The 144,179-nt window shown below is 41.5% G+C and overlaps 2 protein-coding genes across 2 annotated transcripts; both read left to right on the top strand.

Moving 5' to 3' along the window:
- The first annotated feature begins 57,015 nt into the window (after positions 1-57,015).
- Positions 57,016-114,199, top strand: LOC134612066 (sodium-dependent serotonin transporter-like). Its single transcript, XM_063456446.1, has 13 exons — positions 57,016-57,232; positions 72,927-73,061; positions 83,164-83,383; positions 84,300-84,438; positions 85,312-85,446; positions 91,190-91,293; positions 92,565-92,692; positions 97,867-97,979; positions 105,282-105,413; positions 109,996-110,095; positions 111,779-111,879; positions 112,420-112,587; positions 113,729-114,199. The coding sequence occupies exons 1-13, from the start codon at positions 57,016-57,018 to the stop codon at positions 113,807-113,809; spliced, it is 1,773 nt and encodes a 590-aa protein (XP_063312516.1). The 3' UTR covers positions 113,810-114,199.
- Positions 114,200-135,627: 21,428 nt separating this feature from the next.
- Positions 135,628-137,229, top strand: C5H12orf76 (chromosome 5 C12orf76 homolog). Its single transcript, XM_063457074.1, has 2 exons — positions 135,628-135,849; positions 136,723-137,229. The coding sequence occupies exons 1-2, from the start codon at positions 135,732-135,734 to the stop codon at positions 136,806-136,808; spliced, it is 204 nt and encodes a 67-aa protein (XP_063313144.1). The 5' UTR covers positions 135,628-135,731; the 3' UTR covers positions 136,809-137,229.
- Positions 137,230-144,179: the final 6,950 nt, after the last annotated feature.

Genomic DNA, 144,179 nt, shown 5'->3' on the forward strand with positions numbered 1-144,179 from the left:
GGTTTCCCATAGGAATGCATTGAAAACCAATTAATCCGTTCTGGAGGTCAGAAAAAAGTCAAAATGAGCTGGCATGGAACCAGCCCACAATGCAAAACACACAATAAAAGGCATGCAAACGACGACGCTCAGCTCCCTACCTTCCCACAGCTACCCACAGGCTCCAGCATGCAGGGAGCGGTGCTATAAACCTTCCAGGTGCAACGCATCCTGGAGAAACTTGCTTTGTGTTGCGAAATTTTTTTGTAAACCGAGGCATTATTTTCAATGTATTTTCCTTTGTAAACCGAAAATTATGTTAACCGAGGTGTTTGTAAACCGAGGTCCCACTGTATCTAAATTAACTTTGCAATCTCCATTGCTTTCTCGCCTTTTGTCACCTTTAGAGAAAACATGTTTTTATTAATGTATCCACATATATATTTTTATTCCCAACTTTATTTATTAGCTCTTTAGTCAGGGCATATCCAGTAAAGAGAAATGAGTGGTCAATCAACCAGCAAATTTTAACATTTGGGCTTAAATAGCTTAGAATGAAGAATATTGAATTTATGTAATTCTACTTTGCTTTCTTGTTTAAAAGTTCACTGAATAAACCATTTTCTAGCTCCAAAGTGTTCCTTCGACCCCAAGTTTTAATAATATAGTATTACTGAAAGAAAGGTGGAACACAAATTCATATTAATGCCTACTATACTAATAATTCCCTCCTCTGGATTAGTTAAGTGGAACAAATAATCCCCTACAGGCAATTTGTATGAGACATTGAAGGAATTGGCAAAATTAGTTATTTTCAGTCATTCAATTTACAGTACTGACCTATGATCCCTAGTTGGTCTCTGTAGCTGGAACATGTACACAAACCAGCTTTATTGTAGTCCAACCAAAGAGAGGGAGCTTATGAATAGTGGGCAGTCGTGTGGCATAGAGGAGTGACAACATGCTGCTTGATGGTGCTACTCTGCGTGGAGCGCACTGAAAGGAAGACAAACCCCAGATTTGGGGGCTACCTGGGTCCTGGTTACCCACTAGGACACCAATAGTGCTGGCTCAGCCAAGATAGAACATAGATTGGGATGGCAGTCTGGATGTATGTGCCAGCCCAGTAATATGTGGATAATTTCCCTTTGTGTTTTAAAAGAAGTTGGAAATATGCCCAATACTGATGCTTTTGTTGTTAAAGAACACTGAATATTTATAAAAATGTTTAAGTATTTTGTAACATTCTTCCAGAAGTGGCTCATCTGGGGGCAAGACCAGATGAAATGAATAAATCTAACAACTTCCCTCTGCATTTAGGGCAGTTTGGGGACTCCATTTATCTTATTATATATTGCTGTTTCAGAGAGTTTTAGGCATAATGAAATATTTTAATGTGTATTTCTTAGTGGCTTGTTATATGTCACATGGATTCAAATAAGTGTTTTTTTCCATTTTGAGGGTCCACGGTCCACAGAGTCATGATCGAATAATATGTAAGTCCAAGCTTAGAGGAGACTGGCTGAGTATAGAAGCGTTCTGACAGGCGATGATAAGCCTACAATGGCATTAGACCTTCTTCCTCAGTAAAATGAGAAGTGATCTATCTAACAAAACTTGTAAGCTGTGAATGGAATGTTGTGTTCTGGGACCAAGGCTGTGAGTGATCTAACTACCTGAGAAAGTCAGTTGAAGTGTGCTAGAACCGACTGGCAGGTTAGGCCTGTAAATAAAGAGGGCATACGTAGAGAATGGAAAAATAAATGATGAGGAGGATGGGTTTTGGCCGTAAATGCCTGCAATCACTGGACTGTGGTTGTTTTAAAGGTCGAATAATTCTCACACAACTTTAAACCTTACAACATGAATATTTGTGTTTGGCCACCAATGTTGTGCATGACCTAACTACCTATGACAAAATCGGTAGTAATGTGGCAGAACCAATCGTCCAGCCATCTCATGGGCATTATAATGTGTGTAAATATATTGTCTTCGATGCTGCTGAAGCGACTCTGATTCTGGACTTGTCTAGTGTGTCTGATAATGCACCAATCAATGGTTTGTATATACCGTAGGTAGTCAATTTGTAGGTTGTTTGCTTCTGCATGCCTCTGAGAACTGATTTCACTGGATATGAGGGCATGCAAGCCAAGTAATAGGGGAAAAGTGAGAACATAATGTGCTGTACATCCATAAGGCATAACTAAAAAAAAGTGCAATAAGAAAGAAGTAGGCAAAGAGGCAAAAATATGCGTAAAAACAGTATAGTGTCTGTAACGGATCACCTGGCACCCCGACTGGGTACCTCCGTTGAAGGATGCTCCTAGCGCTTCCTGAGGGCTCCAAGCACCCCAGCCGACACCTTAACCACCGTAGACTCATTCAGAGAGCAAGACAGGAACAAGTTCTTACACTGTTTAGCTGAGCTTAGCTGTGAATATAGCAAGAGAGTATGCAGAGCATAGCAATCCCTTGTAGCAGATTCCCCCAATAAGAGGCAGCACTCCAAATTGAGGATGAAGTAGAACTGACTGTACTGGCAGATACAGCCTCTTTTGTTCACATTCTACAAACCTAGTACTGCCCACAGGGTTTTGAAGAACAACCAATCAACACATTACAACACAGCTAACACTCCCATTCATTACATCAGAAATCCTCCCCTCTGCCTGTGATACAATTATCTCAACACAATAGACTAACTTAATTATCACAGGCAGGAAAATACAGTATTATAAAACATACCACGGGGACCCCAAAACATGCAATAACCCCATAAAATATATCCTGGAACCAGGGGATCTGGGTGAACCACATATCCAAAATTCACCCAGATCCATTCAGTAGTTTGGAAGATACGGTTTAATGCAGATTCCGCAGAACATATACAGGCTATGTGAAAAATAATTACTGTTAAATGTGTCCCCTGTTCTGTAGTATAAAACTACTGAACGATGTCTTTGTGCACCAAATACCGGCAAGATGGCACCATGTAGAAAAGTCCAAACAGTGTCTGTGAGTTAAAATGGCCGCCATCCATTGTTCTCACCATGTGCTTCATCCATTGTTCTCACCATGTGCCTCTGATACATGATATGGTGGCCACCCAGTAACTCCACAGTTTGTCTGGTAGTCTATCCAGCCGAACCAACAGATGTAAAATAACATGGGGAACAGTGCAACAAACGAAGGGGATCATAAAAAATATGGACAATAGTCATATTTGTGCACAATCTCCAGTTTTGTCACAGGGCACAAATAGTGTTTTCAAATGCCATATATCCCAGGGCCATAGTCAGAAGGTGGCGAGGTCTGTTCCGCCAGAGTGTCTACAGAGAAAACATGTGTAACACTAATCTCCATCAAATATTTATTGAAAAGACTAAAAACCTTGTCATACACTTTTTTGGTGTTGGGTGACACTTAAAAAGTACCTGCGATACTGTCTAATTTGGCCTAGTTCAAGATCAGATCCTGCCAGCCTGGTGTGACTCTTCCACTGTGACTGCAGACTGTGAAACCCCTGAAATTCAATGTGGGCATTGGGTGGGGACTTCAAATTAAAGAACGGGAGGTGGACAGATCACTGCTAATGGGGAAAGACATTGTCGTTGTCCACCATACTGTATATAGCATTATTAACCATGTGTGCAAGCAGCTAAAAGGTTCTTCTCATTCAAACTGTGCACTGTCTTTGGCTGCTGGGTAAATCTAGGGCTAATAATTACAATGGGGTGACAGCGACACTTGAAAAACAAACCTTTATTCCTGCTAATTTGGTCTAGTTCATGATCAGATCCTGTCATTCCGGGGTGACTCTTTAACTTTGGAATGCAGACTGCGAAACACCTGAAATTTAAAGTGGGAGAGATCAGCTGCAGCATTTTTAATCCCTGGGACATGTATACGTAATAGTAAACTGATGGGAGGCATGCAAAAAATAGGATACTTTTAGCTTGCTCATTTGTGCTACTGCGGCTGTGGGGATGAATTCAACAGTCCAGCAGTCTTCCAAAACTTGGGAATATAAAATATACAAACTTGCTGCAAAGCTTGTGCTAGCGGCTTTATCAGTCCACATTGTAGGACAGAACATCCATTGTCTATTACAGTTAGCTGAAACCTTGGCCCACATATATCAATCTACTTTAGCTGGGGTGTCCAGAATAATTCTAGTATCGTTATCGGGGAATTTTGTGAACATCTATGGATTGTAGCTGTTTGCGTATGCAGTGGTTTAGATTGTGTGTTTTTGATGTGTTTAACTTTGTCTTCATGGAGACTAGCTGTTAACTAAGTAATGAGTAAGTATACTAATAGAAAACCTACTTACCTGTTTTGCTGGCCCTTCTGTCTTGTTAGGAGAAATGGTGCAGTGTCTAAACTTACTGATGAGTGCTGTCTGTGTTTGATGAAGAGAAAACCATTTAGGTTGCACAGCTATTGGACATCTACATGAGTTGAGTAACAACCAACACAATTTTTCTGAATAGGTTTTTAATATATCAAATAATATGGGACTACTTTTAGATGTCACAATCATGGGTGTACTAGGAGGAGTGTGAATGTGTTTGTAATGTCTGTCTTACATAACCAAGCCCCTTAAACAAGCCCCCCTGCTTTCAGACCAGATAGACCGAATAGTGTGGTCTACTGACACATAATATAGTAAAAACTTTAGATGGAATGAGATAATAGAGACTGGGATTTAAAAAATAATAATGTGCAGACATGTCAAAATTCAATCTTTTTTATTATTGTGCTTGTGGCAACCCCATCGTTTTATTTCTCCAAAAGGAGAGAGAGGTTCTTAATGGCATTAACATGAAACCATTTCTAGTTCCGCTGCTATAAGTGAATCTACTGTACTTAGATCATTCATAGCTGACTGCAGTTTTTTACACTTCTAAGAACGTTTACCAAGAGATACAATACATATGTGGAACGCATTAATGAATCCAGATACTGGACACCAGAAATTCTGTAAAGTGTGGAGAAAGGTGTGAGATCATCAGATGGGTGTGAGATTAACAGTCTTGGGTAGTAAAGTTCCAGATATCTTAGCTGAGCCATTATACTCATTAGCCCTGAATCTCCCCTGCAGCCAAAGACTATATTCACATTTTGAGTGGGATGCACTTTTTACTAGGCTGCACACAGGGATAATAATGATCTGGGTGGGAACTAGGGGAGGCAGTACATCATCCACCATTATTAGTGACCTGTCCATCCAAAGCGTGCATAATTCATTGTTGCACTATAGAATATGGCCATTTAATGTAATTTATGTAGTGCAGATATGAATTAACCACTTGTTGCAAGATCAGATGACAGAAGGGGTAGTGTGAATTGCATAGGAATGTGAAGGGAGGCAAATGGTTTGCATATGGTTGATCCCTTGATTAATCAAAGGCTCTGTAAGGTGTGAGATGTCACACATAAGTGGCCTGGAAGTCTAGCTCCAATGTAAACTAGCTGACTTCAGCCATATGGCCTCTACCTTTTAATTGTGATTTTTTTGATATGTTAATGATCATTAGCTTTCAAGAAAAGAGAAAAAGCTAGCCTTGTGTTCCAGTATCCTATCCAAAAGAAAGAAACATTAATATTTACCCACAGAATAATAATTAAGCCTCATTTTTGTTATATTTGGAATGTGACAAGCGCCATCTTCTAAACAAGCCAAAACATGACTGGCATAACTTAACCATAGGGGAAGGGGTTGTGATGTCCGCTATATTGGGTCACAAGTAAGAAGTGACTTATCTATGGAATGTAGAAATGGTAACAAATTCATAGAGGCAATTATTTCTGTGGCAAGTATAAAAGAGGAGATAGAAGGAAACATTTCTATTTGGGTTGATGTGGGTCTGGGACACAAAGAGGTGGTCACTTATTGTCTCTATAGATATGCCTTAACTCTGGACGAGGCGTGGTAATCCACAGGGTATATCTCTAATGATACTGAAGTGTGCATTGTACTTGCTTGAGGGGCCAGAATCTAATTCTAACCAGAGACCCCCATGGGGCAGAAGTTTTTTACCATCTTTCTTACCAGAGACCCCCATGGGGCAGAAGTTTTACTTTGAAAAGCAAGTAAGTGATTAGAACTGTTATTTTATCCCTTTTGTTTTTATCTGTTGTTGGTGTAAATAATGTGTTTATCATCTATCTTTTGTATGCACTGTGACTATTTTAATGCTCATAATAAATAGTCCTTTATTAAGTTCTGCCTTTGTCTGGTAAAGAATCACGTTACCTGAAGAGACTAAGTAGTGTTTTGCAATTACATAGATATTGTGCTAAGTTACATTTGGTGGGTTTTTATTATTAAGTTACGTGGGGGACCAAGGCACCCCATTTATAAATTGTCTTGGTGGCGGCAGCGTTAAAATAGTAATATTTATATTAATATGCTTCAGTGTAGGTGGTGTTGAGGTGGATTTTATAATTATTTCCGGTCTAGTGCAGACAAATAGTTAACTTTAACCCTTTCACCACCACAACTACGTCACACACTCTTGAAGTAGGGTGCGTTTGTGACCGTTTTAAACGTCTTCATTTTATGTTATCCACGTATACACTGTGTGTATGTATCAGTGTGTGTGCCTGTGCATCTGTGTGTCAATGTGTAAATATGTCAGTGTGTATATATGTGTGTCAGGTTGTGTGCATGTGTCAGTATGTGTGTCTGTGTGTGCATCTGTGTATGTGCAACTGTGTGTCAGGGCGTCCACCTGTCTGTGTATATGTCAGTGCGTGTATTTGCGCGTCAGGATGTGTCAGTGTATCTATGTGTTTGTATGTTTCAGTGTGTTTACATGTGTGCATCTGTGTGTTAATGTGTATGTATATCTATGTAAGTATGTACGTATGTATATAGCAGGGTGTGTGTGTGTATGTCACAGTGTGTCAGTGTGTGCATGTGTCAAAGTGTATATGTGTGTGTGTATGTGTCGTTGTGTGTATTTATGTGTGTGTATGTGTTAGTGTGTTAATTTGTATGTATATCTGTGCGTGTAGGTGCAAACAGCCAAGCAATCAAACACCAACACAACATACAAACACACTTCTGCAATCTAACACAAATATTAAATACAAACACACCCCTGCATTCAAACTCCAAAATGATATACAAACACCCCCTTCACTCAAACACCAACACTACACACAAATGTACATCCGCATTTACAAGCCAACATTATATCCAAACCCACCCCTGAAATCAATCGCAAACATTACATAAAAACACACCCCTGTATTTAAACACTAAAATTATATATTCCCCTTTAAACAACACTAGACACAAAGGCACACTTGCATTTAAAAGTCAAAACTACTTATAAACACACCCCTGCATTCAAATCACACATATACTCTATACAAATATATGCTTACATCCACAAACACCCAAACACTACTCTCAAATACAACCCTGCAATGATGGGCAAATGGTAGATCCCCAGCTGGCATAGCATCATCAGAGTTGTACTAACTTCTGGCCACTCTTGCCCTGTGGGAGTGGCTGGGGGGAAAAAAACATTCTTGCACCAGGGCTCTCTCTACATTAGTTCGGCCACTGAGATGAAGGCTTACATCAAAGATGGCTGATGGTCTATGTTATTTTATCGCCTAACAACCTGGGGTCATGCTGGGCTCTGGGCTCCTTTTAGTGGAGCTACAGAAGCAGGAAGCCAATCCTGTTGCCATTAATGTCTGAGATCGTCAGCTGATCACCCGCAGCCAATGAATGACATACTGTACATGAAAATTATGCATAATAGACATTAGCTAGTTTTATATTCAAAATCTTCCAGGTTTGTTAATGACACCCCAATGATGCTGCCGGAGGTGGAGTTACATCTCTTGCAGCAAGGAGGTTAAACTCCCTATGTGCAGTGTTTCATTCAGAGTCAAGACACCATGACCATTTAAAATCACTGATGTGTGGAGTAACACTGTAATAAAAGAAAGGTATGTTATATCTGGATTTTTTTTTTTTTTTTCAAACAGAGAAATTTGTATGGTTTCCCCTAGGTGGCAGCATTGAATCACTAAATCCAGTTAATTGAGCATTGCAAGAGACTACATTTTTACTCGAAAAGAGTTTTGTTTTATTTATGTATATCTGTATTGTCTGGTTTGTTATTTTTAGATTCTGCTTTATGTTCTTTTATAACTATTTCTTTTCTAAGATTACGATTTTTCACTGAAAAATTGCAAATGCAGTTAAAACCAGCTGATTTTAAACAATTTTCCAACTCAACTATAATAAGAGCTTATTATTATTTTAGCCTACATTTAAGAATTTGGCTTTTAATTCAGTGGATGGTAAATAATAAAACTTGAACTTCACTTAAAAATTTCAGTAAAGCATGACCTTTTGTGCAGCAAACTAGAAATAACAAATGCAACTATTAAAAATGTAAAGTTTCAGTATCATGGCTTTTATTTTTTATTTTTTTATAAGCCCACGGGGGCTGCAATCAGGTCTCATATTTTCATTTGGTAGTAGTTGTCTCAGGTTTTCCAGATTTTTTTTTAAACATCTTAATAATATCTGTGAGGGGGCGTGGCCTGGCTGGCTGCCAACCGAGTGAGTCACATGTTGGGGGAGCTCCAAAGAAGTCACCTGATTTTAAGCTCATGACACAGGCTGATTTTAATCGTACAACTCGTTTAACTTACCTGAAGAATATCCCATTTTTTCTTGCCAGCAGTTCTGCTGATACTGCCGGGCAGTTTCAGTGATCGTGTTGCACAGTGCCTATGGGATCACTTAGAGTTGGAGAGGCGACCAATCTTCCACCCAAGCTCAGTTCTCAGCTCTCTCTTGGGCCCTGTTCCTCTCATCTGGACTGGTTGGGGTTATCTTGGTACCTGCTGGAATACTTACCTTGCCTCTCATAAGAGACATTTGCAGCACGGCTATATGGGCTCAATAAGGCCTAATCTCCAAAATGGCCACTGTCCTGTAGCTCTCCTCTCAGTTTCCTGCAAGGAGACACAATCTTCACAGGCTGATACTCTACTGAAAGCTTTTGACCAACTATGTCTACAATTTTGGGCTGCAATTCACCAAAGCAAGGTGACTTTGCCCATTGTAGTGTGTACATTAGTTTGCCTGAGATGGTATGCGTAAGGATCGTGTGATATCACATTGATAATGGCTTACGATCTATGGTAATGCCGCTAGCCCACTTGATTCCTATCCTTGAATTGGGAGGTCTGTGACGAGTAGCTGCAATGTGGTTATCAGAACGTGTACTAGTCTTCGGATGTTTGACAGTAGTATGTGTTACCAGATCTTTAAAGTATGATGGGTTAGTACAAGAGCTTACGACAAGGGAGGACATTTATTGTGTGATAGCTATAAAATTTGGTCGAGCACATACAGGGCCACATAAGCATTTTTGAGTTGTGTCCATAGCGGTTGTACCCTTGAATTTAAAAAGGCTACTGTTTCAGATAGAATAGATCCGTAATAGTAGTAACAGATACAGACATGCCCGTCCTCCCCATTTTGGAAGGGTACACATGAGAAGGTGACATATCCGCTTTTCTCAAATATACAATTTCAGTACTGTACTTCATAGCTGTGTTTGACAATGGAATTGGCAGGGTACTGAACAAGTATAGTATATGAGGTTATACCTGGTTTGCCCCATCCATGACAGTTCAGTTTTTTTCCATGCAGCAAAACTGGTTTTAAAATTTCTAAGTAATTTAGAGTAATTTGCCTAAACAATTCATGCTTTACTACTAACCAGGTTGACTCCTGAGTAGTTAAGGCGTTTCCTTGTCCAGTCAAAAGTAAGCTTCCATTGAAGAGTAAAAGTAGACCTAGAGGGGAGACACAGGGGTAGAGTCGTGTCTTACTAATATTATTTTTATATTATATGGCCATATTGCAGTAGCATAACCTTCAGTGCGGGGATTGAATCATCTGGGTTTATAAAGGCTGAAAGTATATCAACTGCAAATAATTATAATAATGGTTATTTCTGAGGGCCCACAGATATAAATATGTGTAGGGATAAAGGGCACCCCTGTCTAGTTCCTTAATAATCAGAGGTGTGGATAAAAAACATTAAAAAAAACAGTTTAGAAAATGGACAGAGGGGGAAGAGTATTGCTTGGAGAAATGAAGCTAGGATGTCGAATTTAAAGAGTGTGCATGACATATACAGCCAAACCTCTTCTGCATCAAGGGCGACTAACATATTGGGAGTGCTATTTCTTTGGTTAATTTCTATGAGGTACATTACTCGACTGGTATAATTTGACATTTGCCTGTGAGGCACGAACCTTGCTTGTTCTCTAGAGATTAGGGTGGGGAGGAGCAGGTACAACTTGGGGGCCAGTATTTTAGCATATAGCTTGATATCTGCACCGAGTAGAGAAAACAGACAATAGTTAGCACAGAGTGTAGGTTGCTTGCCCAGTTTGGGTAGTTTTATGAGCGGTTAACATCTCTGAGGAAATATTACCCATGTATCTGAATATATTAAAAATGGCCATCAGATGTGGTGCTAGAAGATTGGCATATGCTTTATAGTACGAATTACAGACCATCAAGTCCTCGTGCCTTATGTGAAGGTATGGTTTTTTTATGCCTAAAAGAGTCTCCTGTTCTGAAATAGGAAGTACAAATCTTTTGGCATTGTAAGGACAACTAATTATTATTATTAGCAGTTGTATAGCGCCACCATATTCCACAGAACTTACTACAGTTATAGAAAGGGGATATTTGAAGGTAAAGAAGGCACTTCCTCAGCAAAACCTGGGTTTGCACTGCTGAGCCTGTAGGGTCAGACTCTTTACCCCAGAACCATGATATGAAGCAGTAGTGGTCATGGGTGTCGGCAGGAGGGGGGGGGGCAAGGTGTGGGGAGCTTGCCCAGCCTAGGAAGAGGGCCTGACGTGCAGATACTCCCAGCCTAGGAAGGCGGCCTCTAGCATGCAATGCATGGGTATGGGGTACAAGGCAGTGGCGTACTGCGGGGGAGGGTGTGTGCGGCCCACCCCGGGTGCCACTTATTAGGAGGGAGCCCGGGTAGCCAAGCAGACCTGGTGAACGGCAGAAGAGGAGCGCACTGCACAGCACAGCACTCCCCTCCTGTCACAGTATGCAGAGTGGCAGAGCAAGCAGACCGCGGTAGAGGACACTCTTTTCGCCTACCCGATCTGACAGGAAGTGCTCACTGAGAGCACAGAACTGCTTCCGGTCAGACCATGTACAGAAAACACAGGCTCCTCTACTGCAGTCCGCCCACTGAGCAGGTAAGGCTGAGAAGCACAGCACAGGGGAGGGGAACAGATGGGGAATCTGGCAAAAAAAGGAACAGAAGGAGTGTGGGAGCTAAAGAGGGCAGAGAAGGGGAGAGGGCTAAAGAGGGCCTATGTGGGGAAAGGGCAAAAAGGGCACTGAAGGAGAGGCGGCCAACGAAGGGCACAAAATGGGAGGTGCAAAATAATGGCACACATAGTGAGGTGGTTAAAGGGGGCACAGGAGGGGAGGGGACAAAAGAAGGGCATAGAGGAGGGGACTACAGAAATGCACAGTTGGTGTGGGGGCTAAAGAAGGCACAGGAGGGGAGGGTGGCTAAAAAGGGCACAGAAGGGGAGCTAAAGAAGGGCACAGGAGGGGGCAAAGAAGGGCACACAAAGATACCCAGTGGGGCTGGGGTACACAAAGAGACACATAGAGAGGCTGGTGTGTACAAAGACACAGAGGGGCTGAGGGGGGACGAAGACAACATGGAGGGGGGGCAATGAGACACACAGGAATGGGTTGGGGGCACGAAGAGGGGCATGGGGGGACAAAGAGACACACAAAGGAGCTGGGGACACAAAGAGACACACAGAGGGGCTGGAGGAGGATAAAGAAAAGAGGCACACAGAAGGGTTGGGGGACAAAGAGGCATACACTGGGGGGTGGGCAAAGAGACACACAAAGGGGTTGTGTCACAATGAGTCACAAAGCCTATGTAACTATGTAAAGGGGACAAAGACACACAGAAGGGTTGAGGGAAGAGACACACAAAGTGGTTGGGGGAGAAACAGATGCCTGCCGGGGGAAGAAAAAGGTCTGCCAGCCAGCCACAGCTGCCAGCCTCAGCCAACAACAGCAGAATGCCAGCCAGCCTGCCAAGCAGCCAGTCGCAGCAGCCAAAGAGCCAACCAGCCACAGTAATTAAGATGAGAAGAGCCAATTTGGGCAGTGTATCAGAGAACTGTGTTATCTTACTATATTGTGAATGCGGGCCAGATTATTTCTAACTTACAGTTTACAAATGTGCGCAATACATATTCTTAAAAACATTTTAAAAATACAGGATCCACCCCAGGTGCTAAAAGCTCTATGTACACCTTCATGCTTTCCCCCCCTCCCCCCAACAGGTACCCATGCACGCAGGATTACCATTAGTGAGTACTTTAAGTGCAGGCTTTTTAAAAAATATTTTTTTTTTATTAAATAGTGTGCACAGCGACACTCTACAGTAAGCAGCTGAGCCACATGGGAGTGAGAGTCTTGGCAGCTATCAGGACTCTTCACTTTCATGTCTGTGTCCTCTACAGTGCTCAAGCAGTTTCCTGTCAAATTGGCCGGGTAGAGAAAATAGAAGATACACTACTACAGTCTGCTCAGCCACGCTACTTGGAGGTGGGAGGGGAACACACACATAGAGGTGCTGGTGGGGGGGAAAGAGATGCTTGATGGGGCTGGGGTGGAATTAGATACATAGAGAAGCTGGGGGTGAATGAGACAGGTGGAGAGGCTGGTAGGAATGAGACAGGTGGAGAGGCTGGGAGGAATGAGACAGGTGGAGAGGCTGGGAGGAATGAGACAGGTGGAGAGGCTGGGAGGAATGACACACATTGAGGGAAAGGAGAGAATGACACACACAGAGAAGCTGGAGAAGGGGACAATGACAGAGAGGGCTGGGGAATGGGTCATTGAGAAACACGATGGGGAAGGGGACAATGACGCACAGAGGAGCCTGGGAAGGGAAAAATGGCACAAAGGGGCTGGGGAAGTAAGAGACATGTAAGGGGCTGGAATATAATAGGCTGTAGGGAAGTAAGAAACCACAAGGGGGTGTAAGACACAAAAGGAAAAATGGAGGATAGAATACACTAAAGGGGGGGTAAAGATACACAAAAAGGGGTAGGACATTCAAAGGATGGGATAAGAAACAAAAAAAATATGTATTTTTTTCTAACAGATACTCTCTAATGGATAATGAGATGGTCTCTGTTTAAGATATCCCCTCCAGGGCTCAGAGGGGGCAATCTGGTACTGTGGGTGCAGTCTGGTGCTGTAGATGCAATCTGGTGCTTTGGGCACATTCTGGTGATGAAGCTAGTGCTGTGAATATCACCCAGTGGCGTACCTACCACGGTCGCAGGGATTGCAGCTATAACTAGGCCCATCACTACAGGGGGCCCGGCCGCAGCTGCGACCCCTGGGGCCGTGGCCCACCACAAATTCAGGGCCGGTGCACAGCTGCACCAGCTCGGGCCAGAGATTGGTGGTTGACTGGCAGGAGGGGGGAGCTGTGCTGTGCTGCTCCCCTCCTGCCAGACTGTGAGTAGCGTGGCCGAGCGGATTGCAGTCTGATAGGAAATGCTTAGTGAGACAGCACTTCCTGTCAGACAGAGAATCGCTCAGCCACACTACTCACAGAGTCAAAAGGTACAAGAGGGGGGATGGAGAGAAAATGAGACAAATGGAGGGGCTGGAGGGAAGGGAATGAGACATATAGAGAGGCTGAGGGGAGAGGGAATGAGACATATAGAGGGGCAGGGGGGAGAGGGAATGAGACTGTAAGGATCCTATCCTGACAACCAAGTTTATGTTCGTTTATTCCGGTTTCTTTAATGACTAGTTCCAGCTCTGCACCACTATTGGCCTCCCTAACCACTAACTTTGGATTTAACCTTCGTCATCCTCACCTGCCTGGACTAATCAAGAAGCTACAAAAGGCTACACCCAACTTACCACATGGCCTTTACAATGAAGTTGATGCTCATCCTGAAAGACTTCAGTTCCTTGGCTCCTGTAAACTTTCCTGATACCAATTTGTTCCAAACCAGTCTAACCTATACTGCTATCCTGCTTTATCCTGCCAACCAGATTTATACCGACTTGCTCCAAACCAGCCTAACCTACACTTCTACTCTGCTTAATCCTGCCAATCAGATTTACACCAACATGCAGAACACCAATCTGGACTTTGCCTCCATACTTTATCAGTACTCCTTCCAAGAGGGGGCTGATTCAATAAAGTCTTCTTTTCTTCTTTTCTGTTATGAATGCTGGTATATCAGATACCTATTCGTATTTGGTTCCTCCCAAACTGCCAAGAGCTGAGTGATTATAGTTTGCAGTTCAGGTATCAAGACAAATATTCTCCAGCTAGAATGCAGAATACAAGAAGTCTTCCCCAGCAGTCAGTCATATACCCAAACAACAGCCTGAACTAGATGAAAGGTACAACAGGAATGGTTTTATTCAGGCCAACTGGACGGCTTTTTATGCAAGTCCCCAGGCACAGGGTTTACAATAACATATTCCAGGGACATTACCCACTGGACCTGAGAGGACACAGGGACAAATTACATACTGTAGTTACATTGGCTCTCAGGTCCAGGACACTCCCACATAGAATACAATAATCCTTCCCCTTCACTTAGGAGATAATTGAGTCAAGTATTGTACTCAACTCAATTATCTCCAAATACAAAAAACACAGATTTTCACAAAACTGACGACAAAGTCCCACTTCCTCTGTTCGTGCGACAAGATGGCTGCCATTTTCTCAAGCGCGTAGCATTCAGTTATGCAAATAGTGGCCACACAGAGAGAGCACTTAATTCACTGTTTCCTTTGAAGTTAATGAGCCGGGGGTGGGGGGGAGGCAGGGGAGGGGTTGGTCGATGTTCGGTAGTTTCAACTAATGAACGGGGAAAATTCAAAATACCGAACAAACAGGGTAGTTTATTCACATTTTCTTTCTCCCTATTATTTATTTTTATAAGATATCCTGCTGTGTTCTATTATGTCCAAACTCACCAATAAAGGCTCTGATGTTAACACTGGCCAAAGTATCTTACCTGACCTGCTCAAGATCATGACAGAGACATATGGAGGGGCAGGGGGGAAAATAAGACCCAAGGAGGGGATGGCTGAAGGGAGAAGGAATGAGACAAATGGAGGTGTGGGACGGGAATAAGACACATGGAGGGGATGGGTGGAGGTAGAGGGAATAAGACAGACAAATGGAGGGGCTGGGAGGAGAAGGACTGAGAGAACTGGAGGAGCTTGGGGGGGGATGAGGCACATAGAGGGGCTTGGGGGGAAGGAATGAGACACATGGAAGGGCTTGGGGGGGTAGGAGTGGGGGAGTGATGAGATACATGGAGGGGCTTGGGAGGGAAATGAGACATATGGAGAGGGCGTGGAGGGAAATGAGTCACATGTGTGCTCCTGTTTCCTCCCAAAATGCTAATGCAACAGTCTAAAATGCATCCACTGAAGCACCCAAATTGGTAGAGGAGATTTAAAATTCAAATGTGTATAATGTTTAATACATGTTTAATATCATTTTGGCCTCTAAGGCTGCATAATTCCTGCAAAATTTTTGTGCGCTATTTGCCCCCAATTCCCTTTTTGTCTTTACTATGACATCAGATAATGGCCACCTGAGCTAATGCTGAGGATTTGTTTACCAACAAGACACATAACATCAACAAACATTATTCAGAATACATGACAAGCACCCAAAAGTAGATTAGGTTTAATTAGAGCAAACGTTACTTGTCATTCTGAGGATTAGAGTAAGCTAAATATATTAATCAATAAAGAGCTGTTTAGACAAGAAGATATGTTTTGTGATACAAGTTTGCTACAGTTGTTCTCACTTCCCTACCTCAGTACAATAGAGCATATAACCAAATAATTAATCTACATGGTACTTGTGTTTGTTTGCTTTTTCCATTACAGCCAGGGAAATAGCTCCTACTCTACCTTCCCACAAGGCTTTCCAATTATAATGAGATTATGATGAGTAGGTTTTGCTAGTAAGAGAAGATATGTATTGGACAGGACAAATATATGCAATAAAACTGCAATCATTGCAATATATTCTAGCCATGGGATAATCTGTATCTTCTAATGCTTCAGATATCCTGCTCTACAGTCTCTAAGATCTGCACATTAGAAGAATTGGAATTGGGTTTCCTATAGAGCAGCCCAAACATTGGAAACTGAAGTTCTGCTGACTGTCTGAGCCCAAACAACCTTGTATACAGACCAATATATCAGTGCTGTTTGTTGAACTGCAAGTTGAAGCACCATTAGACATACTTTTACCCCTTTTTTGGGGGAGACAAGCCTGAATTTACCAATGTCTTGTGAGTTTTCTACCCCCCGCCCCCCACCCTCTCTGTTTTTACTGTAGAGCACTATATACAGTTTTTGTTTTTTTATTGATATGCTATTAATATAACCAGGGGGTATTTATTTTCATAAAGTGTGGAGCATGTTCTTTTCTTATACTCTGTGTAAGTGTATGTTTATATTTTCTAAGTGGTACTGTGAGGTTCACCATATAAGCTCTTAACTTATCTTTACCCCTCTATTAGTGACTCTTTATCTGTTTTTTGGCACTCCAATATATATTTCATCTTTTGATATAAACAGGCATGATCCGATTAGAAAAGTGCCACAGTGATATAGCAATGCATGTATACTTCCAAATTAAACAATTTTTTCCTGAAAAGTACACATTTATTGAACTTCTGTATATAGAACAATTGTGGAGCTAAATGATGTTCTACGTGTTAAACAATCAACATGGACACCTATGTAGTGTTCCTACTGATCCCTCCATGTTTAAAACTTTGCCCTTTGTCATATAATATAACCCCACAGAACAAAATGAAGCAGTTTTAGTAAACGGTAATGATAAAGGGGCATACCAAGAATAATATATATATTTTTTTTATTTCTTTTTATTCAAAGTTTTCATCGTCATACAATATTGTACTTCATAGGTTTACAGCAATATAGATAACAGTATAGAAAACAATACAAATAATACAAATAATGCAAATAATGCTACGCATGCTAATCCAAGTAATAATACAAGTAAGGAGAGCCACTTATACAGATTTGCCTGTTCCAGAATATGCATTAGGATAACTCATTACATGAGGGGCACTGTGTTCAGCTTCGTTCCTGGCTCTATTTGTGTAAAGATACTTGAAGATGCGCATAGGATGTGAGAGATAGGATGTGGGAGATAATCCCATGTGTGATTACGTATCTCAAAGACATACCAAGGTCATCCATGTCTGCTCCTATAGCCTTCCTTGGGGCCATTGGCCGGGGGGTCCAAGTGTCATGCCTCACTTTCTCTGGGCTATTATACTAGAACAACGCCAGAACATGCACATAACCGCCCAGGATCCTCATTCCCAATATACCTTTCTGGTAGGGGCATTAGTCACATCTAAAGTTTTCTGAGGACCATTTGAGATATTAACATTCATAGTGGACACATACCTGAAATCTCTTGCATTGTCCCTTGACTATTCACCCTTTACGTTAGCGGCCCTGTTGATTTGTGGCTCGGGCTAGTGTTTTACATGCTAGCTGTTACAAGTGTACATCAGTGTATTCCGAATTTGGTGTTTATATTGTAGACAATTAACTTATCAACTTTCAACTGGGGAGTAATGGATAGGGGAGAGAGAAAAAAGGGGTGGTGGGGGGGGGGTGATAACCCGGTGTCCCAGAAGAATAATATTTTACCATGCTTAACATGAACAGTAATGCTCCTATTCAGAGTATTAGTTTGCAAAAAATCTCTGCATCTGAATGCCCAATCCTTTTATAATTTCATATAATATCTTTTTACCCAACCAGCAGTACTGCATATCTGATTTTTAGCTTTCTAATGTCTGAGGATCATGTTATTTACTACAAATGAGTGATTCACATCCACTGTTTGTTTTAATTCTTTATTTAAGGTTGGGCAGCAAAAAAATATGCATCACAATTCAAAAGTCAATCTTGCTATATATGTAACAATGGAAGAATAAATCAAGTACATTACCAAGCCCACTCGGCCATTAGTGTCTGTAGCTTTTTTCCCTTTTAGTCCTAAAAAAATCTAGCGATATCTTTTGGAACTGAGAGCAGATAACTTTAATTACAATTGTTTGCTCAGTACAGTATGAAATTTAATGCTATTCACAATAATGTTTATGATGATCACAGAAAAATATACCCTTTTCTGCCATTTTGGTAAATTGATACTATCCATCGAATGTTCGAAGAAAACATCGAATGGTTTTTAGTTAAAGGGTCCCCCCTCATTATTTTTAGGGTGAGGGGGGTAGGTAGGGAGATCATTTTTTTTGGGGGCGGAGGGTTAACTAGGGTCCCCCCCCTTTGTATTTAGGGCCCCCACCCACCGCTCAGGGGTGGGGGCCGGGGGGGACAATAGGTCCCCCCCTATTGTGAATTTTAGGGCCCCCACCCACCGCTCAGGGGTGGGGGCCGGGGGGGGCAGTAGGTCCCCCCCCCTTATTGTGAATTTTAGGGCCCCCACCCGCCACACAGGGGTGGGGGCCGGGGGGGGGACAGTAGGTCCCCCCCTATTGTGAATTTTAGGGCCCCCACCCACCGCTCAGGGGTGGGGGCCGGGAGGGACAATAGGTCCCCCCTTATTGATAATTTTAGGGCTCCCACCCGCCGCACAGGGGTGGGGGCCGGGGGGGACAGTAGGTTCCCCCCCTATTGTTAATTTTAGGGCCCCCACCCACCGCTCAGGGGTGGGGGCTGGGGGGGGACAGTAGGTCCCCCCCTTATTGATAGTTTTAGAAAGCGAGCTGAGCTGTCAGTCAGACAGCTCAGCTCGCGAACGCGCATTCCGCGCACATGCGCGGTAAAGCGCTCAGGTTCTTCATAGGGCGGCTGTCAATGCCGCTCTATGAAGAACGCGATTGGTGCAGCGCGAAGCCGCGCATGCGCACCACATCGCCATGACGCTTCTCTCAGAGAAGCGTCCTATTGGGCCCCGTGATTTCGTCATTTTGACGAAAAAGGGGGCGTGGCATGGCTGGGAGCTCGGCGCTGGAACGGAGGTAAGTTTTTATTATAAAAACACCTCAAATTTTTTTTTTATTAAATGTAAGTTCATATAAAAGCAAGAAGGAAGGCTGGGTGACCTGTCTTTCTTGCTTTTATATGTTGACTATAGAGTCCCTTTAAAGGCGCACCCTTTCCTTTTGTTTTTTGTCTGTTCTAACTACCTATAGGGGTTTAGAGGGTACTCCCCTGTGTATAGGTGTGCTGCCTATTTACTATATATTCCCAAAGTTGTGGCATTTTTTAGCACTGATCCTACTTTGATTTTTTTACTTCCATTGTTAACCCCTCTGGTGAAAGCAGCTATTTAAGACCACAGGTTCAAATATGTCTATATTTTACTTCAGAAAATGTCATTGATATTAATCATGTTTTCAATACAGAAGAAAATCTTCCAATATACACAAAAACAGAGAGCTATAATCAAAAAGAACTCTTTCTAAAGTTAGAAAAAGCACTTACTATGGAAATTAAGCTTAAATGGGAACTAGTAACACTTAAAAAATACTTAGAAGAAAGAATAACCCCTAGGGGACTCAGACTTTTCAAAGAACCCATGTCAGATAGAGATGATGAGGACTTCATGAGGGACTGGTACAGCAAATTAGAAATATGTACATTTGGCCTCATGGAGACACTCATCATCAAGAAAACAAAAACACTGTCAATTCCTGATGTAGAAATAAATAATCTCAAAGAAAAAATGACATAATTTACAGAGACACAAATTTTTAAACAAAACTCTATCATCATTCAAAATAAAATAGAGAAAGTTGAGATGGATACAAAGCATATTAAAGTAAAAAAGTATATTCGTGATAAACATGATTATTCCAACAATCAAATCCGCTCCTTTCATCTAAACAAAAGAAATCACTCCAATACCACTACTCATCAATTCTCCAACACATATCAAAACAGTTATATAACCAAATCACATCCCAATCACTTTCCAAAGAAAGAAACATATTTTCACCCTGCTAGAAAAAATTCTTTCACAGCATCACGTAACCATAATCAGATCAGACCACACTTTACTCAATCTAACAACAACTATCAAATGCAGTCAAGACACTCTTACTCAACACAAAAATATCACGATTCTTTCCCTACATCCTCCAATCACCAAAAGCACAATGATAATACACTATATTCCCCAGGGACATATCAAAACAACAGGGGAACTAGACCAAAAGGCCAAAGACCTAGGTATGCACATAGACACTTTGAAAGCACTAAGTCACCTGTTAGTTGCGTTCACACGAACAGATACCAAACACTATCTATAGACTCAGAATCAGACAATGAAGATTATTTTTTAGAGTTATGCACTCAGAACAACATCCACGCACAAACACCACATCCTATAAAAACGAGGAAAAGTAGTCTAAGTTTAGAGGAAGGAGAAGTGGGAGAAGAGCACAAAAGAGAAAGGTTAGACCGACAATAACCCCTATAAATGAAAAGGAATTGGGCATCTTCAACCAATGCCAAAAAGCTGTAACTTCCACACAAATATCAGTCCTAAGTAAAGGACTAAAATTTGCTCCAACGAACCCCTACAAGTTATTCAAAGCATTTATAGATATAAATTAATTTGTAAGGAAGGCTACTTTACAAAGATTTTTTGCTAGTAAGAATTCAGATATATCTATTCCACAATCTCCAGTTATCTCATCAGAAGATTGTCCTAATATAATATCTACCGCTTTAAAAAAGAATTCCACTTTCTTTCCATCAATTTTTAAAACAGGTCCCTTAGAGGTTTTCGAAAAACTGGTAACAAGAGATCTTGAAAAAATTAAAAAGGATAAATATAATCAAGACAATCTTTCACAACTAGAACACAAGGCACTTTTACAACTACAAAAAGATGAAAACATTGTTATAAAGCCAGCAGACAAAGGTGGAGGGATTGTAATTTTGTCTAAAGATATGTATGAGGGAGAGGGGGCGGAGTCTAGCTTCCTAGCAGAGTGGACGTGCTGCAAGATAGCTCCTGCAAGCCAGCCACTAAAACGGGGATATACCCCAAATCATCGCACGCACACCGCTGGGAGGGTGACTACAGAGTGGGGGAGACCCAGGAAAACGTTTTAATACCAATCTTGTACCCGCAAATCACCGGGTCCCCACGATTCCAGCCTAAGGCCTAGCTGCGACCGAGCCAGGGAGAGGCGGTCGCTCTCCTGGTTGGTAACCTCGCAGATGGAAACCTCACCGTACTCACCTCTAACCCCCCCCCCCCTGGACCGGCGAGGGTTATCCCGGTCCTCGCTGGGTGCCACAGGCAGCCGGCCAACACTACCTCCGATCACCATGAGGCAGCAAGGTACACCCAAGATGGTGGAGGATGGCGGCTGGCACAAGTGAACGCAGACCCTATGCACCAAGCATCCCCAACACAGCCTGCGGCGCCTGGACGCTCACTTCAGCCAACACGGGGCTAAACAATAAACCGAACAGCTATCAGCCCAGATGCCGCGCTATGCAGAAGCCTGCACGGGTGAAAGATGCAGAAAGCGCAGGGGGACCGCAACAACGGCTTACCGTGACCTGCTGGAAGGCACACGCGACTACCCCACAGAGGGAATTGGCTGATGACATCGCGGCATGGAAGGGCTTGGGACCACCGCTGGAACTGTGATTCTAAGCGAGCAGCAACCACGCACTGAGCCCTCCAAACCAGAGTGAACTCTTTATACCTTATACTGAAGCACATGCATAATAGTTATACTCTGCATCTGAATCTGGTACTTTCCTTTTTGAGCCATACCATGCATAGCTGCATTATATCTGCACCCAGTGATACCGTAACCTAGCTTTGAATCACTAACTTGTCAAACCTACTTTATCAATATGCTGACACTGCCAGTTTCATAGCCTGTTGTAAAACATATACCTAAAGCTTGGCTAGTCTAATGTTAATTTGTTGCTCCACTCTATGCTTAACCCTCTTGTAGAATGTCTCTTCCTAAATGTGGCATAGAGGGATGTAACTGCTGTTATCCTTCTGTTCTCTATATTAAAAAATTGTGCATGTCAAATATACAGTAGAGCTCAGCCGGAGGACTGCCTTTGGGGCACCTCAGGCCTATATGCCATTCTATATTGCACTGCAAAAAAAAATAATAAATAAATAAATGTATGAGGGAGAAGCTATGAGACAACTTAATGACTGTAAGGTTTATAAGAAATTGTCACAAGATCCGACCCCAAGAATCCAAAAAGTTTTAACCTCTTTTTTAAACATTGTCCGAGACCAAAATATCCTAAAGAAACAAGAATTTTAATTTTTAAATGTCTCTCATTCTAAAATCCCTGTTATCTATTTCCTACCAAAAATTCATAAAGATGCTATAAACCCCCCTGGTAGGCCTATTGTATCAGGGATTAATTCAATTTTATCAAACTTATCTGAATATCTAGACATTCTTTTACAACCTTCAGTAAAATGCATGAAATTGTATCTAAAAGACTCAATGATCTTACTCCGATTTTTAAACAATTTTATTTGGAAAGACACATTTTTTTTAGTTACGTGTGATGTACAATCCTTATACACAATCATTCCTCATGGCAAAGGTTGTTCCGCAGTTGAAAACATTTTAAGGGCATAGAATAGAATCTCAGATCAACAAATAAGTTTTATTATTCAAGGTATTAATATTATTTTAAAAAACAATTATTTTTGGTTTTTAGATTATTTTTATCTACAACAACAAGGGACTACTATGGGGACCAGGTTTGCACCCAGTTATGCTAACGTCTTTATGGCAGAGTGGGAGTCCACGGCCATTTTTGGAGAGCATGACTGGAAGGCAAACCTGGTCACATATTTTAGATACATAGACGATTTATTTTTTATTTGGGAAGGTACAGAAAACTCCCTCAATCAGTTTTTACTTTTTTTAAATCAAAATAATAATGGTATAGTTCTAACACATGAATACAGTCAATCTTTTATCAATTTTTTAGATCTGGAATTTTTTATTCAAGACAATAAGGTTCATACGAAAACTTTTTTTTAAAAAGTATGTACAAACAATGTAATTGATATGTCAAGCTGTCACTATAAACCGTGGCTCCATGGAATACCCTTCGAAGGAATTGCTCTTTGACCCAAGATTTTGAAGTTCAATCCCAAATGCTAATAAACAAATTCTCCCCTAAAAATGATCCCTTAGACAACTTAAATCATACTATAAAAAAAATTAGGGAAAAAGAGAGATTAGACCTTTTGGAATATAGAGAGAATAAAGCTTCTAAAAATGCCCCAACGTTGCCAATTATTTTCGACTTCAATAACAAAAATAATGTTATGAAGAAGATTATTTACAAACATTGGCATATATTAAAACAGGATGAGACCCAGTCCAATCTCAGCAGTAGTATAGTAGCCAAAAATAACAAAACTTTATTAGAATCTATTAAAAATACTGGGAAAAACAGTGATAGGCAGAATCACATAAGGAGGAACATGTATGGTGGAAAAACGGCTCATAATAAGCCCAATAGTAGAAAAACCCTCACAGGGAAAAGGAGGGGAGGGAATACAGTATGTACCACCATACATTGCTCAGGGTACAGAGGCAGTAGGAGAAATCAAGGAGAGGGAGAAAAACATACTCCCAACAAATACCTTCTCACTATACTAACCCCCTATCTCCTATGTAACACCTTCGTGGGTGTTCTAATCTGTAAACTGTCTAAACATCTGAAGTCCCAGTTACAAAAAAACGCTAAACAAACATAAGTGTAGAGGTGCTCAAAGCAAAGTGCTTTAAAACAAGGCTAAACCCGACGCGCGTTTCGGCGTGACCGCACGCCGTCCTCAGGGGTATCAACAGAGAGGAGAGGGTGTCCCGGCTGTAAATTTATATCCAGAACTTATTGCAATCACCTGTGTGCCAGCCAATCCTTGTGCTCGAGCAATCCCGGTCATCCCGCGAATGGGGCTGTGGGGGCGTGGTGTAGCTCATCACAGTACCCACCCACATTACCGCGTCATAGGTGGCCGGAAAAGACCGAACTCAATCAAGCACAAGGGGATTAACCCTAGGAGTGCCCTAACGTTGTATCGCACGGATAAAATGTGGGGGGAATAACTCTTACGATGCACAAGTAGCTGTATCAATTGCCTAACAATAAACCCTTAGAATGCCCAAACGATGTATCTCATAGATCAAAGTGTAGGTGGATTAACTCTTACAATGCCCAAATGACTATATCCATAGCCTAACAATGCACTGTAATACGTTAAAGAAACCACTCATATAAGTTGTAACTAATAAAGAATGGGTGAAATGGCTATATGGGTAAATATTTATGAGAGCAAACAAATAGAACATTCTGTTACTACTCAAAATGTATCCGTATATAAGATGGACTATTTGCCTGTTAACAATGTATACATACAGACATAAAATCAACCACCTCTTGGATCTAAGGGATAAATATTAAGCACACAAGTAAAGTGGATATACCACCAACACTGCATGATGGACCTATTATCACTGGGAAACTAATAGAAATTAATAAAGAAATATATACATATATATAGGCTTAACTCGAGATACCATTTCATATCAGAATTATGGCAGTACATTAAATAAACGGGGAGTATGAAAACCCTTCATTCAGCCCCAATGGAGACAGCGTTTTGAGATGATAAATCCAAAACGCCTCTCTTTGTCTTAGTCTTAGGTCCCAGTTCCCTTTCCTAGGTGGTTGTGGTACATGTTCCAGACCCATGAAACGAATACCTGCCGAGGAATGATTGTGATGTAGATGTAAATGCCTTGAAACAGGTGTTTCCAAATGTCTTTTGACAGAGTTAACATGTTCTCGTATCCTTAGCCTAAAATGGCGAAAAGTCTTGCCTTCATATTTTAGGCCACAGGAGCAAGACAGTAGATAAACTACTCCTGTTGTATTGCAGTTGAAAAAGGAACGAGGTTTGAAATTCTTCAAATCATTACTGTCAGAGCCCTTGCGCGCCCTCATATGCTAATCTCCATCTAGGCTGGTGGGAGAGATGTATTAGGGCAGACCCCAAGCTGAAATCATACATCAATCAGATTTTTTATTGGAAAAGATACATCGATGATGTGTTTTTGATTTGGCTTGATACATCAGAGAGATTCAATGAATTCGTATGTCTGCTGAACAGCAACGACTTTAACTTACGATTCACCAGTGAAGTAGGGGGTCAAAACCTTTGCTTTCTGGATCTAACATTACAGGTATCTAAAGGAGGCAAAATTGAAACAACATTGTACAGAAAGAAGACAGCCTCAAATAACCTGTTGTGTTGGTCTAGTCATCACCCCATATCACTCAAATCCGGTATCCCGATAGGCCAATATTTGCGACTTCACCGCAACTGCTCCACTATGGAGGAGTTTAAATCAAAAGCGAATGTTTTGCGTCATATGTTCAAGGCCAAGGGTTACCCTAATAGGGTTTTGAAAAGAGCCTATCTTAGGGCAATCCATACTGAACGGGAAACCCTAATCACAGATGGGGGTCGTAAGACCGAGGAAAATAAAATACGCTGTATCGGTACATATGATGCAGGATGGGATACTATGTTGAACGTTTTTCAAAAGTTCTGGCCTATCCTTCAATCAGATAAGCATCTAAAGGAAGTTTTGCCATCATTTCCTTCGATTACAGCACGGAGGGGTAAAAACCTGAGAGATATTTTAGCACCCAGTCATCTCTCGACTACCTCTCCTTCAGGTTATTTCCAAAAATACCTACCAATGGGTACGTTCCAATGTGGTCATTGTAGTGCGTGCCCGTTTATCAGTAGACAATCTAAGAGGGCCTCTGACAGTAATGATTTGAAGAATTTCAAACCCCGTTCCTTTTTCAACTGCAATACAACAGGAGTAGTTTATCTACTGTCTTGCTCCTGTGGCCTAAAATATGTAGGCAAGATTTTTCGCCATTTTAGGCTAAGGATATGAAATGGTATCTCGAGTTAAGCCTGTATATATCTATATCTATATATTTCTTTATTAATTTCTATTAGTTTCCCGGTGATAATAGGTCCATCATGCAGTGTTGGTGGTATATCCACTTTACTTGTGTGCTTAATATTTATCCCTTAGATCCAAGAGGTGGTTGATTTTATGTCTGTATGTATACATTGTTAACAGGCAAATAGTCCATCTTATATACGGATACATTTTGAGTAGTAACAGAATGTTCTATTTGTTTGCTCTCATAAATATTTACCCATATAGCCATTTCACCCATTCTTTATTAGTTACAACTTATATGAGTGGTTTCTTTAACGTATTTCAGTGCATTGTTAGGCTATGGATATAGTCATTTGGGCATTGTAAGAGTTAATCCACCTACACTTTGATCTATGAGATACATCGTTTGGGCATTCTAAAGGTTTATTGTTAGGCAATTGATACAGCTATTATTATGAGCCGTTTTTCCACCATACATGTTCCTCCTTATGTGATTCTGCCTATCACTGTTTTTCCCAGTATTTTTAATAGATTCTAATAAAGTTTTGTTATTTTTGGCTACTATACTACTGCTGAGATTGGACTGGGTCTCTACCCTTTTTGGCTGTCTTTTTGTAAGATATCCTTCTTGGGTTTCTTCCTTCTTTATCTACAATTTCCAGAGTTATCCCCTTCAACCCAGTCTAGGTGACCCTTGTACTCTGGAGGCACGGGAGTGGGGTACGGGGGTGTTTTTTCTTCCCTCCCCACTTTCCGGACCCTTGAGTTTCTCTTTTTCGTTATTTAAAACAGGATGAGACCCTAGCTGGTATTATTCCCGACAAACCACAGGTTATATTTAGAGGGGCACCCAGCTTTAAATCCATCCTTACAAGGAACTATACTAAACAAAACCATACTACCTCCTCTTCCTGTCCTCCTTCTTCTTTTTTAGATAAACCCAAAGGATTTTTTAAATGCAACAAATGTATAGTACGTAAACGTACGGACGAGACTATCAAATCAAAAAACACTTCTTTTAAATCATTCATTACACAAAGAACATACGCTATAAAAAATTTTATTCACTGTAACACAAAGAACGTTATTTATCTATTAGAATGTCCATGTGGCCTTCAATATGTCGGAACGACTACTAGGGAATTAAAAAACAGATTGGCAGAACACTGCCGAAACATCCTAAAAGGTTTTGAAAACCACTCAGTATCTAAGCATTTTTTAAAACACGGAAAAAACCCTAAACTTCTTAAATGCACAGGTATAGATACTTGCAGTGTCCCTTGGAGAGGTGGTGAAAAATCCTAGGGAGCAAAGAGATGGAATGGGTTTTTAATTTAAAGACTCTTGCCCCACAGGGTCTCAATATAGATTTTGATCTTTTTAATTTCCTATAAGTCCCTTTTTCCAGACATTTTGCTTGCTTTTATATTTCATATTTTTATATTTTATTTTATCTCTGATTTTAATTTAAATAATTTTTATGTTTATACTTATATTTACTTTTTACTTTTTTATTTTTATATTTATTTTTATTTTCATTTTTATGTTTATTTAAATTCTCCTAATTTTATTTCTTATGTACTCATTTTAAACTGTATCCCAAAAAATTGTATACACTGCATTTTAAGTATATACATATATATATATATATATATATATATATATATATATATATATATATATATATATATATATTAAGCTTTTAAATTGTGCAGTCCAGTCTCCTTTAAAAATATGAAGTCTGGCCATTTAATGTTTGTCCAACTGTATAATGGGCTTTCTTTCAATTTTATTATATGGTGGGTTTCTTTTCCCCTTTGGGGATTCGATCCCATGGCCCATCTGTGTATATTGAAAGCATGCTGCCTGCTCGTCTAATCGAGCAGACAGCATGCAAATACCCCCTCCGTTCGCGTTCACCATGGGGCTCCTCCCCTTTGGCGATGCAGCGTTGGATTTGTTCCGCCCAGCCGGCCCTTCTCGCATGCGTTCCACGAACATGTGACGCATGCGTTTAATTTAAACCACGTGACGCGAAAGTGTTTTTAGCCGCGCGTCACGTGATTTTTTCTTATATTGATTTTAAGTACACCAGCACTTCGTTTTTTAAAGTAATATACATATTTATTCTTATATATATGTCTATATGTGATTTATACTAATGTTATACTATTTTGATATGTTTTTTAAAAATCAAAGTTATAATGACGTCATTTTGGCGGGAATTTTGAATTCCAATGCATTTAAGTCATCCTATATAAAGCATTGTAAGTCAGGTTAATGTTTTTACTATACTCTACTTGAAGAAGCCTATTGTAGGTGAAACGCGTTTAGAGATTGTTTCAAATATTTTATATTGTTATAATAAAGGAATTTTGGCCCTAAATATTTTAGTTGCCACTTTCCTTTTTTACTTTTACTTTATTTTATTTTCAAGCCTGACTTTTTCTGGATTTCATCATTCCAAAAGAATCCTTAGGTGGGGATTATACCACAAATATTATTCTTGGTATGCCCCTTTATCATTACCGTTTACTAAAACTACTTCATTTTGTTCCCCAATCTGTGGGGTTATATTATATGACAAAGGGCAAAGTTGTATACATGGAGAGATCAGTAGGAACACTACATAGGTGTCCATGTTGATTGTTTAACATGTAGAACATGATTTAGATCCACAATTTTTCTATATACAGAAGTTCAATAAACGTGCACTTTTCATTGAGGAAACATTTGTTTAATTTGGAAGCATGCATGCATTGCTATATCACTGTGGCACATTTCTATTTCTAATTAGATCATGACTACATGCTTATATCAAAAGATTAAATATATATTGGAGTGCAAAAAAAACAGAAAAAGAGTCACTAATAGAGGGGTAAAGATAAGTTAGGAGCTTATATAGTGAACCTCACAGCACCACTAAGAAAAGATAAACATACACTTACACAGAGTATAAGAAAAGAACAATCTCCACATTTTATGAAAATAAATCCCACCTGGTTATAGTAATAGCATATCAAGAAAAAACAAAAACTGTATATAATGTTAAACAGTAAAACCAGAGGGGGAAGGGAGGGGAGAAATTAGAAAACTCCCGTCGTCTGTAAATTCAGGCGTGTCTCCCCAAAAAGGGGGTGCTTCAACTTGCAGTTCAACAAGCAGCACTGTTATATTGGTCTGTATACAAGGTTGTTTGGGCTCAGACAGTCAGCAGAACTTCAGTTTACAATGTTTGGGCTGCTCTATAGAAAACCCTACAATTCAAATTCTTCTAAAGTGCAGATCTTAGAGACTGTAGAGCAGGATATCTGAAGCATTAGAAGATACAGATTATCCCATGGCTAGAATATATTGCAATGATTGCAGTTTTATTGCATATGTTTGTCCTGTCCAATATATATCTTCTCTTACTAGCAAAACCTACTCTTCATAATCTCATTATTATTGGAAAGCCTTGTGGGAAGGTAGAGTAGGAGCTATCTATTTCACTGGCTGTAATGGAAAAAGCAAACAAACACAAGTACCATGTAGATTAATCATTTGGTTATATGCTCTATTGAGGTAGGGAAGTGTGAACAACTGTAGCAAAATTGTATCACAAAACATATCTTCTTGTCTAAACAGCTCACGTGATTTGTTTTGCATCACGTGATTTTTTCTTATATTGATTTTAAGTGCATCAGCACTTAGTTTTTTAAAGTAATATACATATTTATTCTTATATATGTCTATATGTGATTTATACTAATGTTATACTATTTTGATATGTTTTTTAAAAATCAAAGTTATAATGACGTCATTTTGGCGGGAATTTTGAATTCCAATGCATTTAAGTCATCCTATATAAAGCATTGTAAGTCAGGTTAATGTTTTCACTATACTCTTCTTGAAGAAGCCTATTGTAGGCGAAACGCGTTTAGAGATTGTTTTAAATATTTTATATTGTTATAATAAAGGAATTTTGGCCCTAAATATTTTAGTTGCCACTTTCCTTTTTTACTTTTACTTTATTTTATTTTCAAGCCTGACTTTTTCTGGATTTCATCATCCTAACAAAACGCCAAAAGAATCCTTAGGTGGGGATTATACCACCCAAACGTTATACACCGAGTAGTATAAGCCTGCTCAATATATTGTGAGTATATTTTATTTTATTTTATTTATACTCCAGTTATAGCAGTGAGCACTATATATTTTATATTTTTTTATTCTCGGCTGGAACCACCGTTGGACTACTGAGCTGTTACTCCATATATCCTTGAGTGGGGATCATTCCACTTCACGCACTTCATACCAGAGCTGGATTTTAGCTCTGGAAATTGTGAGTAATTCTTACACACTTTTTTTTTTTTATGTATATACCCATGTATACCTGCTGTACCATTGGATCTCCTTTCTTTTTCTGTTCTTCTTCCCATATGACGTACTGAAAATACAAACCTACATCTGAGACGAACTACTGCTGCTCTACAGGATTTTCCCTTACTTACTGTGGACTATTATCCTGGACTTTATTTGTAACTATTTTATGCATTTATTTTATATATAATCTTCTGTATTAAAGGCGCACCCTTTCCTTTTGTTTTTTGTCTGTTCTAACTACCTATAGGGGTTTAGAGGGTACTCCCCTGTGTATAGGTGTGCTGCCTATTTACTATATATTCCCAAAGTTGTGGCATTTTTTAGCGCTGATCCTACTTTGATTTTGTTACCCTCCTGTTTCTTACCTTTTCTTTGCAGGAGGGTGGCTGGGGCTGATGGGACTGGGATTCGGCACGGCTCTCCCTCATTGCCGGGTGCACGCTCCTCCCGCGCGGAGTGAGCTGGGAGGAAGTGACCACTTCCTCCCAGCTGCACTTGCTGCAGCTACGTTTTTTTAAAGGGGCCCGGTCGCGCTATACCACGGCCACTGCGCTGACCGGGCCCCTGAAGATATAGGTAAACACAAAAAGAATTCAGCGCTAGTAATCACAAAATTAGTCAAGTTAGGCAGCAACCCAAATGAAGGAAAACCCCTCGGATCCTTCGGTGGATAGATACAAAAAGATATGGAAGGGCTGCGCCAAATAAGGGTAGATAGTCCAGTAAAGTATTGCTAGGGTGCCAATAGATGGTCTAGGATACTTGATAGAGTTCCTCTGTGGATGCGTCTAGTGTAGACCGTTCCGTATTTGTAAATACAAGAGAGGTAGAGGCGACTAATGGTATAGTATGAAAGTTCAGGGTGTGATAGGTAACAAAATGTAGAGAACTCACATTCAAGAGAGCTATGGCCAGCTCTGGTGTGGATTGCGTACAGCGGTATAATCCCCGCTTATGGGATATGTAGGGAGGGGGTCTCCGTCAACACCGTCTGGTAGTCCAGAACTCGGAAAAGAAAGACAGAAAGCGACAATAGTGCTCTCAATTTTGATGTGGTTCAGTGTGCAGATAAGAAGAGGTAAAAAAACTCACATTTGAGGGAGCTATGGCCAGCTCTGGTGTGGATAGCGTACAGCGGTATAATCCCCGCTTATAGGATTTGTAGCGGCGATACGTCCGTCAGCACCGTCTGGTGATCCAAGGCTCCAATATAGAAAAATAAAAAGCAGCAATAGTGCTCTCAATTGTGATAGCTTAAGAGAGTAGTAGAGGAAATAAAATAATACTCACAAAGATAGAGCAGAGGTACTGCTCTATGGATAGGCGCTGGTGGTATGATCCCCACCTAGGATTTCTTGGAGTACTGGAACTTTAAAATTGCCAGTGGAAGTAAAAGTAACCAGGAAAGGTTAAAATGCCAGGAATAGGTAAAAAAAAGTTTAAAGTGCATAGAGAGTGCAATAAAAAGAGGATTGGTACAATAAAGTAGCCAAAAAACTTTTATTGATCTAAAATACACAATAAAATACAGAATTAATAACCATAAACGCGTTTCACCATAAGTGGCTTCTTCAGAATGGGATAAAAGTAGTAACCTGGCAGGGGTTGTTTAAATAGGGCTATGTTAATTTGAAAATTGCGCCAAAAGTGTAATTGGCCAATCAGAGACAATTTTTAAAAACACTTTTAAAAATTAGGATTCAAAAGTATGGGAGTGATGTTATAAGGGTGATGAGTCCATTTAAATTATTTAAATGTAAAAACTAGGGTGAGAAAGTTGTTTTTAAAAACAAAACAACAACAACAAAAAAAGGTTGTTTTATAAAGTTCATAAAAAAAAAACAGCAAAGGTTGTATATAAAGTTCAGAAAAAAAAAAGTTGTTTTATAAAGTTCAGAAAAAAAAACAGCAAAGGTTGTTTAATAAAGTTCAGAAAAAAAATTAAACATAAGGAGATGGTTTAAAGGTACAGAGATACAGAGATATATGTAAATGAAGTATGCATGAAAAGGGGGTAATATAATCCCAAACATAATGATTTAAATAGGGGTTACAATATACCCCAGAGTAATAATATATTACAGATGTTAAATGAAAATAATAGATAAAATAAAATAAAAATAAATAAAAGGTAACACAGAATGCAAGTTACATAAATGGAAAGGCATAGATGAAAAAATTATTAAAAATTATTATTATGAGGGTTGGTTAGGTCCAAACATAAAGAATAAAGGCATGTAGATAAGGGTTGTATATAGGAATTTAAATAAAATTGAACAGGTCAAAATCAACATTTAAACCAGATGGGGTAAGAGTTTTTAGATTAAAAACCCATTCCATCTCAGCTTTAGCTAATATATTCTTAATGTTACCACCTCTCCATGGTATTATACATTTTTTTATGCCGATGCATTTTAGGTGTCTTATGTCGTTATTATGTGTACAAAAGTGTTTGGAGACTGAGTGATTCAGGTAGCCTTTTTTGATATTTCTACAGTGTTCACTCAGTCTCACTTTAAGACTTCTTGTGGTCATGCCTACATACTGGAGACCACAAGGGCACTCCAGCAAGTAGATTACATTTTTGGTATCACAACTGATAAAATCTTTAATTTTATAGGTTTTGTTAGTGATATTTGATTTAAAACTGGTGGTTTTGGAAGGGACGGAGGGGTCTGTGTTTTTGCATACAATGCATCTTTTACATTTATAAAAGCCACTGGCATTGGGCATAAAAGAATTAAAAGTAGGGTTGGTTTCTTTTGTAAAATTGGTGGTTAAAATGGATTTGAAGTTTGGGGCACCTATTGGCACCCTGAAGATATAGGGCCCATCTGGTGGCCCTAAGTGCGTGGGCCACCCGATGGGCCCCATCAGCGCACCGACCCCGTTGGAACTGCACCGGCGGCAGTTCTGCCGCTACACGTGGGGCCCGGGCGGCCCTGGGCTGCACAAGTCAAGTAAAAACAATTATTTACATGAATTATTAAAGGAATAACTGTAGCTGTATATATTGTAAAGTAGGCTAGGGGTCAAGTAGAAAAAATATGTAAGAAATACACTCATATAACTCCTATATTAACAGAAATGTCAAACTATCAAAACTACACATTTGATTTTGAATAAGAGAATGATGTGACTTGTTAACAGCAGGATCACAGTCAGAGATTGCAGAGATGCATGTTTAAGGTTCTGCTGAGCCGGAACATCTCACTTTGCACTTTTTATGAGGTGTGGAACCCATAAATAAACATCCGTTCCTGATCCTGGAGTGTTGCCTGTGTTCTTCTGCTTTGATTGTTAACTGGTGGATTCAGTGGTGTCCGCCTTTACCCGGAGCACCTCCTTAGTGGAAGGCCGGAGCTTCAACGCGGAACTAGTTTGCTGGTTTTACTGTTTCTGTTAGACAGTCAGAGATTGTGACTGTCATCCTGCTGTTAAAGGGATTCTATAGTGTTGGGAATACAAATCCTAACACTATAGTACCCTCTGGTCCCCCCCTCCATTGCAGCCCCCCCGCAGTACATAAAGGGTTAAAAAACTGATTATTTACATACCCGATTACAGCACCGATCTTTCTCTGTGCTGATTCATTGCTCTGCCTCCTCCAACGTCATCCGACTGGGGACATAATGTGCATGTCCTGTGAGTGCTGCGAGCACGTTAGGTCCTCCCCATAGGAAAGCATTGCTTCAATACTTTTCTATCGAGATTTTACTGGTGCTGAATGTCCTCATGCAGAACGTGAGGACGTCCAGTGTCAGATGTCCCAGTGTCCGGTAAACTCCCAGAAGTGCCTCTAGTGGCTGTCAGGTAGACAACCACTAGGTGCTGTCTTTGGTGATGCAATGTAAAAATTTAGCAGTGGAGAGTATATATTTTTTGATAGTTGAGTAATTTGTTAATACATACATTTAGAAAGGCTATTTGCAAAAATATTGGTGGTTGTTTTACACACACTGGTTATATTCTCTCTGTTCTTGTTTTTATTAGTAGTTTGCATAATTTTATCTTGAGTTTGTAATCCTCACTAGACTATTCTGATTGTTTTGGTCTCTATGCTGATCGTTTTTTCTACTTTCCCATGACAACATGGCATGTGTTTTGCATTTTATCAATTACCATATTTTTCCATGTATCAGACTATGTTTTTTTCTAAATTTTTTTAGTCTGAAATATGGGGTTGTTTTATACACAGAATGTCACTGCAGGAGTTAAAAAAAAACACTTGTGCACGGGGCCTAAGTTAAGATGGGACCTGCAGCATTTCAGTGTGCCACAGCCCACACACATACCTGGCTTCCCTACCACCGATCCACTTCTGAATGCTGTGGCAAGGAGGTAAAGGTCCCTATAAGCGTGGCCAAAAAAAATAATAATCCATCTTCACCCATGGAGGGCTCCGCACAGACTGAGCTCTGCAGGGCGGGGGAAGGCTTATAAAGCCTTGCCACGCCCTGCAATTAGGCTAAGAACACTCTGATTGGCTGGTTTAAGCCAATCAGAGTGCTTCGTGTCATTTTACAAAGCGTGGGAAAATTCCAAAGAACTTTCCCACGCTTGTAAAATGACACAGAGCACTGTGATTGGATGGATTTCAAGGAACTTTCCCACGCTTGTAAAATGACACAGAGCACTGTGATTGGATGGATTTCAAGCCATCCAATCACAGTGCTATGTGTCATTTTACAAGCGTGGGAAAGTTCTTTGGAATTTTCCCACGCTTGTAAAATGACACAGAGCACTGTGATTGGATGGATTTCAAGCCATCCAATCACAGTGCTCTGTGTCATTTTACACAGCGTGGGAAAATTGAACTTTAGTTGAACTGTTAGTTTTAGGGCCCCCACCCACCGCTCAGGGGTGGGGGCCGGGGGGGGGGGGACAGTAGGTCCCCCCTATTGTTATTTTTAGGGCCCCCACCCACCGCTCAGGGGTGGGGGCGGGGGGGGGTACAGTAGGTCCCCCCCCTATTCTTATTTTTAGGGCCCCCACCCGCCGCTCAGGGGTGGGGGCCGGGGGGGGACAGTAGGTCCCCACCTATTGTTATTTTTAGGGCCCCCACCCGCCGCACAGGGGTGGGGGCCGGGGGGGGACAGTAGGTCCCCCCCTTATTTTTAATTTTAGGGCCCCCACCCACTGCTCAGGGGTGGGGGCCGGCGGGGGGACAGTAGGTGTCCCCCCCTTATTGTTAATTTGTGTGTGTGTGTGTGTATGCAAACACTATATAGAGAGAAATCTCTATATATAGTGTTTGCATGCAAAGTTTGGAGTAGGAGGGGGGCGGGTATAGAAAGCTCGCGAACGCGCATTCCGCGCACATGTGCGCGGTAAAGCGCTGAATTTCTTCATAGGGCGGCTGTCAATGCCACTCTATGAAGAACACGATTGGTGCAGCGCAAAGCCGCGCATGCGCACCACATCGCGATGGCGCTTCTCTCAGAGAAGCGTCCTATTGGGCCCCGCGATTTAGTCATTTTGACGAAAAAGGGGGCGCGGCATGGCTGGGAGCTCGGCGCTGGACTGGAGGTAAGTTTTAAATATAAATAAACCTCGAAAATATTTTTTTGGGGCAGAAAGTACATATAAAAGCAAGAAGGAAGGCTGGGGGACCTGTCTTTCTTGCTTTTATATGTTGGCTATAGAGTCCCTTTAAGGGTCGTCTTATACATGGAGGTGTCTTATACATAGAAAAATACGGTAATTAATTAATTTATTTATATATTGATATATATATTGTACCAGGAAGGATACATTAATATTTCTAACATTTTCAAGTATTTTTCTTGGTCCACAAACATTGCATCGTTACAATAGGGTACAATATAATATTAAATGTACAAAATTAATATTAATACACAACACATGTAAAAACGTAACATAGAACAGGTAAGAAATATATACCATCAACCATGACAGGTGCATTCTGTTTTGAGATATGTAGAGATGGATCTCTTAAAGGACTTTAGGCTTGGGGAAGATTTGAAAGTGTGCGAGAGGTCATTCCATTATTGCGGTGCTCTGTAGGAAAAGGAGGATCGGGCTGCTTTCTTTTTGTATTGAGGTAGACTAAATAAAGTGCTGGTACTGGATCGGAGGTTATAGGAGGTGAGAACAACTGAGGAGAGCATTCTGCTCAGGTAGGGTGGGAGCTTCCCAGAAAAACTCTTAAACACAAGGCTGGAAAGTTGACGGGTGCGTCTGGATTCTAGCAACAGCCAGTTAAGCTTTTTTTAGCATGTCTCAATGGTGGGTCATGTAATTGCATTGTAGCACAAAGCAGCAGAACAGTTATACAATGTAGTACCGTATTTATTCGAGTATAACGCGCACACGTGTATAACGCGCACCCCTAATTTTCAATTAAAAATCGGTATAAAATTTTATACCGATTTTTAATCTAAAATTAGGGTGCTTGTTATACTCGAATAAATATTCGAGTGGGTGCTCGACAATACCGACCGCCGGGCTCATTACAAGCCCGGCGGTCCTGGGGGGGTGGGCAGCAAGCATTTACTCACCTCCGTGCAGCTCCTCCAGCTTCCCAGTGTACATCTCGCGAGACCCGCGGCCAGCTCTGACGCTCTGACGTCGTCAGAGCTGGCCGCGGGTCTCGCGAGATGTACACTGGGAAGCTGGAGGAGCTGCACGGAGGTGAGTAAATGCTTGCTGCCCACCCCCCCAGGACCGCCGGGCTTGTAATGAGCCCGGCGGTCCTGGAAGGTATATTTATTCGAGTATAACGCGCACCCTTAATTTTAAATTAAAAATCGGTTTAAAAAAATGCGCGTTATACTCGAATAAATACGGTAAGTTTATTAAGGTGTGTTTGCAGTGCAGTGCAAATACTACATCCCCATATTCAATGACCGGCATTAGCATTTTCTGTACAATCTTTTCCTTTAGTGTGGGGCTTAGACAGTATTTGTTTCTGTACTTATCACCTAGTTTTGGATGAAGTTTTGATGAGAGTTTTTCAATGTGGAGGCTGAAAGATAGATTGGGATCTAGCAACATACCTAGATATTTGAAAGAGTGGACTGTGGTCAGTGTGTTATTTGATTTTGTTCTGATGCATAGATGGGAATTTTCCGATTTATGTAATTTAGGTACTGTTCCAAAGATCATTGTGACAGTTTTGTCAGTGTTTAGGAAGAGTTTATTTTTTGCGATCCCCTTTTGTACGTATGTGTTAATGTGTTAATAGTACTAATTTTTCGAATAGTGATGTTAATACTTACTATTTGCTTTTGACACCAAGTGTGATTTTAACACAATTTTGAATAAATATTATGGTTGTTTTTTTTATTTATGTGCTCTTATGTGTGATACATTTTGAATACATAACTTAAACCTAAGCAAAAATAGAAATGAAAATGTAGCAATGGCAAGTAGAAAATGAAATGCACCCTTGCTGAGTATGCCATGAACTTGTAGTGGTGAGTAACTTTTAAGACATTTTAAGCCGTGTATATGTATTCCAAATTGCAACACAGAGATATATTCATGGGACTTCTTATAACTTTTAATATATACGTTTTTGGATATTGTGACATCGGCAATTTTGAGAAAGAACCTTGTGTGGTCCAAAATATTGAACTTGCTGTTGTCATTGTAAATGATGAATTAAATATGCATTTAAATAATTAAAAGCTTTTAGGTTAAGTGAGCTTTGAAGATAGTGTTTGGTGAGCGAGTGCAGTGAATTTTGTATATTTATCAATTGGTCCCAGCATCTCCTTTATAGTGCTTGCATGTTTAGGTGATCGCCGCCCTTTTGGTATCATATATAAATATTGGAAGTCTAGACAAACTCCTTGGCTTTGCACCCATCCCTGTCAAAGGTGCCTCATTCCAGGGTCCTGTTTAACCTAGTACTGCAGAGTCCCAGGAGGACAGAGGAAGGAGCTGTAATTGAATTATGTGGAAAAGCACATCTCATTGAGCATCCCTGAGTAAATTAAGCTTACCTTCCCCAGCAGTAGCTGCAGGTCTTGTACAGGCTGTGTTTAAATTCATAGCAAAGCAGGAAGAGGTGTACACTGATAGCACTGACATTCATATATGTGTGCATCATCATTGCATTATAAAGATATATCCTTGCACTCAGAAGCACAAGATAATTCTACAGTTTTTAACCCCTTAAGGACCAAACTTCTGGAATAAAAGGGAATCATGACATGTCACACATGTCATGTGTCCTTAAAGGGTTAATGGAAAATTCCTAGATTTTACTATTAAAATGACGTAAAGTCATGATTTTATTAATGACACGGAGGCGAGTATTATGCTTCTCTTTCTTTAATTTTCCCTCAGCAGCGAAGAGAGAAATCATTAAAGGAGAAATTAGCATATCATTAACATATATGCATATTCAACAGTGCTACATAAGGGAACCTCCCCTTTCCAGTATATAAGGTGTAGCACTCTCTTCCTCTTCCTCTTTCCGTAGCGACCTGAAGACCAGTCAAAAAAAACGAACAAGAACTCTGAACTGGAGAACTGTAATCTTGGGAAGTTGAACATCTCTTCCTAGGGAAATGCGGAGTCAACCTTGAAGCTCCTGTTAGTCCCATTGGCTTGTGGAATCAGGCTAAAAAAAAAGGAGAAATATGGTAAAATCTCAACTGACAACTGGTTGTAACATATTTCAGTATATCTTGTATCCTTCACGTCTGAAAGAAAAATATAAACGTCATAGCATTCTGACATAAAACTCGATAGGTAACAGGCAGAACCAAAGTCAAACTAATGTCAACTATATCTGAAAGAAATACGGTGTCACAGCGCCCTACAGAGAAACGTCAACTTAGGCTAGGTGCAAGGTAAGAAAATGGGGCCAGGAAGATCCGTCCAGAAAATATGAGGGTAAGTCCTGACTCGGTCTAGACCTAAAGGGCTGTGAAAAAATCCCACCACTTACAACCCAGGGAGGGATGGAGAGAATAATACTCGCCTCCGTGTCATTAATAAAATCATGACTTTACGTCATTTTAATAGTAAAATCTAGGAATTTTATTAAAGACACGGAGGCTCCTGTTATGCTATTTTAAAGCTGAGCTATAATCTTGTCAGAAAAATGTTGTATGGGTCTAAAGTAGAAATTCCGGAAAGTGGATTCCGTAGACCAATCCGCAGCCTTCAAAATGTCTTCCAAGCGACATCCAGCCACCGATGCTTTTGAGGCCATGGCGCCTCTAACACAGTGGGATGAGAAGACTGATACATCGATTCCGGCCGTAGCCAGCAGCCATTTGATCCATCGCGCTAGTGTCGGGGTAGATACGGGTAGATGAGGTTTCTTAAGTGAGATGAACAGGGGACCGTCGTTGGACGGACGTAGCGTAGAGGTGCGAGACTCATACTCCTTTAGGCATGCTATTGGGCATAAGTTTGGCAAACTCGTGACTCTCGGATAGAAAACCTGTGGGGGGGTGGGGGTAATGCTAGGAGGACCCAGAGGACCCAGGGACCCGGTCAAATAAGGGTCCTGAGCCCACCCCAGTAAGGATAATAGAGAATAGAACAGTGAATATAGAGTAGGAACAAACCATAAACAAGCCCTGCAAAACCAGGGACAGTCAATGTAGACACAAATGACAAGTAATAGTAAATAGTTAATGAAGGTACTTAGCTGGTCTGAGGGAGCAGCGAAGAAAGAGGAAGAGGAAGAGAGTGCTACACCTTATATACTGGAAAGGGGAGGTTCCCTTATGTAGCACTGTTGAATATGTATATATGTTAATGATATGCTAATTTCTCTTTTAATCATTTCTCTCTTCGCTGCTGAGGGAAAATTAAAGAAAGAGAAGCATAATAGGAACCTCCGTGTCTTTAATAAAATTAAGCATGTGAAAATTTTTGTTTTAATGAATATGTTTTATATATATATAGTACTATAGTGTATACATAGTAACAAACACAGTTTTTATTGCATAGGTTACGAAAATGTATAAAACGTCATAAGAAGAGCATTATGCTAACAGGTCAAATAAAATATCAATAGCAACTCCATACAGACAGTTTTGGTTTTCACAGTGGTAGATGTGTACCCTTTTTAATGCTTTGTACAATTTTTAGTCTTTTCAGTCTGACTCCATGTCTCGAGGCAATGTAAAATTGGATGGACAAGTCGTATTCCACTGTCATTGAGAGTTTATAGGGACTGTCAGCTTCTATCTTTCAGCTTTTAGGGAAAATCTGAGGCCCATTCTGCACTCTAAAGAAACTGATTCAGTGAGATTTTAGAAGCCCTTCTGAATGCTGAGCACATAACTTAATTCATTATGATAATCAGAGTAGTTATTGCATTACTTAATTTTAGGTTGATTACCTAATGGGTAGATTATTAAAGTGCAAATTTCTCTCTGTTTTTCATATTGTTAGTTGTCAGTAAGGTTTTATTTGTCTGTGTTTTTTGGAGTAGTTGTGTTTAAAGACGTTTTAACTCAAGTGGAAAAAGCATGATGCTTGCTGTCTATTTCCTGGATACTGACTCACACAACATTCTTAGAAACATCGAAAAAAAATGGTATACCAGAAGCCAAGGTCTTCATTTTTCTTTTGGTGTTGTATATGCTGGTATTTCTATCTTAACTGGCAATATAAACTATACTCTGGAATATTAAATCCATCCAACAATTAAAAATTTACACTTTGGGGAATAAAACCTGGTTATATCAGGTTATCATCTGCCTATAAAATATGTTAGTGATCTACCAGTACTAAGTAATTGTTTGGCAACTCTTTATATATGAAAACAATACACCCATCAAATTTCACAAATACTCTAACCCACAGCTAAATCCATTATTTTCTTTTTTTTTTTTTTACATTCTTTACTTTTGGTAGTGCATTGCTAAACAGACAAGCACAGAATGACAGATCCACAAAATGCTATAAGACAAACAAGATTGTTGTTATAATGCATGACATGTTAAGAGTTTTGCACTTATTATAAAAATCAATCATAACAAAATTAACATTAAATCTACATCTGTTACTCTGTAAAACATTTAAATCTAGATTAAGCTATGTACTGGTGTCAATCTGAACTAATAGTAAACAAGAGCAAGCAGTACACACTGACCATAGAATGTAAATTAAAAGTCATTTAACAAAACAAACTGCAGAAGTATGGTAAAATAATATCAAACAAGGTGCTCACAAATAGAGAGAGATTTTGTATTGTTGTAAGAGAGGCAAAGATATGAACGCTTTACAGCCAGCCCTTGTGTAGCAGTTCAGCAAACGCCAACCAGATAGGGTTAGCCACAGAGGAGAGGGATAAGTTCCAAAGTCCCCAGCAAGTTTCCCCACTAGGCCCAGACCCCTCGTCAATTCATACTCACTCATCCAGCTGTATCCAGCTACCAAAGCAGAGTCCCAGGAATCGTCTCCATGTAACAGCTGCTTATGCAAGCCATGAGTGTCCCCAGGTTGTGAGCTGTGTGAGGGGTAATGTAGCCCCAGGTAGCCAAAGCGCAGCTAAGCGGACAAGGGCCTTGACAGGAGTTAGGAGGCGGGCATAGGAGGATGAAAGGAAGTATGGGGTTATGGGTAAGTGGGATGGGATATTTAAATAGGCAGCCATTTTGAGTGAATTCACTTTTAATTTCCTACCTGACCGAGTTTGTCCCACCCACCCTCCCTGTATTTTGTTTCTAGTGGGGGGTTATCCCGTTTTTTCACAGCGGCGGGATAGGGAGCTGAAGGAGAAGGAATAGGCTCCCTAGGATGAATGTAACAGAAGCGGAAAACTGTGGTCCTTGGTGGTTGGTAGGTTTCGAGTCCTGTCGGTGGCTCAGAACCTGGTGGGGTAGGCGTAGCCGGGTATACCCCTGCCATGGTTAAGTTATGTTTGGCACTGTAAGTTGGTATGTTGGAATAATAACAGGTTCGCCACTCAGACTCATTAAGCGAATACCTATCTAAGGTCCTATGGAGGGGTCGATATATCGACGACATCTTGATTGTCTGGCAAGGCACCCCCAAGGAATTCTCAGATATGGTTACACTTCTTAACCAAAATAATGAAAACCTTCGCTTCACGTCCGAATTTGGAGGACGCTCTATAAACTTCCTCAATGTCACTATTAGTATCAGTGAAGATGGTACTTTTCATTCTACGCTGTTTAGGAAACCCACAGCAACGAATTCTCTCTTACACTGGACTAGCTACCACCCCCGACCACTCAAAGAGGGTATACCGGTAGGTCAGTACCTCCGTCTTCGGAGAAACTGTAGTGACATCTGGGATTTTATACTACAAGCAAAACAACTTTGGCAATACTTTAAAGAGAAGGGTTACCCGAATCGTTGTTTAAAAAGAGCCTATAAACGAGCACTCCAAACAGACAGGAGTGACTTGTTGTGTGACAATCTAAAGAGGAATACCAATCAGGATGCTGGCATTATCCGTATGGTTGCAACATTTGATTTGGGGTGGCCAGAAGTACGGAAGTCCCTTGAGAGATTCTGGCCCATCCTTTTGAATGATGCACATCTTAAGGATTCCCTAAGTCCACATGTCAATATTACGGCTAGACGTGGACGCAATATTCGTGACCTTCTGGTCCCTAGTCACTTTTCATTCAAGTCACAACCACGTGCCACTTGGCTGGGTACCCCTCCAGTAGGGTCCTATGGTTGCGGTAGATGTGTAGCCTGTAAGTTTATTCAGAAAGGCTCCAAAACCGTCAGTGACAGCAAGGGACGTGGCTCCTTTAAAATTAAACACTTTTTTAACTGCAATACAAAGGGCCTTGTATACCTACTGTCCTGTACGTGTGGACAGAAATATGTAGGGAAAACCTTTAGGGCATTTAAAGACAGGATCATGGAGCATGTCAGGTCCCCAAGAAATCGCCTCGAGACTCCCATCTCGAGACACCTGAAGGAACATCACCAGGGGGATTCTAATAACTTGAGGTTCTGTGGTCTAGAGTTGGTCAAAAGGACCCCTAGACGGGGAGATTTTGACAAAATTCTAAGGCAGAGAGAGTCCAGATGGATTTACGAACTAAAGACACTGCAGGTTTGAATGAGGGGTTTTCTTTTGCCCCGTTTATTTAATAAACTTCAGGTCAATCCTCTGCTTCATGTACATCTACACACTAGGTGTGTGTGTATATATGTGTATACATACACCTTGCCTATATATATATATATACATCCACCCTGCTTTTCTCCTTCATGTATGTACATATATATATGTTCCCTTGTCACATATATGGGTCTGTATATATATTGTGTCACTATTATGTATATACACTTACCATTTATACATGTACTCTAATATGTATATATATATACACATATTTCTTGTGGTTGCATTAATATGTCCCTTTTGATTTGACTTAATTTAATTTAATTCACTTTATTTTCTTATGGTTTACCAGCATCACCTATTTTCTACTTTTTTCCTTTTGACCCAGCCTCTTTTTTGAGATAACTTATTATGAAATCATTCTTTTTAGTCTCTATATACCACACATTGATACTTGGATTGAACTATTGATTTATTATTTTCAATCCCCCCCCCCTCCCCCTCCCTCTCCCTTGCTCTGCAGAGTGACCCTCTTCTTTTATGGCTTTAGAGTTATAGCCATTGGTTTGCTGTATACCGGCCAAAACCTTCTCGTTTGCTATAGAAGTGATAAACAACTATATTGAACTCACTTCTAATAGCTAAGCCCCTTTTTTTCGCATGGGCATCAAGTGGCCGGTAGATGTGTTTATTAACAAGGCGCCTTTAGATATGCGCCCTTAATACGAACCTGGTCCAAAATAACTAAGTTCTTGCGCATGCGCGACCGCCGATATACAGACATGCGCATTTGAATCTTCTTCTCTGACATGCGCATATACGACCCTGGCTTGCCGGATATGCGCGCAACACGGATGACATGCGCAGTCCTCCTTACCCCCCCTCCCCACTGAGAGGAACTAATTAATTGGCCGTCAGTGACCAATCGTGTCGGATGGGAGGTACGAAGGGACATTTAAATTGATTGCTGGGGGGGGATTTGAAGTGCGGTTTATTTTCATTTTACTCCTAATTACTTTGTGCCCTTGAGAAAGGCGGTTTGGACCGCCGAAACGCGCGTTGGGCTAACCATGGGTTGCCATGGTGATTTATACGTTATACTTTGAACTGACATTATTTACTAGCAGGATATTATACTCTTCTATCTAGGAGCCGTTTTTTGAGACTCTGGAAGTCTATTAAAGGGAGGCTGGGCTACATTTTGTTGGTTTAACTGTGGTTTGATACTACCTGTATATGTTACCTCTATCAGGTCCACTTTATTTTCACTCTTATGTTATGCCCTCCTCTATCCTTTCGATTTCTGAATTTTAGTATGAATCCTGTGGGGCTTGGTGCTTGCTACATTTAAGCTACATTGCTAATTGCATCCATACTTTCCATTATTGTTACAGTTTGTAACTAACACTTAAGATTGATATTAGGATGTTTAGCTGTAGCTACCTACTAGTAATCTAGCCCTGTTACTCATTTTCCTTTAGGCATTTTTTTGCCGCTTGAGTTTTTACTCTTATTATTTTTTCAATAAAGTTGTTTATTATTTTGTGTGAGACGCCATTTTGGGGTGGCTTGAAGGTGATTAGCCTGTTTCTAATGGGGTGGTCATATCCTTCATTTCTTTTTCCTATTTGTGCTGTATGCAGGGTTATGCCCTTTTCTCTACCCTTTTTCCTCTGGGGCTCCCTATAAGGTTTTATACCTAGGAAGCACCTCTCTTTTTTCTATATGTTGGAATAATGTTGGTATAGGTTATATATATGTGTTATTTATATGGGGGTCATTGCCTTTTTATACTAACAGAAGGATTCGGATGCGAGGGCGGAGTATGGGGGCAATGACCCATGTTTATTTGTTAAATTATTATTGTGATTATTATTATTAATTTATAAGTAATATGGTTATTATGATTATTCAAGATTGTTTAATAAAGCTGTGGACAAATTTTCCCATATACCCTAGTGTCAGTGCGTTTTTGGGGAAAGTATGTGGGAGGGTTGTCCTGGAATCCGACTGCCCATATGGCGACTATACACCGGTCATGACCCCATGTGGATGCTGGTCCAGGTGAGTAGCGATGCAGAAGGGTTTCCGGTCTTCTTGTAGCCTGGCACATGCCTCTGTCTCTCCTTCAGATGCCTCATTGTTTTTTGAGTGTAATGCCACGTGGAGCAGGCTTAGCTTTTATATATGATGCATACATAAATATTCATTAAAAGCTTCTACCACATTGGACTGAAAACCTCATTATATATTTAGTAGCCTGTTATTTTCTTCCAACTAGGGTTGCCACACCATTTCTATCTATCTATCTATCTATTATATCTATCTATCTATCCTATCTTTATATATAATACACACACACACATACATACACACACAATCACACATCATAATGTTTAATCCATGGGAACTATTGTCCAAACCCAGAGAGGATTGCCCTTCCCTAAGCCATTACACGGCTATTTAATTTATTTATTGTACATTTCTTCTATATTGCCCTACTATGTCACTATTTTTTAAACAACCCAAACTAATCGAAGATCACTTAATTAACTAATGCATAATGCATAAGTTAAGTAATTCACACAGGCACTTACATTTCTTATTGCCACTAGACCCATTATCAGAACATTATTTTCACTGCTGATCAGAAACAATGCAGAGTGAGCAATTCCCAACTGATATTTAAAGGGAAAACCGAAGCACTAGTAAAGGCCTGCACTTTATTTTAGACAGGCATATATTTGAACTCTTAGCCAGTGAGATCTAATAATTACGGTACTAAACACCATCCTCCGTCACCACTGAATGTAGTTTTAAACAACATGCTTAGGCAATATATCAGAATACCTGGTAATTCCTAATGCCCAAAATAAATACATTTAGATACTGTGCTCCATTCCCGTGTTGATAGTGAGGCAAGGCGACCCTTCCCAGGTCAAAGTGACACTGCATGTTAGTTGAGTGTCAGTACTGATGCAGTGGGATGCTTCCCCAGCCACAGTGTCACTGTGCCTCGTTTCTGCATCAATATTGATACAATCTTCAGACAAAAGTGCTGCCTTTGATTTATAGCCAATAATGAAGCAAGTACGACGTCATTGCAACATCACAGCTCAGTGACAATTTGGCATTGCCTTGATAACGTCATATGCTAAAGCTATAAAATGCCAGTCCATCAGAAGCTCTGCATCCTGTCGTGGTCCCTAGTAACCAGAGAGTGTGTTTATACTGCATTTTGCTTTGATTATGGAATTCTGATCTGGGCTTGTTTATCAGCTATCCTGATTTCTTTAAATCTTGACTTTTGCTTATCTCATCATCTTGTTATCTTTCTGTATCCCTTGACATCTGCCTGTGACCATTCTTACTATTGCCTGCAACATTAAGCCCGGCCACCTCTAAAGACTGGTAATTTACTTAGCTTTCCTAGATATGCGTGTTGGGACTTGATACCATTCCTGACACCATGTATTAGTGAAACCCCTTATAACAAATACACACACTTATGTATATATATATGTATATATATATTCATTATGTAATATGAATTAGTTCAATATCAAACATTATATGAAATATAGATAAATGGTTATTTTTTAATCAAATCACAGCCAGTGAGTATCGTTAAGAAGTTTATTGTTGGTGCAAAAGACTATTTTCTAATTCTAGCTAGGAAGAGGCAATAAAAAAAACTCTGGAAATCATTGCGTAGCATCCTTATCCTGAAAAGTGGGCTTCTTGCAGTTTAGCGATTAGTCTTTTTTTATGTATTGTGTAATTTTGAATATTGAGCTTTTGGTTGATTTTAATTCATTCTACTTTCACAAATTGCACATAACATTGATGGAGCTTTATTTGACACTGTATTACACAGAACCAATTATAGTCACATAGTATCACACTGTCAGCTAACTACACAGACCTACTGATAAGCTCAGAAATAAATAAACACATCGACTCTCAGCCACAATGTAAAACACAGGCCAGCTCACAGACACATAGAAAATCCAACGTACCCTCTATGTTAAACATACAGAATATATTAGTAGTAGTAGTATTATTTATATACCATGGCATATTCCACAGTGCTTTACAATTATACAAATTGCATATGACAAAGGCCCTGCTCAAATGAGTTTACAATCCATGAGTATTTGAGGTAGGTCGATATATATCACTAGGTGTCTTGCACTGGGACAGTTACAGGTGAGTAGTCTGACCATTATTCAAACATGAGTTTCCCAGTTCTAAGGCAGTGACACCACCACTGCTCTAACCAGCAGAATCAAATAAAAAGACCCATTCACAATATAAAAAACATACACACATAGCCAGCACATAGGCCTTAACTTAATATTTTTGGATAAACTTTTAAAATTATTTAATAATATAAAAAAATATTTAGTTTTTTTAGATAGATATTTTTTAATACTTTCAAACAATCATTTTAACCCCTTCCCGACCTCGGACGTATCAGGTACGTCTGACAAAAACAGTCCTTAAGGACCTGATATGTCCGCGGGGAGTTAGAGCGCTGGAAGTGAACGTGATAGCTTCCAGCCGCTCTAATGGTATTGCACAATGCCTCGATGTTGAGGCATCGTGCAATACATCTTCTCACTGCCAGGCACCCTAGTGATTGCTCCCCCCGGAGCGATCACTTCCGGGTTGCCCCACATGGCGCCCGGCAGTGTAATTCAGAGCTTTTGAAGCCATTAGGCAGGCTTCCGATGCTCTGCCTGTGATGAGTGCCTCGAGGGGTCGAGGCACTCAGTGATGATTTTAATAAAAAAAAAAAATTTAACCCCTACCCTCCATCCTTATCCTTTCCTCAGTGAAGATTTTAATTAAAATAAAAAATAAATTTAAAAAATAAATAAATAATTAAAATTAACCCCTATCCTCCCTCTCCCATGTACTTACCAATCGCCGCCATTCCCCCGCCGGCGATCAGTCTTCTTCTAGCCCAGACAGTCCCCCCCTATGCAAATTAGGACCCCCAGGGGCCATGTGACCTTTAGAGCGGTCACATGGCCGCAATAGGTGTCCATAGTGCTGCCAGCAGAGGGGCTGCCTGAAGTGACAAACAGCTGGTGAAAAATGTTTAAAAAAAAGTTTAAAATAAATAAAATAAAGTGAATAAATGTAATTATATATATTTAAATATAAGTATATATGAGAAACATATACAGTGGGACCTCGGTTTACAAACACCTCGGTTAACATAATTTTCGGTTTACAAATGAACATCCATTGAAAATAATGCCTCGGTTTACAATTTTTTTTTGCAATACAAAGCAAGTTTCCCCAGGATGCATTGCACCTGGGAGGTTTATAGCATCGCCCCCTGCATGCTGGAGCCTGTGGGTAGCACGTGGCGTCAAGTGTTGGAGCGGCTTTTGCCTCGAGTTTTGGAGCCATTCTGGAAATTGTTTGCAGTTGTTTTGGGACTTTTTGGTGCTTTGGTGCATTTCTTAAGCTGTGGAAAGGTAGGGAGCTGAGCTTCGTCATTTGCATGCCTTTTATTGTGTGTTCTGCACTGTGGGTTGCTTCCATGCCAGCTCATTTTGACTTTTTTCTGACCAGAACGGATTAATTGGTTTTCAATGCATTCCTATAGGACACCGCGTTTCGGTTTACAAATGTTTTGCAATAAGAAATGTCCCGGAGAACGCATTAAATTCGTAAACCGAGGTCCCACTGTACATGCATATATTATATCTATATATAAGATATATGTATATATATATATATGTATATATACATATATATATATATACATATATATATATATATATACATATCTTATATATAACATCATACTAAGTGTATTTTTTTTATTAATATAGGAAGCAGGCTGAAGGGTCAGTGTTAGGACCCGCTTAGGGGGGTCTGCCTTGACGTTGGCAGGCGGGCATTCCCTCCAATGGCCATTGGAGCAACTAAATGACCTCCATTTGTCTAAATATACATAGGGATTAAGGAGAAAGCGCAGGTAACATTTTCTTTTCTTTGGTTTTTATAATATAAAAATACACTTACAGTAAAATATATAATACAAATAAAATAGTATTATAAAAAATAAATAATAACTAAAAATAGAACTGTAAATTGGAAAAATGATATATATATATATATATATATAATTTTATTCTAACTGTATTTTGATATTAATATATATATATTTATATCAAAATACACTTAGAATGAAATTATATATATATCTATGTATATATCCCCTTAATGACTGGGGTCACGGCAAATAGAAGCACTGGACTTACCTGGACCGGCGATCTGCGGCGATCACGGTCGGGAGGGACTGCCGGAGACCCCCGCAGTTCCTCTGCAGCAGCTCGGCCCTCCAGTGCCATGTGATCACCATGATCACATCACTGCAATAGGAGTCTAGGAGCTGCCAGCAGGGGGACTGTCTGAGCTGCCAGGGAGTCCCCCAGGCTGCCAAGAAGTAAAAAAAAAAAAATATATATATATATATATATATATATATATATATATATATAAAATATATTATAAAATCTTAGTACTGTTTTAAATTACGAAATATTGAAATTGTATCCTCAATGTAATCTCGCTGTACCAAAGCATTTGCTTAACTATGTAAAATATATAAACCAATAAAAATTTAATAAATAAAAAAATATATATATTATAAAATAATTAAAGCATTTTATAATATATTATACATATGTAATGCATATATATGATTTCATTATAATTGTACTTTGAGATATATACACATATATCTCAAAATATACTTATAATGAAATCATATATATGCATTATATATGTATAATATATTTAAGTGTTCTTGCATATATATTATTCTTATTATAGCCAAATTTACCACCCTAACTCCTCCCACAGTTCCTCCTACATAGACAGTAATATACTGAAACTTGCGGATTGTTCCCAATTGGATTGCTATTACTTTGTGGAACGTTTCGCCGAATGGTTCACGGAATGTCGTCGTTCTTGTGGCGAAATTGGTTGCAATTAAATGTGCTATATAAATAAATAAAAGTTGAAATGCATTTCTCACTCTATCAAGCTTGCCATGTGCACTTTTTAAATTTGATCAGTCAATTGGTTAGTGTAATGTGTACTATCTTTACTCACTCCAAACACTCCACACAGTTACTCTGCCCACTCCATAAAGTTATTCTGCCCAGTCCAACCTTTCCACAGTTACTCCAGCCACTCCAACTGCACAACAGTTACTCAAGCCACTCCACCCAGTTACTCCGCCCACTCCAGTTGTAGACTACTGGTGGAGGCAAGAACACTTCACACAATTTCCCCAGAAATTGTAGCTTTTCTAGCATAAAATGCTTTAGTTATAATATATTATACATACATAGGAAATAAAAGTGTGTGTGTGTGTATATGTGTATATATACACTGCTCAAAAAAATAAAGGGAACACTTAAACAACACAATGTAACTCCAAGTCAATCACACTTCTGTGAAATCAAACTGTCCACTTAGGAAGCAACACTGAGTGACAATCAATTTCACATGCTGTTGTGCAAATGGGATAGACAACAGGTGGAAATTATAGGCAATTAGCAAGACACCCCCAATAAAGGAGTGGTTCTGCAGATGGTGACCACAGACCACTTCTCAGTTCCCATGCTTCCTGGCTGATGTTTTGGTCACTTTTGAATGCTGGCGGTACTTTCACTCTAGTGGTAGCATGAGACGGAGTCTACAACCCACACAAGTGGCTCAGGTAGTGCAGCTCGTCCAGGATGGCACATCAATGCGAGCTGTGGCAAGAAGGTTTGCTGTGTCTGTCAGCGTAGTGTCCAGCGCATGGAGGCATTACCAGGAGACAGGCCAGTACATCAGGAGACGTGGAGGAGGCCGTAGGAGGGCAACAACCCAGCAGCAGGACCGCTACCTCTGCCTTTGTGCAAGGAGGAACAGGAGGAGCACTGCCAGAGCCCTGCAAAATGACCTCCAGCAGGCCACAAATGTGCATGTGTCTGCTCAAACGGTCAGAAACAGACTCCATGAGGGTGGTATGACGGCCCGACGTCCACAGGTGGGGGTTGTGATTACAGCCCAACACCGTGGAGGACGTTTGGCATTTGCCAGAGAACACCAAGATTGGCAGATTCGCCACTGGGTTCACACTGAGCACATGTGACAGACGTGACAGAGTCTGGAGACGCCGTGGAGAACGTTCTGCTGCCTGCAACATCCTCCAGCATTACCGGTTTGGCAGTGGGTCAGTAATGGTGTGGGGTGGCATTTCTTTGGGGGGACGTACAGCCCTCCATGTGCTCGCCAGAGGTAGCCTGACTGCCATTAGGTACCAAGATGAGATCCTCAGACCCCTTGTGAGACCATGTGCTGGTGTGGTTGGCCCTGGGTTCCTCCTAATGCAAGACAATGCTAGACCTCATGTGGCTGGAGTGTGTCAGCAGTTCCTGCAAGACAAAGGCATTGATGATATGGACTGGCCCACCCGTTCCCCAGACCTGAATCCAATTGAGCACATCTGGGACATCATGTCTTGCTCCAGCCACCAACGTCACATTGCACCCCAGACTGTCCAGGAGTTGGCAAATGCTTCAGTCCAGTTCTGGGAGGAGATCCCTCAGGAGACCATCCGCCACCTCATCAGGAGAATGCACAGGCGTTGTAGGGAGGTCATACAGGCACGTGGAGTCCACACACACTACTGAGCCTCATTTTGACTTGTTTTAAGGACATTACATCAAAGTTGGATCAGCCTGTAGTGTGTTTTTCCACTTTAATTTTGAGTGTGACTCCAAATCCAGACCTCTATGGGTTGAAAAATTTGATTTCCATTTTTTTATTTTTGTATGATTTTGTTGTCAGCACATTCAACTATGTAAAGAACAAAGTATTTCAGAAGAATATTTCATTCATTTAGATCTAGGATGTGTTATTTTTGTGTTCCCTTTATTTTTTTGAGCAGTGTATATATATATATATATATATATATATATAAAAAACGAAAGAAAGATAGCACTCCCAGGGCTTGTAAATGAAAAAGTAAAACTTAACTTTTAATGACGTTTCAGTCTGTTAACTACAGACTTTCATCAGTCCTGATGAAAGTCTGTGGTTAACAGACTGAAACGTCATTAAAAGTTAAGTTTTACTTTTTCATTTACAAGCCCTGGGAGTGCTATCTTTCTTTAGGTTTTTGTATTTTGCTGGACAAGCACCGGGCATATATACTTGGATTGTGGAGTGCAGGATTATTTTTTCTTGTTATATATACCATATATATATAAAAAAAGATCCAACCTCTGGCACTCAACCTCCAGTAAATTAATAATCCAAAGACTTATACCCGGGTGCATCCCAGCAGACATATAAACCAAAATTGAAGACAGGAGCATTCTCTGGGAATTTCAAATTTGTATTTTCAGAAAATCACCACCTCTACATCAACGTTTCGACCCTTCTGGGTCTTTATCTTGATAAAGACCCAGAAGGGTCGAAACGTTGATGTAGAGGTGGTGATTTTCTGAAAATACAAATTTGAAATTCCCAGAGAGTGCTCCTGTCTTCAATTTTGGTTTATATATATATATATATATATATATATATATATATATATATATATATATATATATATATATATATATATATATATATATATATATATATATATATATATATAATATAAACTGGGGGGAGGGGAATTAATAAAAAAAACAAATAAAAACGCTTTGGCCAGTGTTTGTGACTAAGTGGCTTCTACAAAAGACTGGAAATACCCGATTTTGAGTACCCTGGGTTGTCTACATTTAAAAATCTGGCAAACTGAATTGTCCAAGCCCTATATTGACCCTGTAACTTTCCAAAACTCCATAAAACCAGTATATTGTTATACTCAGGAGACTTCGCTGAACAAAAATATGAGTGTTTAAAACAGTAAAGCTTATCAGGTCAATGAAATCACTAGTAAAAGTGCAGTTTTTGTGTAAAAGAAAATGCAAAAAACAAATATAAATGCTAACTTTGGCAAGCGTTTGTGGCTAAGTGGCTACTAAAAACGACTGGACATTCCCCATTTTGAATACCCTGAGCTGTCTACATTTACAAATGGTATACCATGATGGGGTTAATTTTCATTCCTGTACTGCTATACGGTCTCAAAGGCAAATTTCAATGTGCAAACATGGAAAAGGGGAAAGCCCTACATTTGACCCCTGTAAGTTTGCAAAAATCCATAAAACCTGTACATTGGGGGCACTGTTGTACTTAGGAGATGTTGCTGAACACATTTTGGGGTGTTCTTTGTCAGTGACACATAGTAGAAACTGAGAGTCCATGCCTAAAGTACAATGTGAGAGAAAAACGACACAAATAAATGACTAACCAAAAGTTTGACAAAGACTGCTGGTAGAATTAGTGCATGGAAAGTGTTAAAATACCACCATTTGAAATACCCTAGGCCGGTGTCTACTTTTCAAAAATATATGGTTTGATGGGGGTAAATTACATTGGTTAGCTTCAAAAAGTTCCCAAATAGGACATGGGTGCGTGATGACCATCTGTGAAAATTCCAAGTTGGAAAACTGGAATGCGCACCCTCCAAATAAGGTATTTTAGCCCCCAGAGAACCCGACACACCTATACATGGGGGTATCACTGTACTCAGGAGATGTTGCTGAACACATATTGGGGTGTCCTTTGGCAATAACCCTTAAAGTTCTCAGTACATGTATTCTTAAATTGCTATGTATTTAAAAAAAATCCCGTTATTTTTTTTTTTTTTTACAATTTGGCATAGATTGTTGGTAAAATGGTTCCATGAAAAGAGTCAAAATACCTGAGGTTTAATACCTTAGGTTGTCTTCTTTTAAAAAATATATACATGTGAAGGGTTATTCAGGGATTCCTGACAGATATCAGTGTTACAATGTAACGTTAATTTTGAAAAAAAAAATGGTTTGGAAATAGCAAAGTGCTACTTGTACATATTGCACTATACCTTGCAAAAAAGCTAAGAGCATGTTAACATTGAGTATTACTAAATTCAGGACAAAATTTAGAAACTATTTAGCACATATTTTTTTTTTTTGATGGTTGTAGATGCGTAAGAGATTTTGGTGGTCAAAGTTCCAAAAAGTGTGGTTTTTTTTTAAAATTATTTCATCATATTTTATGTTTTTATTTTAAGTAAATTATATGATATGATGAAAATAATTATATTTTCAGAAAGATCATTTAATGGCGAGAAAAACGGTATAAAATATGTTTGGGTACAGTAAATGAGTAAGAGGAAAATTACAGCTAAACACAAACACCGCAGAAATATAAAACAGCCCTGGTCCTTAACGGTAAGAAAATTAAAAAAACGTCTAGTTACTAAGGGGTTAAAAGTTTATCCAATAATATAATATTATTTGAAAAGCGTATCCAAAAATATTAAACTGGGGCCTTAGTAAGACAATGAGAGACATTCTCAGCCACATGCTAAAATTAAAGGGACACTATAATCACCTGAACAACTACAGCTTAATGTAGTTGTTCTGGTGTCTATAGCATGTCCCTGCAGGCTTTTTAACCTCTTAAGGATGGAGGCAAAAGTACACATTCTGATCAAAACAAAATCAAAACAAACCCTAGAATTTGACTATATGTCTGTTCAACTGGAATTTACTTCTTTCATATTAATTGCACTAACACTTAAAAACTGTGAGAAATTAGGAAATGTTGTTATCCCCCTCCCCACCTCCCCCCACCCCACACACCCATGTACAGGTTTTATGAAACTTACAGGGACAAATATAAGGCTTTTCCCCTTTCCAGTTTTTAAACATTAAAATCTGCCAGATTGGTTATGTTGCCTTTGAGACTGCATTGCAGCCCAGGAATTGAGCATACCATTTGGAAAGTAGACAACCCAGGGTAATTTAAAATGGGGTATGACCAGTTTTCTTAGGAGCCACTTATTCACAAACACTGGCCAAAGTTAGCGTTCATACTTGTTTTTTGCATTTTGCTCAAATTAACTGCCCTTTCGCCAATGATATCATCAGCATTATATGTATTTCCATCATATTTCATGTTCTGATATGTCAAAGCTTTACTTGCTCTTGTGTGTTTTCTCGATTGTCTTGTATAACCTAAATATAAAACTGATTGACAAAAACACAAAAAAAAACACGCAGACTCACACCTACAACGTAAAACACAATGGCAGCCTAGATAATCTTTAAGAAAGCAATAAGAATTTCATTGTTTTGTGTATCTCTTGGGCTGATCAGATATGCATACAGGTTCTTTCATATCTATGGACAACCTTCAATTATGCTAGTTTTGTGTCTCTTTGACATAAATGCTCTAAGGGTGTGTTCCTTCAAGGATGAAGAGACAGAATAACTTTCCTTTATTGACACTGACAATATGTAAAGCGCAAGGATTTCATGTCTGTGTTTGGCCTGGGGACATACAGTTGCCTATTTTCATTTTTGGATATGAAATTATTTTGCATGATTTACTTCATTTTATATAAAGAATGATGTATAGGACTTGTTAAATAGAATGTTATTAATTCACGATGCAACTTCTTATATCCAAAAGTTTCATATGAAGTAACTTTACAGCAAATATTAACAATGCAATTTTTTACACATTTGTTGAAGAGACTGTCAAATGGGGATTATAAATTCGTACTCTTATATCATTATTTAGCCTGATTTGGCATCCAATATTGGGTGAATGGGAAGCATACCTGTCTGAATTTGTAGATTTGCGGGATGAATAAGCCAATGTTTGTGGGGTAATGTAGAATATCTACAGGTTCTGTAGGTTTTGTGGGTGTCCAGATTTCACAGGTTTAGGATTCCTATAGCACCAGCGCTGAGCTATATATGAGTAAACCATTGTTTTATCACGTTGCATTAAGTAATCAGAAATGGAGGTGATCATACATATGTTCCAGCCCATTATGCGTCTGCATATACCAGCTTAAAACACAGGTAGAAGCTAGACTGCATTTTGTTGAAAGAGCCTTTTGTGAATGAGGGCTTTAAGACACAGACCTGCCTACCTGCTACCCTTATCACATACAGATGAATGGCACAATATTGCCTGCAGGCTTCCGTGCCACTTACCGCTACAGGTTGGCCTGTCCCAAATACCGCTCTGCCCATGCTGAGTATAAAGTGCAGATAACTGGGCAATGACAGAGACAGTGTGATAGTAATAGCATTGGCTATACTTTAATGTATTTACTTTATTTCTATGGTTGATCTGGGTTTCCAGTTCAAAAGTTCACACAGTTGCCATCATGGATTTTATTCCTAAAGCATTATTGTATATTTGGAAATGGAGGTGGGGAATCTGGTGCATCCTCCTCCTCCTCTCCCTTTTCCCTCCTGTGACTAGGCACACAAAATTATCCCTCAGTTATCTTCATTCAGCTGGAATCCTGTCTGGATCATAGGGGAGGCAGCATGTCAGAGCAGAACTCCACAGCTCCTGCAGGCAAGCATCCAAAGCAAGATGCAGCTAGCCCCAATAATAACACTATGCCTCTTCCACTTATCACCCAGACTGACTCACGGGACAAGTGGAGCAAGAAGATGGACTTTCTGCTGTCAGTCATTGGATTTGCTGTGGACTTGGGAAATGTTTGGAGGTTCCCATACATTTGTTACCAGAATGGTGGCGGTAGGTTAACTCTTCTCTTATTGTTAACATATAATTAACAAGACCTTATTATATAATCACATTCATAGATGCATACATTGCAGTGTAGGGTAATTACAATGTTTAAAAAGGAAACACTCCAGGAGTCATGTAACTGTGCTATATGCAAGGGAACAAATGTACCCCTTTGATCAGATGCGCAGGGTAGTAAATACACATATACTGTATATAAATATTTACTACATGTCACATCCATGATTAAAATTAAAGAACTATTTCAATTCATACTAAAGTCATCAAATGACATATTTTGCCCTGTATGAAATCATTAGGATAAGGATAATCTAGGACAAACTTGTGTAAAGGAGGTTTTTTTTTTTTTCATGTGATTTTTAAATGAAATATTCCAATTTGTTTTGTGATACCTGTTGCAAATTTATATTAATGTTAGAGCACAAATTTAAGATTAATGCAAGGAGGGAGATGTACTAAGATATAATAAGTGGTGCACTGTAAATTTAACAAATACGAAAGTCATATTACTTTCCAATGAGCCTTGATATTTGTTTTTCAAACGTATAAAAGAGAGACCATGCCAGATTGTTATATATATATATATATATACATTTTATATAAGTTTAAAACATTTTTTATATAAATTTAAAACCCATTCATTAATAAGTTTACATTTTACTGACTGCGATAAAGAGAACTTAACTTGTTGTTACCACTTTTTTAGTTTTTTTTTTTTTAACTATATTTAGTCTATTTTATTGTAAGAAGTTAAATTTGAAATTAGTTCATATGTAACAACATCATATTCTCATAAAATAACTAAATGACCAACCATGGGTTCAGTGTAGAATTACATTAAATAACCAAGGCATTATCAGGCACATACACTCATAAACTTCGATTAGACTGACAATGTTTTTCAAAGCACAGTGACAATTAACAGCTGAATTAAACATACCCCCTTCAGAAATATGCATGTAAATCAAATCATTGCTTTTAATGAAATAAAACAAGCTCCTTTCAACATATTTGCTTTTTATTGGATTATATATTTAAAGTGTTTTATTGCTAACGGAACTATTCCTTCTTCTTTCTACTTTAATAAAAAAAAATATATACCACTATATATACTTTTAGTATTCATTCAAAAATATTTTCCCGGTATGCATTATATAAAATTAATTTAATGTACCGGTATATACTTTATATACTTGTGGAGAATATTTTTGGTTTAGGAAACTGCAACAGTACATACACACAATGGTAAACTGGTGCGTCTTTTTTTTCTTTTCTTAATTCAGGAACGCTTTTAAACTTTTTAAATTCAATATCTTACTATATTTTTTAAAACATAGTGACACAAACAATTAAACCAGCATATTTTTCAGCAAGTTGATAGTCACTGAAGGTGTAGCTCACAGCTAGAAAGAATAGCAATCTGTCAGGAGCTGTCCATGGTTCTAACTTTGCATCTACATCAGTTCTTGCTTTAGGTATACTGTATACTGGCCTTTTCACTTCTATATTCTTTTCTCTGTGTAATGAAATCTATATCTCAAATTTGTTGTCATTGACCAAATACAGGTTATTCTGTTGTGTATTAACAAATACCGTGCTTTCGTTAACTTTTCAATGTAGGTCGATGCAATGTTTTGAATGTCTATTAGAAAAAAAATATGATGATTGGAATATGCGAAAATGTATTTTCTTTCATTCTCATAAAGTACATTGTAATAGAACATCATGTTAAAGTACTTATTTTAGTACTCATTTTCTACCTGTGTTCAGGAAGTTACACGTAATTTTTTATTTTATACTGGCTAATTTATATATTCAATTATTTTCTTTCTCTTTTATGAACATCAATAATGCACGCAGTGATTGCTAGATGATACATGAAAATTAGCAACATTTTATAACAATAACTTATCATAAGATTTGTTTTTGTAGTTGCTCGATTCACTAGAAATGTACTGCATTGTGTAGCCTTATAAAGAAATCCTGACATAGCTTTCAATAGATGCAAAGATATATAAATCAACTGTATAAATTATTTATAAGGCATCATTTATTTTCCACTGTGTTTTACGGCCAAGATGTTTGGTCAGTCAGATACCTAATTTGCTCTTTGTTAATTGAAAGAAAAATCTGATTGCTTGAAAACATCATAAGTTAGGTAGGATGTTAAAGGTATCCACATAACGTACAAGAGGTTTCAAGAAAACAAAAAAATTTATGTATTTTTTTATATATATACAAAGACACAATGCATAGATAGTTAGATAGTAGCATTAATATATAACCTATAACACACACACACACACACACACACACATATATATATATATATATATATATATATATATATATATATATATATATATATATATATATATACACACACACATATATAACATCTTTTCATCCTGAAGAAAGTCCCAAACGAGGAGTGAAACGTTGATACTTTTAATGGATCTTCAATAAAACTTTAGCTTTTTAACTACAAAAGACCGTGAGTGCAAGCCTCATTGCTTTACTACTTCTACTGGCCCTGGATTTTTGCACCCGGTACTTTGAACCATTTGGCTAATGTGCAAGGAACTTCTGGAACTTCTACATATATATACACACACACACAAACATATATATGTATAATCCACGATCCTGCACTCACATTTGTAGTATAAGTGCCATGGTGCTCTTTCAGCCAATTCAACATAAATCTCCACGAAGAAAGGCACACGCTGGGCTTTTTGAATAAAATTATTTGTCTTTATTCATAACACACGGGTTACAGCAAATCGACGTTTCAGTCCATCATAGGACTTTCATCAGGATAATTTTCTTCAAAAATCTTCGTGGAGATTTCAAATTAAGCCCTGCTCAAACTCCCACTACTCCTGGGCTGTAGCAATGGCTATAGTATACATCAGCCCCAATACATACAATAAGAAACAAAGAAAAAAATTACTTGCACACTACCCCAAAACCCTATGCATATTTAAATAACTAGAGGTTTTTTTAATATCACTCCAAAGGCCATTTAAGTGTAAGCTCAACTGCCACGTTACACTAGCAATTCACCTTCCTAGATGAATTGTGCTAGATGTGCATAGGGATTGGGGTGTTGCACAAGTAACTTTTTTTCTTTGGCTTTTATTGTATTTATATATATATATATATATATATATATATATATATATATATATATATATATATATATATATATATATATTATATTATGTATTTATATATATATATATATATATATATATATATTATACAAGATTCAGCACACTCACTCACTCACTAAACACCAACTTCAAAGCTTACATATTTAGTTTTTGATTTTAAACACCTGACAAAATAATGGTAATTTAGTTACAGTAAATGATCATACATATACTTAATTCCACACATCCACTTCTAACCGTCTGTATCACTGACCCAGTATAGTCCAAATCATATACAATACTGCAGAGCAGCTAATTATGGCCTTGATTTAATATTATTGGATAAGCCTGTCAAATTAATTCATACTTTTGTATAATAGTAAACCATAATTAAAAGTGTATCCAAAACTATTATAATTTACGGCCGATGTTTCTGATTCAACTGCAGACTTCCCAAGGAACTCAAGACAACTCAAGTTGTCATGTCTACCTTTGTCTTTGCAGATATTTATGGACCACACATTTATAATGCTTTTACTCAGATGAAAAGCTAGCAGACCATTGTGAAGATGTTCCACAAAATGTACTTCACAAACAGTAACTACCTTGAAACTACAAATATTTTTGGATATTCCTTATACACTTTGCCAGCTTTTAGGTTGACTAAGCCTTAAGGTGAATGTACGTCCATAAAAAGTGGATAACGCTGGTGTTGCTTATGTTCCTGGAACACATTTCTCATAATGTGCAACTAGCCATACAGTTAGCTGAGTATATTATTATTATTATTATTATTATTAATATTAATAAAGCGCCAACAAATTCTGCAGAGCTGTACAATGGGTGGACTAACAGGCACATATTTGTAACCAGACGAGTTGGACATACAGGAACAGAGAGGTTGAGGGCCCTGCTCAATGAGCTTACATACTAGAGGGAGTGGGGTATAGTGACACAAAATGTAAGGGTAGGGTAGAAAAGTAGGTAGCTAGGATAGTATATCCTGTACTTCACTGAGGGCTTAGTGTTTTGTTTTGATAACAGTTGCAGTAAAGGAATCAGGGTGCAGAGAGATAAAGCTGTTCACAGTTTAATGAATATGCTTTCCTGAAGAAGTAAGTTTTCAGAGATTTTTTGAAGGAGTGGAGACTGGGTGAAAGTCTAACAGAGAGGGGAAGGGCATTCCATAGGAATGGTGCAGCCCATGGCAAGTCTTTACGGCGAGCATCAGAAGTACGAGTACAAACAGGTTAGATGTAGGTCTCTGGCAGAGTGTAGGGGCTTAGGTGGGACATATTTGTGTATTAGTGAGGATAATTAGGTCGGAGCACCATTGTGTAGAGATTTGTAAGCAAGTATCAGGATTTTAAATTGAGTCCTATATCCTACGGAAAGCTGATGTATGGACTGACAGAGTGGGGAGGTGAAGCAGGTGCAGGCGGAAAGGAAGATGACCCTCGCCGCATTCATACAGACTGTAATGGGGCAGGTTGGGAACACGTAAGACCACTGAGAAGTGGATTACAGTAGTCAATGGAGAGAGGACAGCGGCGTGGACAAGCACCTTAGCTGTATCAGGCCCTAAATAGGATCGGATGAGCCCTATGTTTTTGAAATGGAAGCAGCAGGATTTGGTGATTGATTAGACATGAAGGGTGAAGGAGAGGTCGGGGTCAAAGAGAACACTTAGGCAGTGAGCCTGCAAGGTAGAGCAGATGGTAGTGCCATTGACTTGGAAACAGACAAGGGAGTAGCAACACTTGAGTGAGAGAAGCTCATAAGTTCGTTTTGGACAGATGAAGTTTAAGGAAATGAGCAGCCACCTAGTTGAAAATAGCATAGAGGCAATCGGAGACACAAGTCAAGGTGAGAAATCAGGGGAGGACAGATAAATGTGCATGTCCTCTGCATAGAAATGATTATGGAATCCGAAGGAGCTGATCAGCTTACCAAGGCAGTATAGATTGAGAACAATAGGGGACCAAGGACAGACCCTTGTGGAACACCAACAGAGAGGGATTGGGGAGAAGAGGCAGAGTGCAAATATGCAGCATTAAATGTTGATAATGTTCACCAGAAGGCTACCTTGCTTATTGCAACTGGGTCAGCTGAAGGTGGACTGAGTGCTGTTCTGATGTGAGGCAGGGAAGTTTTAAATTCAGACTGTGGGAGAGATAAATAAAAGGATCAAATAGGCCTGCAATAAAACAAGGAAATTGGAAGGTTCATAGATGATGATATGAGAGTTAATCAAATAAGAACAAACAAACATTTGGTTAGGTATATAGAAATGTACCGCAACCACCTAGTGAATTAATAATGGAAAACCTTGTCCAAATAGTTGTAATACCCTACCACCCTTACTCAATCCACATATCTAAGCTACCTCCATCTTATGCTGCAATCTATCTTAACTCTCACTTTCCCCAACCATGTACAGTGCATCTGTACACATTACAGGACTCACATAGGGACTGATGGAGCTGAATCTACTTCCATCTCTCTGATTAATCACAAACGTTGAAATCCTCTATCACTCGCCTCCTTACTTATTAGCAGGCAGAAGTTGGCACCTGCTATGAAAATTATAATGGCAATAGAGTTGGATGTATGTTTGTAGCAAGAAGAGGATTTTACACCTTACCACCTACTGTCAGATTGATGCTGAGCCGTTAGAGAAATACAAGCAACATGGGCATTTGCACAGTTCGCAAAGTGCCGCTTCATCCCTCCAAAGTCCATACACTCCCTCCTCTCTGTGCAACAACAGGGTGGACAGTAGAGATATTTTTTAAAGATGGTGACTGGTAGATATAGTCATTTTTATTCAAAATCCATGGACCCCTGCAGCTGCAGCTCCATCAGCTCCTATATTAATTCAGCCCTGGCTAAGTTGGATACCCTTTTTGTCATGTTTTAAGTTGTTTCTTACTTCCAAACGTACCCTACACTTTGTCTCCTCCTTTTTGCCTTATCTTTGGTGTAGCAGTTACTGAAACATTTGTCACCTGTTACCCTCATGGGTGAGCTGGGACACTGGAAAACATAAGATTAGCTTCCTCATTGATAGGTGGGTGCACTACAGCTTGTAAACACACGCAGCATGCCACCATACGTGATTGCACTTGCAATATGTGTTTGTTTATAAGTTTATGATTGCTCATACCTAGTAACACATATAACAGTATAGTGCTGACTCACTCAACTACAGCAGGTTGGTTTGAGGTGTTGGAGCAACAGTGATAGCATTCAGGTTAGAGAGAGGGTGTCCTGGTAGATGCATGGTGTAATGGCACCCCCAGGTATACAACGGGTTAAAGCCGTTGAGGATGTTCCCTTCCGGAATTCTGAAGCAACTAACGAACACTCAAATTAGCCGAACAGGAACCATACGAATACTCACCACCATACAAATGCTCCAAACAGCCGAACAGGAAAACCATACAAATAAATCCCCCAGAGTACGAGACAAGGTTCCGTATTGATGGTCAAGCAGTGATCTGATTTAATGGGGCTACCCGCCCGGTATTTATGCAGGTCTTCCACCAGGTGGACACTCCCCTAGGGTCCTGGTGGAAAACTGTGACAAAAAGATACAGTAGCTAATCACCAAAGTACAGGTATAAACACTCCCCCTTAAGCTGTACAGAACCCTCCACTCTATCCTGGAGATAATTGGGAAGTAATTCAATTATCTCCGAGGATAGAGCATAACCTCCATTTTAATAGAGACAATAAAAAGACATAAAAATATACAATAGTAAAACTACCGAATGAAACATCATGTTCAACGTATCCCCAGATAGCTTAGATCTGAGCGCACATTATTACCGAATGGAGCTCAGATCACATACATACAGTTCAATCGCCATGGAGCCAAAGTATTTCACACAGTCTTTCATTATACGAATGGGCTTCATGGGATAGCTATCTGAGGTGACTCCATTCGTGAGAAAAAGTACCGAACGGGCCAGCGTTCGTATGCTGGAGGAACAGAAGAAGGGAGGTCGGCGGCTTCAACGGTGTTCGTGAGAAAATAGTGTCCGTTTTCAGTTCCATGAAATCGTCGATGAACACCGCTGGGCATTCGTACGTACAAGATGGCCGCCGCCTCGTGTTCGTTCATACGAACGACGACCACCCAGCCAACATTCGACAATTAGGAAGTATCTGCGGTTAACCACCACGTTCTGATGGGTCCAAAACATTAACAAGCAGCACACTTCCCTGCTCGGTGGCCGGCCATTCGGCAGTTCTTTTGGTGAAACTGGGGAATAACGTAGGGGCTGTATGGACAGGGAAATAGCCGAACAAACAGACGAATGGAGGGAAAATAAAAGTAATTCACAGACAGATGGGTCTGTCACACATGGTATCCTAGTGGCATGTATAAGGTCACCATTTCACCATGATTCAGTGTGAGATAGCAATCACTAGCAGGAGTGTCAGACTGCCCATGAAGAAATCTTTAAAAAATGTCCAGGGTACCAGTAATCACTTCTACAATTCCTGCCCCCATATACTATATTCCTAAACGTGGCATAAAATTTGGATATTCTAATTAGTGAACATTAAAATTAGTATATTATAGGCTATACCATTTAATCCAAATTGCTCTGAATCTCCAAATTTATCTTTGAATGTGCATCTAAACTTTTTTTCTGGTCATGTTTTGCAATTTTCCTTGAATTTTGTGAATTCCCCATTAGAAGGGCACTCCATGCTGGGATTTAGCCATTCTTTTTTCATTGGAATGCATGGTATAGCTACTGGGAAAAAAAATTACGGAAACAACCAATCCAAAATTATTAAAAACTCACATTGATATTCATCAAACTTTGAATTATAGCAAATGAAATCCAAATTGCAAAATGTGGATGAAAAATGGGCAGAATACTGAAAAACATAAAAAAAAAACAAAACTATTTACAGCTGAACATGAAAAAAATCCAACTATTTATTCAGGTCAAAAGCTATAAAATTCCTAAAGTTGTATTGGTGACTGGCAGTGGCGTACACACAATCCATGGGGCCCCAGTGCAAAACTGATCCATGCCGGGGCTGCAAAACATGGCAGCTGGTACCCGGTCGCAGGGGTCTACAGGGCGGCTGTGCCCCCTGGAGTGACAGCCCCGGTCGCAACTGCGACCCCTATATGTACGTCACTGGGGCCTGCAGTGCCCATTTATGGACAGAACCTGTGTTCATATGAACCTGGTAGTTATATTTTTGTTAACACTCAACAAGATTTAATAGTTTCACCATATCATCATAGACATCTTTTATTCCACGTATGCCCTTTAAAGATGTATGACTTTGAAACAATAAATATTGTCATTATATTTGCCCGACACTTCCATAATAATTCCTTTAATAATTTGTACTCTGCCTTCTTTTATTTAAAGGGACACTATAGTCACAAGAACAACTAGCTTAATGTAGTTGTTCTCATGAGTATAATAGCTCCCTTCAGGCATTTTTATGCAAACACTGCCTTTTCAGAGAAAAGGGAGTGTTTACATTGCCCCTAGGGACACTTCCAAGTGGCCACTCCTCAGATGGCCACTGGAGGGGCTTCCTGGTTCAGGGCTGCACAGTAAGCAGCCCTGCCGTTCAGCGTCACCACGCTCTGCATGGAGAAGCTGAATTTTCCTCATTGATTCAATGCATCTCTATTAGGAGTTCCTGATTGGCCAAAACTGCATTTGGCCCCGCGCCATGCTGATTTTAGCCAAAATTCGCTAAAATCATCCATTTTGATGATGTCACAAAGGGGGCGGAGCCAGCGCCGGCAGACGTTCACACAACGGTGAAAATAAGGTGAGTTTTAAACTTTTATAGGGGAGCTAAGGGGGGGCAAGCCACCTATATGGTGGTTTTAGCAGTATAGGGTCAGAAATACATGTTTGTGTTCCTGACCGTATAGTGATCCTTTAAAAAAACTGTAAAGTAAGTCAAACTCATTTGGAAACATTATTTGTCAATATTCCTGATACAAGTGTTTTGTGGAAGCACATTAGTTTTTTGTGCATGGTTTTCTTATAGCTAATTAACTCATTAAGTCCAAGAGAGGTTATTCATCTATTAAAACCACAGTCCTATCCTGACCCATTTACATTAATCAAAATAATTAAAAAGCACAGGACTGCAAATGTGAATATTATTTTTTTTCCCTATCATCCCACTTTAAAGAATATATTGTTTTTCTCTCACATGCCTTGAGGTTATGATAAATAATCCCACATGTATATTTCAGTCTTAGCATAGTGTTATCATCATCATATATCATAAATTGGTCCTATTAATTATAACTTTGTTGGTAATTATGTAAAGTAAGCTATTAATTATTTACGGAGAGCTCAGAAACAAATGCAGCAAATTGAGCAAGCTTTATTTCAGAATTTGCTTGAGTGTTAAAATTAATTTAAAGTTATACTCCCTTGAGTATGTTAAAACATTATCCTCCAAAATACATTAATGCTAATTCATATTATTTATAACAAATTGTATTAATAATTTAAAGTATAACAAATATTTAATATTCACCAAATGCATATATTTATATATATATATATATGTGTGTGTGTGGGTGTGTATACATGCATATACACATCAGCTTGCAGAAGATTTTATGTTTTTATTAAATGGACACTATAGTCACCAAAACAACTTTAGCTTAAAGCGGCACTGTCATGCCCAACTTACCTTTCTTTAATTGATTCCTCTTCTCTTCCACTGTCAGAATCAGTTCTTCATTTCTTCCTGTCTGCGCTAGTTATCTTTAAAACATAAGACAAATTAGGGACTACTTTATCTTATGGAGGTTTCCTACGCTTGATCAGCTTTGACCAGCGGAGGAACAAAATGTGCTTCATTGCCGGTGGTCAAAGCAATTATCCCACAATTCTTACCTTTTCATTTAGGGCCCCCACCCGCCGCTCAGGGGTGGGGGCCAGACAATAGGTAACCCCATGTTGTTATTTAGGGCCCCCACTTGCCGGGGATCATACCTCTGAAGTTTCCCTGCTCAATTATCTGACATTTAGATAAAAACATTTTTGTTTCTCTTAATGCAGCCCTAGCCACACATCCTCTGGCTGTGACTGACACAGCCTGCATGAAAACAAAATGGTTTAATTTGCAATCAGAGATAACTTACTTTTTTAAAATTTATTTTTTAACAGTTTTAATCTCCAACTCTGTAAACTGAACTTTTATCAAATACAGGAGGATCCTACGGGGTCTAGCAAGGTATTAACAGAGAAGAAGATAAACAAATTCTAAATTAAACATAATTTGCAATAAAGGAAGTGTAAACATTAGATGACGCTTTACAGGAAGTGTTTACAAAGACTGTGCAAGTCACATGCAGGGAGGTGGGGCTGCATAAACAAACTCCTTAATGGCAGTGCATTGAGCAGTGAGACTTCATTAAGCTAAAGTTGTTTTTGTGACTATAGTGTCCCTTTAAGACTGACAGTGATACGTGTCTTATGAGAAGTGTAAATGTGTAATAATTTACAAATGCAAATGGATACATAAGAGCAGGAGGTGTCACTCCATAATCTAATAATCTACAGGAGTTCCACCCTCTTTACCTGGTTCTATTATATATATAATGCCAAAATACCAGAGTATTGCAGTATTTTGACAGCTTGTCTACTGGACTAATACGGCTAATCCAATCCAATTCCACTTAGGGTTGTACTCACTTTTGTTGCCAACTGTTTAGACATCAATGGCCGTGTGTTGAGTTGTTTTGAGGGAACAGCACATTTACACTGTTATACAGGCTGTACACTTACAACTTTACATTGGAGCAGAGTGTCATTTCTTCAGTGTTGTTACATGAAAAGATATAATAAAATATTTACAAAAATGTGAGGTGTGTACTCACTTTTGTATATATATATTAGCACTCTATTGTCACTGTTGGTGCTGGTATTGAGGTTGCCCTCCAATAGGTTACCCCAAATATATACAAAAAAATTAATAGTGATACTGCATTAAAATAATTAATGCAGAAGATTATCAAATATTGAATTGATTGGATCTGTATATACAAAATATAATAAATGTGTTCGTTTGTAAAAAAAAATAAAAAATTGGGATATGAATCATATACATTTCTGCTGCAATTCACACAAAAATACATGCATGCAAAAACGATATTAAAGTAAATATGCATATAGGAAAAAAAACCTAATAGGCATACACCTAATATGTCATACACCCAATGTCCCGAAACCATAGTCCTTGTACATAAATCCAGATAGTAGTTATACTCTGTCTTGGCTTGAGTCTAATATTATTTCAAGTACCATGTATTCCGTTTGAAGAAAATAATAAGTTAAAAAAGAAAAAGAAAAAGAAAAAAATGAAAAAATCACTAAAAAAAATAGAAAAATGTGTACACAGAAAAAATAGTCCCAATAGTTGCCAACGTTTGTGCAAGGAACAAGTAGAAAAAATAACTGAGTAATTCATAGAAATCTTTATGCTCAGATCTCACCACTCCTGTTGGGCCCCAATATTTTATTTTTTCATTTTTTCTTTTTTCTTTTTCAACTTAAAGTTGCTAATATCTGTATTCCTGGAGACATTTGTTTAACCCCTTAAGGACACATGACATGTGTGCAGGGCCGGACTGGGGATACAAAGCAGCCCTGGAAAAAAAAATCTATGCCAGCCCCATAAGTCATTGCGCCATTTATATATATATATATATATATATATATATATATATATATATATATATATATATATATATATATATATATTGCTTTTTCTAATATAATATATTGGTCCTTTCAGAGTAAAACATTTAATTATACAGTAAGCATACTCACATGCAGACACAGACAATCTCACTGACACACACAAGCTCATTGATACACAGCCTCATAGACAAACAATTTCACTAATATACATAAGCTCATTGACATAAAAACACAAGCTCACTCACTAGCAGGCACACACACACACATACACATGCAAGCAAGCTCACTAGCAGGTGCACACACACACAGCTTAATGTAGTGGTTCTGGTGTCTATAGCCTGTCCCTGCAGGCTTTTGAATGTAAACACTGACTTTGCAGAGAAAATGCAGTGTTTACATTGCTTCCTAGTGACACCTCTAGTGACAGACACTCAGACGGTCACTAGAGGCGCTTCCTGTGTCAGTGCGGATTGGCTGAGATCATCAAGCTTGATGATCTCAGTCATAGAGGCAGAGACCAGCACGACGTTGGAAAAAAAAAAGGTGAGTAAAACACTATTTTTAAAAACACACACAGACACCACGACTGACACACACACACACACCATGACTGACACACACACACACCATGACAGACACACACACACACACACCATGACAGACACACACACATACCATGACAGACACACACACCATGATACAGACACACCGTGACACAGACGACACAGACAGACACACAGCATGACACATACAGACACACACACACAGCGTAACACAGACAGACACACACACAGCGTAACACAGACAGACACACACACAGCATGACACAGACAGACACACAGCATGACACAGACAGACACACAGCATGACACAGACAGACACACACACACAGCATGACACAGACACACACAGCATGACACAGACAGACACACACACACCATGACATACACACACACACACACACCATGACAGACACACACCATGATACAGACACAGCATGACACAGACAGACACACAGCATGATACAGACACACACACACAGCATGACACAGACAGATACACAGCATGACACAGACAGACACACACACACAGCATGACACAGACACACACAGCATGACACAGACAGACACACACACACCATGACAGACACACACACACACACCATGACAGACACACACCATGATACAGACACAGCATGACACAGACAGACACACAGCATGATACAGACACACACACACAGCATGACACAGACAGATACACAGCATGACACAGACAAATAGACACACACACACACACACAGCATGATACAGACACACACACACACACAGCATGACACAGACACATACACACACCATGACAGACAGACACACACACAGCATGGAACACACACACACACACACACACAGCATGACACACACACTCCCACTGACATACATATTTTTTAGTACCTGTGGGTGGGCAGACTGGTAGCTGTGCTGGCGGCCGCAGGGAGAACTTGAAAGGCGGCCGCAGGGGAAGCTTTTCAAGAGGCCGGGAGCAGGCTCTTCTGGGGGAGCAGGCTGTTCTGTCTCTGCTCCCCCTCCCTCGCGCGCTAGAAAGAGACCGGGGCCGGAATATGACGTCATATTCCGGCTCCGGTCTCATTAAGCTGCGCGTGAGGGAGGGGGAGCAGAGACAGAACAGCCTGCTCCCCCAGAAGAGCCTGCTCCCGGCCTCATGAAAAGCTTCCCCTGCGGCCGCCTTTCAAGTTCTCCCTGCGGCCGCAGGTCACCCCGGCCCCAGGTGCCGACGGCCCACCGGGAAATTTCCCGGTATCCCGGTGGGCCAGTCCGGCCCTGCATGTGTGACATGTCATGATTCCCTTTTATTCCAGAAGTTTGGTCCATTAAGGGGTTAAAGCAGTCAATTGCAGGGATGTTGAATGTATTTTCTAGTCTAGTGAGAGACCACCTGATTTATACACAATTGGAGAATGATAAAGAGGAACTGTTACTACTGTAAGAATTTTATGGGAAAAGTTAGCTTTTTTTAACTTTTTTGTAGTGCTGCCATCTTTCTTACTAGATACACACGCAGAACCTGTTTGCATGTTATATCCAAATTCCCATTCGACACCCCTCTTCCACTAATCATCACCTCAAATTCAATAACTTTAAAAAGTTAGTAGTCATCTTAATCAGCCAAGTAGTCGTTTTAATGACTGAGAATAAACTTAGGTGAGTAGATTTTTACAGATTTTGGATTATACTTTAACCAACATATAAAAAATGACCTAAATTCTAAATATTTTTCTAAGTCTGTGTTTTAATACTAAGGTTTGCTTCTATCTAATACATTCAGGAAGCATGATATTTTTATTCAATTCTTTATTTTTGTAGTCCAGGGAAGTACAGACGGATGCAATAACATGAAGAAGTATGACATTATTCACAATCAAAGAAGCAAGCATCATCAATAACAAAAAGCATCAGATAGGATCATTACTAGCTGTGCTATAGAAAAAACAAATCTGTGAGCGAAACAGTATTATCAAGCCAAACCTACTTGTCATGAATCAAAACACTAAGCTTAGACACTCAAGAAATTAGCTAGACATTGTGTTACTAGTAGTATGAATATACTGTGCAGCATGCTAGTAATTATGTGTAATGCCACTTGGTATGATAAAAGTATACAGCATAGATCTCAGTTTGGATAGCAGAGTTGCCCACAGCCCAGAAGGAGGACGGGTAGCAGAGTCTGCAGCATGGGATTCCCATGCTGCAGGAGAGATAAGTATAGCAGATCGGCTGTAGATTCATTGTCAAAATCTCTGACAAATCGCGTCAAACCAGGAGTAAAAGGCCCTCTCGGCGGGATGGATTTTTCATCTTGGTGGCCATCTTGGGTACGCTACATTCTAGAGGCGTATTGTGGAGGAGATTATGTTGCCCAGTGGGGACCGGGATAACCTCCACCGGTCCAAAGGTTGTGCGGGGCCTTTCCACCAGAGAGCCCGGATGAGCCCAGACAGGGAGATCAGCCGCTTCTCCCGCAGCGGGATCACACCAGGCTGCAACAGGAAGTTGCCTTCCGATAACAAGAGTGTCGAGATTCGAAAACAGCACTCAGTATACCCAGATCAAGCTAGACAGCGACACTTGAGTCAAGCCAGGTGAGTAGTAGGGTATTTTTGCACCTAAAATCTCAAATTTAACAGTATTTGTTGGGAGCTCATGCTTCGTGTGACTGGTTAGTATGGTGGTTAAGCCCCGCCCCCAGCATGATAAAGTTTTATTTTATTAACATGGACTTTTTTTCATCACTCATCACACAAATTTTTTTTCATCACACAGATTTTTTACAAAAATGACAAAAATCATGTGGCTAATAAAGTCACTACAAATGTGCATTTTGGGACAGACCGTAAGAAATCACTAGGATATTCGTATCACCTAATCATCTATGTATGACTATCAAGAAAATTAAAATGAAAACAGAATAGCCATTTAATAATCAAGCATATTTTTTTTTTTTAAATGTCTGTTTTCATATATATATATATTCATTGACTTAAAAGTCCAAAAAATGTAATTGAGGAATGATAGCTTAGGATCAATGTGGAATCGGATTGCTCATTTTAAAAAATCTGTACAGTAAATCCTAAACTTTTGCTACGTTTTGTCTTTGTTTTTGTCATGTTAGTGATTTATTTGTTTTTATGAGTCTGCTTCTCATAAAGCCCTTTATCTTGTGTTTAATGTACACTGTATAATAGTTTGTTAGTGCATAATAAAATAAAATTTGTGTTTTGTTTTCCCAATATAGGGGCATTCCTGATTCCATACACAATAATGGCAATTTTTGGAGGTGTTCCTCTCTTCTACATGGAATTGGCATTGGGACAGTTTCACAGAACAGGTGCTATCTCCATATGGAAACGTATCTGTCCAATTTTTAAAGGTAACAACAGAAATATCAAATATATTCTAAAACCCAAAGTGGGTTATAATAATGTTAAATATATTGATATATAAAAAAACCCACAAACTTTGATTATTTCATTTTTCTTGCAGAAAAGGCTATTTAATTATCATTAGAAAATATTAGAACATGACCTGTATACCTAGTCAAACAACACAGCATTGGGTAACATGGAATAATTTCTCTAAATCTGTCTTTAACCCCTTAAGGACCAAACTTCTGGAATAAAAGGGAATCATGACATGTCACACATGTCATGTGTCCTTAAGGGGTTAAAGGGACACTGTAGTAACAGACCCCTGTTACTTATTTAAAGGGATACTACAGTCAACAAAACAACTTTAGCTTAATTAAGCAGTTTTGGTGTATAGACCATGCCCCTGCGGTCTCACTGCTCAATTCTCTGCCATTTGGAAGTTAAATCACCCTGTTTATTGCAGCCCTAGTCACACCTCCCTGCATGTGACTTGCACAACCCTCCTAAACACTTCCTGTAAAAAGTCGCCTAATGTTTACACTTTAATTTAGAATTTCTTATCTTAGCAGGCAATAGTTTTTTGTTTTTTGTTTTTATATATCTGGACCTGGTCCAGATTTCAGTCATCTGGTTGAAATCTGGGACTGAATTAAAAAATCAGAACAATGTTAAATAGTGTGCACAAAGCCGTATGGTTTTGCCATACAGACTTTAGTTAATAACCTTGTGAATGTCATTCATGGCTTCCCACTGGAGATCTGTCTAAGGCAGAGATTTCATGCTTCTTTGTAACCAGTCGTAGTTATTCATGCCTGCAATTGCATTATTATATGCTGAATGCAGTTAGCTGACACTTTCAACCAATCACAACTGTCCATTACTGCTCAGGCTAATGCTTCCTCATTATCCCAAGAGATACAGATAGGATGGACTGCTCGGGAGCCTTGGATAGCATTAAAACATTCAAAATGGCCTAATGACAGCCCCAGGAGACTCCAGACACTGTAGCCACTTTGCTGAGGTAAAGCAGTTACAGTGCCTGTTTTGTCCTTTTGCAGGTTAAGACTTAGTTTCTCCTTTTGTCAAAAAAATATGTTTTGTAATGGTGATTAATCAAAAAAAAAGCTGTCATTTTAGAGTGACAATGAACGCCGTAATGATCTGTTGTATATCTTGCGGAGGAACACCAGATGTAGGAGGTGAACCCTATTTTAAAACATTAAAAAATATTAAAATTATGCAGAACAATAAATTAAAGTAATAAAACAATTTCACCTTTAAAGATCCTAAAATTGTAACATTTGCAAGAGAAATGCTGCTAAAGGCACACTTCACTCACACCATTAAAAAATTCAGGTGTTCTCAGGGGGGCGTGGCCTGACACGGAGCGAGCTGGACGCGTTTCTCTAGAGCTCCGCTCCGTCTACACCGAGAATAGCCCACATTAGCCAGCAAGAAAGACTGCAAAACCCATCAACCTACCGTCTGAACAGCCCGGGTGAGATGGAGAAGCGACCGGGGAAAAAACCGCCGAAGAAAGGCGCGGAGGCAGGAGCTTCAGCCTCCGTAGCGGAGTTCTTCACTACTCCACGTGGCGGCCAGGCGGGCTCCCAAGATGGCGGAGCTACTCACCCTGATCCGGCAGACGCCTTGAACCGGAGGTCCCCAGGGGCTAACAATCCGTCCCCAGACACGGAGCAAATCCTGCACACCCTGGCAGAGGTAAAAGCCTACCTTGCAGGGGAAATAGAGCGCTCCATGAGGGTCCTGAGGGGAGAAATCCACGCCATAGGAGACCGTACCGCGCAGCTGGAGGCAAGGCAAGAAACGACAACCCAGGCTCACAACACAATGACACAGCATGTAAACCTGCTTACGGCAAGACTGACAACAGCTGAATTAGCCGTAGAAGATATGGCGAATAGAACCCGCCGCAATAATCTGCGCCTCAGAGGCCTGCCTGAAAACACAGGGGAGGGCCCTGTAGCGGAGATAGTCACTACCATCCTGAGACCCATGCTACCTGGCCTACCCGACCACATGTGGCACATTGAGAGGGCGCACAGGGCGCTACGTACCCGGCGACCAGATGCTAATGTCCCACGGGACATCATCATAAGATTCCTGCACTTCCAAACCAAGGAAGCGCTGCTTCAGCGGGGGAGGGAAGGCCCTATCACTTACCAAGGCGCCAACCTGACCCTCTTCCAAGATCTCGCCCCAACTACGCTGCAACGCCGCAGGGAATGGAAACCGATCACGGAAGCACTAAGAGCGGCGAATATAAGATATGCATGGGGATATCCATTTAAGCTGCTGGCTTTCCACAAGGGAAAAACCCATTTCCTACAGCCAGGAGATGAGGCCTCAGCGCTGTTTGCAGACCTGGGAATCCAGACCCCACCAAGACTGCCCTCCACGCTCGGCAGTACCGCTGAACTCCAGCCTCTACCTGTAGAATGGCAAACCGTCGGGGAATGAGGTAACTGGGACATACTATATGGAGGAACTCTGTGTCCCTCACACACATGGGGACTGTGAGCCTGGTGGCAATGGCGGGGGGGTCAAGTGCTGGATGGGGTGGGGGGTATGTCAAGGAGGGAGGCGTGGGGCAGCCGCCAGGACCCCTTTTTTCCCCCGCAGTTGCCTTTTTCTATTTTACTTCTCATTTTTCTCCCTTTTTTTTTTTTTTTTTTTTTTTTTCCCCCCTGTGCGAGAAGGGCACACATTCACCGGTCCGGTACCGGAGCCCCTCATTACGGGGACTTGGGGAGGGGGGGAGTCTTGGGGGAGGGACAGGCCGGGACACAGGGACACCCGGTAGCTTAGAGAGGCTGTGAAGGGAGGGCCTGACAAAAGCCACAAGGGACATATCACAGTTTTCGCCTCCTACCAGGAACCAGCCTCTGGGACTCTGGGGTCATGGCTTGGGCAACGATTGTCATGGATCTGGGACTCAATACGCTCCCAAGTGAGCCTACCTAGTAGACTGAGCTTTTTGACTGTGCTATTATACACGGGGGTTCATGCATGACTACAGGGATGCACTGTTTAACTACTATTTCTGTACGAAGAGGGCATGCAGGCGTAGCAAGCTCTCTATTGTAAATAGAATGTTATGCACACGGCCCGTGTGCCCCCGCAGCCAGCTCTATTGTCTAAATCACACATTGTGCTTTTGGTGCGCAAGCATGCATTGTGGGATAGGCTGTTTAGATAAAATGCTCATGGGGTTTATGCACACGTGGTATAGTTTATGGTTTTAGAGAGCTTAAAAAGAGCATAAGATATGCGGGCATGCACAATAAACTGTCCTATCCAAAAATCATGCTGCACATAGTGCTCTTATACTTCCCTGGCAGGATAACTAGATGGAATTTGCCGCACATAGTAACCATACAGGCGTAATGACATACATTGTCTTGAGGTGGACTGCTATGCACACGGGCCTTGCAGCATGATATATTGCTTAGACTGTTCCTATTACACAGAGTGTTTATATACATCAGTAGCAGCAAAGACTGCTTGGGTAGCATACTCAGCGCGGGACGTCTCTGCATAACATAGCAGACTACAAGGAGTTCGACAGAATATTATACACATGGTCTTTATGCTTACGTAACATGTTATGTTGTTTTCAGGGGATGTTCCGCATTTAGTACTTTATGCATCCATTGTAAGCCATCTGGTTATATTAGAGTATTCTACGCAAGGTGTTCTAGGCCTACGCAGCATGCTCAACCGTGCAGATAGATTAAGGTACACGAGAGGTCTATGCGTACACAGCAAGCTACAGTACTCTGACGGCGTACTAGACGCGGGTGTGTATGCATACGTAGCGAATTCTCTCGGTCCTATTGGGGACTCCGACCGTGGGCACACTGAGACTTGACGCCCCCCGGAGTCCGGGGTGCCCACTGTCGGACTACCTATACTACCCACTTCACGGGGGTATTAAGTGTAAACAGAGATATCTCTCAACAGCCCCATAGGGCCCCTCAGAACACGGAGGGTGGACACGTAAAGGAACCATAAATCCCGGTAGCGGTTGGGGTCCACCAAAATTGATATCAATAGCTGGGGGAGGGGCACAGTTTTGTTATAATTGTTATAATTGATAATGTTTCGCATTCTCTCTCTCCATGTATCACTGCTCACGCACTAACATATCCAGTGTCCGTGGGCAGCTATGGCCTGAGACCACTAAACCAGAGGCGGGCGGCCCCTAATGGGTACATCCCAACCCAGTGCTAGGGTGGGCATCGTTCACAGAGGCCCCCATGGAGGGGATACCCCATACTCGCACAAGTCAGGGCACTCATCACCTAGGAACGTCAGAGGACCCCCCCATGTGATCCCCATGTGCACCTCCTCTCCCCTTGCACCCCCACACCCCTATTCTCCCTTCCCACCCCCTGCCATCTCGGAGCCTGAAGGCTTTTACTCACGGGGATGGGCGCAATTGCGCCTCCCACACTCCACCAATAGCTCCCTAACTTGCTCAAGATTAGCTTTTTTCACCGGTGTAGACACCCTCTTGGTACAGGTATCCATGTCTTATACTCCCCGGTATAACGGGAGAATGGATCTGGGTCCCACGCACCACATCGGACTGGCGATTAGTAAGACCAGTCTCTTTTCTACCTCTTTCTTCTGTTCTTCCTCTCTCTCTTCCCTCTTCCTCCATCTCCTTCCCCCTCCTGACCCCTACCCTGCGGCGGGGAGCAAAAACGACAGAGACCCACGACAGGAACCGTATAGGCTTCCTCTTGACAGACCACGGAACGGGGGCAAACAATCCCCAGGCTACTATCAGCACGATACAGACCCATGTAGATGGCTCTAAAACTAACATCATTGAATGTGAAGGGACTTAATGCACCAAAAAAGAGAAGGCTCATGTTTAGGGAAATGAAAAGGCTGAGGGCGGATATAGCTTTTTTGCAGGAAACACATTTAACCAAGCGCACAACATTTCACCTTAGTAACCGAGCATACACCACTTCATTCGAAGCTAGATCACACTGCAAACGCAATGGGGTGGCTATACTTATACACAACACATGCCCGATGCTCATACAATCTTCCGAACTAGACGAGGAAGGGAGATATGTAATAGTAACAGGCACCCTCCATTCCCACCTGATCCACTTGATTAATATCTATGCCCCCAACGCACCGGTAGCTGCCTTTTGGGACCAATTAACCACTAAAATTAGGGCCTTGCCCCACGGAATGATTGTACTGGGGGGGGACCTCAATGCCGCACCGTCCCCAGCTGCAGACAGGAGCTCCCGGGGGGGTCAACCGAGATCACAGGGCAGAGGGGGCCAGGACAAACTACTTCACGACTTCATTAGACGCACGGCTCTTATGGACGTCTGGAGGGCCCAACACCCCAGTGAGAGAGATTTCACCTTTTACTCTGCTCCCCACGGGTCCTACTCGAGGATTGACTGCTTCCTTCTAAATAACGCTGGTATGGCAAGAGCGATAAAATCGGAGATAGGGTCAATCACGTGGTCTGACCACGCAGAAGTATCTCTCACATTGGGAAACCTAACAACGGCAACCCCATGGACTTGGAGGCTGAGCCCGGGTCTACTACAAGACAAGAATACCCAGGAAGAAATCCGGAGGGAGATCAACACATACTTCCAAGAAAATGACACTGAAGGTATGGCCCCTGCTATTGTATGGGCGGCCCACAAGGCGGTGATCCGGGGCACTTGCATCAAACTAGCAACAAGAAAAAAAGCAAGAAAAATGAAGACCCTGAAACAGCTCCTTGAGACTCTGCGACAGACTGAACATAAACATAAGTCGGCACCCACACCACCACTGTATGAACAACTGAAAGAGGTCAGGAGATCTATATCAGAACTACTCCTGGATGATACGGCTAGGGCAATGGCGTGGACAAAAAGGACATACTACGAGAAGTCCAATAAAATGGACACAATGCTCGCCAGAACCCTGCGCCCCAGACAAAACCGAACTCCCATCGCAGCGATCAAACACCCTGACGGGACGACTAAGACATCGCCCATAGATATCAACAAGATTTTCACAGACTACTATAAACGACTATATAACCACTCTCCTGGGACCACGAGCGCGCAAGCCGAATCGCTCGAAAACATGCAAACCTTCCTAGGCGACTTGGAGTTACCGAAATTACCCACAGTAGCATCAGCACAACTAAACGAACCCATCACGACAGAAGACATTGATAAGGCTATCACGGGACTGAAGGGCAATAAGGCTCCAGGACCGGATGGCTTTGATGGGTCGTACTATAAAACTTTCCGCGAAGAATTATCACCAAGACTGGAAAAACTCTTTAACCATTTCATGGACGGAGGAACGGCGGAAGGTGAAATGGCCATGGCCAACATAATCCTCCTACAAAAACCAGGCAGGGACCCCATCCAACCGACTAACTACAGACCCATCTCCCTGATTAACCAAGACATTAAGATCTTAGCAAAAGTACTGGCGGACCGACTCAACCCCCATCTAAAGACACTGATACACCCAGATCAAGTGGGGTTCATAACTGATCGACAGCTTTTCGAAAACACCAGGAGAAGCGTCGACCTCATATGGAGACAAAACAAAGTTGGAGAGCCAACCCTGGTTGTATCTATAGACGCGGAAAAAGCTTTTGATAGGGTCGCATGGCCCTACCTCTTCGGCCTCCTGGAACATCTGCGTTTCCCAGACAGATACATAGCCTCAATTAAGGCAATGTACACCCATGCCTCTGCCCAAGTTAAAACACCCGGTGCAAACCCCGAACCCTTTAAACTGGGAAACGGGACACGCCAAGGATGCCCTCTATCACCACTCCTGTTCGTGCTCACTCTGGAACCATTACTACAAGCATTACGGCTACACCCGCACATCAAAGGGATAAAGGTGGGAGGCAGTGAGTTTCTCGTCTCAGCGTATGCGGATGACGTCCTACTGACCCTCACAGACCCAATGGAATCCATGAGAGCATTACAAGAAACTCTCGCCCGATTTGGGGTCTTCTCCGGCTACAAAGCCAACTTAGACAAATCCAGCGCACTCCCGCTGGGGATTCCAGCGGGGGACGTGGCGGCATTGGGGGACACCTACCATATACCCATAGCTAAAGATCATCTTAAATATCTAGGGGTACTACTACCGAGTGACCCGGATAAGCTTTATAACCTCAACTACGCCCCACTTATACAAACCCTGATTCGAGACATAGATAAGTGGCAGGATAAACCCATATCCTGGATAGGCCGCCTGCATACCATTAAGATGAATGTCCTCCCCCGCATATTGTTCCTTTTTCAAGCACTACCGGTAAAGATCCTAAAATCAGATCTTGCCCACTTACAAAGGGCTATAGGGAACTTCATCTGGCAAAATCGTCGCCATAGGATATCCAGGAATATCCTGTACAGACATAAACAGAGAGGTGGGATGGGCCTACCACACTTATACTATTACTACCTAGCAGCCCAACTGGCACAAGTGGCAATGTGGCACGCGCCTCTGGAGGAGAGACGGTGGGTGGACCTAGAATCCCTGATGACTGGCCTAGATCTCCCACAATATCACATGTGGCTCCCAAAGCAGGACAGGCCTATCCTAAGAGCCACGTGCCCAGCAATCTTAAACTCCCTGAGAATTTGGGACCAGACGGCGATAAAATACAAATTGGCATCGTCCCCATCACCACTCACTCCCATCCTGAGGAACAGGGGTTTTCCGCCAGGAATGTCGGCAAGGGATTATAAGAACATAGAGAGGGTGGGCATACAAAGAATTTGTCATATGTACAACGGAGACCAATTGGTACCCTTTGCACAATTACAACCACTAGCACACCTCACCCCCACAGACTTCTTTAGGTACATGCAAGTTAGGGATTACGTACAACAACCAAAAATACAACAGGCAGCCCGAGGTACCCCCTCTTTCTTTGAGAAGATGTGTCTTAAAGGAATTGCACAACGAGGACTCATCACTATTATATATGCACACCTCTGCTCAGAAACACGAGAATGGGGAACCCTAACATACACAGATGCATGGGAACGAGACTTGGGGGAGGTGCTGGAGGGAGTGGAATGGAGGGAAATATGGGAGGCCAACACCTCGGTATCCATGTGTGTCACCCACCAGGAACAGGCGTATAAAACTATGTTTCGGTGGTATACCACACCTGCTAAATTGCACTCTATGAGACAAACACCCACTGACACTTGTTGGAGAGGTTGTGGAATAAAGGGTACTTATGTCCACATGTGGTGGGAATGCCCCCTAGCACACTCCTATTGGTTAGCAATACGCCACCTAATAGAAAGGATATTCCACAGAGCGCCGGCCCTGAACCCTTGGACGTACTTACTGAACCGATCGGTTGATGGGTGGACACGGCGGGAACAAAAACTGATCCATAAGATCACTCTAGCAGCAAGGAAAGCAATGGCACAGGCCTGGCTACAAACGACACTACCACCCATACAGAGGGTTATATCCAACCTAAAAGAAATACACCTCACCTTACCTAGTTTCGACAAATTATGGGACCCATGGCACAGTAGTGACGTGGTCTGACCCACCCACCCTGACCCAATTGCGTAAAGTGGGGGGAGCGACCCAGGACAGAACACAAGTAGCACCCCAGTTAAGTACCGGACATACCACCGCGGACATAGACAACGTATATGGATGCGTTGCACCGCTGCAGGACCCCTTCCCCCCCCCACCCCCTCCCCCTCTCTCCCCCCCCTTTTTTCCCTGCACTCTTCCTCTACTCAATCTTCTCTTCTGCCCCTTACTCGTATACTTAACTTCCTACTCTTCTTAATTCTTTCTCTATATACTCATGGTGACAACATAAATTTAAATATGCTAAGCAAAAGTAGGTTATAAGCCTACCTGTACACTATATTAAGCCCACGTTCGAGGTCGGCAAATGTGACACATTTATTGTTTTCATTGTTTATTATACATATTAATGATAAAGCGCTTACAAGTTATGTATGATATTATTCAGTTATTGTTTATTTAAAAAAAAAAAAAACCCTTGACACGGAGACAAGAGGACTTACAGCTACACAGCTTAAGGTTTATATTATGGAAAAGCACATGCTGGTCAGAACCGTGATTACTTGGGCTTCTGCGAAAGCCATGATCCAACTGTGTGTATCCATGTTGGCAAAAGCCATATTGCAACTGTGTTTTATCTATGTCGGTGAAAGCCGTAATGCAACTGTGTTCACCTAAGCTCTGTCAAGTGAAAAATAAAGAAATAAAAAAAAAAAAAAAAAAAAAATTCAGGTGTTCTGATGTCCATGCAGTGAAACTATTATCACATACTGGATATTATAAGCCTTTTGTTACTGAGATATGATGGCCTATTCTATACCCTTCCATGTACATTGTATGAAGGGAAATGTATCTGCAACCCCTTTCTTCTTCTGTACGCTTTGTAATAATGAAAAATATATTTAAAAAAGATATCCCTTCATGTTTATTAGTATTGTTGTGCAACCTACTACATGTAAGTTTGATTGAGGTGCCTGCATGTAGATATTACTCTCAAAAAAAGATATCTACTACTATAAAAGACTCCGCCAAACAAGTATATCTAATTTTGTGCCTCTATTTTATTTATTTTTACTCCATAAACACTTGTCCGCTAGGCTTTTATTTCATAAAGAGATTAGCCCACATCCCTATTTCCACATTGGACCAGTGCAATTGGTGTAGAATGCTGTCATTGTATTTTTTCCTGCTTGTGAATAAATAAATATATATTTTAAAAAGTACAGTGCTGTTCTTTGGAATGCTTCTTGCATGATATATAAATGGGATGCTGCTGCCAAATTGAAATATTGTTAAAGAAGCAATCCAAGCACCATAGACACTACTGTGAGAAGTGCCCTGGTGCCCTGGTGCCCCTCCACCGCTGGGCTTAGCAAATATCTGAAGTAGTGGAGACAGGGAATGGTGCCTCTTGGATCCCAAGTAAGAAGTCAAACCATTCTAATAAACTCTGATTCTATAAGAACATAAATGAAGATTATCATCTGTATTTGTTTTTGTTTTTTCTAGGCATTGGTTTTGCCATCTGCATTATAGGCTTGTATGTCTCATTTTACTACAATACCATCATAGCTTGGGCTCTGTATTATTTTTACTCCTCCTTCTCTGGGACTCTGCCATGGACAAGTTGTGATAACCCCTGGAATACCCCTAATTGTACCAACTATTTTGGGAAAACTAATATTTCATGGACCAATTTCTCCAAATCTCCAGCAGAAGAGTTTTACACGTAAGTGCATGTAAGTGGACTTAAACAAAAAGGTTAGGGTGACGTTGTATGATTAAATTGTAATGATACACTTTCTGGAAAAAAGGAGAAAGTATACCAGCACTGAATGATATTTATTTTTATAATATTTATGTTGCATAAAATAGCAGCAAGATTAAAAGTGATTTAAAACAAAGGAGGGCTGCTAACAAGCTGATGTATGTTGCATATTAGTTGGCTCCTTGTTTGTGAGTGCTGTGCTAGTTGGCTGCTTTTGTCACACACTGTATCACACTATTGTTGTTCTCTCTGTCATCTTATTATCATTTCATATATCGGAGCCAACCCAAACTGGTTAACATATTGAACTACCCAGGCAACCATCATCTTTATCAAAGAACTCTTTTGTTATACAACAATGACTACTTTTCTAATTGTCCTCTTTGACATTTCACTATTTATAGTACCCTTAGTAAATGTGTAGGGGGGCTAGTGTGTCTCTTTAAAGGGTTATTCCAAACAGCATGACCACTTCAGTTTGAAACACATATAGCATTAAAGCCCTTTGTTGCCACAGTTGTAACTCCACCTCCAATAGCGTCATTAGCCAGCCCAGAACAAGAGTTCTAGGCTGGCTTATGTTAAATCTGTGCATATTTGGAGCCTGTCGTCAGCACACCTAGCATACTGGTGACAGACGACCAATGGCTGCACGGCCACCCTTTGTGCGACCTAAATTCTCCCCGCAGACTGTCCTCCCTGACATTCCTCCCTACAGTGACGGGTATGATGTCACTAGAGGAGGATATGACTGCAGGAAGAATTTGGCCTCTATGCTGGACCAAAGATAAATTTATGGATATGTTTATTGTTTGTTTGTTTTTTGCCTATTTGACTAGCATACTTGTCAGTGTTTGTTGTATTATTGTTGTCACAGGAGAAAGGTGCTGGGCATCCATGAGGCAGATGGCCTGGATGATGTTGGAGGCTTGCGCTGGCAGCTGCTTCTCTGCCTCTTCATCATTTTTACCATAGTTTACTTCAGTCTGTGGAAGGGGGTCAAAACATCTGGAAAGGTAACAGCCCAAAGACAGTGCAGTCCAATATAGTGAAATACCAGCAAACTCAATGACACCAGCTGTTGTTGGATGACAACCTTACACCAATCACATTTAGATGGAAGGGGAACAAAAATAGTTTAAAGGGTCGCGTATTGCTCAACACTAATGTAATGCAAAAAATGCCAATATTGTAAAAAATTGGTCTATACTGGTAAATTGTTATCTGCAGTGTCCAGAACTTTTGTTGACCTTACATTTATTTTAAATAAAAATTTTTTACAGTAGTCTTTCAAAAGTGGTTTAAATAACACCCATAGCAAAATTAATAATTTTAGATCTCAGATAGAGCACAGAAGCAGGAATTAGAGGGTAAGGTGCCCCTTAGAAAACATTTTAACCGGGGAAGAAGAGGAGACAGAATTAAGAGGAAATAGGGGGAACAGAGAAAGGAGAACAAAGAAGTAGAAAAAGAAATAGTACTGGTGCTTCGCAACCTAGTTCTAGAAAATTACCAGTAGTGACAGTTGCATTTATTCTAAAAAACTGAATATTCATTTTCTTTATAACTAATTTCTAATTCACACCAGTGAAATGAATTGGCTATTGTTGTGCCCTGTGAACTATATATCGTATATTGTGAGCTACACAAAAAGCAATATTGGTGTAACATAAGGAACATACTGAAGTTGTTTTTTTTTTTTTTTAATTACATTTCTGCTATGCAGAAGATCTGTTTATCTAGGTTTTGAGTAATAAAAAAAGACAGACAGAGTAATTCAATAAAGTGTGAATTGTTGGGAATTCACCAGAGAAGTTCACATTTTATGCCAAAATAGTCTACCCGGAAACATAGCTTAATTTAAATGTTTCTTTAATTTTATTTTGTAGGTTGTGTGGGTTACAGCAACCCTACCGTATGTTGTCCTTTTCATATTGCTAATAAGAGGTGCCACCCTGCCAGGCGCATGGCGAGGGATCCTATTCTACCTGAGACCTAATTGGGAGAAGCTGACAGACACTACAGTAAGTGGTTCATTTTGACATTCACTAACAGAGACATTTACTATGAAATGCTGTTTGTTCATAGTGAAACTTGCCAATGGAACCCTGTCAAGGTTTTATATCTCCCCCAGTACCTCTTTGAGTGTGATCTCTCATGGAACTGCTGCTTATCCTTCAAAGCCAGCAAAAAGGCTGAGGAGTGGATAGCAAGGGATTAACATGATCTAGACTAGTGATGATTTCTACACCTTCAAAAAAGAATATATGTACTGTGCTGCGCATAAGTGTGAATTGAACAGCACTGGTGATTGGTGTGGACTGTGTGGTGATAACAGTGCAGAGTACATGTTCAGTAATGATTAGAGATATTAACACAGTAGTGATGCAGCATGTGTTAATAATATTGATGATTTAAAACCTCTAAAGTCAGTGGACCAGTTGTGACTGTGTACACTGAGTGAAGAAATCCCAAATGAGATCCTCAAATAAAGGCAAGTGAAATACGCCATGCAGAATTGTCATTAAAAATGAGATTGTCTGTTACTGCCTGATGATAAATAAAGAATTAGAAAATAATAATGAGATTTTCATGAGAAAATATTCTGATGTACAAAGATTTATATTTTCCACCAGACATCATCTTCTGCAGATGCTTAAACTTGATTTGAACCATATTTTTGCTTCCTTTTATTTTCCACAAATGCACATCGTATTCCAAAGAACAATACATTACACACTGTAAAAGACATACATGTTTAAACGTCATTTTTATTTCTAATGAAGAACTTTATTTTGAAAGGCTTGTATTAATTAAGTTATTGTTGTTTTTCCCATTTCTATTTGAAATTGATTGGTAGAAACACACGGTGGTATTTTAATCTTCACGTAATGCTACTGCCCAAACAAATGCCTTTGAGTTGTGCCTTTACAGTGATTAACTAGCTGAAATAAAAAAAAAAAAAGCAAAAATAGCTGATATGGAAGTCGGGTAATTTCCCAATTAATGAACAAACTCCAGATGCATTTTTTTTTTTTTACAATTACCATTAATCTATGTTATGTGTCATCCTGCATAGATCTGTAAAATTTCTGGGGGCTACAAAGATACAACAACTTTTTTTACATTAAGGTTAAGGTACAGCGTATAATAATGATTGACAGAGAGCTATAATAGAGGCACACAGTTTCAGGGAAAGGATGTGGATTTCTACATTTATTTTATTTTCTCCTTACAAATACATATTTTTTTAAATATAAGGATCATTAAACATACTATTAGAAATTCTAGAAAAGACAATTCTCTGTTAAAGCCTACTTCTATCAGTGCTCATAGGTACTCCAGAAAATGTACTTTAAAGACCCCATCACTATTGAAATCACACCCATACATTATAAACTGGCTAACTCTTATGTTTTCATTGTTCTGATTCTTGAAGCTTGGACAGGGGTTATATAAAACCATAAACACAATCTATACCATTCTACCCTCACATCTGCACCAGCAGCTGCTTTAACATCACAGACAAAGTCCTGTTTGGGAACTAGAACGAATCAGACATCTAAGGAGTGATGGTTGTGCTGTTATCTCCATATAGAGAAAGGGACTTGCAGAGCAAGCCTTTGGAAGTGTAAATGTTTCATTAAATTACCCATCTCATTTTCTCTGGGTTTGTATTAATGATGCCTCTTCTGTATTGCAAATCATTATTTATAATAGACTTCCTGTTTGTAAATACACAAAAGCAATCTTTTAACCATTTGAAATTTAATCAGCCTTATTCTTTCAAATTAAAATTTTAAATAACAGCCAGGGTAGGTTTGTATGATCCAGTGCATGGCTGATACAACTAAACTGTTTTAAATGGCCATGAGATTGCATTTTCAAAGTATTATTAGCTCAATATATAAAAAAATATATAACAAAATCAATTTAGTTATATTAAATGTAAAATGTATTCAGAAAAACAAAGCACAGTAATGTGGAATCTTCATTTAAGATGGCATAACAGTTTAAACCTTAAATAATAATCATACAGATAGAGATCTATCTCTCTAATTATCTTCGGTTTATGTAAAAAAAAGCAAAAAGAGTCATTTTGGGGCAAAGTTCTAGAACATTAGTTGTCACCATAGAAACCAATTAGATGTTCTTGCAGATTGCTCCACTTTTAGAACCTTATAGAATCCATGCTGTCTATTTTCAGTAGTATTCTCTCTTTACAATATTCACATGTCTGTGCCTTTCTCTTTCAATTCTTAATTAGTTCTTGACATTTAGGGATTTCTGATCTAAGTGGTGCTAAACCAGGGTAGCTCATGTTATGATTTTTACTTAGAAAATATCTAAAATATTATTGACTATAGTGACTCACAGTCTGACTTCTGAGCACCATGTAAACTACTGAAGCAGCAGACAGCAAAACAATGTGATGGTAGCAACCATAACAGAGCAATTCTATATATTTTTTTAAAATTGCTAGGGACGTAGGTAACTTGCAAACTTGACAAGTTGTTACGGCTTTATCCTCCTTGTCCATCCACTCTAGGGATTTAGGGGGTATAAACAAAAGCAATGTATCTCTATTTTCATGTATTGGTTCCTTTTGTATTGTTAATTGTACAGAATTACAGAATATGCTGGTGATATATAAATACAAAATACTAATAATAATTGTTAAATGACCTTATTGCAGTTTTGCAGGCTATTTCTGGATATCCATCTCTTTTGCTCAGACTATACAAATTTGTTAGCAAAGGAAAGAGGTCCAGGCACTGCTTGGTTCAAATATAGGCAATTTTAATGTAACCACAGCAATGTTTCGACCTTCTCTGTCTTTATCAAGCTTGATGAAGACCAACAAGGTCGAAACGTTGCTGTGGTTCCATTAAAATTGGCTATTTTTGAACCACGGAGTGCCTGGACCTCTTTCCTTTGCTATACTATGGGAACCTGGTCTTTGGTTATGGTACAGCTAAGCACCCTGGCTCAGACTGATGGGAGTGAGTGCAGATCCCTACACACTTTGGAAAGATCTATACAAATGTGTTAGACCTAATTTGGATAGCATCAACAATTGTATTTGGGAAATTTAGGGGAATTGTCCTAAGTATAAGAGTTTGGGACAAGCATGCGGTCACTGAGACCCCAGTCGTTACTAAGTCAATATTTTTGTATATGGGATGGGGTTGGTAAACCTAAACAAAACAGTAAATCTTGCTAAACAATGGTTTTACTACCTACATGATGTCTTTATTGATTCATTTTTAATTTCTCTGGTTAAAATAAGTTGCCCATAAAATAAACACAGCTAGAAAAGAAAAGTTAGTCGTGGAGAAAAGACCCATCACAAAAATCAAACTCCTCAGAATGAATGGAGGAGAAGTTGAATGTTTCCCGGCGTCTCCTATGAGGAAACTTGGGATCGGGGTGCCCATGTAATCAATTTTTCACCCACCTGATGTACATTGGGCAAGGGTCAGGGCCAGATTAAGACCCCAGTGGGCCTGGTGCTGACAATTATGATGGGGCCTAATTACAGAAACTTATCGACCAAAAATACTAAAACAGTCATACCTCCCAAGAGTCATGTATCTGATGGAGTTGGTGTTGGAGGGAAACTCAAAGGATGCAGCTATAAGAAAACACATACTCTATGCTAATCTCTTTATCTAATTAATGCTTTCATCTTTCAAGTAAATCCATACCCCATAACAGCAGTGTCCATGGGCGGGGTAAAAGGGTGCACCACTGACGCGAATCACGTGACCAGAACTGCCAAAAGGGGCAAACATGCCCAGAAAGGGGGCATGTCTGTCCAAAGAATTGGAAGGCCAGCCTGGCATCAGTGTCCCTATGTATCACAGTGCCAATGTCCCCATGTCGCCCAGTCCCCTAGTCTCCCAGTGTCTGTGTCCCCATTTCTCCCAGTGTCCCCATGTCTTAGTGTGTCCTGTGTCACTAGGATACTAGGGGACACTGAGAGACATGGGGACAATGAGAGACCCGGGAACACTGAGAGACATGGGGGCACTTGTGAATACAGACATGGGGACACTGGGAGGCATGATGACATTGAGATATTTGGGGACACTAAGGACACAGAGACACAGAGACATGGGGACACAGACACTGGGAGACATGGGGACACTGGGACACTGGCTGGGAGACATAGGGACACTGGGAGACATGGGGACACAGACACTAGCTGGGAGTCATGGGGACATTGAGAGACATGGGGACACAGAGACATGGGGACACTGGGAGACATGGGGCACTTGTGGACATAGACATGGGGACACAGACATTTGGGGACACTGGGAGACATGGGGACACTAAGGACATAGAGACATGGGGACACAGACACTGAGAGACATGGGAACACTGAGACACTATGGACACTGGCTGGGAAACATAGGGACACTGGGAGACATGGGGACAGTGGTTGGGAGTCATGGGGACACTGGGAGACATGGGGACATTGAGAGACATGGGGACACTGAGAGACAAGGGGACACTGAGAGACATGGGGACACAGAGACAAGGGGACACAGAGACATGGGGACACAGATACTGGGAGACTAGGGGACACTGGGAGCCATGGTGACACAGACATTTGGGGAAATTAAGACACTAGGGACACTGAAAGACATAGGGACACAGACACTAGGGACACTGGCTGGGAGGCATGAGGACACAGACACTTGAGGACACTGGGAGACATGGGGCACTTGTGGACATAGACATGGGGACACTGAGACATTTGGGGACACTGGGAGACATTGGGACACTAAGGACACAGAGACATGGGGACACAGACACTGGGAGACATGGGGACACTGAGACACTGGTTGGGAGACACAGGGACACTGGAAGACATGGGGACACTGAGACACTGGCTGGGAGACATAGGGACACTGGGAGATATGGGGACACAGACACTGGCTGGGAGTCATGGGGACACTGAGAGATATGGGGACACTGAGAGAAATGTGTCCACATGTCTCCCTGCTGCCTTTCCCCCATCCTTCACATACCTGAGCTGTAGTCTGTCTCTGCAGGCTGGGAGCTGCTGTCTGGACTCTCACGGATCAGTGAGAAGAGAGAGGCAGGGAGATGCTGTAACTTCCTATCCCTGCCTCTCTCCACACACAGTGACCCCTACTGGCCGGTGCTGGTATTGCAGAGTAATCGCCGTTTATACGGCATTTGTATTGCCGGTATTACTGCAGTACCGTCATGGCCAGGCAGCCTCCAATACCAGTTGTGCCTTAAAATACCAGTCAGGTGGTAAACCTAAGAGTAGTCTGTAAAAAAAAAAAAAAAAAAATTTTTTTTTTTTTTTTTTTTTTTTTACAATGGGCCAATTCCATGGGCCTGGGCCTGGAGCTGCAGCTCCATCAGCCCCTATGTTAATCCGGCCCTGGCGAGGGTGATAGACCCAGTACGCTCTCTTGGTTAGTGTTAATGTCTCCAGAACCCTATATGGGTTATACAATGTGTGCCAGAAAACGAACATTTTTGAACCTGTAAATCTACAGCTCCAAGTGCTGAATTGGTAATGGTGTCTGACCATGGTTTCCATTAGAGTGATTTTTCTCTGGTTTCTTTTGATGCAGCCTAGATACCCATAGTAAATGACATTATGGCACAAAACTGTTGTGTGGCCTTTGCAGGACAGTTAAATCTTGTACAAGTCAATGACACAAAATATGATTTCAAAAGGATAGTTAGATTGTTTTAGAGATTTTTCTTGCCTTTTTTCAGGTCTGGGTTGATGCTGCTGCGCAGATATTTTTCTCTCTCGGTCCTGGCTTTGGAGTTCTGTTGGCACTGGCAAGTTACAACCCATTCGACAACAACTGTTATAGGTAAGTGTTGCATTGCAGTTGTAAATTTCTGATTGCCATGGTCAAATTCAACAATAACAAATCTAGATTTGATAGTGCCAGTGATTTCGATGCAAGTACCTACATATTATCTTTTACTTATAAAGTGCAAACTTGTACACAGTACTGTGTAGGGGTAAAGTATACATAGGAAACTAACCATATAATGCTCTTCTATATTAGAACGTGTTGGGGTGTACAATCTAGTTAAGACATTGTGCAGTTTTCCAGAGATATATTGGCTTTAAAGGGACACTATAGTCACCAGAACAACTACAGCTTATTGAATTTGTTCTGGTGAGTAGAATCATTACCTTCAGGCTTTTTGCTGTAAACACTGTCTTTTCAGAGTAAATGCAGTGTTTACATTACAGCCTAGTGATAACTTCACTGGCCACTCCTCAGATGGCTGTTAGAGATCCTTCCTGTGTCATGGCTGCCTAAAATGCATCCAAACTTGCAGTATCTCCTCCCTCTGCATGCAGACACTGAACTTTCCTCATAGAGATATATTTAGGGAGGCATGAGGGGACCAGGGTGGCTAGATGGTGGTTTTAACCCTAAAGGGTCAGTAATACATGTTTGTAGGGCTGCACTCACCTGAACATGCATACATTATAGCGTACCGCTGGGGCCAAATATACAACAAACAAAATACACAACCTAGCGCACTCGCTTATTCACTAAACAATTATTTCAAATCTCACAGAATGTAATAGTTTTTATTTAAAAACACCTCACCTAGGCAAAAAATAACGGGGATTTAGTTACATTATATGATCATATATTGCATAAGCCTGTTTTTATAATAAAACATCTGCTTAACAAAAATTATAAACATCAACATTTCACCATATGCATTTGTAAAGTTCTATATAATGCACATAAAATATCTGTTGACGGAACTTAAATGTTTTCCGTATTTACTTTTTGAATCCTAGTTTAATCACTTAGATGATCCTTGTGTCAAACAAAGTGTGAATAAAAAGCATAAAATATCTACCTGCTTTTTAGGTCATACTTAGCCATAAGTGGTGAGTATTTTGCTTTTTTTTTTGCTAGCATTTCTCAATGGTTTGTCAATATTACAGGTAGAATGTAAAGGAGACAGCATTAATTCTGTAAGCTGTGGATGGTAGGAATTGTATTGTATGAGCTGCTTCAAGTGGATCATCTTTTTACTTGGCCATGCTTTGACTGATATAACTAGGATGTCGTAATTCCAAAAATTGTACTCATCTTGTACTTTTCAGAGATGCCATTATCACCAGTGTGGTGAACTGTGTCACCAGCTTTCTGTCTGGTTTTGTGATTTTCACAGTACTGGGTTATATGGCCGAAATGCGGGATGTGGAGGTCGAAGATGTTGCAAAAGATAAAGGTATGTACAACTGTCCTCATTACAAATTAAAGCAAGAGTTATGGATAGCAACCCTTTCTGATCTTGATATGCAGCTCACCATTTGGAAATACAATTGGTTCAGATATAGTAAAAATATGCACGCACAGAGGTATATCATATAATGTAAACTCACAGAGCATAGAGCCTACTTCCCAAGCTTGAGGTGTGACTACTTTAGTGCCAAAATAGGTGGCACTCACTCTGCAAGCGGAGACCAGCAAGCCATAATTCCCCAGACAGGTGTATAGCAAATGGGACTAGTTTAATATAATTATTAAAACTTTATTAAATACAAAAAAAAACAAGTCAAAGAAGTAGAAAAAGTCCTTTCCTTTTTTTTGTCTGTGCGCAAATTGCGAAATGTATTTTGTTCTTAATCCAAAGCTGTTTCAAATGGGCTACAAAAATGCTCAGTTTCAGTCTTGACACGGACAAGGAAAATTTACCACTTTAACCCCTTAACACCGCAGCCAAATGTACAAGTTGTGAACAGAACAAAACGTAAACAAAACCTGGCATTTACGCTATATGTCTGTCCAACCGTAATTAACCTCTTTCATATTAAATGCACCCCCCCTTATTATATATCATTTTATTCAGGGGAAACAGGGCTTTCATTTAACATCAAATATTTAGGTATTGAACATAATTTAATATAAAAAATTTATTAAAAAATGGGAGAAAAAAAGAATTTTTTAATTTTTTTTTGTTCTATGTGACATTTTAACTGTGGATGTCAAAATACTGTTTGCTTTTACTGCAATACAATACACATATTTGTATTCAGCGATGTCTCACGTGTAAAACAGTACCCCCTATGTACAGGTTTTATGGTGTTTTGGGAAGTTACAGGGTCAAATATAGCACGTTACATTTGAAATTGAAATTCGCCAGATTGGTTACGTTGCCTTTGAGACTGTATAGTAGCCCAGGAATTTAATTTACACCCATAATGGCATACCATTTGCAATAGTAGACAACCCAAGGTATTGCAAATGGGGTATGTCCAGTCTTTTTTAGTAGCCATTTGGTCACAAACACTGGCCAAAGTTAGCGTTAGTATTTGTTTGTGTGTGAAAAATGCAAAAAACGCCAATTTTGGCCAGTGTTTGTGACTAAGTGGCTACTAAAAAAGTCTGGACAAACCCCATTTGCAATACCTTGGGTTGTCTACTATTGCAAATGGTATGCCATCATAGGGGTAATTTTCATTCTTGGGCTACCATAGGGTCACAAAGGCAACGTAAGCAACCTGGCGAATTTTAATGTGAAAAAAATGAAACACAAGCCTTATATTTGACGCTGTAACTTTTGAAAACACCATAAAACCTGTACATGTGGGGTACTGTTGTACTCGGGAGACTTCGCTCAACACAAATATTTGTATTTCAAAACAGTAAAAAGTATTGCAGCAATAATATCGTCCGTGTAAGTGCTGTTTGTGCGTGAAAAATGCAGAAAACGTCACTTTTACTGGCGATATCATCGTTGTAATACATTTTACTGTTTTGAAACACTAATATCTGTGTTCAGCAAAGTCTCCCGAGTAAAACAGTACCCCCCATGTACAGGTTTTATGGTGTCTTGGAAAGTTATAGGGTTAAATATAGTGCTAGCAAATTAAATTCCCTATACTTTCGGCATGGGTTGTCAGGCAGGTCCCGCTAATTGTAATTAATTAGGATACCTAATTATGTAAAATTATTACATAAATATATGTGTAGAATTAATATATGTATATATATACATATGTGTATATATATATATATATATAATTTTTTTTTAATATTTTTATTTATATATAGGTATATATATAGTGATATATACGTATATATTTATGTATATAGATATATATATATTATGATATATATATTATTTTGTTCTACGTGTATTTTGATATAAATATATATATTAATATCACAATACAGTTAGAACGAAATAACACATCTATATATTTTTTAATTATTTATTTTTAAATATTTTTTTAATTTTATTTTTTTACGTATTTACATATATATTTTTTTATATTATATATAAATATATATATAACAATAATTATATATATATTTAATCAGTATCAGTCTACGTGTAATTTGATATTAATATATATATATATATATATATATATATTTATTAACCCCTTAAGTCCGGAGGACGTAATATTACGTCCTGCAGGAACCGGCTCTAAACGCCGGCGGGCGTAATATTACGTCCTCGCCATAATGGCCGCCCACGTGGCCGGCGCTAATCGCCCGCTGCAGATCGCGGTCGGGGGGGATGCCTGGCCCCCCAGGCAACCCCCCCTGTGGCCGGTGACCGCGATCTGCAGTCTCTGATCGCAGTGACAGGCTGTCACTGCGACCAGTATTAAGCATGTGTCAGCCGATTTCAAATCGGCTGACACATGCGGCCGGCGGCTTTCCCCTTCTGCAGATCGCGGTCGGGGGACTTACCTGGCCCCCCAGGCAGTCCCCCTGGGGTCAGTGACCGCGATCTGCGAAGTCTGATCGCAGTGACAGGCTGTCACTGCGATCTCAAAGCACTCTGATCGCAGTGACAGCCTGTCACTGCGATCAGTGTTACATGTGTCAGCCTATTGGCTGACACATGTAACTGGCACAGTGATCCCCCTGCAGATTGGAAGGGGGGAGTGCTTGTACCACCCAGGCACTCCCCCCTGTGGTCAATTACCCAATCTGCAGGAGGTGATCACAGTGACAGGCAGTCAGGGCCGGACTGGAACGAAAATTCAGCCCGGGCAGTTAATGGCAGAGCAGCCCACTGTGAGAGGCGGGTCCAAAAGGGTGTGTGTAAATTGTGTGTATATACGTATATAGAGTAGTCTGTGTGTGTATGAATGCATGGGGGTGTGGTGTGAATGAGGGATATAGAGGGTGTAGTGTGTATTTATAGAGGGTGAAGTGTGTGAGTGCAGGGGGTGTAGTGTGTATTTATAGAGGGTGAAGTGTGTGAGTGCAGGGGGTATAGTGTGTATTTATAGAGGGTGAAGTGTGTAAGTGCAGGGGGTATAGTGTGTATTTATACAGGGTATAGAGTGTGTGAGTGCGGATAGTGTATTGTATGTTTAGGGGGTATAGCATTTGTGTACTGTGTGTATGTGAATGATGAGTGTGTGTATAAGGGTTTTAGAGTGTGTGCAATGTGTTTGTGTGGAAGTGCAGGAGATGTAGTGTGTCAATAGGGGGCAGGATGGCAGAGTGGGTTAATACAGGGTAAAATGACGGGTTTAGTGGGTTAATAGTGTGTAAGATGGCAGGGAGTGTAGAGGGCTAATAGGGGTATGATGGCAGGGGGTGTAGTGGGTTAATAGGGGGTAAGATGGCAGGGGGTGTAGAGGGTTAATACGGGGTATGATGGCAGGGGGTGTAGTGAGTTAGTAGGGGGTAAGATGGCAGGGGGTGTAGAGGGTTAATACGGGGTATGATGGCAGGGGGTGTAGTGGGTTAATAGGGGGTAAGATGGCAGGGGGTGTAGAGGGTTAATACGGGGTATGATAGCAGGGGTTGTCGTGGGTTAATAGTGGGTAAGATGGCAGGAGGTGTAGTGGGTTAATAGGGGCTGTAGTGGGTTACTAGGAGGTATAATGGCAGGGGGGTAGTGGATTAATACGGGGTAAGATGGCAGGGGGTGTAGTGGGTTAATAGGGGGTAAGATGGCAGGGGGTGTAGAGGGTTAACACGGGGTATGATGGCAGGGGTTGTCATGGGTTAATAGGAGCTGTAGTGGGTTACTAGGAGGTATAATGGCAGGGGGTAGTGGATTAATACGGGGTAAGATGGCAGGGGGTGTAGAGGGCTAATAGGGGTGTGATGGCATGGGGTGTAGTGGGTTAAAATGGGGTAAGATGGCAGGGGGTGTAGTGGGTTAATAGGGGCTGTAGTGGGTTAATAAGGGGTATGATGGCAGGGGGTGTAATGGGTTAATACAGGGTAAAATGGCAGGGGCTGTAGTTGGTTAATAGGGGTTAAGATGGCAGGGGGTGTAGTGGGTTATCACAGGGTAAAATGGCAGGGGGTGTAGTGGGTTAATAGGGGCTAAGATACAATAACTAAATTACTTATTGCTAGTGTCCATAAATATATATGTCCATTTAATTTTATATTTAGAATGCCATGCAGCTTGTCTCACGAGTGGTTGTCCATAACACTCTAGACAACTATTTAGTAGACTATATATCTTAAACAGAAGCGTTATTAAATAAAAAATAAATAAAAAAACAGGATAAAGGAGTGAAGACAAGGGTACTTACAAAGTGCCAATACCCCTACCTGTACTGTACTTGCAGATCATGCAGACAGTCATAGGGCAGTCTTGTCTGGGCTCAGCTCTGTCTTGCAGAGCGTTCTGCAGATCTGGCAAGATGCCACCGCTACGCTGCGCTCTGTAGCAGGTGTTCTGTCAGAACACCGGCCGCCGCGCATTTGCTACTCACATCCGGCTCATGTTGATGCTGTTCACATCCGGCGGGCCTCGGCCGCTGGAGCATTGGCCGTGGCTCGCTGTGCGGCTGCGACAGGATGAACCAAAACAGATTTTTTTTTCCTGGCTTGTGGATAGGTGCAGCCACGCTGAAAGCGGCCCCAGGGCAGGCGGCCTACCGGGAAATATCCCGGTATCCCGGTAGGCCAGTCCGGCCCTGCAGGCAGTCACTGTGATCACTGATCCTGTGTGTCAGCCAGTGATGTGAAATCACTGGCTGACACTGTCTCTGACCCCTGTCCTGTAAAAAAAAAAAAATATTAGTTCAAAAAATAAATTAAAAAAATTACAGTTACAAATAAAATATACTTAGATCATATATATTATATATATATGATCTAAGTATATATATATACACATACACACACACACACACACACACACATTTACACATACACGACGTGTATTTAAATATTAAGGCTAAAATAGCTAAACTGTAAACCTTGAAGAGCTGGATATTTTTTTCCAATTCATCATGTTTCCAATACAACTTTCAATTTACCACATCTCATTTTATTGCATATACCCAAAGTTGGGCTATCCATTTTCTTTGGAAATAGGAAAATGAATCACCATTACATAAAGATGCCAATATCAACAGTATATTTGTCTTTTAGAACTGCTCATAACCATATGATTACTTGTTTGAATAGGCCCCAGCTTGCTCTTCATCACCTACCCAGAGGCCATAGCAAACATGGTGGGATCTACATTTTTTGCCATTATATTTTTCCTGATGATGATTACCCTTGGTCTCGATAGCACAGTATGTATGACTTTGTACAATGTAGCAGAATTATACACAAAAGACACTGAAAGAACAAATAGTATAAATATGCAACATATAGTACTATATATATTTAATATATGCCAACATTTACCTATTTTGCACAAGTTAATGATCTTCATGAGTTGATTTTGTTTTGTTTTGTTTTTTTGTTTGATATTCAGAACTTTAGTTGTGTGACAGATTTTAAACTGGAAATTACACCATATAATTTTACAAAATAAGTTGAAAAAATATCTATGACATGTGTTGCTGTAATTTAAAAGTAAAAGCCCAGCAATATCTAGCTGGTCACTCTAAACACCATCACTAGTTCAACCATATTTAGTGTTTATGGTGCCAAATTGCCCCTAGCACCATGCCTGTTTGTGGTGTCAACCATTTTCAAATCGTTGACAGAACATGATAATACCCCTGGTAACAGCAGCCCAGCCCTTCACTCTCCACATTACTAGTGCGAAAGTCCCACTTTAACATTACCATTATCACCTCTTTCTTTATTTAGATATAATTTGTTGGATGAGCTCACCTAGATACATATATGCTCCCCAATGTTTGATGAACAATAAATTGTTGGTGTTTAATATTTTGGAGATGCAATTATGTGAACATAGATATTAATTGCCTAAAAATATATCAAAATAATAGGCGCTTACTATGATAGAAAGGTAGCTGCAATTCACTTACAAGGAGTTCCCAGAACCTTGTGAACATAAAACAAGAAACAAAGAAAGGGGTGAACTGCGCTTATCAAAAATGTACATACATCGATCGTAAGGTCTCTTCTGGAGTTTCGTTTCTTGACAGAGAAAATAGAAACAGAAAAGGGACAGATAATCAGGTAATATGTCAACAATAAGTGTATAGTGATGAGAAATTAAGCCAATGGAACACTCACATTTTAGAGAGCTGAATCAGCTCTATTATAGTTAGCTTGAATGGTATAATTTCCGTCTGTGGATATGGTGCTGAAGATCTATGAGCTTGACTGCAGATTAATCGAATTAATACATGTAGAAAAGAAACTGTCAGGGTACCTGTAGTCTCTACCTCAGAGGAGGTGAGAGACTTAGACGTTTATCCTCCCAGAGGGGTTGTTTCTTCCGTTCCTCGCGGTCCTCTCGGCCATTTACAGGCCGACCGCGAGGGATCCACTTCCTTATATGACGCGACGCTCAGTAGTCGACGTCATGACGCCAACCCGGGTCGACCTGTCAGTCAAGTCCCGAGCACTAATCAGGACTCGTCGGAGGCGTGATTACCCTCTAGAATCAGGTATAAAATAAGGCTTTCGGCATCTGCTCATTGCCCTGTCGTGGTTCTAGCCTGTCTAGTCACTCAGCGCTATTGTATTCTAGTTGTCTCTTTGGTTCTGACCCGGCTTGTTTGTACTACCCTGTTTATCTCTGTTACCCTTTGACTCGGCTTGTCTCTCGCTTACCTGTCCTCTCGTTCCCTCGACCTCGGCTTGTTCCTAGACTATTCTCTACTTACTCCTTACGTTAAGTCCGGCCATTCTAAGGTCCGGTATACGTACCTACCACCTGTTTGTACTCTGCGTGTTGGATCCCTGTCCCGATCCTGACATTACGACAGGGCCAATGGATCCTGCAGGTACAAACACTCAGGTTGGTCCTTCTGACTCTAGGTTCGACGCCATGGATCACAGAATGGACCAGATGGCTCTAGCACTACAGGCGTTACTATCTCGTTCTAGTAATCAACCAGAGGAGATGCGTAATACTTCTATCTCTCCTGTGAGTTCAGGTCTAGAGGTTGCCACTGTAGGTGCTTCTTCCCGTATCACTCCACCTGTACGTTATGGTGGTTCTCCAGAGAAGTGTCGTGGTTTCTTAACCCCTTAACCCCTTAAGGACCAAACTTCTGGAATAAAAGGGAATCATGACGTGTCACACATGTCATGTGTCCTTAAGGGGTTAAACCAAATAGGTATCCATTTCGAATTACAACCCCGCTCCTATCCTACAGATAGGGCGAAGGTTGGATTTATTATCACATTACTTGTCGAGAAAGCTTTGAGATGGGCCAATCCATTGTGGGAAAATGATAATCCGTTAGTATACAATTATAATGCCTTTGTAGCTGCTTTCAGAAGAACTTTTGACCCTCCAGGTAGAAAGGTCAATGCAGCTAGATTACTGTTGCGCCTTAGACAAGAAAACCGAACACTTGTGGATTATGCACTAGAGTTCAGGTCCTTGGCGGCAGAAGTTAAGTGGAATGAACAGGCTTATATAGATGTATTTTTAAACGGGTTATCAGACATAATCCTTGACGAGGTTGCTACTAGAGAGCTTCCTGAAAATTTGGAGGATTTAATTTCTTTTATTTCTCGCATTGATGAACGTTTAAGAGAGAGGCAGAACACTCGAGAGAGAAACCGTAGACCTTCCTTTAGACTAGCTCCTTCATTTCAAAGTTCTGAATCCACAACCTCACTTCTTCCAGAACCTATGCAGATAGGCAATACTCGCCTCTCAGAAGAGGAGAGACAGTACAGGAGAAGGGAGGGGTTGTGTATGTACTGTGGAGTCAGAGGTCATTTACGCCTAAATTGTCCTAGTCGCTCGGGAAACGCTCGCACCTAAGTTTCTCTAGAGGACAGGCCTTGGGTGTTTCTATTTTGTCCTCTAATCATAATTATAAAGATCACAGGCTTCTGCTACCCGTTTCTTTAACTTGGGAGAAGGGAGTACTAGAAACTATGGCATTGATAGATTCCGGAGCTGCTGAGAACTTTATCGACCAAGTTTTTGTTACTAAACACACTATCCCATCCCAGTTAAGGGAGACACCCTTGGCCGTTGAGGCCATAGATGGTAGACCTTTAGTTGAGCCTGTGATTTTTCGTGAAACCATACCCGTTAAATTAACTGTTGGTATCTTACACGAGGAAGACATATCTTTATTGCTTATTTCGTCTCCATCTGTTCCCATAGTCCTGGGGTATCCTTGGTTAAAAAGACATAACCCTATTATTGATTGGGAATTAGGGGAGATAGTCTCATGGGGTCAGGGTTGTCAGGACAGGTGCTTACGGACAGTGTCACCGCTTTGCGCAGTTAACACACCGATTAATTCTACCTACTCTACAGAGGTACAAATACCGCCTCTGTACCTGGATTTAAAGGCAGTATTTGACAAAAAGAATGCTGATACTTTACCTCCACACAGGTCTTTTGATTGTAAGATGAATCTACTACCTGGTACTATGCCTCCCAGGGGTAATGTATATCCTTTGTCTACTAAAGAGAACTTAGTCTTAGAGGAGTATATTCGTGAGAACCTTGAAAAAGGATTCATTAGGAGATCCTCCTCCCCTGCCGGGGCTGGGTTTTTTTTTGTTAAGAAGAAGGATGGTACACTAAGACCTTGCATTGATTATCGAGGTTTGAACAAAATAACCATTAGAAATGCCTGCCCAATTCCTTTGATTACCGAGCTCTTTGATCGTCTAAAAGGCTCCAAGATTTTCACCAAGTTAGATCTCAGAGGAGCGTATAACTTGGTGAGAATTCAGCAGGGACACAAGTGGATGACGGCGTTCAATACCCGTTATGGGCACTATGAATACACAGTAATGCCTTTTGGTCTCTGTAATGCACCGGCAGTATTTCAGGACCTGATCAATGAAGTTCTTAGGGAATTCCAACATGACTGCGTTATTGTATATCTGGATGATATACTTATACACTCTAGAGAGATTGAGACTCACCACAGACAAGTCAGAAGGGTATTGCGCAAGCTTCTTCAACATGGCCTGTATTGCAAATTGGAGAAATGCAGCTTTGACCAATCCCAGATAAACTTTCTTGGTTATGTGATTTCTGGGGAAGGGTTTAAGATGGACCCGGATAAGCTCCAGTCCATTTTGGATTGGCCTTTACCCAGGGGCCTCAAGGCCATTCAGAGGTTTATTGGATTCTCCAACTATTATAGGCGCTTCATTAAGGGTTACTCTTCAATTATAGCTCCTATTACCAATATGACCAGACAGGGGGCTGACACTAAGAACTGGTCTACTGAAGCTCTTCTTGCCTTCAAAACTCTCAAGGAACTGTTTGCTTCTGCACCAATTTTAGTTCACCCTGATATGACTCTGCCTTTCCTACTCGAGGTAGACGCCTCAGAGACAGGTATAGGTGCTATCCTGTCCCAAAGGTTAGGTGTGGATAAGCCCTTACATCCATGTGTTTTTTTTTCCAAGAAACTATCAGGTCCTGAGAGCAGATATGACATTGGCGACAGGGAACTACTAGCAGTTATCATGGCTTTAAAGGAGTGGAGACATTTATTGGAGGGCACCTTACATCCTGTTACTATTTTGACAGACCACAAGAACTTGTCCTATATTGGGGAGGCCAAGCGCTTGTCCTCCAGGCAAGCTCGTTGGTCTTTATTCCTCACGCATTTCAATTACGTGCTCACTTATAGACCTGGTTCTAAGAATTCTAAAGCCGATGCTTTGTCTCGCCAATATGAACCTTCTGCGATATCTGAGCCGGTTTTGTCTTCTATAGTACCCAGGGGCAATATTATCGCCAACACGAGTCTTAAGATTCACTCTCCGTTGCTTGGTCAGATCATGAAGTTGCAACATCTGGCGCCTAGACAGACTCCTGGGGCAAGGCATTTCGTTCCGCCTGAACTCCAACTGGAACTCTTACAGTGTTTTCACAACAGTAAGGCGGCTGGGCATCCAGGTATTCGCAAGACATGTTCCTTGATCTCTAAAGATTTCTGGTGGCCTTCTTTACGGAAGGATATTAGGGATTTAATCGGAGCATGTGAGGTCTGTATGAAGACTAAGCAACCTCATACGCTTCCATGTGGTTTGTTACATCCCTTGAACATTCCAGAGAGACCATGGTCCTGTTTGGCTATGGACTTCATTGTAGATTTGCCTGTTTCTAAAAAACAGACTGTGATCCTCACGGTGGTTGATAGGTTTACTAAGATGGCTCATTTCGTGCCCTTAACTAAACTCCCGACTTCTCCTGAATTGGCGGAGATATTCGCGAGAGAGATTTTTCGCTTACATGGGATACCTTCCGAAATTGTTTCCGATAGAGGCTCCCAATTTGTTTCACGTTTTTGGAGATCTTTCTGTTCTCAACTTGGCATCAAATTGAATTTTTCTTCTGCCTATCACCCTCAGTCTAACGGAGCTGCTGAACGTACCAATCAAAAGATTGAACAATATTTGTGTTGTTTTGTTTCGGAACACCAGGACGATTGGGTCGGTTTGATTCCTTGGGCGGAGTTTGCACACAATAATCTCGTTTGTGATTCTACTCGTTCCAGCCCCTTCTTCATGAATTATGGCTTTCATCCTTCCATTCTTCCCCCGGTTTCTCCTTCCCAAGGAGTACCGTCGGTTGATGTTCATGTTGCCAATTTGAGGAAGTTGTGGGATCAGACTCGACAAATTCTCCTACATAATTCCATGTTGTTCAAGAAACACGCTGATAAGCACAGAAGGGCGGCTCCGGTTTTTGTTCCTGGTGATAGGGTATGGTTGAGTACAAGAAACATTCGTTTAAAGGTTCCTTCTATGAAATTCGCTCCTCGTTACATTGGCCCTTACAGGGTTCTGACTCGAATTAACCCAGTTGCGTATCGCCTAGCTCTTCCAGCTGCCTTACGCATTCCTAACTCCTTTCATGTTTCCTTACTGAAACCGTTAGTCTGTAACAGATTTTCCTCCACTATATCCTCTCCTCGCTCTGTTCAGGTTGAGGGTCAGGAGGAGTATGAAATCAACTCCATCATCGATTCTCGAATCTCCCGGGGGAAGTTACAATATCTTATTGACTGGAAGGGATATGGTCCTGAGGAGAGGACTTGGGTACCTCTGGAGGATGTACATGCTCCTCGCCTCCGCAGGGCTTTTCACTCCCGTTTTCCATCTCGTCCCGGTTCCTTCCGCCCGGTGGGCGTTTCTGAAAGGGGGGGTACTGTCAGGGTACCTGTAGTCTCTACCTCAGAGGAGGTGAGAGACTTAGACGTTTATCCTCCCAGAGGGGTTGTTTCTTCCGTTCCTCGCGGTCCTCTCGGCCATTTACAGGCCGACCGCGAGGGATCCACTTCCTTATATGACGCGACGCTCAGTAGTCAACGTCATGACGCCAACCCGGGTCGACCTGTCAGTCAAGTCCCGAGCACTAATCAGGACTCGTCGGAGGCGTGATTACCCTCTAGAATCAGGTATAAAATGAGGCTTTCGGCATCTGCTCATTGCCCTGTCGTGGTTCTAGCCTGTCTAGTCACTCAGCGCTATTGTATTCTAGTTGTCTCTTTGGTTCTGACCCGGCTTGTTTGTACTACCCTGTTTATCTCTGTTACCCTTTGACTCTGCTTGTCTCTCGCTTACCTGTCCTCTCGTTCCCTCGACCTCGGCTTGTTCCTAGACTATTCTCTACTTACTCCTTACGTTAAGTCCGGCCATTCTAAGGTCCGGTATACGTACCTACCACCTGTTTGTACTCTGCGTGTTGGATCCCTGTCCCGATCCTGACAGAAACAGAAACAGAAACTTCTAATGGTGCAGTATGTAAACAATAAACAGAAAATATGCAAGTGGTATGTTACTTAAATATACTAGAGCAAGGACCTGCTCTAGTGTTAGGGAGCATTAGATGGAACAATCTCCACCTAAGGATATTAGGAACTGGACCAACATCGTCTAAGCCAACTATAATAGAGCTGGTTCAGCTCTCTAAAGTGTGAGTGTTCCATTGGCTTAATTTATTATCACTATATACTTATTGTTAACATATTACACGATTATCTGTCCCTTCTTTGTTTCTATTTTTCTCTGTCAAGATATGGCATGCCAGAAGGGACCTTATGATTAATGTATATACATTTTTGATAAGCGCAGTTCACCCCTTTCTTTGCTTATTCTAGATGATAATAATTTCAAAATATTATCACAAGGTAGCATACTAACGGATTATTAAAATGATGGAGGCAACATATAGGAAAAGAGAAAGAATAGTGAATGAAGTATCAGAAAGGAACAAAGGAATAGAGAAAGGCAAGAGTTTTTTTTAACAAACAGCAGAGGTAGTACAATTCTTAGCTAGTTCATAAACCTGCCAAGTTTGAGAACTCTGATAAATGCCTTTGGTAAATTAAAAAGTGGGGACACATGAAATATCTACAACAGTTATTATCAGAATAATAATTCTGACTTTTGTTGACAAGTGAAAAACGTTTGTAACCGAATATATCACATAGTGCATCTTATTTACTCAGTTTGGAGGTCTTGAAGCAGTAATCACAGCCATTATGGATGAATACCCCCACATTCTATCTAATAGGAGAGAACTCTTTGTTCTTGGGTTGGTCATTGTCTGCTTCACTGGCTCTCTCAGCACACTCACTCAGGTAAGGCCAGAAAAAACATTTTGGTATATAGGTTTATTGAGCATGTATACATCACTGTATGTGAAATATGGTGGTAAACTATTGCTGTTTTTTGTATGTAGCCATGGCCAGACTTTGGTGGGTACCCCACTCCTCCACACACAGGTACTTTATAGTAAGTTTCATGAAAAGTGCTCAAGTTGGAGGAGAGTTACTTGGAGATCTCAATCTGTACTGCCTCCCTTGGTAAACTCATTAGCTCCTTTGACTTCCAATATCATTTCTACGCGGATGACACCCCTCTTGACTCGTGTCTCTGATTGCCTCTCTGCTATTTCCACCTGGATGGCTGCTGACTCCCTTAAATGGAAACTACAGTGCCAGGAAAACAAATGCATCACCTATTCATTTTCTTACAGGTTCTGGTGTGCATGCATAAGTATTATTAATTAGAAAAATAATGTGGTATACTTAATCAACAATAATAATTGATCCTTCAAAAACAGACATTTAATTCTTTTGACATTCTTTATTTTTGTGTGCAATGTGGAACATATACGCTTGTTTCGCCATGACAGCTTATACAAGCGTAGTAATAACAAATAGTAGAAGTAATAAACATGGCCTGCAGAGTAAAAGCACTATTTTAAGAATAAAAAGAAGACAGTAGATGATGCTAGCCATCAGACCATGCAGGTTTGGCTATTTGCTCCCAACTGATTTCTCTTCTGCAACTGTAACTAGTCTAATACTATCCTTACCTTTTGTGTCATTTTACCCCACTCCCTCTAGCATGTAAGCTCATTAAGCAGGGCCCTCAACCCCTCTGTTCCTGTGTGTCCAACTTGTCTGGTTACAACTACATGTCTGTTCGTCCACCCATTGAAAAGCGCTGCGGAATTTGACGGCGTTCTATAAATATCATCATAATATTAATAATAATAATAAGTATATATATAGGGTGTTCAGGTACATTTTAGATTCAAGACATGCTGAGTGTTAATATGAGAATGAAGGCTCAAAAATATGGTAACCTTCGCCTAACAATAGGAGATAAACTAAAAGTGAATGAAAAATAAAGTAAAACATGCATTGGCTGAGTATGCTTGTGCAGTTGATGGAGTCCACTGAAGCCTTGCAAGGCCACTCACGCAGTGAATACAGAATCGGAGTGTAGTGGTAGCTAAATCACAGCGTGAGGGTAAGTCTGGAAGGTGCCACTCCGCCAGCCCAAGACGTTGCAAGAGCACGCAACCTGCACCCTCTGTTCTGGTTCTACTAGGGGCCAACAACGGGGGATCCTGTTTTATCCAGGTATGGGGCTGTGGTTCGAGGTGTATCCTCTGGGTGCTTGAAGCCCAGGAAGGCAACCGTGGGGACCAAGCTTCATCCTCCGGTATTAAGGCCGGGGCAGCCAAAAGTAACTGCTGACTATTAGCATGCTTAGAGTTCCTTAATGGGAGCTGTGGTCAGCAGGTGTCAGTGATATCTCTGCTGTGTTCTTGCTCAGTGTAGGCCGTGGTGCCGCCATTTTGGAATCCAGGTGTTGGGTAAGCTAGTGTGGAGGACTGCGTAGCATTGGATCCCTCCAGTGGGGGAAGCGGGGCCTTTTCCGGCTGTATGGCAGCCATTGTACACGAACAGGACGGCGGCGCCTGTCCCACTCGTTACCCAAATTGTACGCAGACAGCAAAGTCTTGTTTTGCCCACTTCAGGACCTCAAAACACGCGGTCTTGGAGCTGCAGTAGCACCAACAGCTGCCCGTGCTCATCGGTAAGCTTCTCGGCCCACATGGTAAGCGTGAACCCGGAATTACAGTCAAAAAGCTCACATTTTGCAGGAGCCTCTCCCGCATGCGACCGGAAAGCATCACGGTCAGGCCCAGGGGCGTATTAGCCGCGAGGCAAACAAGGCATTTGCCTTGGGCGGCATTTTCCAGGGGGCGGCAAAAAACGCCGCCCCCAAATGCCCAAGGCAAATGTCTTGTTAGCCTTGCGGCTAACAGACATGCTGGGCTGGTTGCTGGGCGGGCGGGCGGCCGGCGAGGGAGCTCTTCCCCTGAGCTCTCTGCTCAGCTCCCTCGCGCGCCGCCCGCAGAGTGAGACTGGGAGCCGGAATATGACGTCATATTCCGGCTCCGCCTCCCAGCCTCACTCTGCGCCCTGCAGCCACTGGACCACCAGGGAATGGGAGAACCCCCCCAGCATTCCCAAAGGTAAGGAGGCTGGGGGGGGGGGGAGTAAAAAAAAAAAAAAAAAGTGTTAATGTGAGTGTGTGTGTCTGTTAGTGTGTGTGTGTGTGTGTTAGTGTGTCTGTTAGTGTGTGTCTGTGACTGTGTGTGTTAGTGTGTGTGTGTGTCTATTAGTGTGTGTGTCTGACTGGTGTGTGTGTTAGTGTGTGTGTGTCCGACTGCGTGTGTCTGTTAGTGTGTGTGTGTGTCCGACTGTGTGTGTTTGTTAGTGTGTGTCCGACTGTGTGTGTTTGTTAGTGTGTGTGTCTCACTGTGTGTGTCTGTTAGTGTGTGTGTCTCACTGTGTGTGTCTGTTAGTGTGTGTGTCCGACTGTGTGTGTTTGTTAGTGTGTGTGTGTCCGACTGTGTGTGTTTGTTAGTGTGTGTGTCCGACTGTGTGTTTGTTAGTGTGTGTGTCTCACTGTGTGTGTCTGTTAGTGTGTGTGTCCCACTGTGTGTGTCTGTTAGCGTGTGTGTCCGACTGTGTGTGTTTGTTAGTGTGTGTGTCTCACTGTGTGTGTCTGTTAGTGTGTGTGTCCCCGACTGTGTGTGTCTGTTAGTGTGTGTGTCCGACTGTGTGTGTTTGTTAGTGTGTGTGTGTCCGACTGTGTGTGTTTGTTAGTGTGTGTGTGTCTGACTGTGTGTTTGTTAGTGTGTGTGTCTCACTGTGTGTGTCTGTTAGTGTGTGTGTCCGACTGTGTGTGTTTGTTAGTGTGTGTGTCCGACTGTGTGTGTTTGTTAGTGTGTGTGTGTCCGACTGTGTGTGTTTGTTAGTGTGTCTCACTGTGTGTGTCTGTTAGTGTGTGTGTCCGACTGTGTGTGTTTGTTAGTGTGTGTGTCCGACTGTGTGTGTTTGTTAGTGTGTGTCTCACTGTGTGTGTCTGTTAGTGTGTGTGTCTCACTGTGTGTGTCTGTTAGTGTGTGTGTCCGACTGTGTGTTTGTTAGTGTGTGTGTCCGACTGTGTGTGTTTGTTAGTGTGTGTGTCTCACTGTGTGTGTCTGTTAGTGTGTGTGTCTCACTGTGTGTGTCTGTTAGTGTGTGTGTCCGACTGTGTGTGTTTGTTAGTGTGTGTGTCCGACTGTGTGTGTCTGACTGTGTTTGTCTGTTAGCTAGTGTATGCGTATCTGTCAGTGAATATGTGTGTATTTAGAAGGCGGGGCAGGGGGGAAGGGTTGGGTGGGGGTGGCGCGCGCGGGGGGGGTGTCTGAGTTTTGTCCTGCCTAGGGCAGCACAAAACCAAGATACACCACTGGTCAGGCCCCGACCCCAGACATTTCATTCTAAAAAGGTTACATGACAACTTGAGTTCTTATATTTAAAGAAACAAAATTACATGTTCTATTTTCAGAGTCACTACCAGACTACAAAAGTAGTTGTCCTAAAGAGGCTTGAACCATCCAGGAGCTCTACATGACAAGGACCTGGATCCCATTGCTAGGGTATCGGAACTGACTATATCTAACTCTGTCTTGACAAAGATGTAAAGATGTCAAATGTCAAAAATAAATCGAATATAATAAACAATGTCAGAGGTACCCTTGCTAAGGACTACATAACTGGGAAGAGCTTTTAGAATGACTAATGGCTGGACCGAAAAAAGGTGTGTTAGAAATAAATTTGTTCTGCATTCTCCTCCCCGCCCAGAGGTTAAACAATTAATTATCTTAAGATTTAAGGGTATTTTTGAAAACAGTGTTCCATTCTTTAGTTGAACTACTACACGGTGTTGGCTTTGCATAATCCCTGGAATGTACTCTGCTACAGAGGGAGTAGTAAGAAGGGCACCAATCTCCAGCTTATTTTTCAGGTCTTCACAGTGCTAAGAATGTGCTTACAAAAATTATGCAAGTATCCCTCCTCAGTTTAAATTGAGCCAAAAATATGGTTTATGCTAAAAATGGAAAAACTTGTATCAGCAAACGGGGCATTTTCTGAAAAATATGGTTCCCAGAGGATGGAATCCTTTTTTCCACCAGGGTTTACAGATTAGCCTCTTTTCCATTTGATGGGATGCTAATAAAAGAAGGGGTGAAAGTGTAAGGATGATGGACTGATCCAGACAAATGGGGAAATATTGCATTTAGTTTTTGTTTTTTTCTCCTCTTTTTCTCACCGAACCGTCTTGCCCTTCTCATTCTATTGCTATCTCTTTTTTTCTTCTCATCCTTCATTTCTTAGTTTGTTCCTTGCCCAAAAAATCAAGTAGACCTTGCTTGTCATCTTACAACATATCTGTATGTTAAGAAAAGCATTACTTGTTTACTGGCAACGATTTGTTTTATTGCAACACTGTATATTTTAGTATAGACATAAAAGTATAAATGTCCTGAATAAACTTATAATTTATATTCCCAATTGCAATTTATACCAGGGAGGTGCATATGTTGTGAAGCTTCTGGAGGAGTTTGGCGCTGGAAGTTCTATCATTGCAGTTGTATTTCTAGAGGCAATTGCTGTATCTTGGTTTTATGGTAAGATAATTATGTGTTTATATATTTTGTCTACTTTATATTATGACTCAACATTTATTTTACTGATATCCAAAAAAAATAAAACTTATACATGCTCTCCACTGTACATATATTGATTTGTCCATTTTTTAAAAATCCTTTAGCATCTAATTTCTAGAGGGGTGCCCATAATAGTAATCCATTGTGATAAAGAGTTTGTCACATAAAAATGCCCTCTTAGTAGTTATTATTGAACACAGGTAGATGTTTATATATAGATACTTTATATTGTTCATTTCAAATTAACACAATGTGTTAAGCCATTCTTTTAGATATGTCATAGCCTTGCAAAGGCCAGCGTGAAATACCTAGCACAAAATAATTCACATCTTTGCACTAAAATCTGCATTTTATTTAAAAATAGAGGACTAACATTTTTAGACAGACCATTAGATTCACAATTATGCAGTTTGTGAAACACTTCTGGAATAATTGGATTTGCTGAGTGTAACGGATCCCCTATACTCCGGCTGAGTATATCTCTGCAGAATCTCCCGACATCCAAGCATAGAAGAAATTGTAGTGATTATAACTCCCAATCCCTCAAACATGAACCAAGACTTCATGAAGGGGTAAAAACATACAGTTTAATGGAAGCCACAGCTGGCCTTTTATGCAAGTCCCCAAGCAAGGTGTACGCCCACATGGACCTTGTTGGGGACAAGGACACAAACATAACAACCAATAGCAACAAGGTTACAAAGTGTGACATTCCCAATACAAACAATACAATCCCTCCTCTGAATCTGGGAGATAATTGAGTTAAGTGGCTGCCTTAAACTCAATTATCTCCAAGTACAGAAAATATTCACTCTTTCAAAAATTCACAAAACACTTTAAAATCCAAAAGTCATATTTTGTGCAACCAAACCTCTATAGTCTACACATCCCCAGATATCTTGGATCTGAGTGCACAACATAGCAAAGCGCTCAGATCCCACAAACATAGTCGAATCACCACTGGGGTGAAGAATTGACCGACCGCTCTGGAGATGTCTGCCCAGAAATAGTTCCATAAGTTCAGGGGTAGCGGTCGGTCTAATACAAGAGTTTTCATACCTAATGAAACGGTGTACGAATAAAAAGGGGTCCCCTGGCTCATAGTGTGGAGTTTGTTCGGGAGTTCTTGTCGAACAATCTGTCGAACAGCGCTCTCCTGGCTTGCCACGACTAGAAGCAGGTGTTCGTACGTTTTCACCAGTGTTCGGGCCGTGGAGAGGCCGCCTCAGAGTTCCAGGCACTCGACGACCAAGTCCCGCTGCCTTCTTTCGTTCGACAAGATGGCCGCCGTTTTCTCCACCACGTGGCGTTCGGTTATATGAACAGCGGCCGCACAAAGAGAGCACTGAATTCCTGTGGTTTGTTTTAACTTATTGAGCCAAGGGGTGGTCGGTGTTCGGTACTTAGTTTCTTCGAATGAATGGGGAATAAAATATTAACAAAATGTTTGAACAGAGTAGGAGAATGAATCTGGGGAAGGCAAAATAGGAATTTTGTCACACTGAGGTTTTCTTGGTAAGCAGAATTAAACAATCTGTGTTGTCTGCAAAGCTATTTCTATCATATTCCATTTCTCCAGAAGTAGTTATTTGCTTCCTAGAGTGCATATTGAGCTTGTATGACTGCCTGGATATTATTTTACAGGAATACAGAGGTTCTGTAATGATGTCAAATCCATGTTGGGCTTTTCTCCAGGAATATATTGGCGAGTTTGTTGGGTAGCTGTTAGCCCAGCATTCTTAGCAGTAAGTGTTGAGATTTTTTTGTCTTTTTTTTTTGTTGGTTTTTTTTTACTACTTATTAAAATGCATATTGTTTCCTTCCTAGCATTTACTTTCATTTAACATTTTTAACTATGTTTTTATCTTTAAGACCAGAACATAATTAATATAGTAGCTTAGATTTTTCCTGTTCTAGGCTCGCTTGTGAGTAAGCTGCAATCACTTCAGTCTCCAAATAAATATCTTACTGTGAAACACCATACTGTGAACATAATTTCTAAATTATATCACCATAAAGACTATTATCTAAAGCATGGGTCCTCAAACTCCGGCCCGCCAGATGTTGCTGAACTACAACTCCCATGATTCTCTGGCTATCTGTGTAATTCAAAGAATCATGGGAGTTGTAGTTCAACAACATCTGAATGGGAGTTTGAGGACCCATGATCTAAAGCATGTTATGCTCTTCTGGGCAACCATTTTATTACAATTCTAAAATTACAAAATAAAGTTCAAGAATGCTAATTATCAAACTTAATCTCATTCTCTTTGGTGTGTTCTCAGTTTATCATAGTCAGCTCTCTACTGGATCAACCACCTCTTATGTTATTTGATTACCAGTATCCTGAGTGGACCATCTCAGTAGGATTTGTTATCGGAGCATCATCCTTCATCTGGATCCCAGTCTACATGGTGTACAAGCTAGTGTGGACTCCAGGATCCCTTAAACAGGTGACATCTCCCCTGTATTATAATTAGTGTATTATTTAAAAGGTTGTATTACTATTCAGGTCTAAATGTATTACTAGTCAGGACTAGTGTATCTGTATATCAAGATCGCTTCTCTTCAACTCAATAAACCTTGCACAATTCCAGGTTTTATTGGTAACTATTATGTTATGGGGGTCAGAACCTCCTCTATGTCATGTTCTTTGCTGATTTTTCTATCAGAGAAGGATTATGGTCCCATAGGGCCCTGATAAGGTTATCAGTTTGCCCCTTATTCACACTTTGCATTGGAATGGTGAATGGGGCAAATTTCCCCAGGTATCTCCATGGCACGTGGACCCCTTGTCTATACCCTGGGCCCTAGGCAGTCAACAATTATTTCAAGGTGCGTGGGAGAGGAAATCCTATTTTCAGTTGACATATTGTTCACGCAAGTCATTTAAAAAGAATAGAAATAACATAATGAAACAAACCTTAATAAAGCAGTGTCACATCATTACAGCGCTTACATAACAAATAGGGAGTAGAACTTCGTAGGGTGGATGTCGTTCATGTCACGACTGGGCACATACTATGCTTTATTTAATATGGTATTAGCGTAGAACTTTCTGTGTAGGTTACAACATTATGTGTTTGAAATAAATATATTTCAATGGTCTACAATACTTTCCAGGCAGGTCTCATACAATACATGTTTATGTCAATCTGGTAGTTTTTTTCTATGAGCATATTCTAATGAAATAGTGCCATCTGGTGGAAGTCTTCTCTTTGGTGCTTTAACAACTATCCATTGAATATATCATATGTGACTAGTTGTAAACTGACCACGATAACAGTTTTGTTTTTTTTGTTAAATTCAAATATATAATACTTTAATGTATGCTGCTGCACCACTTGTATAACGACTGTGGCTCTGTATTTTCTATGTAGTAATATATAAAGAATTCTCAAAAATCAATCAATACATAAACTAAATCGACCGCTCTACATACCACACCAATTCATTGGAAAACTTTCACGGGTAAAAAAAACTATCACAATGCAGTGATGCTTGCTGTCTGGTTGGACGGCTGGGTGGGTAAGTCAATAGGTGTATGGATGGATATATGTAAAATGACTGATTTAATCCTTTCTCTTTTCTCAGAGACTGGCAGTCTGTATTCGGCCAGAGAAGTCAGTGAGGGATCAGCAGCCTGACACTTTATGCATGGTGCCTGCCCCATAGTCTCCTGATGGAGTGGATACTGGAGCAGCCTGGCAGAGTGACAGAACATTGGCCATTGGTACATTATAATGGTCTTCACTCATCCCCATAAAAGTGGGTTTTAAGGGTGCAGTCCCACTTATTTGGAGTTACAATAAGATGAATGCTGTGGCTTATGAAATGCACTGGAGATTCATCCTGGTGGACTTGTAATGCAGATCATTTTTTTACAATGGTTTTCTGTCTTCTCACATTATGGAGAATATGAATAAAGACACCCATTTGTTTATGCAGTCCATATGTTTTCATTTAATATAATTTTCATTGACAATTCGTAGCACGCTTTTAGAATTTGGAAATAATGAGTTAGAAGTTACAGTATGTATCCCCACTCACATTGCTGCTTTCATTTAAACGGGCCAGCTGCATTTTTTGTCTTTGTCTAAATTATGATACATACATACATACATATATATATTTTTTTTTTTTAATAATAGCTCTATTTAAAAGGTTAATATAAAAATAGTAAGTACAGATATGCATCCAATTAAGAAGAATATTTATTATAATTTAGTGAAGTAAAGGTTTCTATAGTAGGGAATATACTATGTCCTGCCTATTGCTATTTTAAAAGAGGGGGCAGTACTGGATATTGAGAAGTGCTTGTCACATTTCACATATATAATGATATGGTAATGGATAATATAAAAACAGAGCATATTATGTGGGCTGTTAAATATTATTTATAATGCACTAAATGTTTGTAATATGATAGGTGAGAAACTATTTAATGAAAATATGAGCATACGTTTTATAGATATTAGTTACTTTATTTGTACTTATTGGTATGTATATTGATAAAGGATGAAGTTGGTCAATGATTTTCAGTGATTTAAACGCTCTAAAATGTGGTACTGTGTTTCAGTGCTAGGAGGTCTAATTCGGAGCTTCCAGGTGTAAATAAAATTTATAAAAATTAAAATACTATATTTCTGTGTGAGCAAATCTTTGCTGCTTAGATAGCTAGAGTTTTGGTAAAATAAAAAGGGGGAAAAGGGATGTTTTGAATTTCTGGCAGAGGTAGAATTATGTGAGAAGGCTCACACAACACTAACTTCAATATGGGTGAAAAGGATAGAACATGAACTTTTAAAATCAGGAAAATATAGATTGTAGTCTGCAGTTTTATATACTTGCTACACCTGCAATTATCCTTCAATTCGATCTGCCCACTAACTCCATGTTTCTTACCTCTTGTATCAACTCGGTATCTTAACCTTTAGATTGTAAGCTCATGGGCTATCTAGCTAAGTACTTTGTATGAAAAAACGTTAATGGCTAGATCTCAGCTCACGGGTAGGGCACTCTTTACCTTTTGTATTGGTCTGTGTATGCTGTATTTGTTTCTTCAGTTGTACAGCGCTGTGGAATATGTTGGCACTCACAGTAGCTGCACATGGCAAAAAATATCATGCAGCTTGGGTCTATTGCAATGTGTAAGCTTGGCACTTCATCTCCAATAACCCCTATCAATCTGGCGCTACACAAATGGGACACTATAGATGCCACAATAAACAACATGAAGCTCTGCTGCTTACCGTATATACTCGAGTATGAGTCATTACAAGTCCGGCGGCCCTGTTGGGGGCTGGCAGCAAGCTGTTACATACCTTTGTAGCAGCTCCAGTCAGCTCCCTTCACCGCCGTGCAGCTCCCCTGTCAGCTCCCAGTGTAAATCTTGCAACACCCGCGGCCGTCAGAGCGTTGCCACAGGTTACCGTGGCAACGCTCTGCACAGCACGCAGACCGTGAGATTTACACTGGGAGCTGACAGGGGAGCTGGACGGAGGTGAAGGGAGCTGACCGGAGCTGCTACAAAGGTATGTAACAGCTTGCTGCTGGCTCTCCCCCTGCACAGCCCATGCCATTGGACCACCAGGGATTAAGATAGCCCCCCTCCCTGACCAGGTAACAAGCAGGGAGGGGGGGGGACAAAAATAAATATTAAATAATAAAACAATTTAAAAAAATATTAAAATATATATATATATATATATATATATATATATATATATATATAATAAAAATGCCCTCCCCCCACCCAGTTCACACACTCTGCATTCACACAAACACACACACACTCTGCATTATATACACACAGAGTGTGTGTGTATATAATGCAGAGTGTGTGTCTGTATGAGTGTGTGTGTATATAATGCAGAGTGTGTTTGTATGAGTGTGTGTATAGAATGCACACACTCTGCATTATATACACACACACACACACATACAATCACACACTCTGCATTCTATACATGCACACTCATACAAACACACACTGTGCATTATATACACACACACTCATACAAACACACACTCTGCATTATATACACACACTCATACAAACACACACTCTGCATTATACACACACACACACACTCTGCATTATATACACGATTATGTTCCAGGATCTTACCTAGGTAAAATCTGACAAAATTATAAAAATCACAGAATTTCACAGCCCCAAATTTTACCCTCGACTTATCCACGAGGCATAGCATATTTCACAATTGTTGGTCACAAAACTGCACTCGACTTATACACGAGTATATATGGTAGTTCCTTCTAAGGAGAATGTAGCATTCAACATGTTTGAACCCAATAACAATAAAAACTAGCAAACATGTATTACCCATTGTGACATATAGACAGAGTTATAAAAAGTGGGCTAATTAAACAGCGTTGTGTAGATATTTCTTTTGTAGAAATAGTTTTTTGTTGTATTTGAAAACTATTACTGGTTTTGTTTTAAATTATCTTATTTCTATCTGTTTATTTTATGGTTTTATCTATTATGATAAATAAAAATGGAAGTGTTTAAGTGAAATGGTTTGATTTCAGTTCCATTTTTGATACGTGGTTATTAACTATTTCTGGATTTTCTCTGTCTATGCACTAAATAAGGGATGGGTGAATTGAATGAATCAGTCGACTCATTGTGTCATGATTCCGGGAACCAAACACGCTAACACACACACAGAAAAGGTGCAGTACCGGACCTTAGAGTGGCCGGGCTAAGCACACAAAGAATAGACAGGAGACAAGCCGAGTAAGGGGAACCAGAAGACAGAATAACGAGAGACAAGCCGAGGTCAAAGGGTAAGAGAAAGTCACAAAGTCAGATAAACAAGCCAGAGTACGTAACCAGAGAGTAACACCAATTCAGTAGCAATACAAGCAAGCAAAGACCACAACAGGGCAGAGAGGAACAGGAAAGGTAAGTATTTAAATCCATAGGTTAATTCTGATTGGATAATTTCCAATCAGAATTAACAATCACACGTGGGAGATATCTAGACCTCCCACTGTGATTGAGGCACTGTGCCTTTAATGCCGGGCCAGGTGGCTGACCCCGGCGTTTATTAAAATGGGCGGTCTCCCAGCGTGCAGCGTCATGCATGCTGCCGCTGGGGGACGTAGAGGAAGACGCGGGCGGCATCCGTTGCTGGGAGGATGCCGCCCGCCGAGCGCACGCCAGGAAGGGGACCGCGGACGGCTGGAGGGTGAGTGTCGCGAGCGGACTGCAGCCTCCCCTAGCAGCCACCCGCGGGATCCTGACATTACCCCCCCCCTCGAAGACCGCCCAGAGGGCGGGAAGCAGAAGGCTTCAAAGGAAACCGGGCATGAAAGGAGCGGACCAAAGAGGGAGCGTGCAAATCAGAGCTTGAAACCCAAGACCGCTCCTCAGGGCCGTAACCCTTCCAATCCACCAGATATTGCAGCCGACCCCTAGAAACACGAGAGTCGAGAAGGGCAGCCACTTCGTACACGTCACTAGAGACAGTGCGAGGGGAAACGGGCAGTCCGAAGGGACAAGAGAACCGGTTACACAGGCTTCAAAAGCGAGACGTGAAACGTGTTCGGAATACACATGGAAGGAGGCAAGTCCAGGGAGTAGGAAACGGGGTTAATCCTACGTAACACCTTGTAGGGACCAAGAAATCTGGGAGCAAACTTCATCGAGGGAACCTTGAGATGGAGGTTCCTGGAGGACAACCATACCCTATCACCCGGAGCATAAGAAGGGGCCGCACCCCTACGGCGATCAGCAAACTTCTTCTGAGCAGCTTCTGAACGAGACAGCGCAATATGGACCTGATCCCACATCTTCCGCAAAGAAGCGAGGTGCTGGTCCAAGGCGGGCATTCCCTTGTCGGAGAACGCACCAGGAAGGACAGAAGGCTGAAACCCATAAGCAACCTCAATAGGACTTAAGCCAGTAGACGAATGAGACACCGTATTCCTGGCAAATTCAGCCCACCGAAGGAGGCGAGACCAGTCGTCCTGGTGCGCATTAGTGAAGCAGCGCAAATACAATTCCACAGACTGATTAGCACGTTCGGCTGCACCATTAGATTGCGGGTGATAGGAGGAAGTGAACAACAAGGAGACCCCCATCTCAGCACAAAAGCCCCTCCAAAACCGAGAGACAAATTGAGGGCCCCTGTCAGATACGATATCCTGAGGTACCCCATGCAAGCGGAACACTTCCTTGACAAACACCTGAGCAAGCTGAACCGCAGAAGGCAGTTTCTTAAGCGGAATAAAGTGCGCCATTTTAGAGAACCTATCCATCACAGTCAATATCACTGTCTGACCATCAGAAGGAGGAAGGTCTACAATAAAATCCATGGATAAGTGGGTCCATGGTTTCTTGGGTACAGATAGAGGCATCAGTAGACCCGGGGGTCTCACATTAGGAGACTTACACTGCGTACAGACCCAACAAGCCTGTACAAAATCCACTACGTCTCGCTTAAGTGAAGGCCACCAGAACTGTTGAAGGAGGCCCTTATAAGTCTTGGTAACCCCCAGATGACTAGCAGTTTTGGCGGTGTGAAATAAAAACAACTTTTTTCTGTCATTTACTTTAACGTATAGTTTACCAACAGGCGTCTCAGGGGGTGCTTGGGTTTGGTATGTCTTAATATTATCAAGGAAAGGAGACGAAACAACCAAACGGGTAGCAGCTATTATCTGAGACGCAGGCACAATAGGTTCAGGAGTCGGGTTAACAAATTCTAAAGGTTCATACTGTCGAGAGATAGCGTCAGCTTTGGCATTACGGCAACCAGGTCTATAGGTAATAACGTATTGGAAGCGCGAAAGAAATAGAGACCATCTAGCCTGCCGGGCGGACAACCTTCTAGCATCAGCTATATAGGAGAGGTTCTTATGATCTGTTATAACCATAATTTTGTGTCTAGAACCCTCTAATAAATACCTCCATTCCTTAAAAGCTAACACAATAGCTAATAGTTCCCTGTTCCCAACATCGTAATTCTTTTCTGGATCATGTAACAAATAAATAAGTAGGGATGCAAAACCAGAAATAAATAAATAAATAAATCGCACATAGTGTATTACAGAATAAACATAGAGGACACGCAGGATGATAATGTGGAACTCACAAGATTGCAGTGATAATCAAGCCCATCATCCTCAGTCAGAAAAAATCTTCAGAATATATGAAACACAATCTTCTATTTTTCCTTGTAAGGTAAAAGAGACCAAATAATAGTGCAGATGTAAATAAAACTTGACAGAATTTATTATTCAATGCACTTACAACAGGGTCCAAATAAAAAAGCATGTAATCCACTCCGACGGTGGTAACGACAGCATACAAAGTAAGTCCCCCAAATAGTGTAATCCGACGCGTTTCGTCTAGATGACTTCCTCAGGGATTCTTGGGGAAGTGGCCAGGACAGTATGGCTTCCAGTTTGGCAGGATCCATACTGAAACCCTGTTCGGAAATTATATATCCTAGGAATTGCACAGAGGTCTGATCGAACAAACATTTTTCTAATTTACAATAAAGTCCGTTCTGTAATAACTTTTTAAGCACCCTCCTAACATGATTATGGTGTGACTTCAAATCAGGAGAATATACAAGTATGTCGTCAAGGTACACCACGGCACAGACATGCAATAGATCCCTAAGGACATCATTTATGAGGTCCTGAAACACAGCAGGAGCATTACACAGTCCAAAAGGCATGACCAGATATTCGTAATGCCCACTACGCATATTGAACGCTGTCTTCCACTCGTCATTCTCCTTTATACGGACAAGGTTATAAGCCCCCTGAGGTCTAATTTAGTAAAGTACTTAGAACCTTTAACACGATCGAACAACTCAGTGATGAGGGGGATAGGTGTGGCAAACCTAGCCACTATTGAACTATAATATGGGAAGGTTGTCTGGAGGCTGTAATATGTGCCATGTATATTTGCTGTGTATGTGTTATGTTATGTTGATTCGCATGCTGGCAGCCGTAAGCTACCAGCATACAGGTACTTCGTTCGGCGAACAGCGGCGATCTAAGCCGTTCACCGAACGAATAAGGGCCCCCCTGGTAGATCACACACTTATGGTCGTGTGGCGCTTGTTAACCGATTGCAACAATGTTGCAATCGGTAATTATAGACTATTCTGGGTGGCCGTCGTTCGACTACCGACCATGCGGCGGTCGGCCATCTTGGATTCGTCTATTTGGCAGCGGTGTTTGGTCGTCGAGTGCCTGGAACTAAAAACGGCTACTCGATGATGCGAACACCGCTGCACTTCCAAGCCATTCGGGAGCCCGGTTTTCGGTAGAATCGTTCCCCTAGATATGTTCGACAGAGTGAGGGGAACTTCTATGTGAAGCTAGATTTGTGCGGCGTTCGGTCAATTCAGCTGGGATCAGAGCGGTATTCTCACGAAAGGTGCGCTCCGACCCCAGCTATCTACCGAACGTTCGGTCACCTCAAAGTACCGAATATTGTGGAAAATATGTATTTTAAAGTAAATTGTCGGTTCTGCTGCACGAGGGGATAATCCACTTAATCGTCCATTTTAGTGGGAGTATCCTTCTCGTGCAGCAATGCCTGTTGGAAAAGAACAATGCATGTTGGGAGAAATCCCCTGAATTATCTGTAAGGAAACCCCTTGCATGGGGAACTGCTTAAATATGCCAGCTTGTGAATAAACTGAGTTTAGTTGACTCCCAAACTGTGTTTCGTCCGGTTATTGGGAGGATTTGGGGACTTGCCTTACTTTTCAGCGCTGACTGTGGATTTACTCGTGGAACCAGCGGAGATCGTGGTCTTTAATACCTGCCCTCCGCTACAATTAGTGGCAGCGGTGGGATCCGACCTTACAGCCGAAAGAGCGCAATTCGTGCAAATTGTAACTGCCGAATGAGGAAAAGGGAATGGCAAGCAGAATCCAACGAAAGAACCGACTACCGAAGTGAATGGAGACGGATTATTCTAAATTAAAGAGACAGACACTAAAGGAACTACTGGAAGCCAGGGGTAAAGTAGCCAGCAGAAAACCTAAGGCTGTACTAATTGCCGAGCTGATGGAGGGAGACCAAGCCCGCAGCGCTACACCCCCAGCAGTCATGGAAGAAACTCTCTACGAGAGAGAAATGAGGACCAGGCTGGCATTTTTACCACAGCCGATATCAGTGGACATGTTGAACTTAGTAATGGCGAATGTGCAGGAGTACGTGATGGCACACAGCCCACAGTATGCAGCATCTAGAGCAGGGACCACGACGGAGTCATCCCACAGCCAGGTAAAACCCAAAGTTCCTTATCAAGCATTTAAAGTATTCTGCGAGGAAAAGGAGGAAATCGATGGGTTTTTACAAGATTTTGAGAGACTGTGCGATTTACATGACTTGGCACGGCCCACGTGGGTCCCCCTGCTGGCAAGTAAACTAGCAGGGCGGGCAGCCGACGCATACCGCGCTGTACCCAGCGAGGACAGCAAAGACTATGAGAAAGTAAAGCGAGCGATACTAGAAAGGTATGCCATCACTCCAGAGGCATACCGGCGGAAATTTAGAGACCTGAAGAAACCAGAGAAAGACTCACATGCCGAGTGGGCACACAAGCTGGACCAAGCATCCAAAGGGTGGATACAAGCGAGCCAAGCCACGGTGGATCAGTGGCCGTGAGGGTAGCAGGGGGAGCAGTGTACCGTTTGCCCACTGCTAAAGTACATTTGAATTGGGGCGTGGGGGAGGGGGTTGTGGAAGTAGGTCTCATGCAAAACCTACCTGCCGATGTGGTACTGGGGAATGACCTGGGCCAGATGACATCTGCTTTTGTCCCACAAGCTCCCTACCAAGAAGCACAGCCAGTCACCACCCAGCAACAAGCCCGCACCACGGCTCCACCTACACACTCTGAGGCTCAGGTAAGAGACCAAGACCCTCACCCGACACGTATGTCCTGGGATACCCCAGCTAAGTTTGAAGCCGAGGTAAAAGCCGATCCCACATTACAGGTGTATAGAGACAGGGTACGCACTGAACAAGCGGGGACAGAGGGGGAGCGGTATACGTGGGAAAAGGGGCTACTATACCGCACTGCAGAACGGGGAGTGGGGGGGTCAGCCACAGTGACCACCAAACAGTTAGTGGTTCCCCAGAAGTACCGTCCCGAGCTACTTAAGATTGCTCACGATATTCCCTTATCCGGACATCTAGGAATGACCCGTACCCGATATAGATTGACACATGCATTTTTCTGGCCAGGGATTTCTAAAGATGTGAGACAATACTGCACGTCCTGTGATATATGTCAGCGAGTAGGTAAACGAGGTGACCGCCACAAAGCGAAATTATGTCCCCTCCCGATTATTTCCGAACCGTTCAGTAGGGTGGCCGTTGACATAGTGGGGCCACTATCCAAACCCAGTCCCTCCGGTAAAAAGTACATCTTAACTGTAGTGGACTATGCCACCCGATACCCCGAGGCCGTAGCTATCTCGAATTCTCCCGGGTGGGGTTTCCCCAAGAAATAATATCCGATAGGGGCACCCAATTCACCGCCGAGGTCACCCAGCAACTATGGAGAGTATGTGGCATTAAGCCCATAATAAATTCCGCCTACCATCCCCAGTCCAATGGCTTATGCGAGAGATTTAACGGTACGCTAAAACAAATGCTCCGTACGTTTGGAGAGGCACACCGAGACTGGGAGCGTTTTCTACCCCATTTACTTTTCGCTTATAGAGAGGTACCCCAAGAGTCCACAGGATTTTCCCCTTTTGAATTGCTGTTCGGGAGAAGGGTGCGGGGACCGCTAGATCTCATTAGAGAGCATTGGGAGGGAGAGAGTAGCCCAGATGGAACCCCTATTGTATCCTACGTACTGGAATTCCGGGACCGTCTGGAGGCGCTGACTCAGGAAGTATGCACCAACCTCCAGGCGGCCCAGCAACGCCAGCGCCGTTGGTACGATAAGGGAGACCGCAGCTTTCAGGTGGGGCAGAAGGTTTTGATTTTAAAACCTGTCCGCACAGACAAGCTGCAGGCCATCTGGCAAGGCCCATACCAGGTGATGGAACAGAAGTGTGACACCACCTACGTGATTGGCCCCTGCTCAGGGGTAGGGAAGAGACGCATGCTCCATGTGAACATGCTCAAACCCTACCATGAGAGGACGGAGGACGTGGCGGCGATATGCGCCTCAGCCTCGGAGGATCAGGAGAATTTACCCCTACCTGACCTGTTGGAACAGGAGGAACAGATCGAGCCCTCCAAGGGGGTTCAGCTGGGGGAGCGGCTAAGCCCACAGGAGCGTGCCCAGGTACAAGAGCTGATCGTAGCTAAAGGGGCTACCTTCTCCAATTTGCCGGGGTACACCCCGCTAGCCACCCACCGAGTTGAAACCCCAGGACAGCTACCCATGCGGCAGACTCCGTACCGCGTTCCTGAAGCAGTCAGGACTCACATGGAAAAGGAAATAGCGGAAATGTTGCAGCTAGGGGTGATCGAACATTCCGATAGCCCCTGGGCATCGCCGGTAGTGCTGGTACCCAAAAAGGACGGCACGACACGTTTCTGTGTCGACTACCGGAGGCTAAATGACAAAACGGTGTCTGATGCCTATCCGATGCCCCGGATAGACGAGTTGCTGGATAAGATGGCACGGGGTCAGTATCTCACTACTATAGATCTATGTAAGGGATACTGGCAGATTCCGCTAGCCAAGGATGCCATCCCTAAGTCGGCGTTTGTCACCCCGTTTGGCTTGTATCAATTTCGAGTCATGCCATTCGGGATGAAAAACGCTCCGGCGACAGTTTCAGCGGATGGTAGATCGGCTACTGGATGGATTTCAGGAATACGCCTGTGCCTACTTAGACGATATAGCTATATTCAGTCAGACCTGGGCCGAGCATCTACAACACATAGGGGCCATACTAGATCGCATTGGAGAGGCAGGGTTGACGCTGAAACCCAGTAAATGTCATATAGGGATGGCAGAGGTGCAGTACTTGGGCCACCGGGTGGGAAGCGGGCGACAGAAACCCGAACCAGCTAAAGTGGAAGCGGTAGCTAAATGGCCGACCCCTAGAACGAAAACCCAGGTGTTAGCATTTCTGGGTACCGCCGGGTACTATAGAAAGTTTGTACCCAATTATAGCGCCCTGGCCAAACCCCTGACTGACTTGACCCGTAAGAATCTTCCTCGACTGGTTGTCTGGGCCCCAGAGTGTGAACAGGCATTCCAACAACTAAAAACTGCACTAATTAATGCTCCCGTACTTGCTGCTCCTGATCCAACTAAACGATTTCTTGTTCACACAGACGCTTCAATGTTTGGATTGGGGGCAGTGCTGAGCCAAGTTGGAACTGATGGCGGCGAACACCCCGTAGCATACTTGAGCCGAAAGCTATTACCACGAGAAGTAAGCTACGCCGCCATTGAGATGGAGTGCCTGGCCGTGGTGTGGGCCCTTAAGAAATTACAGCCCTATTTGTATGGACAACCTTTCTCCCTACTCACAGATCACAACCCGTTGGTGTGGCTTAATCGTGTAGCAGGAGACAACGGCCGGCTGCTGCGCTGGAGTTTGGCGCTGCAGCCCTTTGACTTTACAATACACTATCGCCCAGGGAAGCAAAACGGTAACGCCGACGAGTTATCTAGACAAACTGAACTTGAAAAGTGATCTGTGAGTACTTTCCCGGACCTCCCCAAGCCGATCCGTTGGGATCAGACTGTGTATGCCGGCTTGATTCTGGGGGAGCATTGTGGCAAACCTAGCCACTATTGAACTATAATATGGGAAGGTTGTCTGGAGGCTGTAATATGTGCCATGTATATTTGCTGTGTATGTGTTATGTTATGTTGATTCGCATGCTGGCAGCCGTAAGCTACCAGCATACAGGTACTTCGTTCGGCGAACAGCGGCAATCTAAGCCGTTCGCCGAACGAATAAGGGCCCCCCTGGTAGATCACACACTTATGGTCGTGTGGCGCTTGTTAACCGATTGCAACAATGTTGCAATCAGTAATTATAGACTATTCTGGGTGGCCGTCGTTCGACTACCGACCATGCGGCGGTCGGCCATCTTGGATTCGTCTATTTGGCAGCGGTGTTTGGTCGTCGAGTGCCTGGAACTAAAAACGGCTACTCGATGATGCGAACACCGCTGCACTTCCAAGCCATTCGGGAGCCCGGTTTTCGGTAGAATCGTTCCCCTAGATATGTTCGACAGAGTGAGGGGAACTTCTATGTGAAGCTAGATTTGTGCGGCGTTCGGTCAATTCAGCTGGGATCAGAGCGGTATTCTCACGAAAGGTGCGCTCCGACCCCAGCTATCTACCGAACGTTCGGTCATCTCAAAGTACCGAATATTGTGGAAAATATGTATTTTAAAGTAAATTGTCGGTTCTGCTGCACGAGGGGATAATCCACTTAATCGTCCATTTTAGTGGGAGTATCCTTCTCGTGCAGCAATGCCTGTTGGGAAAAGAACAATGCATGTTGGGAGAAATCCCCTGAATTATCTGTAAGGAAACCCCTTGCATGGGGAACTGCTTAAATATGCCAGCTTGTGAATAAACTTAGTTGACTCCCAAACTGTGTTTCGTCCGGTTATTGGGAGGATTTGGGGACTTGCCTTACTTTTCAGCGCTGACTGTGGATTTACTCGTGGAACCAGCGGAGATCGTGGTCTTTAATACCTGCCCTCCGCTACAATAGGGTAGGCGTTTTTCACCGTTATATTGTTCAGACCCCTGTAGTCTATACATGGCCTTAGGTCACCCTCCTTTTTGGCAACGAAAAAGAAACCAGCCCCAGCAGGAGAGGAGGACCTTCTGATAAAACCTTTACTTACGGCATCCTGTATGTACTCCTCCATGACCTGGTTCTCTTTTTCGGAAAGAGGATATACCTTACCCCTAGGTGGCATAGTACCCGGTAAGAGGTTTATGGCACAATCATATTCACGGTGCGGGGGCAGTTTATCTGCCTCCCTTTTTTCAAAGACCTTTGCTAGGTCTGCATACACAGGAGGGACAGAAACAGAAAGTGGTTTGGCTGTGGGCACATTAAGCAAGCTAACAGGACAAACACGGGTCATACAAGCTCTTTGACAAGATTTCCCCCAGGAGAGAATCTCCAAACAACCCCAATCAATCATTGGGTTGTGTTTAACCAACCAGGGGAAGCCCAAAACGATAGAGGCTGTAGGAGAGTCGATTATTTGAAAGGACGACCTTTCTTTGTGCAAGGCACCCACAGACATAACCAGTTCTTGGGTCTCATGGGTCGCCAGAGGTTTTTCCAGTGGTCTACCGTCTATGGCCTCCACGGCCAAGGGAGTAACCTTTTGGATCAGAGTCAAAGATGCGGTTTTAGCAAAACTCTCATCCATAAGATTGTCAGCAGCCTCTGAATCTATCAAGGCTTTGGTAGTCACAGTAGTATTCCTAACTAAAAGGGTAACCGTAATAAACGGTCTAGCAATGGGGACATGAGGGGAAAAGGACATAACACCCGAGGCCGACCCCTCTTTAGGCCTTAGGTGCTGAAGTTTTCCCTGCAATTCAGGGCAGGTTCTTAGAAGATGTCACCTTTTCCCACAGTAAAAGCATAACCCTTCCCTTCTTTGATATGATTTTTCAACCTCAGTTAACCCAGTAGCACCCAATTGCATGGGTTCAGTGGGAGGTTGGTTAGAAGGGGGTAATGCTAGTAGCGCAGTATTGGTCAAAGCAGGTACCACCTGTGTATTCATACGCCTCTGACTACGTCTCTCTCTAATACGATTATCAATACGGATGATATAATCAATAAGATCACCCAGAAGGACAGGCAATTCCCTCGACGCTATTTAATCCAGGATGTAAGTGGCCAAACCCTCCTGGAATGCTGTTACGAGAGCGTCATTATACCAAACCACTTCAGCTGCTAAAGTGCGGAATTCAATAGTGTAATCCGCTACCGATCTGTTCCCTTGTCGAACCCTAAGCAGAGCTTTGCCAGCAGAAGCAGCCCTACCGGGTAGATCGAAAGTACGTTTAAAGGTTGTCAAAAACTCAGCAAAGAAGGTAGGGGACGTATTCTCCCATATGGGATTAGCCCATGCTAAAGCTCTCCCGGAAAGATGGTTAATAAGGAAAGCAATCTTAGTTCTATCAGTGGGATAGGAACGAGGATTCATCACCAAATGGATACCAATTTGGTTGAGGAACCACGACATAATGCCGGATCACCATTATAAAGCAGTGGTGGCGTCATCATATGCACTACATGAGCAGGAACAGGTACTGGCGTTGTAGTAACTGCTTCTTGGACACCAGGCTGCAAGTGAGCAGTACGAGCCAGTATGGTTGGTAAAGCCTGAGCAAATTGGTCCATACGGTGGTCTAAACCATCCATTCTAGCTTCCTGATTAACCAATAACTGTTCCATTTTGGCCCTGTTGTAATGTCACGATTCCGGGATCCAAACACGCTAAAACACACACAGAAAAGGTGCAGTACCGGACCTTAGAGTGGCCGGGCTAAGCACACAAAGAATAGACAGGAGACAAGCCGAGTAAGGGGAACCAGAAGACAGAATAACGAGAGACAAGCCGAGGTCAAAGGGTAAGAGAAAGTCACAAAGTCAGATAAACAAGCCAGAGTACGTAACCAGAGAGTAACACCAATTCAGTAGCAATACAAGCAAGCAAAGACCACAACAGGGCAGAGAGGAACAGGAAAGGTAAGTATTTAAATCCATAGGTTAATTCTGATTGGATAATTTCCAATCAGAATTAACAATCACACGTGGGAGATATCTAGACCTCCCACTGTGATTGAGGCACTGTGCCTTTAATGCCGGGCCAGGTGGCTGACCCCGGCGTTTATTAAAATGGGCGGTCTCCCGCTGCCGCTGGGGGACGTAGAGGAAGACGCGGGCGGCATCCGTGGCTGGGAGGATGCCGCCCACCGAGCGCACGCCAGGAAGGGGACCGCGGACAGCTGGAGGGTGAGTGCCGCGAGCAGACTGCAGCCTCCCCTCGCAGCCGCCTGCGGGATCCTGACACATTGACCATTTCCATTTCATTAGGAAAGTGAAATGTTACACTACTGATATAACAAATATATTAGAGACATTAGGATTGATACCAATTCTTATAGCTACTGCTTCGAGTCCTGCAGGTGACTAGATCCATTTGCAGGAGAAGGACAAACAATGCTTCTAGTTTGAGGTCAAGTTTATCCACAATATCCAAGCATTGTGTTATTTGGGTCCCCACCTCCACTACTTCCAGCTTTGTATCTGAGTTAAACTTTGCTCATTGGCTAAGAGCAATCAGCTGACACTCTAGGGCAATGAGCTAGCCATGTACTGCAGGGGTTAGCACAGGCAAGCTAATGGATGTTCTTGCTTTGGTGCTTCCGGTAGTAGTGGAGGTGGGAAGTGGAGACTAGCGTATCCCAGGTAAGAAGTCATACTTGTCTAAATGCTTTGAATTACAATGTGTGGCACCAGGGCACCAGTGGCATCATAATCACTAAAGTGTGCTGTAGTGGTTATGGTAGTTGGAGTGTTCCTGTAACTCATTTGGGTGAGGCACAATCAAAAATATTGCTGAAGTGAAAAACAGTTTGCTTTAATGATGTTGAGTGGTGGCAATGGCCAGCGTGGTAGTGTATCAATGTGCTGATCCAGAGGACATTAGCCTGCTAGTGTTTCACACTCACCAGCGCTAATTTTCCCATTTAAATATTGTTCTGACAATTAATTGATTAAAACTATGAGTAAGTGCTGGTGAGAACACACAAACCTATCAATTAGGTCTAAGAATCTGCACAGTATCTTTCTACCTAGTTAACTGCTGCCAATATGAAAATTTTACTTTCATAAACGATATAGAATGAATGTTAACTAGACATTGGCATGAGTGCATTATTTCAGTCCCAAGCTTAATTGTCAAGTGGATCCCCCTCCCAGCAGTCAGCGGCTCAATTCCCAATACCCCTTTGTCAGGTAAAACTTTTTTTTTCACACATCATTTTTAAAATGATCAATTATTCAGATGACTTTTCTGTTTTTTACAGATGTGCTCTTTTCTGGAAGTAATTGGATTACAAATATGTGACAGTGCTTAGTTTGTTGTAGTTGTTCAACTGTTGGACTAGACAATTTCATGCTTTCAAGCAAATAATAACAAAAGGTTCCATGAGAGAGTCTTAACATCTCGATTCCACCCAGTGAGACAGTTTACCATTCAGGTGGTGTAGGGAGAGTATGAAGTGCTTGGGTAGATGGGCACATCCAGACCCTTCTCGACTCTACAGACTCAATTTTCCAACTTCCCTTCATTATTGGAACTCACAATATACATCCTGGTTTGGAGAGATACATGCAATCAAATGAACATCCTTCCCAGGATAAAATATCTTCTACAAACCATACAGATAGATATTCACTACTCTTTCTTTTCATCCATGACCTTTGTCATACACACATACGTATGGAGACAAAAAGCTCCATGCCTCCACTTGGAATAATTGTACCTTCCAAAACAAGGGGGTACAGGTCTTCCCTCTGGCACAAAATACTATGAGGCAACCTATCTATCAATTGGCATGTACTCCCTTCCTGTGCCCTTTGGATTAACCTTGATTTAGAAGAGTCCAGTGGCTCATTTCTAGCTACAGTTTGGGTAGGCCAGACTCAGATTCTTAGTCTCTTCACCAACATCCTTTTATCAGCCTCAATCTTTAAAGTTTGGCTCACGTGCAGATTAAAATACTGTTTTGCAAAGTTGAAAAAAACAAAAGAAAAAATCTACCAGAAATTGTGTGCTCTGAATGTGAGTCTATAAGATAAAACTTAACTTTTAATCAATATCTTGAATATCAGAAAAATATGAGAGACTAACAAAAATGAATAAAAACAGTCAAATGGAAAGTACAGTCCTCTATAATAGGGGACAAACATGGTTTAACAACATGAATATCTCACTAGGATCCTGGAAGTAAACTAAGTATGCAAATGTACATGAATGTAATACTGTCCAGTTTGTTAAATTACACGGTTTCAAAGGTATAGAGGAAAAGGGGAAAATTCCACAAAGGTATATCTCCTAATATTGAATCTAATGTGCCTCTGAGGGCACCCTATGGGTTCTCTACTTAACAGGATGGATAAATTCAATGCAACATGGCTCCCCTGCAGGGCCAGATTAAGACCCCAGTGGGCCTGGTGCTGACAATTATGATGGGGCCTAATTACAGAAACTTATCGACCAAAAATACTAAAACAGTCATACCTCCCAAGAGTCATGTATCTGATGGAGTTGGTGTTGGAGGGAAACTCAAAGGATGCAGCTATAAGAAAACACATACTCTATGCTAATCTCTTTATCTAATTAATGCTTTCATCTTTCAAGTAAATCCATACCCCATAACAGCAGTGTCCATGGGCGGGGTAAAAGGGTGCACCACTGACGCGAATCACGTGACCAGAACTGCCAAAAGGGGCAAACATGCCCAGAAAGGGGGCATGTCTGTCCAAAGAATTGGAAGGCCAGCCTGGCATCAGTGTCCCTATGTATCACAGTGCCAATGTCCCCATGTCGCCCAGTCCCCTAGTCTCCCAGTGTCTGTGTCCCCATTTCTCCCAGTGTCCCCATGTCTTAGTGTGTCCTGTGTCACTAGGATACTAGGGGACACTGAGAGACATGGGGGCACTTGTGAATACAGACATGGGGACACTGGGAGGCATGATGACATTGAGATATTTGGGGACACTAAGGACACAGAGACATGGGGACACAGACACTGGGAGACATGGGGACACTGGGACACTGGCTGGGAGACATAGGGACACTGGGAGACATGGGGACACAGACACTAGCTGGGAGTCATGGGGACATTGAGAGACATGGGGACACAGAGACATGGGGACACTGGGAGACATGGGGCACTTGTGGACATAGACATGGGGACACAGACATTTGGGGACACTGGGAGACATGGGGACACTAAGGACATAGAGACATGGGGACACAGACACTGAGAGACATGGGAACACTGAGACACTATGGACACTGGCTGGGAAACATAGGGACACTGGGAGACATGGGGACAGTGGTTGGGAGTCATGGGGACACTGGGAGACATGGGGACATTGAGAGACATGGGGACACTGAGAGACAAGGGGACACTGAGAGACATGGGGACACAGAGACAAGGGGACACAGAGACATGGGGACACAGATACTGGGAGACTAGGGGACACTGGGAGCCATGGTGACACAGACATTTGGGGAAATTAAGACACTAGGGACACTGAAAGACATAGGGACACAGACACTAGGGACACTGGCTGGGAGGCATGGGGACACAGACACTTGAGGACACTGGGAGACATGGGGCACTTGTGGACATAGACATGGGGACACTGAGACATTTGGGGACACTGGGAGACATTGGGACACTAAGGACACAGAGACATGGGGACACAGACACTGGGAGACATGGGGACACTGAGACACTGGTTGGGAGACACAGGGACACTGGAAGACATGGGGACACTGAGACACTGGCTGGGAGACATAGGGACACTGGGAGATATGGGGACACAGACACTGGCTGGGAGTCATGGGGACACTGAGAGATATGGGGACACTGAGAGAAATGTGTCCACATGTCTCCCTGCTGCCTTTCCCCCATCCTTCACATACCTGAGCTGTAGTCTGTCTCTGCAGGCTGGGAGCTGCTGTCTGGACTCTCACGGATCAGTGAGAAGAGAGAGGCAGGGAGATGCTGTATACAAATAAGATAAATTGGCGCAAGATTCAACCTACTAGACAAAAAAATATATTAAAATATTATATATGATATTATATACCAATACAATAAAATAAGCAGCACCAGCAATGTACCCTGGTAAAGAGGTACCACGTAATACAGAAAAGAGAAAAGTGCTAGTGCGCTGAGAAATTTATATAGAGACACCTATAAAATCATCCAGTGACTCTCCAAATGTAAAATAGTGTTTAAAACAGAGACCCAAAAGACAAATATGTGCACCCAAATCACTGACACACATATACTTATAGCCTTATAGCCTGTCAATGTTGGTGGCTGGGTACTGTAATGAGGGAGACAAAAAACAGGGAGGGGGGACAATAGGAGGTACTCCTAGTGCATTAAAGTAAAAATATACAATATAAAACACATATATATAAAATCCCTATAGATAAAAAACTCACAAAAGTAGAGTGGTATAAGCCCCACTCACGGCTATCATGCCCAGGGAGGATCAGCCCCTTGGGTACGTGGGATCCGCAGAAAAAGTTCTTAGTGACCACTGTTATAGACGCAAAAATTTATTGGTATAATAATGAATTCCAAGTAATAAAACATAAAAATGGGTCAGTCCAGCCGCAAGCTCACCACACCAAATCGATCAGAAACAGGGATAGATGTTAAAAACGTGAGTCTCTGCTCCTGTTCACTCCTGTTTCGAGGTGCCTCTTGCCGGTAGATGTTTCCCAGTCACTTCCGTGTGCGTCAAATGCCGTGGTCACGTGACGCGTTTCGCCCCGCCTCTTGGGGCTTTCTCAAACGAGATGCTGTAACTTCCTATCCCTGCCTCTCTCCACACACAGTGACCCCTACTGGCCGGTGCTGGTATTGCAGAGTAATCGCCGTTTATACGGCATTTGTATTGCCGGTATTACTGCAGTACCGTCATGGCCAGGCAGCCTCCAATACCAGTTGTGCCTTAAAATACCAGTCAGGTGGTAAACCTAAGAGTAGTCTGTAAAAAAAAAAAACTTTTTTTTTTTTTTTACAATGGGCCTATTCCATGGGCCTGGGCCTGGAGCTGCAGCTCCATCAGCCCCTATGTTAATCCGGCCCTGCTCCCCTGGCTCTCTTACATGGCCAGGTTGGAGAATCTGTCATGAGACCCTCCATGAGATATTTGTGTTCCCTTGTGTGGGGCTACCTCCCCCAACCCTTTATTTCTCCAATCCCTACCTTTTTTCTTTCTCTCCCTTCGCACTTTTGCCTCATCCTCCCTCCTTTATTTCTCCTTCCCCTCTTTTCTTGCTTCGTCATGTCCAACACTCTCCCACTCCCTTAATGCCAGTTGACATGTGTAAAATGTTCTCTTTCCATGTTCTTCCACTCTGGACTCTGCTGTTATTTGTACATGTTGCCTTGTTTGCATATATTACCCTACCCAACCTTGTAATCCCTTATTAGTGTACCTTACTACTTTGCCATCTATAAATCCTCATCAAACACTGATTGACAAAAAAAAAAGTTCTACGAGATGCAGCAGCATCAATGTAACAGGACATGTGTGTGTATATGAGTACATTAAAGATGTAAAAGTTGATAAGTGACCAGAAAAAAAAGAGAAACAAAGAGGGGAAAGAAACTATATTGTATCCAGCTGTTGCCTTAATAAAAAAGTTCACATCAAACAAATAAGAAAAACCAACAAGGAATATACTCTAAAAACAAGCTCAGCGAAAAAAGGACTTAGATTGGATGGGACTGGGCAGAGTGAGGCATCTATGAAATTATTTTTTATTACATAGTCATATACAGTTAAAAATATTATTGTGTATTACAGTTTTCTAATACGGAATTTTGTTTTGGAATGCTGATTATTTAATAAAAAATAAAAAAAAAAAGATAAGAAAGATTAAAATACCAAAAAAGTGAATGGCATGTTTAGAAAATCTATTTATTTTTTTTTAGAAAAAAATTGTCCCCAAATGCTTATTCAATCAAGGGAAGCCCAGGGGTTATTTGGAAGAAAGAATTGCAGAGCCAAGCAATTTGAAGTTCAAAGACAAGATATGCCCTGATTTATGAAAAGCCATAAATCAGAATTGAAATATAAAAAATGTGCTCTATTTTACCATGACAAATAGTACCCACTGGGGGCTAATGTTCCTTACAGGATTTAACCCCTTCAGGACACGTGGATTAGTCAAATCCGATGACAGTTCAAGCATGCCATCTGTCATGAAGAGGTGAATAATTGAATATTGTATCTACAACCTTACATTTGGGCTGTACAACGCTGTCACTTCTAATTGTATATTGCATCGCATAGGATTCTATCACCTTCTGTGAAAATTAACTTTACTGTGCACTAGTTGGTAGAAGTTATTTGTCCGTGTTTCCAGATCTGCTAGTTTAGCCTAGGTGAAGTCTCCTTGACATACTATTTCGTGAAAGACCTTATATCAGATGGCATTATCTACCGCATACCTCCCAACATTCCAGCATTTCAAATGGACAAAGAGAGACACTTGCATTTTAGGAGTGTGAGTGAGGGGTATGGATAGGGGTGGGGCTGTTCTGAGTAATTTTAGAAGACTTAGTAATAACATTTCTTAAAATTTAAATGTCATTTAGAATAAGAACAATGTATCCTATTTAACCCCTCAAGGACCAAACATCTGGAATAAAAGGGAATCATGACATGTCACACATGTTATGTGTCCTTAAGGGGTTAAACAGATTTATTGCAGGTTAAAGGGTTACGCCAATCCTTATTTATCGTTCTTCCTTTTACTTTACAGTGCCCTCCTGTGCACATGTTTCATTGGTCCCCTTCCCTTATTATTACTGTTGAAAGCTCTGTAAAATAGAGATAGCTCTAACCTGTAATCCAGCACCGGGCGATGCTCTTCCTCAACCTGTCTCTCTGAGGTCCAATGAAATGCTTGCCATAGAGAAGAATTGATTGGACCATTCTCATCAGTTCAGAGCGCTGGTGTGTGCTCTGATATGGGAGGGAAGGGCTTGTGAGGGAGTAAGTGGCTGAGGGAATTACAGATAAACCCCCCCAAAACAGACAAATATTAAGAAATGGAATGAGGCAGGGGCCGGGGACATGAAATCTTCCCCTTGCAGTTTGCGCTGACAACAGACGTAATTAACATTAAGCTGCCTGGAACAAAGTTCTGGGCTGCCTCAGTCACATCTGCAGGGGATGCTACTAGCCCCAGACACAAAAGTGCAGATTATTCTGTATATACAGGTTTCAAGCTGAAGCACTGCTCATACAGATTCCTTGCTCCATGACCGTTTCTGTAAGCAGGAGTGGTCATGTAGGTTGGTTTAACCCTTTTAGGATAGTTTAGTGTGAGTAATATTGTTATGGAGCTCTGTTATACACTCCACCGCACACCATCAATATGGAGCTCCTAGAAAAGAGGGACATTAGGTTAAAAAAGATGGACAGAGTAATTTGAGCCCCCAAAAAGGGACTGTCCCTCCTAAATAGGGACACCTGGGAGGTATATATTATTGTGTAAATTCTCCTCTGAGACAATTATTTATATCTCACATCACATACATACATTAAAAGGAAGGTGTCATCACCCCATTACAAGGCTGCATGTATGTACACCCCTCCCACCCCTCCATCCCATCCCTTTCCCCCCATTAAGAAGGCTGTATCACCCCACTGAGATGCTATGGGTATCACCCCAATCAGCAGGCAGGTCCAGTCTCCTCCCAGTCAGGTTACAGCTCTCCTCCTCCCTGCTCTCTGTTGCTGCTGATGGTGCAGGAAGGAGGAGGAGGAGGTGGACTTGGGGCCCAGGCATGGTGATGGAGCTGGTGCTGCTCTCCCTGGCGATGTGTGTGGCCGAGTCCCAGGCCCAGGCGGATGTCACCCCGGCTCAGTTCAGACCCTATGTCGTGCTGCTCAAACAGAACATGGGTGAGAGCTATGATAGTGTGATACCCCCGGGTGGGCTGGGGGAGGGGGGACTGGACATGGTACACGTGTGGCTGGCTGGTGGTGATGTGAGGAGCATTACTGGGTTCTCACACATGCAGTAGCGCAGTACATGACGGGGAGCAGGTAGCTTGCATGGTCTGGAGATGCTCTATGGGTGGATCTGTCAGAAGAGCAGGGGCTGGGGGGCTGCTGGCCATCATATAGCAACATGGAAACAGGTTCAATATGTCAACAAAAGGCAGGCTGGGAGCTAGGTTTAACAGGGTTAAAACAAAATTAACCCAAAATGCTTCTAGCATTTTCTGAGACACGATTTGATGGAAAGAACGAAAAATACTAAATAAACATAAAGCTTTTGAAGTCACAGATGTGCTGTGTAAGATGTTTCCACCCATATACTTATATACCTTTCATTGCTATGATTATCATTGGACAGTTAGTTATCCACCCCTCATGCATTTGGAAATCATTTTGCTCCACATTAATGCCCCACCTCAGAGGGGTATATATTATTAATCAGATATGAGCTGTGCTGGGTAATGTTAACCAATATGCATGGGATTTGGGTTGGGCTGGTACATAAATCACCTGCCTAGGCTGCAGGGATGTGAAATTGAATGGAAAAAGGAAACTGGTGTTGTTTCCTTTTTTTAGGGGGGAGGGGGGAGACGTTTTTTTAATTTTCTAATAACTTTATTATTTTTCAAAGGGCATTGCCATATCCACTCGCATTTCCAGAGTGTTGGTATGACTAAATATTGTGGTCCCAAATATGACTCAAGTTTTTTTTTAACTACATTTTAATATTCAGCAGGATTATTTTGTAACATTACTTATGTTTCTGTATTTCAGTATTGCTGGGAAGCATTCTAAGCATATTGTTAATTGCAATGATCATTTTGGCGGTGTGTGTCTACAAGCCCATCAGACGAAGGTAGAGACAACGATGGATTGAGATCCAATCAATTCACGCAGGACTTTAAAACAGACTGTGTCCTCTTATGACTAACTGTCGAAGTGATCTACATCAAGAATGAATCCCTATCCAAATCCTATAATGCCAGGACGTTATCTTGAAGGGCCAGTATTATTTACACTACAGTATTACTACACTGGATACGCAAGTTATGATATATCACTCAAACAATGATAATTATAACCAATTTTGACTTAAAGTAAACATGAATTTTTGTTTTTTATTATATGTAATAAACCATGAATACTACTCCAACAATCATACATGCATACATACAAATATTAAATAGTATGTTATCTTTCTACACAGACTTTACAGACTTTACTACCAGACCAAAATATCTACGCAATAAATAATCTACCATTTTGATTTATTTTACCAAACCCTCAAAGAGCTATTTGTGTATTTTGGGTGACAATTGGCTGGGCTTTAATCAGTATTATATGTATATGTGCGTATATCTATTATATATATTACAGAGCTGTTATTTTGCTCCTGGTCTTATATCAATCTCCTTGAGATGTAGTTTATCTTTTAATAAACCATATAATGTAATCAACATGTCATTCTCAGATATCTTGATAAAAGTCACTTCTGAGACTGAACCCTTGATCACATATTATGCAACTAAAGAATAAATGGTTTTCTACTTTGATTGATATCATTAGACCCACTAGTGCTCTCATTTAGTGGCCTACCTGTTTTACGACGGCTCGCACTTACGACCAGGCGGAAGTGCGAGCCATCGTGGGCACTCCCTGCTCTGGTGCGCATATCTATGTTCGGGGAAGTTTCCCTGAACATAAACGAACGCATCAGAACAGGGAATCCCTTAACTCCTCACTTACCGACCAATTCGTTCTACAACCGGGTCGTAGGAACGGAACCCGGTCGGGAAGGGAGAAGTGTCTGTATAGCTTTATCTAAGTTAACACAGTATTTCAATGCATCGCCTGGCTTACCATTGTTCAAAGGGGGCCTCTTTAAGTTATCATTGTTTAAAAGCACAGTTTATCCAACCAAAGTACATTAAGGCACATTCAGTAAGTGCACTTTCACAAATGCTGTCACATGCAAGTGTTGGGCGTCTCAGAAAAATGCCCCACCTGTGTCCCTGCAGTCTTTATAATATAAACAATGCCTTTTCAGAGAAATTGCACTGTGTACATTACTGCCTAGTAACAACCAGAGGCGGATCCAGAACATAATCTAGGGAGGGGCACTGGTAGATTATTTAAAGGGACACTATAGTCACCTGAACAACTTTAGCTTAAGGAAGCAGTTATGGTATATAGAACATGCCCCTGCAGCCTCACTGCTCAATCCTCTTCCATTTAGGAGTTAAATCCCTTTGTTTATGAACCCTAGTCACACCTCCCTGCATGTGACTTGCACAGCCTTCCATAAACACTTCCTGTAAAGAGAGCCCTATTTAGGCTTTCTTTATTGCAAGTTCTGTTTAATTAAGATTTTCTTATACCCTGCTAAGTTAATAGCTTGCTAGACCCTGCAAGAGCCTCCTGTATGTGATTAAAGTTCAATTTAGAGATTGATATACAATTATTTAAGGTAAATTACATCTGTTTGAAAGTGAAACCAGTTTTTTTTTTCATGCAGGCTCTGTCAATCATAGTCAGGGGAGGTGTGGCTAGGGCTGCATAAACAGAAACAAAGTGATTTAACTCCTAAATGACAGTAAATTGAGCAGTGAAATTGCAGGGCAATGATCTATACACTAAAACTGCTTTATTTAGCTAAAGTAATTTAGGTGACTATAGAGTTCCTTTAAAGAAACAATCAAGGCACAATAACCACTACAGCTCTCTGTGCCATGGTGCCCTCCCATGGAATAGGGACAGTAGTAGGAAATAGGGGCAGTAGTGTGTGTGTATTGGTGCAGTGTGTGTGTTTATTGGGGACAGTGTGTGTGAGTGTTTTGGGGAAGTCAGTATGTGTGTGTGTATTGGGGGCAGTATGTGTGTATATATTGGGGAGTAGTGTGTGTGTGTACTGGGGGCAGCGGTGTTTGTGTATTGGGGCAGTGTGTGTGTGTGTGTGTGTGTATTGGAGGGCAGTTTGTGTGTGGGGAGTTATTTGGGGGTAGATAAATCTATACATTTTTGTTTTTTTAAATTATAAAAGGGACACTATAGTCACCAGAACAACTACAGCTTATTGAATTTGTTCTGTGAGTAGAATCATCGCCTTCAGGCTTTTTGCTGTAAACACTGTCTTTTCAGAGTAAATGCAGTGTTTACATTACAGCCTAGTGCTAACTTCAAAGGCTACTCCTTAGATGACTGTTAGAGATCCTTCCTGGGTCATGGCTGCCTAAAATGCATCCAAACATTCAGTATCTTCTCCCTCTGCATGCAGACACTGAACTTTCTTCATAGAGATTCATTGATTCAATTCATCTCTGTGAGGAGATGCTGATTGGCCAGGGATGTGTTTGAATCATGCTGGCTCTGCCCCTTATCTGCCTCTTTGTCAGTCTCAGACAATCCTATGGAGAAGCACTGTGATTGGATCAGACTACCACTTCTGATGATGTCAGCACACTGTTTTTTTTCTGAGTCTAACAGCATGCAGAGTTACAGCTTCAGGCTTGAATAAAGTAAGATTTTGCTATATTTATGGAGGTATGAGGGGCCCAGCAGGGCTAGATGGTGGTGTTAACACTATAGGGTCAGGAATACATGTTTGTGTTCCTGACCCTACACTGATCATTTAAAATAGAAATACATTATACCCCCCCCCCCTCCCTTCTTACCTTTGCTGAGGGAGGGGGGATATTTCCTGCAATTCCTGGTGATCCAGTGGGTAATCCGTGGTGGTCCTAGTGGTGAGAGTGAACTGTAGCCTGCAGCTCCTGGGCTAGAGTTCACTCTTTCGAGAACCGGAGCATTGCCGTGGTAACCGTGGCAATGCTCTGTGCTTGCGAGAGGAGGACTCAGAGGAGTTGCAGGCTGAGCTCTCCCTCCCTTGTCGGCTACTGGCAAAGTGCCTGTGGACCGGTAAGGGACATCACTGATCTCCCCTTCGGTCCTTGCAGGCACCCAGCAGGACTGTCAGGGGAGAGCAAGACACTGGAAGGGGGGAGGGGCAATTGTCCCCGTTGGATCCCCCAGTGGTAACAACTATAGTGGCAGTTACTCACGGCCACTCACTGACAGAAACACATTTCCAAATTATTTGTTTTATTTTAATTTATGTCCACCCAGTCTCCCTACCTTTGAGAGAGCTGGAGTGGATCATGGATCCTTTCTTTAGGATCCAGTGGAACTGCTCGTATCCTGTAATCTTCAAGCTCTTCTTGCTCTGCTCCCTCGCACACTGTTTAATAGAGCCGTTGCGAGAGTGACATCATATACCGGCTCCCTCGCCAGCGTCCATTCCGTACAGCCTTGTGCCTAGGGGGAAGGGTGGTGTGGTCAGTGCTGAACGGCTGACAAACACCGAGACGCCAGGCCAAAATTCCTAGTTGCCAGGTCAACATGTCATCTGAAATTTGTTGAGCCTTGGTTTTGGGGCTCTTCATTCAACTCCAAAAAATAAAGCTAAAATGGCTGAATTGCAAAAAAAAACATAAGCCATAATCATCGCACAAATCACGGTTTGAACTATCTTGCTTTGCATGTAATGCGTCTATCTCATATATTAGTTTCCCCTTTTACATTGCATTACTGAAATAAATGAACTTTTGCATGATATTCTAATTTTTCGAGTATCACCTGTATATCTCCAACTCTGCCATAGTTTGGCTATTTTAACCAGAACTTTGTAATTCAGATTTTATTTGGTGCACTTTGGAGTTTAGTTAGTAGCCTTGTCTGTTGGTGATCAATTCTGTATTTATTACTAATTAGGGATTATTCTAGCCTCGGTGAGGGAATAATCTAAATTGTATTAAAGACAGGAGGAGAATATTTGCTTTACCTTCTTTCTTTACTGAAACCTCCAGCAGCAAAGAAACAGTTAACAGAACTTTTCAAAACAACCAATCAGAACAAAGCAACAGTAGTATAAAACCCCTAAGCAGGCACTTCCTTTTTCTTTGATGAGGTCGAGCAGGAGAGCAAGGAAACCAACGAATCCACCTTGTAGCAGACACATCCAGAGAAACAATCGTCAAGCCCAGAGAGAAAACAGATTACACTGCAAGAAAAAGGAAAACATTGTGAAAGTAAACTGTCAAGGCAAGATGTCATATCCATACAATATCACTTGAACATCATAATACCTGATGAATAAACAAAGTCTACAGATCTTATGAAGACCTAGTATCTAGTATGTACCTAAACTAAAAGGCATTGACGAAACATAATTACAACACAAACATGATGAATAAAATGCACACGGACAATCATCACTGAATAATAGAAATAACCTTTATTATGTAAAACCATACAGTCACAAAACATAAAAATATCCCCAATTAATTATAATAGAATAAGACCCAAATCCAGGGAGGGAACGTAAAAAAGGGGAGGGAAATATTTGCCTCCTGTCTTAAATAAAATTTAGATTATTCCCTCACCGAGGCTAGAATAATCCCTAATTTTATGGCAGGACAGGAGGCTTCATATTTGTAATTTTAACGCCCAAATAGTAAAACCAGAAGCAATATGAGATAGAGGACTGAAATAAAAGGAGAATGGAAAAACCCATTCCTAAACCAAGCAGCGGTGTAGAGAAAATGCAGAAGGGACCCAACAGCTTCCAAAGTTGTTGAGGTGACAGCACCCGAACCAAAAAGTGTCCCAGAGGAACTCTCAAGGTCAGCCAATGAGAGGATCCACCAAATCCAACGGGCGAGCGAAGATGCAGAAACAGTCCAAAACGTCTGTACGCAGAAATCAACAGCTGTCCATGAGTAGATGGACGAAAGAACCAGATCCTGGATCTACATGGTCGTGTACAACCTGTCATAACTGTGGCCTATCCGGAGAATAGGGGTACAACACAGAGGACAAATAGAAATGAAATATGTGTGGAGCAGAAACCGATGTACTGAACGGCAAGAAGGAAGAAGACACTACATCGATACCATGACGTCAGAACGCCATGAAATACAAGATGTACTGGGGAAAACCGTAAGCGGAAAAACTGATGCAAGGCAAGTCCTTGTCATCAGGTCATTTCTCAAGGAAATGCAGAACACACGATACCACTAGAATTGAGGAATAGCGAGAGATAGGGCTCCCGTAAGGTATGCACCTCTTGGTAGACTGCAGACCAAGAGATTCTTACCAATGCCAGAATCTTGAGAAAACGCACGAGTCGTCCACTAGCTGACATAGGACGTGAATGGCCCCATACGATCCTACCCTGAGAGGGCAACTCAGCAAGACAATGGGGACAGCCATAATAAAGACCGCCCTAGGGACCCAAACATCTCTCCAGACACCAGTCGTGGCAGGCTACCCCTGTGGAACCCACACAGGACATTAAGAGACAGGGAGTCGTAGATTGCTTTCCCATGGCAAACTCAAAAAGGGGAAAGCATGGAGGACTCCTCCGAAGTGGTGTGGCCAGGCGAAACAACACTCCCAGGAATTCGGTCTGAAGCAAAGCCCAAAGTATCCTGGAGGTAAAGGGGATGCGTACGCCTCGAAGCAGACCACGCTTGGAAAACGCGTGCCTCGCCGAGGGTTCGGCAGCCAGCTGGAGAACCGCTCCGTATGGCGGTTCGCACCGAATTTAATCATGCCCGTACTCAAGACTCCAGAGGGTGAGGCAACCAATCATTGGGGTCTCTCCATGGTCGGGTGAAGCCGCTCGCCACATGAGTGTCTTGTCCCGCAGACATTCTGTCACAAATGACGAATACTTGTCCAGACGCTATAGATCGCGATCCTACGCGAGATCCGACTGCAGTCCGTAGTGGGCAACCAGTGATAAGTCCACGCCGGAAGGTAGCGAGCAGTACTACTTCCCCTGGGAAAGCTGTGAATGTTGAACAAACCTGCAGGTAGTTCCATGCAGTTGGCACGAAGAGGTCCCTCCTCCGGACTCCAGAGTCCAGGCCGAAGTTGGTTAGGGTCCGAAACTCCTAGGTAGGCCAGGTCCCCCTATGTCGGAGTCATCAATTAAGTTTTAGATGAGCTTTGTCCGAGGTCACATGATTCGGTCGTACCAGGCCGAAAACCCGAGAAAGCGTCATGTTGGAGCGGCTGATAGTAGCGGATCCTGGAGGTATGGCCTCGATGGCGAATAACAACCGGTCAATCGACCAGGTTGGGCCCCTAAGTGTGACCCGCGGGTTGCGGAGCATATGCCTGGTATTTTCCTTGAAGACTGACATCTTGGTCCTCGGGAGGCGGAGCACCGCCTGGACCGAATATTCTATGAAAGACCAGAAACTGGGTTGCCTGGTAGTGAGTCAGATTCAATATGTCCATGTTGATGGTGAAATCCATGTGGGTTTCTCATGTCTAGTTGAGGGAGAGAACCAATCGTCCACGCCGAGCCGCTCTCTGAGGGGATGAGCGCCCTCCGTCTCGAAGTGTCCACAGGCAACATGTGCATTGGGAGCATGTAGCGTGGGGATAGGGCGGGAGTTCACTCCACGCACCCTTCGCCCAGCATGGCAACTTTGGAATGGACGCCTCTTTGGTCATGCGTATCGCTCATGGAATGGTCCAAGGTTCCGCAACCTTGATCCTGAGTCCGGGCACGGTCCAAGAGACCTCTGGGGCTAGTTAAGGAGAACCCTATGAATAGAGACGTGTCAGCTCAATTTGTACGTGAGGGTAACTCCGGAGAGCAGACCCAGCACTTGGATGCCAAATCCGCCAGTTTGATGTCCAGCTTGGACAGGGGCCGTTTTGCAGTTCTCAGGGGTAGAAACCAACTAGGCGATTCTTTTTATATAAAAAATAGAGAAAAAGGGTTAGCGCTTAAAACCAGAACAAGGCAGCAACTTTAAAAGGGAATCCCTCAAAACCCTTAAAACACAATAAGAATAAAAAATAAATAAAAGCTGCGCCAATAAAAGAGTAAATAAATAGTCCAAATAAGAAAAAGTCCAAATAAAATAAGTAAAGTCTTAGCTGGATAAATCTTCTTTAGGTAGAATAGTCTATATAATACTGGATGGGGAACGATGTCCTCGTCGTCCTTCCACAGGTAAATCCAATAATATGAAAAGATAAAAAAAAATTCCAAAATAGTGTAATATATTCACTAAAGTGTGACAAATTGAGTAAGAAAAGTATAGCACTCACATTTGGTAGAGCTATAGCTAGCTCTAGTGTGGAACGCGTACAGTGGTTTAGATCCCCGCTTGTAGGATATACAGCAGCTTATTCTTTTCTTCAGAGGAAAAAAT

This window comes from Pelobates fuscus, chromosome 5, assembly GCF_036172605.1.
Source record: "Pelobates fuscus isolate aPelFus1 chromosome 5, aPelFus1.pri, whole genome shotgun sequence".
NCBI classification, from domain to species: Eukaryota; Metazoa; Chordata; class Amphibia; order Anura; family Pelobatidae; genus Pelobates; species Pelobates fuscus.

What these genes read in the sequence shown, in the direction of transcription:
- LOC134612066 (XM_063456446.1), top strand. Translation starts at nt 57,016, where the DNA reads ATGTCAGAGCAGAACTCCACAGCTCCTGCAGGCAAGCATCCAAAGCAA. An exon ending in TATCTGTCCAATTTTTAAAG is followed by an intron (nt 73,062 to 83,163) that starts GTAACAACAGAA and finishes TGTTTTTTCTAG; the next exon opens with GCATTGGTTTTGCCATCTGC. An exon ending in AGATGTTGCAAAAGATAAAG is followed by an intron (nt 92,693 to 97,866) that starts GTATGTACAACT and finishes TTGTTTGAATAG; the next exon opens with GCCCCAGCTTGCTCTTCATC.
- C5H12orf76 (XM_063457074.1), top strand. Translation starts at nt 135,732, where the DNA reads ATGGTGATGGAGCTGGTGCTGCTCTCCCTGGCGATGTGTGTGGCCGAG. An exon ending in GCTGCTCAAACAGAACATGG is followed by an intron (nt 135,850 to 136,722) that starts GTGAGAGCTATG and finishes TCTGTATTTCAG; the next exon opens with TATTGCTGGGAAGCATTCTA.